General features: G+C 44.7%; 2 protein-coding genes and 1 long non-coding RNA gene across 5 annotated transcripts; 1 reads left to right on the top strand and 2 right to left on the bottom strand.

The window, feature by feature from the left end:
- Positions 1 to 31,712: 31,712 nt before the first annotated feature.
- Positions 31,713 to 34,490, top strand: LOC117594715. The gene is made up of 2 exons (XR_004575931.1): positions 31,713 to 32,083; positions 33,353 to 34,490. It is a non-coding gene; the product is annotated as an uncharacterized LOC117594715 (long non-coding RNA).
- Positions 34,491 to 49,437: 14,947 nt separating this feature from the next.
- On the bottom strand, positions 49,438 to 73,261 carry nsg2 (neuronal vesicle trafficking associated 2). Its single transcript, XM_010871137.5, has 5 exons — positions 73,012 to 73,261; positions 72,387 to 72,553; positions 64,090 to 64,206; positions 51,151 to 51,261; positions 49,438 to 50,719 (listed from the first exon to the last, which is right to left on the bottom strand). The coding sequence occupies exons 2-5, from the start codon at positions 72,513 to 72,515 to the stop codon at positions 50,531 to 50,533; spliced, it is 546 nt and encodes a 181-aa protein (XP_010869439.1). The 5' UTR covers positions 72,516 to 72,553; positions 73,012 to 73,261; the 3' UTR covers positions 49,438 to 50,530.
- Positions 73,262 to 76,959: 3,698 nt separating this feature from the next.
- cpeb4b (cytoplasmic polyadenylation element binding protein 4b) lies at positions 76,960 to 108,434 on the bottom strand. Of its 3 annotated transcripts, XM_010871138.4 has the most exons (11): positions 107,898 to 108,434; positions 105,969 to 107,123; positions 95,342 to 95,432; positions 90,551 to 90,601; positions 87,984 to 88,007; positions 85,441 to 85,611; positions 84,416 to 84,505; positions 83,770 to 83,888; positions 83,393 to 83,507; positions 82,827 to 83,008; positions 76,960 to 81,128 (listed from the first exon to the last, which is right to left on the bottom strand). In XM_010871138.4, the coding sequence occupies exons 2-11, from the start codon at positions 107,076 to 107,078 to the stop codon at positions 80,901 to 80,903; spliced, it is 2,181 nt and encodes a 726-aa protein (XP_010869440.1). In that variant the 5' UTR covers positions 107,079 to 107,123; positions 107,898 to 108,434; the 3' UTR covers positions 76,960 to 80,900. The 3 variants fall into 3 exon arrangements, with proteins under 3 accessions (XP_010869440.1, XP_034149077.1, XP_034149078.1); XM_034293186.1 differs by lacking the exon at positions 87,984 to 88,007 and having other exon boundaries at positions 107,898 to 108,433; XM_034293187.1 differs by lacking the exons at positions 87,984 to 88,007; positions 90,551 to 90,601 and having other exon boundaries at positions 107,898 to 108,433.
- Positions 108,435 to 144,179: the final 35,745 nt, after the last annotated feature.

Here is a 144,179-nt window from a genome sequence, read left to right on the forward strand (position 1 = left end):
GTCGGTCTTATGAGAAAGCGGTATTGATCATTCGCGTGAGAGGCGCTGCCCTTGTCGAAGTCCCCATTGACAGTCTGTCAGTGGGGGTCCAGCTCGTGCACACCCCGCCCCAAGGCTCCGGGAGTAAGGGGATTCCCCCAAAAATGTACAGGCGTTGCCCTTGACCCCCCCGATCGTGTCCGACGACCAAACGGTTTGCCAGTGCAACTCGCGTAATCTACTGTCATCGCTGGAATGCGGCACCTGAGTTTTGTGAAATGGGCCGCAGCAGGCAGGGCGATTGTAGGAACCGTGAAATCCACACTCTGTGCCGGGCTTAAACGGGCCCACTGTCAGTGTTGAGGGATACCAGGGAGGAGTCCATCTGAGCAAAGTAGAGAGGCAGAACAAACACAGGAAAATATAAGCTTGAAGATAGAATGGTGACCCGCGTACTCCGTTCAACGGTAGAAACTCAGGATGGAAAGCCTCTGATGTTTTCATTGAGATCCGTAATGGTTGGTTTTGTCACTATCAAGGCAATATCCACGAAATGAAGCTGAACTCGGTCTTGCCCTGAACAAAGCATGTTTGGTTCCTATCAAAGAGCCCTCGCTGTAATGTCGGCACCGCGCGGCACCGCGTGGCATGGCTGCTCCACCACCTCTCCGCCGTTTCCACCTCTGCGGTGTACTAACCATCGGCTGGAGACTGATGGCAGCCGCGCTCCCAGGGGAAACACCTGTTCCCCGTCACCAGATAGTTGGCTACATGTATGTGTGTTTGTGTTGCCACAGCAACCTCACGGACTATTGCTTGTTTGTGTGACTCAGCGAGGTGCTGTTAATCGCCTGGGTAAGAAAATACAAGTAAAGAGCTTTTGATGGTTATTACTGGTTTTTGTTTTCCTTTCTTTTTTGCCTCACCTTAACGCACACTCAGCGTCACACTCAGATAAACGTATGATAAATGAGCTCGCTTTTGGAGCTAACACATTATCAGAAAGCACTATTGGCTGGGTTGAAGAGTGATTTCTAATCAAATCTAACTCTTATTGGACCTAAACACTCGATCACACTGAAATATCTCTGCTGTAACATTTCACTTTGTAAAGATACACACTCCCACCACTTAATAACCGCCCTAACAGCCAGTAACAGACAGCAATGACAAAGGGCGTGAGGAGAAATAGACTCAAGTCTCTGTAGACCACACTTTTCCCCCCACTCTCTTTAATCAAATTAGGTGCCCTGGCTAGCTAAACCTTCTGGGTAATCAAACGCTGGAATTTCATTACTCAGTCTCCCAGTGCTGGTGTGATTAATGAACAAGCTCCTACGTTCTCTTGTGCTCTGACAGGGGCTTAACTAGTCCCTGGCAGGTCACTGGCAAACCACTGGTAGCAGCATGCTGGAGTCATTTAAGCACTAATTTACTGAGTTTTTAGGACTCTAAAACCATATCCTATTTCACTAAGGAGAGACGGGGAAAACTGGATTACTCTTTAAAGCTAGCAGCTTGATGGTTATACATTTAACACATAATAGTGTTCAAGTGACGGTCTGTAAATAAATAGAAATGTCAGTGTTTTAATACAGCTACATACAGTGGTCTAGAAAAGTATTATTTACAGCAGATACTTGTTGTAAATGTATTGTTGACAGGAGTTTGGCAAAGGTTGAATGGTTTACATGGATATAATTGTTTTATTTACTTAATCCTTTGAGTAGAGCAACAAGAGCACCTGTCCACTACACATTCTTGTATTTTGAGCAATTAGAGTGCTAAATAGAGTAAACATGGTTTTCCTGTCAGCACTAAATCATGTGGCCTTTTCTCACCAAGTCATTCCTTTACTGTCTCTGTTTAGCACGTTATCTGGAAGAACAACTACAGTATTGTATTGTGTGGAATTAAACTAATTACAGTTTTACATTCTATTGTTTAGTTTGCCACAGGATTCCACCATCCTGCTGTAACGAAGGTCATGGCCAGTCACTGGAGAACCATACTGAGTGTTGTTGAAAGACAAACGTCTATCATAGTAACCTTGCTGTGCTCTGTGAGGTGTTCACAGGTTTCCTCAAGCACTTTGTATATCGTGAGCACTAAGGGTCTACAGCAGAGGATTGGTTGTTCATCTAAACAGAAACACACAAGCAAGGTTATCTTTTGCCACATGACATGGGACATACACCAATCAGCCATAACATTATGACCACTGACAGGTGAAGTGAATAACACTGATAATCTCGTTATCATGGCACCTGTCAGTGGGTGGGATATATTAGGCAGCAAGTGAACATTTTGTCCTCAAAGTTGATGTGTTAGAAGCAGGAAAAGTAGGCACGTGTAAGGATCTGAGCGACTTTGACAAGGGCCAAATTATGGGCTGTTCCTGGTCTGCAGTGGTCAGTAACTATCAAAAGTGGTCCAAGGAAAGAAAAGCGGTGGACCGGCGACAGGGTCATGGGCAGCCAACGCTCATTGATGCACTTGGGAAGCGAAGGCTGGCCTGTGTGGTCCAATCCAACAAATTAGCTCAAATTGCTGAAAAAGTGATTGCTGGTACCGATAGAAAGGTGTCAGAACACACAGTGCATCGCATTTTGTTGTGTACGGGGCTGCATAGCCGCAGATCAGTCAGGTAGCCCATGCTGACCTCTATCCACTACTGAAAGTGCCTATAATGGGCACATGAGAATCAGAACTGGACCACGGATCAATGGAAGAAGGTATCCTGGTCTGATGAATCACGTTTTCTTTTGCATCACGTGGATGGCCGGGTGTGTGTCACTTACCTGGAGAACACATGGCACCAGAATGTACTATGGGAAGGAGGCAAGCCAGCGGAGGCAGTGCGATGCTTTGGACAATGTTCTGCTGGGAAACCTTGGGTCCTGCCATTCATGTGGATATTACTTTGACACGTACCACCTACCTAAGCATTGTTGCAGACCATGTGCACCCTTTCATGGCAACAGTATTCCCTGATGGCATTGGCCTCTTTCAGCAGCATAATGTGCCCTGCCACAAAGCTAAAATGGTTCAGGAATGGTTAGAGGAACACAACAATGAGTTCAAGGTGTTGACTTGGCCTCCAAATTCCCCAGATCTCAATCTAGTCGAGCATCTGTGGGATGTGCTGGACAAACAGGTCAGATCCATGGAGGCCCCACCTCACAACTTACAGGACTTAAATGATCTGCTGCTAATATCTTGGTTCTGATACCACAGCACATCTTCAGAGGTCCATGCCTCGACGGGTCAGGGCTGTTTTGGTGGCAAAAGGGGGACCTACACAATATTAGGCAGGTGGTCATAATGTTATGGCTGATCGGTGTAGTGTCCAGTTATGAATTCTTATTTCATATAATGATATGACCGTCACAACTTTGTGGTTATATGGTTTGCAACATATGGTTATATGGTTTTTCCTGAAAGGGTAACGCACGTGCGCACACACACACACACACACACTCAAATGTCACTGTGCACACAAGACATGAGTGTTCATCAGAGATGCCCCCTGTAACACATACATGTTCAAACTGAATGCAGCCGGGTGTGTTGCATTAAAGCTCGTTAGTCTAGAATCCCTACATGCAGGGAAACAAAGTGCCCACTGGGGTCCCGACCAGTTGGGTTAAGCCTGCCTAAATTCGGCTCTGTGTAAACACTGAGATAGCCGCAGAGCTCAGAGACCATTATGAAGAGGCAGGAACCGGAGATGGAACGGGCGCTTTACACCAGTCAATTTCAAACCACAAGTGTGATTAAAAAGCCCTCATACCAGTTGTAATCACATCTACTAAATGTGTGTTTACACAGGCAGCCGAATTGTAAATTGGGTATTTGTTTAGTTTGAAAGTCGTTACGCTACAAAGCTGGAAAAATAAAGATGTATCAATATGATTAATGTTAAACCTCATCGGTGGACTGTAATTAAGTCAATCAGACTTGAAAGCAGACTCCTCTGAACACAAAATATATTTTTGGAAGGGCAGTGTAGGCATTTTGTTAGAAATGTGTTTTCTCGGCTGTGAGGGCGTCATCATTTTGGTTATTTCAGACCATTCCACAACTCTTCTGTATGCTATCACGATCGGCACGACTTGTCTAACTTCGTTGTTATTGTCCGATCGATCAACATAAAGCATTAGCCGTGGAACTGAACGCAACCAAGTAAACGCCTGTATCAAGTTGCAGAGAGAGAGAGAGAGAGAGAGAGAGAGATGGAGTCTGAAATGGAGCCTGTCATAAACACAGATCAGTGAAAAAGCTCTGAAACGCTGTGCCAACTGAAATGTCTCGTTGACGGAACAATATCTAAACTCCGTCCCGTCATTATGGGTTGGTTATAACTGTGTCGTCTCAGTTTCAAACAGACCAGTTTTGTCCCTTTGTATGGCTGTCACTTGACCTTCTGTTTTCTCCCATTAGTGTTCTCTAAGGGCCTGGATGGGGGACTTTAAAATAAAACAGCCTTTTATATCCTTTGTTTGTTGTTCGAGCCCAAAACATAAAAGCCATCTGAGAAATATATGGCATGTACATCATCACTGTCTGACGATCTTGACAGTCATTAAAAGTTACTTTCCCAGCTCTTAAGGAACAGAGAGAAGCTTTGAATGGAGAGAGAGAGAGAGAGAGGGAGAGAGAGAGAGATGTTCTGGTGAAAAGACTCTGCTTCGTCCTCATTTGACTGTATAGAATCTCTGAGGAGCTTCCAGGAAATGATTGTCACTGATATTCCCAGAACAACCATGTCTGAGATGCTGACCCAGAGTCACTCTGTCTCGCTGACCTCCGGATGCTAAGTATGAGACTTCCACAGACAGCACCATCTTGTCTTGCATGTTAAAAGTTTTAATGTATCTATATGAGAAATGTGTGCTCACATCTTCCATGTTATTATGACAGTTTGTAGAGCCTTGATCTGCATGTAAATTTGTCTTTACTGTGAACATTGAAATGCATGATTTTTTGTGGACAAGGGCGCCCTCTTGTGACCAGAGCTATGATGTGCAATGACAGGCATGTCGCAGGTTTTTATCTCTAAGGGGCGCTGTTGGCTCTGTGATTTAGGTATTTTTTCTCAAAATTAAATATTAAATATTCTAAGGAGAGAAATATTATAACATGTTTAGCAGATCTTAGTAAGCTGATTAAATACTTGTGGACTATGTAAGCTTATGAGGAACGTGCATCAGTTATCCCTGTATTCCTGTAAGTTCTGCTCCACACCCACAGTCAATAAGGCCTGACACATCTTCTTGGCAAAAACCCAAGGGGGATGTGAACATAACATCCATCATGAACAGCCTTACCATAAACCTGCCAGTGTTTCTCTTCATGTTGGTAACTACAGTCACCCCTGATCAAGACAAGTGGGGAAAAGAATAATATAAGATAAGTGCTACAAATACTGAGCTATATTTACAACCCCGTTTCCACAAAAGTTGGGATGCTGGGTAAATGTAAATAAAAACAGAATCCATTGATTTCCAAATAATTTTAACTTTATATTCAGAGAATAGTACAAAGACAACATTCAAGATGTTGAAATTGAGAAGTGTTATTGTTTCTTGAAAAATAAATGCCCATTTTTTATTTGATGCCTGTAGCATGTTTCAAAAAAAGGGATAGAGGCAATAAAAGACTGGAATAGATGTGTAATGCTAAAAATCGAACCCTGGTGTAATATCACACAACTAATTAGGTCAATTGGCAACAGGTCACTAACATGATTGGGTATTGAAAGATCATTTCAGAGAGGATGGGTCTGTTAGAGGTAAAGATGGGGAGGGGTACACCACTCTGTTAAAAACAGTACAGTACAACGAAATGCAGTTAGCATCTAACCAGAAGTGCAAATAGAGGAGGGCAGAAATACACAAGTATTTGCAAGTATTAAGTATATGTACATTACAAGTGTAATGTATAGATGTGCAATGGAGGCAAATGCAGTACAAATGGCAATACTAAATGTGCAATTAAGTCAAATAGAACAGGGCTGAAAATGTACCAGTATTATGTGTAGTGTATGTTACAAGTGGGATAATAGTTGTGTGGGTACAAGTGGCAATTCTAAATGTCATTCTAGATGTGCAATCAAGGCAAATGGAAGGATTAAGGCAGCATGTGCAATGGCAGGACGGCAAACAGTTTATGGCGTGATGTGAAGGGTCCCTGGTGATGCCACGCGCCCTTGCGCTGGAGGTCTACGACGGCAGGAAGCTGGGCACCGGTGATGTGCTGGGCGGTTTTCCCCACTCGTTGCAGGCCATTCCGATTGGCTACGGAGCAACCGCAAAACCACACTGTGACGCAGTTAGTCAGGATGCTCTGGATTGTGTAGCGGTAAAAGTTCACCGGGATGTTGGAGGACAGACGGGCTTGAGACGATGTGGACTGAGGCGAAGTGAAAAACTATCCTGTGGTCTGGCAAATCAAAATGTGAAATAATTTTTGGGAATCATGGACGCTGCGTACTCTGGGCTAAAGAGGAGAGGGACCAACAGGCTTGTTTTTGATGCACAGTTCAAAGGTCAGCATCCATGGTGGTTTGAAGGTGCATTAGTGTAGATGACTTGCACATCAATATATATACAGGTTTTGGAGCAACATATGCTACCATCCAGACAACGCCTTTTTCAGGGAAGGCCTTGCATAAAAATATGTTATTGGTATTAGTTTTCCACTTTTACAACATCTCACTTTAAGGAACTGTATTGTAGTCTTTGATGGCTTCCCTTTTCACTGGGGCGAAAATGTCAAATCAACCACTGGGGAAAGCAAAGAACTCAGACCAAAAGACAAATCGTTGTGTGACATTCAAAGAATAGACAATGAGTCCAAAAGTAAATAATCACTATTAAGACAATCGTAATTATGTTTAAAACTCCTTGAACTTTGGTACATTTGCATGGTAGAGGACATGCACATCTTGTCCCCACAAATACTGAGAAGATGGTTCTGAAGAAAATGGAATGGAAACGTGCCACGGTCACATTTGGAAAATTACAGAACTTGGTCTCATTTTGAAGTCATTAAGTCTCCAAAACTACAATGTTCTAACAGAACATCCTAAAACATCGTTAATGTGTACATATGCCTCTGGGGTGATTCTGTATGAAAGGAATCATCTAAAATCCTTCTCAATGTGTTCTTCAATCTCGTATAAACTTATAACAAACATAGCGCCCTTATTGAAAAATGTGTCAGCACAAAGTATCGAAAGCAGAGGTTCCAACAGTTTTCACAGTTTTCATGTGTTTTGAAAATGTTGTTTAGTATTTGTATTGTGTTTTGCAAACCATCTGTGTTGCTCGGCTTTATCGAATGTGTCAGTTGTTTTGGAGAGGCGGAATTCTCCGATGAAATTCCAAACGATTTGCAGACGCTTCCAAGTCTCTGTGCTGTCCCTCTCAGCACCAGCAGGTGTCAGCCAGTTCCTGCCCAAAAATACCAGAGGAACAGCAGCAGTTCACACACCTGGTCACAACCCAGTCATATGTCCCATAGACTTGCGAGCGCTTGGATATCTATCATTATAAAGAATGTGGGCAGTGCCATTGAGGCCATCCCCCTGCGGACATAATCAAAAAACATTTTCTAGACAGATCATTTATCCAGATGCTCAAAAGTTCAGATGACCAACTGGTCAGAAGTACCTACGCCTCAGGAGTAAATGCAAATGCCAGTGGGCTTTGCATAGGCAAGTGTTCACAGGTCAAAAAGGGCACAGGTTAGTCCTGAGGCATTGTCCTGGGGCACAGGTTAGTCCTGAGGCATTGTCCTAGGGCACAGGTTAGTCCTGAGGCATTGTCCTAGGGCACAGGTTAGTCCTGAGGCATTGTCCTGGGGCACAGGTTAATTCTGAGGCATTGTCCTGGGGCACAGGTTAATTCTGAGGCATTGTCCTGGGGCACAGGTTAGTCCTGAGGCATTGTCCTGGGGCACAGGTTAATTCTGAGGCATTGTCCTGGGGCACAGGTTAATTCTGAGGCATTGTCCTGGGGCACAGGTTAATTCTGAGGCATTGTCCTGGGGCACAGGTTAATTCTGAGGCATTGTCCTGGGGCACAGGTTAATTCTGAGGCATTGTCCTGGGGCACAGGTTAATTCTGAGGCATTGTCCTGGGGCACAGGTTAATTCTGAGGCATTGTCCTGGGGCACAGGTTAATTCTGAGGCATTGTCCTGGGGCACAGGTTAATTCTGAGGCATTGTCCTGGGGCACAGGTTAATTCTGAGGTGTGATCCCAGAGCAGTTAGTTCTAAGGTGTGTTCCTAGAGCACAGATAGTTCTGCAGCGTGGTCCTAGGGCACAGGTTAGTTCTTAGGTGTGGTCCTAGGGCACAGGTTAGTCCTGAGGTGTGGTCCTAAGACACAGGTTAGTCCTGAGGTGTGGTCCTAAGACACAGGTTAGTCCTGAGGTGTGGTCCTAAGACACAGGTTAGTCCTGAGGTGTGGTCCTAAGACACAGGTTAGTCCTGAGGTGTGGTCCTAAGACACAGGTTAGTCCTGAGGTGTGGTCCTAAGACACAGGTTAGTCCTGAGGTGTGGTCCTAAGACACAGGTTAGTCCTGAGGTGTGGTCCTAAGACACAGGTTAGTCCTGAGGTGTGGTCCTAGGACACAGGTTAGTTCTAACTTCAACTAATAGAATCCCAACCAGTGGAGAATGTTAAAATAACCTAAATTAGCGAAACATTAAAGAAACACATAAGCACATTTCACACATTCACATCTTGAAAAATAACGAAAATATATCAGGGCAAGTTCTGTTTTCAGCTAATCCATAAAATATGGAGGAGGAGTTGAGATGGAGTGTACCCTTGTTAGCATCCTGAAAGCAGAAGTAGTGTATCATTCGGAACCTCCGGTTTTTGGGGACCACAAACAAGGTAATGTTATCTTGGCAGATGCCTTCTATGCAATTGTCCACAGTAAAGCACATTATCGCCTTGTAAACTGATCTATCCATCTTTACATTTTGACCACATCATACAAGCCTTAATTTCTTGATGCATTTGTTACTAAAGGGTATTTGCTACAGTATTGTGTCATGCAGTCTTGTACAGTGACATATACAGCATTACAACAGAATGTGACTCGTCTGAAAGGCAGCCACTATTCAGATCAAGGACCAATATGACTCCGTGTCTGCATTCGGACAGACAGCCCAGATCTGGTATTTTCTCAGCCAGTCGGTGCTTTGACCAATCACATCAGATCCCTTTATATCAGATCTTTTTCAGATCTTATTAACAAAAGAGGCACATTAATAAAAAAGACAGAAAAAAAGATCATATTTGTGCATTCTGTGTAAACAACCTATAAGAGCGAATCTCTGTTGATTCCGTGATCCTTGTCATAAAAGTGTCTATTGGCTCCCTTGATGAAATAAGCCCAGGCTCTTAGTCTCTGCTTGACTAATTATTGCAGAAGTCCCATGTTCTGGGAGCTGCACATCCACCACGCCACAGCGACCTGAGTTCCCATCCACCATGCCACAGCGACCTGAGTTCACATCCACCACGCCACAGCGACCTGAGTTCACATCCACCACGCCACAGCGACCTGAGTTCACATCCACCACGCCACAGCGACCTGAGTTCACATCCACCACGCCACAGCGACCTGAGTTCACATCCACCACGCCACAGCGACCTGAGTTCACATCCACCACGCCACAGCGACCTGAGTTCACATCCACCACGCCACAGCGACCTGAGTTCACATTCACCACGCCACAGCGACCTGAGTTCACATCCACCACGCCACAGCGACCTGAGTTCACATCCACCACGCCACAGCGACCTGAGTTCACATCCACCACGCCACAGCGACCTGAGTTCACATCCACCACTCCACAGCGACCTGAGTTCACATCCACCACGCCACAGCGACCTGAGTTCACATCCACCACGCCACAGCGACCTGAGTTCACATCCACCACGCCACAGCGACCTGAGTTCACATCCACCACACGTACACAAGTTAGTTGGACTCCCTCGCCGTCTTAGGTGAAGTGTATCCTCTAACGTTAATTACTGCAGACACATGCTCCCACACACCCATGCACACACACACACTTGTTCTTGCACACTGACACACACACACACACACACACATGCACACACGCACACACATACACATACACACACCACACTCCCACACGCACACAAACTGTGACCACACCAACACGCAACCCGGTCATTAATCATTGACTCTCGTCAATTCCCACTCGTCTTCTGGAAGTGTCTATCCACCAACAGGAGGGAGGGCGGTATTGAAAGAACGTTATTGAAAAAACACATCAGTATGCAGCCTCTATTGATTTCTCCTTCCCCATGGCGGTGCTGATTGCCTCCCCGAGTATTAAGTGCTATTCAATGAAGACAGCTTATAAAGAACCAGCAAACATGACACCAATGTGGTATTCAGCAGCCTACACCAACCCCACACTAGCCCTAAAACGGGCTAGAATACACCAACCCCACACTAGCCCTAAAACGGGCTATCCTACACCAACCCCACACTAGCCCTAAAACGGGCTAGCCTACACCAACCCCACACTAGCCCTAAAACGGGCTATCCTACACCAACGCCACACCAGCCCTATAACGGGCTATCCTACACCAACCCCACACTAGCCCTAAAACGGGCTATCCTACACCAACCCCACACTAGCCCTAAAACGGGCTAGAATACACCAACCCCACACTAGCCCTAAAATGGGCTAGCCTACACCAACCCCACACTAGCCCTAAAACGGGCTAGAATACACCAACCCCACACTAGTCCTAAAACGGGCTATCCTACACCAACCCCACACTAGCCCTAAAACGGGCTATCCTACACCAACCCCACACTAGCCCTAAAACGGGCTATCCTACACCAACCCCACAATAGCCCTATAACGGGCTAGAATACACCAACCCCACACTAGCCCTAAAACGGGCTAGAATACACCAACCCCACACTAGCCCTAAAACGGGCTATCCTACACCAACCCCACACTAGCCCTAAAACGGGCTATCCTACACCAACCCCACACTAGCCCTAAAACGGGCTAGAATACACCAACCCCACACTAGCCCTAAAACGGGCTAGAATACACCAACCCCACACTAGCCCTAAAACGGGCTAGAATACACCAACCCCACATTAGCCCTAAAACGGGCTATCCTACACCAACCCCACACTAGTCCTAAAACGGGCTATCCTACACCAACGCCACACCACCCCTATAACGGGCTATCCTACACCAACCCCACACTAGCCCTAAAACGGGCTAGAATACACCAACCCCACACTAGCCCTAAAATGGGCTAGAATACACCAACCCCACACTAGCCCTATAACGGGCTAGCCTACATCAACCCCACACCAGCCCTATAACGGGCTAGCCTATGCCAAGTCCGCTAACCCACATTAAACCTGTAACTGTTTGACACAGGCATGCCCCACAGCAGAAATCCCAGATAATCCCTACACTAGCCTGGTCAAATCCCAGTGCAGGACAGTACATAACAGTCCTTCCACGGGATTGCTCTCAACATAGTCCAACAGAGAGTGGCACACAAAAGCCAAAAACAGGCCAACTCAGCTAATTCAGAATATACAAGGCTCATTATCATATTTGGGGCGTGGTATCCAAAACAGCCAATGGAAATAGTTAGGGTCAAACGAGGGTCCTGTGTTTTTACCTGTATTCTGTACATGGTGCCAGTTTGGACATGGTTGCTAGTGACAGTGTCCCTACAGTTAGTTTGTGGACATTAGGAGGTTTTAGGACCTTTGTGCCTACAAATCAGCCTCTGAATGTTGACATGAGGAGCATGCTGAATCGCTGCGTGATGTCCACCCTCTGTCCTCTCATTTTCTGTGATTCAGTAAAGTAGGTATGTTGTGTCCGTGTTCTGTCTGTCCACACATTTCAACGATAAGGACATGTGAGCATTTTAACTGAACGATTTCCATGGTTAGGAACAATTATTGATAAAAAAACAAAGGAGAGAATTGCGACCTCTCAAAGCACTGGACGATATTAGCACATCCCTGCCATAAATGTCGTTACGGCATTTTGCCTGTGTTTATGTAGAACCCCAAATGGCTTAGATCGAACAGAAAGATTATTACAAAAAAATAAATGGCTGGGTTTATGAGGTGGCATCCAGAATCATGGATGAATTGTGCTGCTAGTGCATCTTCTGTGTCACTAAAATGTCAGTGGCTTGCAGGGCAGGAAACCATTAAAGACGCATCCATCTCGGCCCTCGTCAGACAAACTGAAGGAGGCATGGGCAATATTAATCTCTATTTTATCCGGCAGGAATCAGTATCCATTGCAGCTACAGAACGGGGTGCCAAATGAGTTGTCAACAGGGAAGGAAATATACACTGGTGGGCCGAAGCTTTATGCCTGCCTAGCCTGTGGTCCAGTCAACTTAATGTAGTCATCTGTGCTGGGTAAGTGGGCACGCAGTGTCATACTCTAGGCCCGGGTCAGTAGGAACAGGTTCTCCAAGCCCAGATATTGAGTCGTCACATTGAATGAGCCCAGATCCTCTGTACATCCATGTCTGTACTGTGCAGTGTGTGCGTCGTGTGTCCCCGGCTGGGCTCGAGAACCTGCCTGGGAGTCAGGACACGATCCACAGAGCGGCAGAGGTTAGTCATTACTTCAACTGTTTAAGAACAAAGGAGAAGCAGGAACCAAGAGCTGCTTGCACAAGGCAAAAACAACAATCCATACAATAGTGGGGAGAAACTGAACTTAGGATCCCCAATTAGAGGCAACCCAGGTACCTAGAGGTAGGTACCTAGAGGCATTCCCGCTGTCAGGCTCTGACTGGCACCTCTAGGCCAGCATAGATGCCTAGAGGCTTCCCTATAGTCAGGACCTGACATCAAGCTTTTACACATGCTTGTTAACCAATGATAACGGGACCACACTGTTGTGTGGCTGTGACCTGACAATAATGAATTCAGACAAAATCCAATTAGAAATGTAGTGTCCAGCCCCTCCTGACAAGAGCCACTGTGGCGATATTGTCGACACAGGGCAACCTGAAAACTCTGATATATTGATTTAGTAGATTCAGTCTGCCCCCACTGCCAACCTGGGTGTGAACTGCCAACCTGGATGTGAACTGCCAACATGGGTGTGAATTGGGTGCCAACCTGGGTGTGAACTGCCAACCTGGGTGTGAATTGGGTGCCAACCTGGGTGTGAACTTCCAACCTGGGTGTGAACTTCCAACCTGAGTGTGAATGGAATGCATGTTTTGGTTTTACAGTGTGAATGGAATGCATGTTTTGGTTTTACCAACCTGGGTGTGAACTGCCAACCTGGGTGTGAATTGGGTGCCAACCTGGGTGTGAACTGCCAACCTGGGTGTGAACTGCCAACCTGGGTGTGAATTGGGTGCCAACCTGGGTGTGAACTGCCAACCTGGGTGTGAATTGGGTGCCAACCTGGGTGTGAACTGCCAACCTGGGTGTGAATTGGGTGCCAACCTGGGTGTGAATTGGGTGCCAACCTGGGTGTGAACTGCCAACCTGGGTGTGAATTGGGTGCCAACCTGGGTGTGAACTGCCAACCTGGGTGTGAATGGAATGCATGTTTGGATATTACAGGACAAAATGTCTCCAAACAGGAAACCAGGAAATTATGATTTTTGTACTGAATGTTTTGCGTAAAAGTTATAATCAGGATTATGGTACAATAAAAGTTTAGGGTTAGGATTAGGGTTTTTGGAGTTATAGCTGGGACATGTAAATTTTCCCTCCTGTTTTTAGCTATAGTACTGCTGATTTCAGCGTGTCTAACCTAAAACTACTCCACGGATTTATTAACGTCTCTTTTCCGGTTTGAGCTCAGTCGGCTATGAAGATTATTTTAAAAAAATCTCACGGTCAGCACATCAAAGAGCCTCTTCTCATACGCGCTTTGTCATCATTCAAAGGGTGAAGGAGAGGGGCCAGTTTAGGGCAATCAAATAAACACCCAGTGTACTTGGAAATGAGCGTGTGCAGACGATCACAGTGACAGGTCGGCAATAAGCAAAGCGTACATTCCTCCAATCCGTACGCGAGGTGAAGGCAGTGCTAACACCGCAGCTGTCAGTCATTAGCCTTTGAGCAATGAGAAACAATACGTGCTGCGGTCTTTGTATTTGCCTTCACCCGGTGACACACTGCAGTCCACCACCTTGAACATTTCCTTTCTAAGCCAAAACAGTCATGTCAAAGCGGTTGGTAGACTGTGGGCATTTCAAAAGAACATTCGATTTTTCTTTGGTAAACCTATCATTCAAATGACTAGGAACTACTGACATGACAAGAGAGAAATGAACTCACTCTGGAGATGACTTGAGAATAGGTAAACCGTTTCTATGGCAACAGCGGGCCAAATGCAGCCTGGCTGGGTTGTGGGATTTCAGCGGATGAGGAATGTAGTTGACTGACTAGGGGCACAGAACGGATGAATAGAGGGGGGGACACTACATGGCAACCTCGCGATCAGGTCGTTCGATACGGTCTCAACACTGTGTTCAAACGTTCGCGTTGCGCCTCATTGCTTCTGGCTTGCGTCAGTGTCCCGCATAAGCCCAAGGAAAACAGGGCTTCTGTGTATGCAGGTGCAGCCCGGCGCCCGGGTCTTGGGCTGGATATTAGGGAGTTGATGGACACACGTGTAGGCGTCTCTCTTCATGGAGGAGGGGACGACTGGTGCTGTCGTGCTTGTCAGTCCGCACTCATCAGTCTGAATGCATGGCATGTCCTATAGCTACTTCACTTGGAATCATCAGCGTGCTCCTAGTCTCTCCTGACAGTCTGGCATAGCAGATTTTGTTCTGGGTTTCAATATTTACATGCTACGTGAGACTGAAGCAGAACCTTCGGTAAAACGTCACATGAAATTATCCTCTCAGGCTTTGTGTCACAGATTGCAGTGTATCTCCAATATTGCTGATGGAAATGAGAATGTGTTCTCAGCCAATTTGTCTGTTAAAGTTAAATTATATTGCGAGAAACGATCCAGCTGAAATTAAACCAGGAAATCGATTGCGTGCATTGTTTTGCCATTTTAGGGCTTAAGAGTGGAGACGCATAATGGAGAGCTCAAGACAAGATAGCAGAATTAAAATGTCAAGTTTCATAAAGAACACCCATAGCTCACGGCAGACCACAAATGACTCTGTGGGGAAAACGGGAACCTGATTCAAACAGCACACCAGAGGACACCGCTAAATGCCAGAGTGAACCTGCAGAGTGAACCAGAGTGGCCAGAGTGAACCTGCAGAGTGAACCAGAGTGGCCAGAGTGAACCTGCAGAGTGAACCAGAGTGGCCAGAGTGAACCTGCAGAGTGAACCAGAGTGGCCAGAGTGGCCAGAGTGAACCTGCAGAGTGAACCAGAGTGGCCAGAGTGAACCTGCAGAGTGAACCAGAGTGGCCAGAGTGAACCTGCAGAGTGAACCAGAGTGGCCAGAGTGAACCTGCAGAGTGAACCAGAGTGGCCAGAGTGAACCTGCAGAGTGAACCAGAGTGGCCAGAGTGGCCAGAGTGAACCTGCAGAGTGAACCAGAGTGGCCAGAGTGAACCTGCAGAGTGAACCAGAGTGGCCAGAGTGAACCTGCAGAGTGAACCAGAGTGGCCAGAGTGAACCTGCAGAGTGAACCAGAGTGACCAGAGTGAACCTGCAGAGTGAACCAGAGTGGCCGGAGTGAACCTGCAGAGTGAACCAGAGTGGCCAGAGTGAACCTGCAGAGTGAACCAGAGTGGCCAGAGTGAACCTGCAGAGTGAACCAGAGTGGCCAGAGTGGCCAGAGTGAACCTGCAGAGTGAACCAGAGTGGCCAGAGTGAACCTGCAGAGTGAACCAGAGTGGCCAGAGTGAACCTGCAGAGTGAACCAGAGTGGCCAGAGTGAACCTGCAGAGTGAACCAGAGTGACCAGAGTGAACCTGCAGATTGAACCAGAGTGGCCGGAGTGAACCTGCAGAGTGAACCAGAGTGGCCAGAGTGAACCTGCAGAGTGAACCAGAGTGGCCAGAGTGAACCTGCAGAGTGAACCAGAGTGGCCAGAGTGAACCTGCAGAGTGAACCAGAGTGGCCAGAGTGAACCTGCAGAGTGAACCAGAGTGGCCGGAGTGAACCTGCAGTTGGATTTTCAGTTGTATAGTAGCACTCCTCATCACAACAAGACATCTAAGTGACCGAATCTCTAGTGTTGAGAGGTGCGGAACACAAGTAGAAATCGTAGAACATTGGTTTTACCATGCACACAGCAGGGTCGCTGTGGATGAGAAACATGAACCGACAAGCTGGCGAGAAATCTGTCTTCCTGGCGTTAGTACAGCAGAGCAATGTGATTGTGATATGCTCTCTGTGATCGGTGAGTGGCTGAGGACGGACGCTCAGCTCTTCTCGTGTTGCGAGGAGATTTAAGTAGACACGATGCTGCTCACAATACGGTCGGCCTTTGCAATTCAGTCTTCAACTTTACTTAAACCAGGAAGAAAAGCAGCGGCTTCCTTTGGATGAGAGCGCCTGCGGGGGTCTCTAAAGTCACTTGCAGACCCAAGCAGACAGTTAGATTATCCCCTGGGCATTAGTCACACATTCATAAGCCATGTATCACTTTCAGCTTTGTGTCAGCAACTCCGGGCCGGCACTGCAGACCCACATTATTGGTCAATTAAAAGGTACTGCTTACAGGGACCTTTTTGTTGTGCCAAGCAGGGTTCTTAGCGCCGCTACCCTCTGGAAAATCCGTCTGGGATATTGAAGGATTACGATGAGGTTGGTGTGATACGTAGGGGTGTATCATGAGGCTGATTACTCGCTGATTTTCAGACATCCAAATGGCATACATTGCTGACACCAACTTGGTTAATGTTGGTCGTTGTTTGGGTCTCGACTAGAGGCAGTACAGGACTGTGGGGACGAGCTGATGAAGAGAGGAAAAGGCTAACGTTACTCAGCAGCGGTACGTCCTTCCACACAATGGACTGCTGGAGCAGTGAACACGTTACCCACTGTCACTGAGCACACACGGCGCTGCAGGAAGTCTCACTTCTACTGGCTTTAACAAAGAGAGGGGCACTTTCGTCAGACCTGTGTGCTTCTCTTAGTAATGAAGCACTGCCCGGGGGAGATGTGTCGCTTTCCAAGCCAACGTTTATTCATTGTGTGTACGTGACCGTGCCGAAACAGACGGAAAAACAGCAGGATTACATTTCATTGCACATTCGTCCTGAGGCATGTTGGGTTTTAGTTTACTAGATGTTTACGTGTTGAAGTGTGGTTCAGGGAGTCTGTGCTTTGTTTTATACACTCAGTTTATAGAGCTGACAGCCCTGTCCATGGCCCCCTCTGACAGTGAGTCACGCGGGGCCGTGCCTTGAGTGGGTGGACAGGCATCAAGGCATTCAGACACGTTCGATTGACCGTTAGAAAAGTGCAAGACAAGTGACTTGAGCTGCTTCGAGCCGGGGGTGTGATCGTCAGTGCCCGGCACGCCAGTTCCAGTGTCTCAGAAATGGCCTTAACCCAGCACAGACCCGGTCAGCATGATGCCGGATTAGCGTGGACCCGGTCAGCATGGTGCCGGTCAGCATGGTGCCGGTCAGCGTGGACCCGGTCAGCACGGACCCGGTCAGCACGGTGCCGGTCAGCACGGTGCCGGTCAGCGTGGACCCGGTCAGCACGGACCCGGTCAGCACGGTGCCGGTTAGCGTGGACCCGGTCAGCATGGTGCCGGTTAGCGTGGACCCGGTTAGCGTGGACCCGGTCAGCATGGTGCCGGTTAGCGTGGACCCGGTTAGCGTGGACCCGGTTAGCGTGGACCCGGTCAGCATGGTGCCGGTCAGCGTGGACCTACATCCTGTTTCTGTTTCTGATGACTTATGAAATCCAGGCCCGATTAATTCCGGCTGCTCTGGAGTCAGTGTCAGACACTTCGTCAACTCTACATCTTATAAGCCACTGAATGTATTTAGTACATTTTTAAGTAATGAGGTGTTGTGGATGGATGATTAATGGTGTATTCAGAAATGATTTAACTGCAAAATAAGACTGTATTTGAGGATAGTTACGCTTGCTATTGCAGCTACTATATCTTGTTCTTGAAAGGTTTATTTTACAGCATAGCCTCCAACACCTGGGATAGATTTTACAGCCTATACAGTGTTTTACAAGACAACCGCGCAGAACCTTTTGTTTGTGAGGGCGTGAGTGTGTTCACCAGCCCTGTGATGATGGTGATCCAAGCCATCTGAGAGACTTTGGGTTTATTTTTATCCTGGTCTCTGTCTGTGCTCTTTCCTGTTTACATTTTGTCTTGCGATTCCTCGCCCCTGTCCTCTAACACAAACAAGCCTGAGTCTAGCAGCACGTCGTCTAACCCCCCCCCCCCCCCCCAAAATCTTCCTCCCACTGTCACTCTCTCTTTCCGTTCTGTTTCTCTCAGCGAGGTGCCAAATCAATGTATCACGTCTGTTGGTTATTCCACTGGAGGAAAACACCTATTCATAATGGATTCAGCAGGTATTCGGGGGTTTTGCCTTCTGAGGAGTAATGTTGATGTCAAAATGGTGAACTAATTCAGTGCCGGCGCTTGAAAGGGTCCTTGGGACATGCTGTCAACAAGCCTTTGTTTCATTGTGCACTAATAAGATGTATTTTCACCAACCCGCTCTACCACACTGTCTCCCAAAACGTTGGGTCACTGTGTGAAATGTAAAGAAAAACAGAATGCAATGATGTGCACATCAAAGATAACATATCAAACGTTGAAACTGAGAAATGTTCTTGTTTTTGGAAAAAGTTACATTTTCATCTGGTTTATTTAGCAGAGTGACTTACGGCAGTGGCATGCATTTTAAGGGCTAGGTGAAACAACCAAACAGCATAGTAGTAAGTGTATTCAAATCAAGAAATTAGTTATCTGCAAAAGTTCATACACATAATTAACATACAAAAAAATCAGCAGACAGAGGTGAACTGTTTTAAGTACACTATGTTTTGTTTTTTTATCGGTCGAGACTGCTATCCTAGCCTCCAACGGAAGGTGGTTGAAAGCTTGTTCCACCATTGAGGTGCGAAGACAGAGAAGAGTTTTGACTACGTGGATCAGGAACTGCTCCAAGGGGTGGGACAGCCAAGAGCCCAGAGGTGGCTAAGCGAAGAGCCCAGGTAGGGTGGTAAGGTTTGAGCATTACCTGAAGGTAGAGGGGAGAAGCTCCTCTTGTTGCTCTTTAAGGAAGAACCAATAGCCTTGAACTGGATTGAAGTTTCTACTGGAAGCCAGTGTAAAGTGTGAAGAAACGGATGACTTCAGAAAGTAGTTAATCAGATGGGCTGCTGCATTCTGAATGAGCTGCAGGGGTTTGATTGCAAAAGCCGGCAGCCCCACTAAGAGTGAGTTGAGCAGTAATCCAGATGTGAGGTGACAAGTACCTGTTCTGCGTCCTGAGTGATTTAAGTTTGTAACTTTCCGGAGTGACTCACTGCCTTGATCTTATAAGAGACCCAAGAGCATGTAGTAGAGGTCATGCCAAGTGTCTTTGCACTCTGGGAGAAGGACTCTGCAGTTGTCAACCCTGATGGACATGTCCTAGAGTGGACAGGCCTTCCCGCAAAAGAAGAGCAGCTCAGTATTGTCAAGGTTAAGCTTGAGGTGGTGGGCTGACATATCCTAGCGGAGATGTCAGTTCGGCACACAGGGATGCGTTTTGTCACCTGGGTGTTGGAACAGGGAAAGAGTAAAGCGCTGTGTCATCTGCATAGCAGTGACAAGAAAAAACATGTGAGGATATATCAGAGCCAAGAGACTTGGTGTATAGAGAGAAGAGGAGAGGGCCAAGATCCGAGCCTAGGGGAACACTAGAAGTAAGAGGCTGCCCAACAGACACCAATCCACTCCACATCACCTGGTTGGCCTACTGCCAGGTAGGAAGCAATCCAAGAGTGAGCAGAGCCTGAGAGGCCAAATCAGAGAGGCTCTAAATCTGGATATTTTGGTTCATAGTGTTGAAGGCAGAAGATAGATCAAGGAGGATGAGAATAGAAGGGAGAGAGTCAGCTTGGGCAGTGCGAAAAGATCCTGTTACACACAGGAAAGCAGTCTTGGTTGAGTGGCCCATTTTGAATTGTGACTATTTAGGGTCCAGGAGATTGTAGATCAGCCAAACTCCAATGCAGCATGCTGATTGGCTTCTGGAAGTAGGGAGGGCCAAACCAAATCCTTACTAGCCTGAATTAAAACAGCACAGAGCGTCACAACCAAAACCAAAAAAAGAAAAAAACTGCTACACAACTTCACAGATTAACTGGCCTATTGATAGCAAAATAAATTACTTGATTGCCTCTAACTAGCAAGAAAAATAAAACGCAGAAAAAAAGAAGGCATTTTACTTCTTCTGAGTACAGTAGATCAGCCAAGATACAGTGCAGCACTTGTTCAGAAATAGAAGCATGGATGAATCCCTTAGCAACAGCTATAGAGGAGAATGTGGCATTGTCAGAGAATTCAGAAACACTGGCCAAGCGCTTTATGACTCTGGTGAGGTGTAATGGTCTTTGACCACTGATGGTGTCCTTGGATACGGCGAGAAAAAAAGAGAACTGTTGCCAAAAGAGATGCAATGATGTTTCCTCAGCACATCCATAGATGGCACTGTTACATTTAGAAGTGAATCTGTTACACCTTCAGGCATGGTTCATATATTCCATAAAGGGAACACGTATCAAATACTGCATCAAACATGAATTAATCAATCTTTCAATGCTCATAGCGTTTTGCTCCTGTTCTGATGCTGAATCCATTGGGAACCTGGTGCTGTAGACCAATAGGGTAGTGTGGCCAGAGTTGACACGACTGACCAACTCATGCTTAATCGAAACCCATTAGTTCCAGCCCAGATCACCTGCATGGAAGACATCTGTATTTGCTTCCTCCATAAGTTCCTTTTAATAATAGAACCAATATCGCATGACATTTTAATGTCCATAACCATGCTGAAATGCATTTAATATTTTCTGCGTTTTGTATCGATGTGCTTTTTGGCCTGTGGGTAAGAGACCTTGACCCTGGAATGATTGTTGGTGCCAGACATGGTGGGTCTAGCATATCTTCTGGGATTTCCACAAATTACGGTCTCTGCTGAGAATGGTGCGAAAAAACTCAAACGTAACGTGGACAGCAGTTCTGTGGATAAAAACACCTTGTTAATGGGAGAGGTCAGATGAGAATGGCCAGACCTGTTCACAATGACAGGAAAAAAGGCCCAAAATACTCCCACTTTTTACAACAGTGGTGTGCAGAACGGCATCTCTGAACGCACAACATGCTTGGCAAAGTGGGTGGACCACCTGCCTGCTGGGCCCTGTCCGCGACTTATTTGACTCACAGGCTTTTGCTTACCGATTCTTTGAAGTTAATTGGATATTGTCGAGGTAGATCTGAATTCTGCCTGTGGAATGTCTGCAGGAAGTTAACTGTTAAGTGTGTGCAGTGCTAGCCTAATCCTATCCTGCCCAAGGGAAAATCAATGTGCATTTTGATATGAAATTTAAAATGGACTCAAGCGCCGGTGCTGGAAGCAGCCACACAACCCCTCCCGTGTGATGAAGCGTTACATTTCTCCCTGTTGTTGTGAAATCAGTTATTTTTGAATGAATATATTAAACATTAATTGTTATATGTGTTCTGTCTCACTGAAGTGAGCCTGGACTAGGGCTATTATCATGAGGGGACATTTGTCAGTGTGTGTCCCTTGAATAACTGCGACACAATGAGTGACTGGACTCAGTATGTCTTTGGAGAGATGGAAATTCATCTGGATCGAGGTATGACAGGCAGGAGGGATGGTCAGGTGTGAAAATGAAAGTGACAGAGGGGGGTGACTCCTGGGAAATGGGGGTCATTGGTCCACGCAAGCACAGGCTCCATCATTCCTTCTCTGACAACCACTTAAACCGTTTGAGATGGAAATCTGTCCTTCTCTTTCTCTCGCTCTCTCTCTTGCCCCCCCCCCCCCCCATGGGTGATGTGTTTGGGGGTATACTGAGCTGTCTGAGAATCATCATGTGCATAAAATCCTGAGTGTATGGATTCCACCCAAGAGGAGACGGCGGAAGTTTTTGCTGGCTGGTTGTGAAACAGGTCGCACTTGCTCTTTCATCCATTTCATTTCAGCCTAGCGGCCTGCATGCTAAAGCATTTCTTTCCAATTGAGAAAAAAAAATGACGTAGAAGACGCTGGCTTTAGCGTATCTCATAACCTCACATATTCAGACACAATCATAGCTGGAACTTGAAGATAGTTTAAGTTAAATTAATCAGGTGACCCAAAACGAGGTTCAGGAGAGTGAGAGCACTTGACATTTTGCCACCAGGACCGAAACAGAATCCACGCAAATGGGCTTTTACTTCACGCGTGGCTGAGTTTGTTTTCGCTACACTCCTCCGCTCCCCAGTGTTTACGCAAACCTAATTGAATTATGATAAAAAGAGTTGAATCCCAGAACACTGCTTTCTACCCTGAAGAGTGGATATTTGCGCAGGGCGCCAGCGTGTTGGGCTGTGGTCCTGCTTCCCTCAACAGCCCGGGTGGACCGACTGGTTTCTGCCACATCACAATTGCTGCTGCCTATTGCACCGCCCTCTGCCTTAGACTTTAGGAGCACAAGGTGATCAAGCCCAAGAAGAGAGCGTGTGAGCGGATGGATGAGTGAGCGAGGTTCGTTGGCCCTGTTGCTCCTCTGCTTGTGTGTCACGCGGTTCACCGTCCCCCGATCCTCAGACTCATCGGCTGGCTGTGCCTGCTGGAACATGAAGGAAAGGGCAGAGTGCTTTGAGGTAGGATCCCCATGGCAACGTTGTTGTTTTTGTTTTACTGTTGCTCCTCTTCGATTAATTGCACAGGCTGCAAATCAGCGTTGGGTGAAATGACGATTCGATCAATGAGACAGAATGAAAAGAAAATGCACAATACAAAGGGCTCAGACCAATGTCACGGTTAGACCAATGGTCAGGCCTAGCTGATGCAAATACAATAAGGTCATCATGGTGAATATCATAAACACAGGCCTAATTTGGATTGGGTCATACATCAAAAACTACATTGGAGGTTTAAGAAGACTTCTTAAGTTTATAATTTCCACTTAGAAATTTCAGACTCGACGTTCCCCTTACGAACTTTACAAAAATGTCCTTTATTCATAATTCACATAATTATTAATCTTTTTCTAGGTTGTTGCAGGAATATTGTACGGCTGTAGCCAACTAGGCAAAATGAACATCATACAGCAGTAAGGAGGAACAAACTAATGTTAATCTGTGTCTGAAATGATTAAAGCTCTGTTAATAAAGCTTATCCAACTGCTGTACTGAAGAGAGAACTAACAAAGACATGAAGGGTGTTTTCTTTGGGTCTTGGCTGACCGTTAGGCCCGCATGACATTGAAGATAAGCCCTGCTCCATCGCAGATGCCTCATGGGTCCAATCGAGTTGTGATCCCTGGCCTGTGGGTTGCAAAATAATCTAGAAAGGCAGAGAGAGAGAAGGACAGAGAGAGAAGGACAGAGAGAGAGGGACAGAGAGAGAAGGACAGAGAGAGAAGGACAGAGAGAGAGGGACAGAGAGAGAGGGACAGAGAGAGAAGAAGATTGAAGGTGGGGTGTGGAGGAGAGAGGGCTGGGCGGTTCAAAGGGACTCATTAGTATCCTTTGTTCAAGCAATAGAGAAGTCCTTTTGGGTTCATTTCAGCTGCTTGTAATTATCTCATACACACATGGTCAGAATCAAAATGAAATGGGTTTCTTTTTGTTCAGAAGAATGCTGACACATTGGGATTGTTTTGAAATGTAGGCTTTTCGGGCCCTATATAAAAGAAAGTAAAGAATAGCACTTAAGTAGTTTGGAGTGATGAAACGCCATTCTTCAACAAGAAATTCAATAATTTGGTGTTTTGTTCATGGTGACATATTGTGTTGATATTTTTACTTCACATATATCTTAATTCTCACTACGTAGTTGTCGGGTGCCACGTCACAAGAATACCACTGCTCAGGATGACGCTGTGTTATTCGATGCACTTGATTAATATACTTGAACTTCAACGCTCCAGAATCTTCCATAAGTGTGGAACTGGGGTGAGAACTGATGAACGAGACAGGCTCCTGCCAAACCAGCCCAAACAATGACCACGCCTTCACCGTCATAAAAATAACAGGCGACTTACAGTACCTACCCAATGTTTGAATACATGATCCTGAGCATAATGGGTACCAGGAAGCACAACCATGTGGAAGTACAGTAACTTCTTTCAACACGTCCCTAATTTACTCCAAGTGTCCTCCCTCTGTTGATGCCTGAACACATATTACCTAACTAAGCAGGGATGAACTGTAGTAGCTATTTCAGACTTTTTTTTGCCACTTGTGCGCTTGGTTACGGCAGGGCTAATTTAAAGGCTTACCAAGGCTGATCCTCTCAGCGCAACAACCCCCTCTGCACTGGACTGTTTCATTACCTCCACTCCATGAGATGATAGCCTGCAATAAAATTAATTTAAAGGATTCACAATGCAGGGTGCAGAAGCCTTCCACTTCCTCTTAATTGGAAAAGAGATCAAATGCTATGAGGCTGATGTGTGTGGAGCTTTAACATACAGAGAGAAGAAGTCATTATTGGGAGGGATAATCCAGTAGATAAGTGTCAGCTAATGAACGATAATGTCCGCAGGATTCCATATGGTAGTTATTTCCTGTTATTCTTTGCTTTCTGGTCTGATCATAACTAGGGCATCTTCATCCTGACCTTTGACATGACCAGAGGAGACTCTGGGCTTGTGTAGTGTCCTTTGTAGCGTCTAACCAACTTTCCTACCACAGGACTCAAGTCTGTCATAACAAACTCTCATCCTATTTAAAAGGGACAAATGGATAGAATGAAAATGGGTCAAGGTTCGTAAATCCCTTTGAGCAATTGTTGCACTGTCTAAGCTTGCCACTCTCCCAGATCTAGCGTGACCCAAACTGAAGTCTCCAGCTGCTTTATCCTTTTGACCCCAACCAAATCAGAGTATGAAAACAATGACTAATGGCCCAACCAACTAGTTTCTCTGACCAATCAGATCTAACAGACTGGGTTTCCGGGGCCAATCTAACGGTTAGGCTGATTTTGCTACCGGGGAGACTTTAAGGAAGAGTTTGAATCCAGAGTCCTTCCCGATAAAAAAAACAAATGTCTATGGTGTTTTGTTCTGAGCTAGAAATGTGGATGTAGCCAGGCATGTCAAAAAAAACTCTCAGTTACAAAGCTGTACCATCTTTGTTTCGCACTAGTCAAATCTCAGTTAAGCTGTCACTCCCCCATTTAGGCTGTGAAGCAAGAGAAGCTCCACAGCTATCCGGCGAGCTAAATTACATTTTAAACATCAAAGAGGAACAACACAGATCATCTATTATGGGTACGCTGTGAAGCTGGCTGGCCGCTGCAGTTTAAGCCTCTGCTTCGGGGAGTGTGGATAGCTTCCCTTCATCTCCATGACGACTGTTGACACTTCCTTTTCCGTCGGAAGGCTAAGAGCCATGGCAACAGGAGGCCGTGGTAATGGATTGACAGGCGAACAGCTAACACAAATGCAATGCTTTCTCTTCAGCGACGGCCAGTCACGTACCCAGCGCGGTGTGTTGGATGGGAGTCTACAGATGAACAGACAGATTGGAACATTAAATGTACATTTTAAATCACAAAATGACACATTAGCACAGTTGGACACAAATGAATCATGCCACAGAGCAAATTAATGAACTGAAAACACTTGAAACAAACAGAGAATTTCACTGTCCTTCCTGTACACTCTTCTGTTCTATTTCTCCCCACCGGGGGAGGACCCCCCCCCCCCCCCCCCCACTAACAGCACTCCGATTTATGATGGGGACACTTGTCAGTTCACGATAAAAACAACTCCTCAAATCCCTTCCCAAAATTGAACAGGACCTGATCGTCATGATTCACTGTAAATGAATGTAGCTTTTTTTCTGTCTGCTTAAAGAGCCATAAAGAGCAGTAAAACCTACATCCAACATCCAGTATAAAGACTAGGAAAAGATTAGCATACATCTTCCCTTAAATTATACAGCATCGCCCGTACAAAGCAGCAGACTCGATTAATATTGCGTGCCGCTCCTTTTGACAACCTAAAGCCAGCAGTGATCCAAGTTACCTAAAGCCTTACGATGACGACGTTGTGATTCATTTATAGTATATTTGAATTGACAGGATATTACCATGTTCTCATTGTTGTTTGTGTTTCATGCGTTCGTTTCTGCTTCTACCATTCTGGTCTTCTGCCGCTGCTCCAGGTTTTGTCTCAATGGTGTGGTGATGTCAGCCCCTTGATGTACACAGGCGCTGGTGAAAGTACCTGTGGTTGAAGGGGCGCTGCTCAGAATCCCGCCGTTTACAAGACTGAATTTAAACAACAACATGATTTGTGTTCCCTTCCCTTATCGAACAGGACCGGAATAGAGTTATTCAGTCCCAGGGTGGTTTAGTGTGGGCGGGATAGCACTGCGAGGGCCTAAATTGAGTGCGAGGAGACTAAATGTCATTACAAACGGATAAACAGACCTGCAAAAACATTCGAATAGGGAGTCTCTCAGGCCCTCTGACGTCGTTTTTGACCAAGGTCTCTATTTCTAACACACCCTTGTGCCATGTAGATTAACTATGATGACGGATGATCATTAGTGATTTTTATATTATTTTATCAGATAGGTCAGTCAGGAACCATTCCTCATTTTCAGTGACACCTTGGCTAAAGGCCTGTGATTGCCCAGGGACAAGAACAAGGGTGACAGTCTCTTTCTTCTTTCCCTGATTGTTTGGTCTCCCTAGGGATGTGCTTAAGTGAAGGACAGTAGATAACTGGTTGTGTTCGCGCTAGGTCTTTACCGAACCCTGTCTCGCCAGAATGTGCTTCAATTGATAATTGGACACAACTGGAGTGTTACTTTGTCTCGATTCAGAAGTTAATGTAACCACATTGATTCTGCTGCTGGCAGGCTTCAGAAATCAGTGATTTCCGCACAAAGCTGGGAAATCAAATATTGACTCTCATCCTGGCGGCAAGTGGAATCTTAATAATTGCTACGTAGACACAGCTTTCTCATGAGACATACACGGCTACACACCCTCTGAATACTTAACAGCAGTCTACACTAAATGAATAGTAAATGTTCACCGTGCACTGAGACACAGACTGCAGTCCTCTGATCCTTTGGCGCGGCACAATGGGGGAAGATGGGAGTCAAACTATGGGCACAGCCGGCAGGAGTTTGGCTGAACCGGCTTCCCCGTTCACTCCGACGGTGAACCCTCCCGACCTTCCCACCGGAATGACGAGTTGAATCGATCGGCGGGAGCCGAAATCAATGCCCTAACCTGGTTGTTTCTGAGATGTGTTCCGTGGATGAATACCGCAGCGATAAATACCTCGGATCACGCCGGGTCTCTGTCGACCGGGGGGCTCAGACGGCGGCGTGCCTCGCGTGTTCTTTCCCGACCGCCATGCCACCGTTGCCCACCATCAGTTGGTCCACGGCTCCAACTTGGCATCCGACCGGTGAAAGATCCCGGGCAATGTGAGAGGGAGACGCAAACCGACGCCTTAATAATTCAAAGACTCCTTGAAGGGCCCGGCGGTCCAGTGAAAAATGCATGACGGCCTCAGACACCCACAGTCGCAGTTAATAACACTCTTTCCAAGGTTTGCCAGTATATATCACACCTCGCTGCTGGCCTGTACTGCGCCCCTGTCTATGAATGTGTGATGTGTTTGTGTTGAGTTGAAAAAACAGGGATTGACTCTGCGAAACACTGAGGTTGCAATGTGTTTACTGGCTATTGACTGGACTGTGGTGACATAGCGCCTGGCAATGGAGCGGGAGTGATAACATGCCGCCCAAATACCCCCCTGATCCCTATGTAGTGCATGACCTTTGACCTAGGTTACATTGATGTTACATTAAATTGAAACTTTCGTCCTTGCTATTATACACATGTTTCTTCTAGCCTAATTTATTTATTATTATAATCTATCTATTGCCACAGTTACAGTGGGGAGAACAAGTATTTGATACACTGCCGATTTTGCAGGTTTTCCTACTTACAAAGCATGTAGAAGTCTGTAATATTTTATCATAGGTACACTTCAACTGTGAGAGACGGAATCTAAAACAAACATCCAGAAAATCACATTGTATGATTTTTAAGTAATTAATTTGCATTTTATTGCACAACTTAAGTATTTGATACATCAGAAAAGCAGAACTTAATATTTGGTACAGAAACCTATGTTTGCAATTACAGAGATAATACGTTTCCTGTAGTTCTTGACCAGGTTTGCACACACTGCAGCAGGGATTTTGGCCCACTCCTCCATGCAGACCTTCTCCAGATCCTTCAGGTTTCGTGGCTGTTGCTGGGCAATACGGAATTTCAGCTCCCTCTAAAGATTTTCTATTGGGTTCAGGTCTGGAGACTGGCTAGGCCACTCCAGGACCTTGAGATGCTTCTTACGGAGCCACTCCTCAGTTGCCCTGGCTGTGTGTTTCGGGTCGTTGTCATGCTGGAAGACCCAGCCATGACCCATCTTCACTGCTCTTACTGAGGGAAGGGGGTTGTTGGCCAAGATCTCGCGATACATGGCCCCATCCATCCTCCCCTCAATACGGTGCCGTCATCCTGTCCCCTTTGCAGAAAAGCATCCCCAGAGAATGATGTTTCCACCTCCATGCTTCACGGTTGGGATGGTGTTCTTGGGGTTGTACTCATCCTTCTTCTTTCTCCAAACACATGGCGAGTGGAGTTTAGACCAAAAAGTTTGTCTCATCAGACCACATGACCTTCTCCCATTTCCTCCTCTGGATCATCCAGATGGTCATTGGCAAACTTCAGATGGGCCTGGACATGCGCTGGCTTGAGCAGCGGGACCTTGCGTGCGCTGCAGGACTTTAATCCATGACGGCGTAGTGTGTTACTAATGGTTTTCTTTGAGACCGTGGTCCCAGCTCTCTTCAGGTCATTGACCAGGTCCTGCCGTGTAGTTCTGGGCTGATCCCTCACCTTCCTTATGATCATTGATGCCCCACGAGGCGAGATCTGGCATGGAGCCTCAGACCGAGGGAGATTGAACGTCATCTGGAACTTGTTCAATTTTCTAATAATTGCACCAACAATTGTTGCCTTCTCACCAAGCTGCTTGCCCATTGTCCTGTAGCCCATCCCAGCCTTGTGCAGGTCTACAATTTTATCCCTGATGTCCTTACACAGCTCTCTGGTCTTGGCAATTGTGGAGAGGTTGGAGTCTGTTTGATTGAGTGTGTGGACAGGTGTCTTTTATACAGGTAACAAGTTCAAACAGGTGCAGTTTATACAGGTAATGAGTGGAGAACAGGAGGGCTTCTTAAAGAAAAACTAACAGGTCTGTGAGAGCCGGAATTCTTACTGGTTGGTAGGTGATCAAATACTTATGTCATGCAATAAAATGCTAATTAATTATTTAAAAATCATACAATGTGATTTTCTGGATTTTTAGATTCTGTCTCTCACAGTGGAAGTGTACCTATGATACAAATTACACACCTCTACAAGCTTTGTAAGTAGGAAAACCTGCACAATCGGCAGTGTATCAAATACTTGTTCTCCCCACTGTATGTACTTAAATCCTCACTATTATCCACTTATCATATCTTTATGTATTTACAATTAGATAACATATGTATTATAATAGTTATATTCAAAGCTCCTCACTACTTTGAATGTAGCTCCTCTGGCCTGACACTATTCATGAGGGGTGAATTAGAGACCTGTTGGATTAGTGTCTCCTAAATTAACTCAGTGTTTATCTAGTTCCGCTCAGGCCCTCAGGGATCTCCAACTGCTTTTATGAGTCTAGAAGATCAGCAGAAGTCTCAGTGATATTACAGAGGCAGTTACTGCCTGACCCTCTCTCTCTCTCTCTCTGTTTCTCTTCGGTCTCTCTTCTCTCTGTTTCTCTTCGGTCTCTCTTCTCTCTGTTTCTCTTCGGTCTCTCTTACTCGCTGTCTCTTTGGTCTCACTTCTCTCGCTGTCTCTTTGTCTTCCCCCCCTCCCAGTCAGTCAGAACGGCATGACTGGCACCTTTAAACAGGAGCACTGCTGTGCATTTCATTAGTCCGCCACCTCAAAAACAACATCCCCTCCTGCAGTCCCTCTCCTTCGCTCCAATAATGCAAAACAGCCATTCTCTCTATCCCTCCTCTGGCCCGATGCTACACAGAACAAATTGTCCTTCCTTTCTATTTCGCTCCTGACAAGGCATGGCATTGTGTGTGTTTCTATGCATTTTCCCCATTCTGGCCGAGGCTATGGGCTTTTCAGATGATAATTCACATTGTGTTATTCAAAGCCATTATTCTGACAATATTGAAGCATCTGAACAGATATGTGAAAGGACCATTAGGGAGAGTGTCATTTCACTGATAATCTAAATTTGTATCTGCATTAATGTAAATAGAAAAGGGAATCCAGTGAATGCACTTCAGAACGTAGCGAGACAATACTGTATAATGAGAACTGAAGTGGAGAGGATTACCACACCGCAAATACAATCATTTCAATCCTGCCTGTCCTCAAGCTGCAGAATGGGTCAATTGGTATAGTTAAACTGATTTTGATGTTAGGAAGGAAATGTTATTTATTCATTAATAATAATAGGACAAACACAACTTTTAGTTTTACGTCACATCCACACTGAGCTGTACATATTCTAGTCTTAATATTACACACAAAAAGTATTGTGAGATATTTTTTTTGGTACTAGCTACCGTGCAATCTTGTCGAGACAAATTTATCTTCAAAAGACTTGGACAAAGAGACACGTAAAGTCTTCAAATGCAAAAGGTTAACCTGAATTTATTTTTGTATGCAAGTAAACTAACAGATTAAAGGATTTGAAGCGCATTAAGTTTTCCATTCATTTCTCCAATAGCTCTCACAGTTAGATGCCACCGTGTATTATGGGGTTGTCTCAGCCCATTGTGAGTGGAAGACTCCAATGGGAGGTGGGTATCAGCAGTGCCTTCCTTGTCTTATTGCACTCTAACGACCCCCTCAGACAGGTCATGTGCCTATAAGCTAATTATGGCCCTGAGTCGGAGGATCAGTCTCCCCATGAATGTCAGTCCAAGCTAGCTTTCTCATTTAACAAGCAGCGGAAAGACGCACAACACCTTTGCAATATGTCTCGGAGGACACTTCCCAATCTTCTGCTCTCCCGAGATCATTGGGAGTTGCTGCAAGGTCCAGGTTTCATCTGTACATCGCGTAGCTGGTACAACGGCAGGAAAAATAGGGAGGAAAATATGTGAATCTGTCATTCTCTGTTGTTCTCTGTTGTTCTCGGTTGTTCTCGGATGTTCTCTGTTGTTCTCTGTTGTTTCTCTGTTGTTCTCAGTTGTTTCTCTGTTGTTCTCTGTTGTTCTCTGTTGTTTCTCTGTTGTTCTCTGTTGTTCTCTGTTGTTCTCTGTTGTTCTCGGTTGTTTCTCTGTTGTTCTCGGTTGTTTCTCTGTTGTTATCTGTTGTTCTCTGTTGTTTCTCTGTTGTTCTCTGTTGTTCTCGGTTGTTTCTCTGTTGTTCTCTGTTGTTCTTGGTTGTTTCTCTGTTGTTCTCTGTTGTTCTCGGTTGTTTCTCTGTTGTTCTCTGTTGTTCTCTGTTGTTCTTGGTTGTTTCTCTGTTGTTCTCGGTTGTTTCTCTGAACTTGCCTTTAGCACAAATCACAGTGTCACAAGTCTAAAAACTATTGTCACCCCTGATGAAAATGAACCAAAAGTAATAATAATCCCTAATAATAAATGGGTTTCCCCCAAAAATTATACATCAAAATTAGAGGCACCTCTGTATTCAGTAGGTTGTCCACACTCCCCTTGACACAGAGCCTTTTCATACTTCATGAGACTGGAGAACACAATGGAAGGGATTTTAGACCTGCGTTTCTCAAACACCGGTCAGTGGACCTGCACTGGGACATGAGGTAATGTCTGCCAGTACTTGGCTTATCTCTCATGAAGTCCCATTCAGTGCATTGACACTTCCTTCATAGAACCAGAGCTTTCTGGGTAGTCACCACGATTTAACGGATGGCACATACCGAGTGCTTTCTGTTTTACAAATAGAAAAGATTCTCTCTTGAACTCTACTGTATCTTTAGAATGCTTTGAGCTGTTTGCTATTATGACTCTTGGGAATATGAACATGTCTTTTGTTTCCCACAATGGCACTCACAAGCTGTTTAGGACACATTAAAATGAACTGTGGCAGTATCGCAATTGAAAGCGATGCATGTCTTCTCTTCTATGCACGCTCGGTGATTACCTAATGATCTTCCCTGACATTTTCATGAACCTCCCAATGCCATTCTGATGCACTTCAGTAACTACGAACAATAGACCCAAATCCATCAGAATTCAATTTGGTTTACCTGCTTTTAAAACATGTTTATCTCTGACACAAGAAAATGTCTTAGACCATTTTCTCAGTACTGACTGGTACTGGGACTGATTGATACTGGGACTGAGTGGTATTGAGACTGGCTGGTACTGAGACTGACTGGTACTGAGTGGTACTGGGACTGACTGAAACTGACTGGTACTGGGACTGACTGGTACTGGAACTGACTGCTACTGACTGATACTGGTATAAACTGGTACTGGTACTGCCTGGTACTGGGACTGACTGGTCCTGACTGGTACTGGGACTGACTGGTCCTGGGACTTACTAGTCCTGACTGGTATAAACTGGTACTGGGACTGACTGGCCCTGACTGGTACTGGGACTGACTGATCCTGACTGGTATAAACTGTTACTGGGACTGACTGGTCCTGGGACTGACTAGTCCTGACTGGTATAAACTGGTACTGGGACTGTCTGGTACTGGGACTGACTGGCCCTGACTGGTATAAACTGGTACTGGGACTGTCTGGTACTGGGACTGACTGGCCCTGACTGGTATAAACTGGTACTGGGACTGACTGGTACTGGGACTGACTGGCCCTGACTGGTATAAACTGGTACTGGGACTGTCTGGTACTGGGACTGAGTGCCGAGAAACTGCAGAATTCATAGACGGTGTTAATGATGTCATGGAAATGTGGTACTTGGTTTTTCACACCTGTACATACATATCACCTTAGCTCCCACACCACACAACAGTGTCCTATTTTAACACCTTGATGAATCTTGTTATTAGGATCACATTCTTGCTGCTTATGTTTTCTACACTCTTGCCTCCTATCCCGTGCAGTCTGGTCCATGCGTCACCGGCTTGTCTGCCTGTTGCGGTCTGGACCCGTGCAGCATGCATGTCAGACTGCCCTTCAAAGGCAGGTCCTGGAGACTGTAGGAGTTGTAGAATAATGGAGCAGAATGGCTTCTGGGCCCGACTCGCCAGGCAATAAAACCAGATCCCTCCAGGAACACACAGCCCCACCAACTGTCCTGTCTGTCGTTGTGTCTGACGGTCTGTCTTCTCGTCGGGTTTGGACCCAACAGGAGTTAGACAGACCCAGGAGCTGATCTCATCTCTGCAGACATCATGGCTGACACGCCCTTCTCTTTGATCTCGCTGACTCCAGGGGTTTGTTTTATTGTGGTTGTTTAAGCCTTTGATGGATAGCCTTTCCCTATGGCTCTGTCTGAAACAAACGCTCGCCCAGGAACTCACTGAGGGGAACTAATGTACTGTTATCGTGGCAGTAAACACAACAGGCTTTTGAATAGCAGCAAGTAAATGCGTGCACGAAACAATCACATTAGGGGCTGGGGAGCTCAGGGGCAATGATTAATAGTGGGCAATTAATAATTGTTGTTATTATGGGCAGTTTTGAATGTATGTGTTTTTACACAATGGAAACAAATAGGGGCGTTAAAAAAAGAATTATGTAAGCCACCCCAACTGACAATATGTAGAATCCTCTATGACACATGCAGAAATATTGCACTTCTTGAAAATGTCTCAGCTAAATATTTCCTCAATTGTTTTGGCACTATTCTTGGATGGGAATTCTTTTTTCATATCTCTATATAATTAGTTTATTGAACACACCAGATTTGAATTTCTCATTAATTTAATCAAATTGCACGTGTTTTGGCACGTGTACAATAGAGTAAGTACAATTGTCTATAATCTGCACAATACCTATATGCACATGGCTTGCTGAAATTGTCATACTCTTCAAAACTTCAAAACTTTCTTTCATCGTTTGAGCCATCACATGCAAAATGATCCATTCACTTATCAAAATCTGTCAGACATACATGTTAAGAATGAGAAAAATTATTCTCATTCTAGAAATTGGCCAAAACAATTGAGAAAAACTGTAATATAATCTGCAATGACTTGTGAAGCAAGGTTAATGTATGTATAAATACATGTATGTAAATGTTTGTATAGGCTAAATACTTTGACTGATAATTGGGCTAATGTTCTATTACCTGTGGCAGTTGTCGCTTGAGTACCAGCGCTTTTCACACTCATCTGTATTTTTGGGCACAAGTGGGAAAGCCACATTTATTTGAAAGCATATATTTCCCCATGCTTCTTTTTTGGTTTTAGAAGTTATAATTAGTTGAACACATACTTGACTAGTCTGTATATCATTATTGGTTTCATGTTTAATCAGAAACACTTACACTTTTTATTTGAATATCTTTATTTGAATATTGGCAACATGACACATCTTTCTGTAGTATTCCTATGATAAATTCACTGACAGACGTAAGTAAGCTTGTTCATGGAACACAACATCATCCATAGCAACAGGGTCAACCCCACCCATTCTCTTAGCTTAAGATTTCTCCCCGTTCCTTAGTAAAAGTTGGTCTTAATTAGCAGCTTTGTGTAAAGGTTTTAAAAGGAAACTCCTAGCAAGGAACGTTTACTGCTGTTTGGGAGCCCTCGTAGTGGTAAGATAAAATGTTTTGTGAATACGGCCCCTGGAGGTGCCTAGGTGTCATGTGATTTTTTGACCAATGCTTCCATTTTCCCAAGATGCCCTTGGTGGACCCTCAAATCACCTCACCATACTCAGCCTCCAAACACAACGCCTTGACAGACAGCTACCAATAGCGCCGTGCAATGTCTTACACAAAGGCCTAGCAGCCAATCATCTGTCAGTACTGACAGCTCCTGCTGCTCCTGCTGCCGAGGAGAGTCCTGGTCAGTGTCGGAGTTGGTTTTGGCACTGACAGCCTCATCGCCACGCCACAAAGTGCTGCCTGCATTTCCCAACATAATGTTCCTGCAAATCTCATCTTGGCGTCAGCTCAAAATGGTAATGACACAGAGTGAGTGACTGGTCCCGGGCAGGTTCCATTCTGGGGATAATAGACCAGAGCGGTGAGAGGTAAAATGAACAGGTGCCTGCAGAGTTTTTTGTGCTGTACAAGGGCCAAAAGTGAGGCTTTTGAAGCAGAGCTTTTCATCACTGTAAAAGGTCTACAAACGGCTCAGCAACAAACTGGCAGCTATAGCCATGAAACACTATTAAATCGTAAAATGTAATACGTTTGGTGGATTTTCCCTAGAAGTGTGCTCGGCTAAAATAACACAATGGTTCCTACATTCATACATCTCGTTAACACTTCGGGCTAGGGATTTAATGTGCCTGGGAGTCTGTCTACTCTAACTTTGGTTACAGTCTTTGTTGTTCACAATACAGCCTATTACCTTCTCTGAATCCCAGTTTATATCCAATCCTCCCTCCAATTTGTCCTGCCTTCAGCATTTGTCCTTGACAGTTAATGGCACAGTGAGCTGTAACAGTGCTCCAGAATGGTTGACTGCTAGGTTGTCTGGACATTTAACTACCCTCTGTGAAGCCGCAGCCTGTTTGTCCGCTGTTTACTTCGGCAGTGGCGTCTGTGGTATTATCTGTGGCAAACATGAATGAGATAACAAGCCATCCGCAGATAGGGAAGTCATTCCCGAGAATTAGTAATGAGAGAAACATTGACTCTCAAGCAGTCACACACATTGCAAAAAGGTTTGGTAAGTTGGGGATAGGACAGTATACTGTAACATGTATGGCTTTTATATTGTTTAGTTGTTTTTCACAAGATTATTGGAGTCCCCAGAAGGCATTTGCTAAAGGAGTGCACAGTTGGAGATGTTGTTTTCAAGATAGCTACACACTTATCCCCCTGCTTTAAATATTTAGCAATCTAAAGTTAACATGCTGTAGAATTCATCTTCCCCTAAACGCTGTGTGTATTCACTAAAACAGCAATGTCTGGTTATGGGTTTCCTAAAGGAGTCCTCCGTATCTAATTGTAACATAAGGCGGTTGCAACCGAAATAAGTTGGATGATTGATCAACGAGACCTGATGGCCTGTCGGTGGTGACCGGTCTAGGGTTTCCCACAACGGGAACATGCGTCGCTGTCGTGCCGAGGACTTCATCTGTACTGCAGCCAGTCCATTGACAGAATAGTCTATGACTGTTTAGAAGGGCTTACGGCGCTCTTTGACATTTATGGATCTCACAGTACAAATATCGCTAGAAGCAAAAGACAGATGCTGACTTTGTCCCGGATTGTATCTCTCGTCAGATGCGAGTGGCTGTTCATGGGGTGTGAATGCCATGGGTCTATCTGTTTAATGATATTTCAATCTGACCTTTACCTTCCTGCCAAAACGGCCTACTTCAAATCACTGCCTTCACGGGTGAAAGAAGTTGGTGAATGCGGACAGGATATTGACCGGTGTTGCAGCTGTTGTGTCACGGCCATCCTCTCCTGGTGCCGTTCTGAGGGGATCGGACCGGCGGTATTGTGTTAACCGTTTTCCCCCTTGAAGGCACCTGTCCAGCGCCCCCGTCAGGTCTGCTTGAAGTGACCGGCGCTGCAGTCCCAGCTGTTCCGGTGTTTCTGTGTGTGTGTGTGTGTGTGTGTGGAGGTGTGTGTGTCCAGTGTTTCCATGTCTCCATCTACCCCATATTAAGTTTGTGGGTGTCAGAATAAGACAGTGTTGTGTGGAGCGGCCCAGTCATGCAGTGGGAACCAGATGGACGGCTGATGCTGAGCGGGAAGAGAATCATCCTTCCTTGACAATCTCAACCCCTGAGCAAAGCCGCCCGCAGTGGAAAGAAGTACGGAACCAATTGCTTTATCTTATTCTGTGACTTGGATGGCATTTAGAATCGAAATAAATTATGATAAGTGTTTGAACGTTTGAATAAAGTTGAATAAAATGATGAATTCCCTCAGCTGTATGGCCACATTTAGAGCTAGCTCTACCTCACAGTCCATTTTGCAACTGGTTGGCTCACAAATGCACAAATCAGCATACAAATCAGTTTTAAGCTAGTTCTGTAGAACTACAAATTATGTTGGCTCAAAACTACAGCCAACATATTTACATTTCCCAGCAGGCTCTATTGATTAGAATGGTTTCTTCCAATGGCTGTACATTTTCACGTACATTGATTGGTTGATTTACCATGCTGCACAAACCTGTACTTCTTGTACCCATAACGAGAATGTTGGTCCAGCTCATAAGATTTCGATGTTTGCCATTGAGACCATATTCAATACTCACGGCTGTTATTCCCAATGCAGCGTTCAAATCATTTAATGGTCCAATTGTTAGCTGACCGCATAATCTAAACAATCTGAAAACTCACCAACCTCTTGAACGTTCTGTTTACACACTGTGGCCGGATGTCTTTCTACTGTGCCTTATACACCAAAACCAAAAAAAAACATGCCTACATGGAATTTCGCTCACAGACACAATGGTTTGTGTTCCCTTGGGAGTACCGTACACTTCCTGTACCGCCGTGTTTGTCTCTCAAAGCAACCAGACAACAGATGAGAGTTTATCTGCTACCAAGGGACTTTCTCATTCAGAGGTTTCCTTACAATTCAAATAAACCTTAAGACTTTTTTCCTATTTAATCGTCCCAGAATGTATCATCAATGCATTCCTCTGTATTGTAGTCTCCACTGTGATCGAAACATATCTAGGTGAGTGTATGGTTTCTTTGTATTTAATTGCTTAATAATAATAATAATAATAATAATGGAGTTATTACATAACACTTTTTGACCACCGATGTATAGCACCCACTTCCACACAGAGAATCCAGTCATGCACAGCAGCCAGTTGGCAGCAGAGCCCCCCATCAGCCACCCGGTCGTAGGACTGATGGGGCTGATTAGGTGGCCGTGATGGAATGCTTGGCCTTGACATCGGGGTGAACAACCCTGCCCTCAAGATCTGCCCCTGGATCTTTAGTGACCATATGAGGTCGCGACACCCACATAGCCTCCCAGCCCAAAGATGGCGCCCTAACACAGGGCATTGTCCCCTTGACAGAACTGGGCCGTTGGATCATTGGACCACATGGAGGTGCGCCCCCTACTGGCTACATGCCTGTTTGTCGTTGCCCTTCCAGATTAGCTTTAGTAGCCGTCAGGGGCTTGACAAGGCTGACTGATTTATGGGTGAGGAAAGTAAACATAATGTCACGCTAAACTTTCATGAAATATTGGAGGTTGAGAGTCACCTTTACTTTATATTCCCTCCATTACTCAGCACTAGAAACTAAAATGCTGTCGACTGACGATCGTTTGTGTCCTGTCAGAGGAATACAAATGAACCGGGATGCACTCCTTAATCCACTGCAAAGTTCTATTGACTTAGCCTAGCATTGGCCATGACTGAGCCTGTATTAGATGTTTGTTATTCAGACGGCGTCTCGCCGAGTGTGTGAACGCTTCTGAAAGTGGACTATCTGTGACGGTAGTGTGTCAGCATGCACAGACTTATTAAATATGATTGACATATGACCAGGGGATAATCCGGTGACCCAGTTTCAGTGAGTTTCAGCTTACTCTGTCTGTTTGAGCTACGCTGACATTGTTTTGACTGGATGTGTGGGGGGTGCACGTGTTAAACGGAATGAAGCTTATGAATGAGTCGTTAAGTCGCTATGCCCAAATAATGAATTCACCCATAGGAATACAAAAATCACATATTTAAAAACAAAACAGTAGCTAAAGTAAACATGTGCTCCTTTAAATATGTTAAAGACCATAATACATGTGCATATATGGGAGGCTGTATTTCCTTTCAGATTTAGAATACAATTAAAGTCCTATATAACAGACAGAGGCGAGCGTGCCTATTAGAGAGAGGTAAACTCGTTTGGTTTGCCGACCCAAACAGAGGATTTGGATCACCATTACAGCACTCTGCCTTTGCATACTTGGTATGTTTTAGTTCCATGCCCTCGCCAGACACATATTCTAAATAATTCAATGGTTCTCCACGCCTTTTAATATTGTATGTAGCAAAGTAAATGTGGGTCCCCCAAGCATACCAGTGAACAACTGTACAAAGGCTGTTTTAAATGGCTCAGAGAAACTAGGCCAAACCTAAATTACACACAGCCTTTAGGCTTCCCAAGGGACCCTGCCAAGTCTCCATGAAGATGGCTAGAATACCTAAAGGTAACCAAAATCAGGCAAATACAGTGTCCGATATCCTTCCTTACAACCAGTACAGTCAGTCAGTTGACTCAGTTGGATTCAACATAACAGAATTGAAAAACATTCTGTTGTGTTGAATCCATTTTGTGTCAAAGATCAACCGTTCTGCATATTATTTTATATCTTCAGTCGATTTCAGATCCTGGACACTGGATCTCTTGGTGATGATCTCAGTGTAGAACCAGACTGGTTGTGACATGTGAAATATAATCAATTTCATATGTTGTTGATCTTATTGCCACAGCTGTCCCCAACTACTGCCTGAGTCTTCTTCGGAGCAATGCTAAGTACAGACTGAGCCTGTCTGAGGTCATATCCAGCAGATACTGTATGTTAGTTCGGAGGACAGTGAAATGTACAGTCATTTGTTATGGTCATGTATTTTGAAAAATAAACCTAAAACACGTTCACAATGGTATACAATCTCGTATAAACCAGCTGGTATGAATGCTGATTGGCTGATAGACATGGTATATGAGACCGTATACCACGGGTATGACATCACATCACTTTTTACTGCTCTAGTTGCGTTGGTAACCGGTTTATAAGAGCAATAAGGTATCTGGGAGTTTTTGATACAGTGCTAATATACCATGGCTTAACGCTGTGTCCAGGCACTCCACAATGCATCGTGCCTAAGAACAGCTCTTAGTCGTGGAATATTGTCCAATCAGCATGCAAGATTCAAACCATCCGGTTTATAAATATTAATATCCAGCATAATTACAACTCGGAAGTGATTTATGTCTTCTCCCTTCAGAGAAAGAAAACACTGTCACCTAAATGCACGGCAGACGCGCATCTCAGAGGCTCTGACTGGTTGTGAATGGAGCTGAAATACACCTCGGGGGGGCCATATTGATGGGACCCGGGGCTACAAAGGAGAGAATGAACAGTCTATAATGTAGACAGACAGGGTGTCCACTAGGAGAGAATGAACAGTCTATAATGTAGACAGACAGGGTGTCCACTAGGGGAGCATGAACAGTCTATACAGTAGACAGACAGGGTGTCCACTAGGAGAGAATGAACAGTCTATAATGTAGACAGACAGGGTGTCCACTAGGGGAGCTTGAACAGTCTATACAATAGACAGACAGGGTGTCCACTAGGAGAGAATGAACAGTCTATAATGTAGACAGACAGGGTGTCCACTAGGACAGAATGAACAGTCTATACGGCAGACTGACAGGGTGTCCACTAGGAGAGAATGAACAGTCTATACAGTAGACAGACAGGGTGTCCACTAGGGGAGAATGAACAGTCTATAATTTTGACAGACAGGGTGTCCACTAGGAGAGAATGAACAGTCTATACAGTAGACAGACAGGGTGTCCACTAGGAGAGAATGAACAGTCTATACAGTAGACAGACAGGGTGTCCACTAGGAGAGAATGAACAGTCTATACAGTAGACGGACAGGGTGTCCACTAGGGGAGAATGAACAGTCTATAATTTTGACAGACAGGGTGTCCACTAGGAGAGAATGAAGTCTATAATGTAGACTGACAGGGTGTCCACTAGGAGAGAATGAACAGTCTATAATGTAGACTGACAGGGTGTCCACTAGGAGAGAATGAACAGTCTATACAGTAGACAGACAGGGTGTCCACTAGGAGAGAATGAACAGTCTATACAGTAGACAGACAGGGTGTCCACTAGGGGAGAATGAACAGTCTATAATGTAGACAGACAGGGTGTCCACTAGGACAGAATGAACAGTCTATACGGCAGACTGACAGGGTGTCCACTAGGAGAGAATGAACAGTCTATACAGTAGACAGACAGGGTGTCCACTAGGGGAGAATGAACAGTCTATAATTTTGACAGACAGGGTGTCCACTAGGAGAGAATGAACAGTCTATACAGTAGACAGACAGGGTGTCCACTAGGAGAGAATGAACAGTCTATACAGTAGACAGACAGGGTGTCCACTAGGAGAGAATGAACAGTCTATACAGTAGACGGACAGGGTGTCCACTAGGGGAGAATGAACAGTCTATAATTTTGACAGACAGGGTGTCCACTAGGAGAGAATGAAGTCTATAATGTAGACTGACAGGGTGTCCACTAGGAGAGAATGAACAGTCTATAATGTAGACTGACAGGGTGTCCACTAGGAGAGAATGAACAGTCTATACAGTAGACAGACAGGGTGTCCACTAGGAGAGAATGAACAGTCTATACAGTAGACGGACAGGGTGTCCACTAGGGGAGAATGAACAGTCTATAATTTTGACAGACAGGGTGTCCACTAGGAGAGAATGAACAGTCTATAATGTAGACTGACAGGGTGTCCACTAGGAGAGAATGAACAGTCTATAATGTAGACTGACAGGGTGTCCACTAGGAGAGAATGAACAGTCTATAATGTAGACAGACAGGGTGTCCACTAGGAGAGAATGAACAGTCTATACAGTAGACAGACAGGGTGTCCACTAGGAGAGAATGAACAGTCTATACAGTAGACAGACAGGGTGTCCACTAGGAGGAGCTGTCGTTGTAGCAGCATTGTTGGTCATTCAGTCTGTTACAACTCCCGTTGTGTTCACACACCAGCCACTATTCAGACTCAGCTCGAAACATTGATTGAGTGAAAATAAATGTGGAAACAGTTCCTTTGTGCCCTAAATTCTAACCAGATAATCCTGCGACTAGGAAGGAGAGTCTGAAAAAGCAAGTCTGTTTAAATAAAGATAAAGCAAATGAAAGAGCGAAAGAGGAGAGTTTGTGTGTTATACATATAGCGTTTCTGGTGAGGGGAGAGGCAACTGATGAGAAAATAAATGGCTGTTCATTTTCACGTGTCAACAGTAATGTATGAGAGTGTCCATCTCTGCCATGCCGCATAGCCTTCTGTTATCTCCTGTCCGCCCTTCCTCACAGATAGCAAACAATGTTTACACAGACAAAATGGATGTCTCAAATAGTGACTTGACTAGGGCCGTGTCCCCTGGCTCTGATTGCTGGATATTTAAAGATATAATCCCCTTCAACTGTAAAGGATTTTTTTAGGCAACTTTCAATTATGGCAGCATGGTGTGATATGAACTGATGAGCATTTGGACTGTATGGACTATACATGTTACTGTCAAGCTGACCAACTGGGTCGACCCTTGACGGTTCTGCTAGCCTAGGATGTTTTAGATTCATGACCTCGCCAAACACCAAAACTTTTCCACAATGTCAAAGGAAATAAATTAAATGGTCAAATTATTCTAAATTGATCACAAATATAAAACAGAGAGTAATTGTTCTAAAAGTCCACAGAGTTGAAGAATTCTGAGACACTGAATAAACAAATAAAATAAAAAAGGGAATCACCTCAGTTCACACTAAATATAGATGTGATGGATTCAGTAAATACATTGCTCAGTACAATTCTGCCCTCATGAATTAGTTGGAGTCAGCTGAATTGGAAGTCATCCATTGACTACTTTCAAATGGTGAAGCAAAAATGTGTTTACTCCTTGATACGTCCACTAATCATCTCTATAGCCAGTTCAAAGGAACGAAAACCTGCGTCATTCCGATGCCCTGCCTGCCTTTGATTCATCTATTTCCACCTCTTTCTTTCTAATCCTTCTCTCTTTTTTGTCTTTTCCACATCTGTCTTTTGACATCACCCTTTCACAGTGGGGTTCCATTCAGAAGTCAGGCAATGCATTTGACCTTATCGTTGCTACAGTTGTCATTGATTGTCGACTTATCTCACTGCAACCCCCGCTACCAGGTCTCACTGCAACCCCCCCTACCAGGACTCACTGCAACCCCCGCTACCAGGTCTCATTGCAACCCTGCTACCAGGTCTCACTGCAAACCCCCGCTACCAGGTCTCATTGCAACCCCGCTACCAGGTCTCATTGCAACCCCACTTCCAGGCCTCACTGCAAACCCACTTCCAGGCCTCACTGCAACCCCACTTCCAGGCCTCACTGCAACCCCCACTACCAGGTCTCACTGCAACCCCCACTACCAGGTCTCACTGCAACCCCCACTACCAGGTCTCAATGCAGCCCTGCTTCCAGGCCTCACTGCAACCCTGCTTCCGGGTCTCACTGCAACCTTCGCTGCCAGGTCTCACTGCAACCCCCACTACCAGGTCTCACTGCAACCCCCACAACCAGGTCTCAATGCAGCCCTGCTTCCAGGCCTCACTGCAACCCAGCTTCCAGGTCTCACTGCAACCCCGGCTACTAGGTCTCACTGCAGCCCCGCTTCCAGGCCTCACTGCAGCCCCGCTTCCAGGCCTCACTGCAACCCAGCTTCCAGGTCTCACTGCAACCCCAACTACTAGGTCTCACTGCAGCCCTGCTTCCAGGTCTCACTGCAACCCCTGCTACCAGATATAACTGCAACCCCCGCTTCCAGGCCTCACTGCAACCCTCTCTCCTCTACAACTCTGTCTCCTTTTCTGCTAAATCCTTATCTCTATTGCTTGGTTGTGCATCTCTCTACTCTCCTCCCTCTTCACCTCCTACAACTCACTGTCCCTTTTCCTCCCTCCTGCTTCATGGTTTCATGGCATTAAGAGACTAAGGCGCGTTTGGTCTGAACCAGGCTCTGGGAACTGCATGAACTTCCAGGTCACATACTATCTATTCACTCCGTTTCTCTTCCTCTCTATCCACTGTTTAAGCCCATAGTCTCTCACTCCCCATTTCAAGCTTCTTCCTCTTTACCGACTTCCTCCCTCTTCATCTTCCTTCTAATCTGATGAGTTTGTTCACTTTTGGAAAGAGGGTTGATGCCCACTAGTCTTTCACTGAACTCTACTGCGCCTTCATTTGTTTCCGCCTCTTTCTCCAGATTAAATCCTGCAACTTGTGATACAGTAGAGCTACAGGAGGCCTATTTGGAAATAAGCCAATTGCCACACACCATGTCAATCCTTTTGAAAGACCCAACCTTAGATCGTTACAAAAGCATTTGCTAAAGCCAAAAAAAAGCCCCTGAATGTTTTACTGCAAATGTACCATGGGAGTCCTCTTCCATTTTGGAACATAACAGTCCTGATCAAACAATCATGAACAGATAGGCTCTCTCTCCCTCGACTGTGCACATGAACAACACAGGCGTTAACTAGCCAAAGAGGGATGAGCTCCAATCTGAGTAGGGAACAGTAAACAAACCCTTTCAAACTTTTCCAGCATGTTGTTGGCCATCACAATTGGACTCATACTCAAGCAGGCTGCTTATTCATGGTTGTGTCGCAGCTGCATCCCACTGCATGTACATATGACAACTGAATGGGAACTTGTCCGACCACTAAACCCTTTTCATCACTGCCAATGCACTTGATGTACTGTATAGTAAGAGACATGTTAAATCTCATAAATAAGTTCAGTATGCTGTCGCTAGTTTTATTGTGTAGACTACTTTTTGTTTGTCAAAACCTTGTATTTTAAAGATGCATTCTGGAATTTTGGGCCACTTGGTGAAGAAATCGTGTCTTGCATCGAAAACTGAAAACTGCATACCGTCATCACGTGTGCCGAAATGTGTCTCACATCATCCAATAAACTTGCTTTCAAACCTGTAACTTCAAAGCTGAGTTGTGACAGTGATTTTGCGTATAGATTATGCACATATAAACAACATGTTACACATTCAGCCACATTTTTTGAATGTGCTTGAATCTATCTTTAATTTAATAATATCATAATATCTAATGGCTGGAAGCAGCGAAACAACCTTATTTGTGAACCTTATGTAAAGCAGATGTTTAGTTTGTAATGGGATCTTTCTGACATAATATGATTGTCTGGTTGTATCCTATCTGCATTGTGGTGAAAATGATGTCAGTTCCACTTTCGTTAGACTTTTTGCTGCTTTTTTTTACCATTGTCATTTAATCAGACCTTTTGGCAATTAGATTATAATACCCAATACATCTATTGGGTGTATAGTAAAGTTTCATTTGTTTTAATACATTACCAACACATTTACTGCCTTTTTGACTCTATTTTCAAATCCATCGCTGATATGGCTGACTTGATAAATTGGGATTAAAAGGAGCAATCCCTTGCTCTGTGAATTTGTGGAGTTTTTTGGTTCAGTAATATCAGTTAACCGAAAAGCCAGGACCCTCTCTAGCTGTCATAAGCCTATCTGATATTTGCAGGCTAAAATCATGGTACAGTTTTACTCAGACTACACCAGGGTTTAAATGACTGTACCAGAGTAGTACCATGGTACAATCCATAAAGTCTTTGTAAGGCACACTATGAAATGCTGAAATAACATGTACATTTTCTCCTAATGATCTGCTCTTTTCCCCCTGTAAGCCCAGTGTCATTATTTGTAACAACTGGGAGTAGGTATCTATTTGATCCACTGATAAACTGAATTATTAAATGTTGTTGAAGAATTAGGCTGAAAAGGTCACGTTGTCCTAAACCTTTCACACTGCACAGCCTGAAGACAGAGTCCAACTTCCTCTTTGGGTTTCTTACTTGGTTCTGACATTTCCAAGGAGTTTTTTTTTCCTACACACTCAAAAATACAGCTCTGTACTTACAGGTACACTTTTGAAGAATGTTCCCTCAAAGGTACAATTTTGGTCTTTATGGGGACAGAAGAGCACTTTTGACTAACATAAATGGTACTAAAACAAATGAGTGAAGTGAATTAAAACAAAAGAAAGAACACTAAAGGGCACACAATTGTCTCTCAAAAAGCTACCCCCCCAGCGACAAGAACTTGTACCTTTATAAGTACACACTGGTACTTCTATTTTTGAGTGTGTAGCCACTGTTTAGTGCCAACTCTTTTGGGTTTTATGGGGATTTATGGTATGAACACCTTGTGATAGTACAATGACTGATGTAAAAAAATAATAATTATAACATAAGACAAGAAAATCTTATTATGTAAAAACATAATAATTATATTTCCATGGATGTTGTATCTGCAGATTACCACTTTATTGACTTAAGATTTCAGATGACAAATGTCAAAATAGCAATACTTAATAACCAGGCAGTATATACTTAACATAATATAATATCTATATATATATCTATCAAATGTTGTTTTTCATAATGTGTACAGGCTATTATTGAAAAAAACAATGGTTTAAATCAAGGTAAATGTGCTTGTATTGCACCTGATTGTCCAAAATCTTTCACATTGTTCCTGTGTTGCATGTGTCTAATTGCATGTACTTTCCCAGCTCCTGGTTACGTATCGATCTAAATGTTGGCATTCAAGATGTGTCTTAGGTTTCCTGTTGTGAGCATACAGGGAGCAGGGAGCTCAGAGAAGGGGAGCTAATTGGAACAGAAGAAAAATCTCTCTGTCACTGACACTGCAAAGACAAAACATATCGCACGGCAGCAATAACAAACGCAGGTTAGGTATTAATTGTATCTTCACAGAGTCTCATTCCTGAATATTGCATCGGTCTTCTTCTCTAGTGGCTCAGATGTGCCCAGGTAGGAGATTGGTTGATACCTAACTATGATATGCAGATGTAGCATTGACTATACTGTCCAAAGAATGATACTTTCTCATTATGAATGCAATTTGGTAGAAGAGAAATGTAATTTAAAAAGAAGAGACATATAATTTAACTCACCTCTTCACCCATAGATGACCCATAGATTGTTCTTGATAAAATCTCAATATAAAAGCCCAATGAGAAGCACACCTGAATGTTGCCTCTAGCAGACATTGGTAGCAAGCTAGATTCATTATTTGGTGGTACTAGAAGCTACTTTTTAGGTCAACTGTCAGATGTACCCAGTAATCTTGCTACAATAGCTACACTGATCAGCCATAACATTATGACCACTGATAATGTGCCATGATAATCTCTTTATCATGGCACCTGTCAATGGGTGGGATATATTAAGCTGTCCTCAAAGTTGATGTGTTAGAATCAGGAAACATGGGCAAGCGTAAGGTTCTGAGCGACTTTGACAAGGGCCAAACTGTGTTGGCTAGACGACTGGGTCAGAGCATCTCCTAAACTGCAGCCCTTGTGGGTACTGACCATCTGCAGTGGTCATTACCTATCAAAAGTGGTCCAAGGAAAGAAAAACAGTGAACCGGCGACAGGGTCATGGGGCCAAGGCTCACTGATGCACATGGGTTGTCCGGTCCAACAGACGAGCAACTCAATCAATCAAATGTATTTATAAAGCCCTTTTTACAACAGCAGTTGTCACAAAGTGCTTTACAGAAACACCCGGCCTTAAAATTGTAGCTCAAATTGCTGAAAAGGTTCATGCTGGTACTGATACAAAGGTTTCAGAACACACAGTGCATCACAGTTTGTTGCGTATGGGGCTGCATAGCCGCAGACCAGTCAGGGTGACCATGATGACCCCTGTCCACAACTGAAAGCGCCTACAATGGGCACGTGAGCATCAGATTTGGACTACAGAGCAATGGAAGAAGGTGGCCTGGTCTGATGAATCATGTTTTCTTTTACATCACATGGATGGCCAGGTGCGTGTGCGTAGCTTACCTGGAGAACACATGGCACCAGGATGCACTATGGGAAGAGGGCAAGTCGGTGGAGGCAGTGTGATGCTTTGGGCAATGTTCTGCTGGGAAACCTTGGGTCCTGCCATTCATGTGGATGTTACTTTGACACGCACCACCTACCTGAGCATTGTTGCAGACCATGTGCACCCTTTCATGGCAACAGTATTCCCTGATGGCATTGGCCTCTTTCAGCAGGATAATGCGCCCTGCCACAAAGCAAAAATGGTTCAGGAATGGTTTGAGGAACACAACAAGTTTAAGGGTGTTAACTTGGCCTCCAAATTCCCCAGATCTCAATTAAATCGAGCATCTGTGGGATGTGCTGGACAAATAGGTCTGATCCATGGAGGCCCCACCTTACAGGATTTAAAGGATCTGCTGCTAACGTCTTGGTGCCAGATTCCACAGCACGCCTTCAGAGGTCTAGTAGAGTCCATGCCTCGATGGGTCAGGGCTGTTTTGGTGGCAAAAGGGGGACCTACACAATATTAGGCAGGTGGTCATAATGTTATGGCTGATCGGTATAAGTAGCTACTGGTTAATTATGGAACCAAACGGCTGAGTCGTTTCCTTTAATTGCCAGTTTGGTAGCTAACATTAGCTAGCTTTGAGCTGACTTGTACAGTATTAACGTGTGTTGTGGAGACTATAGGTCTTCTGACATCCAACTTTGGACAAGCAAACAAACATTTCATGTAGCGGTGGCAGCTGTTTGGTTTTTGATTGACATTTTGACAGGCCTAAAACAGTTTGCAGACACCTGAGAATTCTGTTAAAAAAAATTTCAAGTTAATTTTTTCAGGAGACTATAACATTGGAATAAAATAAACATTAATGCAATAAGAAGAAAAACAATTTCTTACAATTTGTGTTTTCCCAAAGGTAAATGTAATTCACAAATTTTAGGAAATAAAATATAAAAACATGTATGCTCATTTTGTCTGGGGCTGAAGGAAATCCAGAGAAGTTCTTGTACAGCATTTGGTAAAGTCATCTGGCATGAAAGTGCATCCATGACTTTGGTGCCAGATACTGAACAAGCACTTCACTGAATTGTTTTCTAATATTATGTAGTGTTTTTTGAGCAAAAAAAGACTGCAAAGATAAAAACCTAAAATTTTCTCAAAACCCAACTTACTCTTGGCCCATAGACAACTTTTGGGATGAGATATCTTACAAGTTTAATTTGAATTCTCCAGTAATTACTTCATTAACAATAGTCAGAAGAGCTGGCTGAAACATAGGTGGCCTGTATAGATGTGGACCAGGGGAATAACATAATAAAATAATAACAATAAAAATGCAATCCACTCATTGAGGCATTAAAAACACCTGGACAAAGTATTTCTGTACAGGTCACAGCTTGCTTTATTTTCATTTTAAACCTATAGAATGCACACTGAGAATCTACCACAGGCTTTGCTACATATCAACTACCACCATCACAACTGTTTTGACAACATAAAAAAAAAAACAGAACAAAAGGCTACAGAGAAGCTCATCTAAAAATGTATCTAAACATTGCGGAAACCAGAGTTTTGGCAAAGACGATGATATAGAATATTCCCCACCATCTCCATGTCCTTGGTATCTATTCCTAGGTATGCCCACATATTCATGTTGAGTGTACAGCTGCTGAACCGTCTGCAAAAGCAAAATGTAAGTGGTAATAAAAGTTCTTTTCCCCAAGAATTCATTTTGAAATATATCATGAAACTTAGCTACAACAATGCACACACATAAACTAGCATGAACGCACTGGGCATTGTACAACTTGGGGAGTTTTCAGTCATCAAACCATAATGATAGAGAATACTTAGCTAGCTTTGCTCAGAAAATTCAGGACATTTAATGAATATTGTTCATGTTTACCTTCCGTAGCTAGATGTACAAATAGATTCTCCTGGGAAAGCCTTTTCTATAACAATGGATTACAGTATGAGTATGCACAGTGACATGGAAATGCCTGGTCTTGAATCCCAGACATGCTCCTGGTGTTTAATGCTAACACACTTTCCATTACACACAGTCATGATGATGCAGACAGGCTAATAACAGACTTGTACATTTGAAAAAAATAACACTTGCTAGCCGTTTACAGAATCAGACACTCCGAGTGGATTTCAACGTGGTGACTCGCGCCTTTACACAACAGTCGTTTGATATCAAATACAAAACAGCAATAACAAGATAAAAAATAAATAGTCATGATAAATAATGAACGAGCAGAGAGATGAGAGGCAAAAAGAGGCGGGAGACGCCCGGAACAGAGGGGGGAGATTCTTAGGAGGGTGAAATGGGAGGTTGGGGGGGTGGGGGGGCAGGCGGACGGACACGAAAGCACTCCGAGCCCGGCGAGACACCGGGACGTGACACTCCCTGTTTTGAAAGCTCGGCATGTAGGACGGGCGGACGAGGCGCGGCCGGGGGCGGGGCTTCAGTGCCCGTCCGTGTTGGGCGGCTTGGCGTCGTGCGGAGCGGCGCCGGGGAGCCAGGGGGAGACGGAGCGCGACGTGGTCTGCTTGGCCATGCTGTAGTGGCTGATCACCGTGTAGAACCGTCCTCGGGAGTTGGCATCCTGGGCCGTGTAGTACGCCTCCAGGGATGCTGGGATACACCGCTTATGCTGCGTGGGAGAGAGAGCCAGGCGTGAAAGAGGACACGATGATTCCCTCTCCTCAGGTACACACAGCCTCACAAAACCCAGGCGTTTCTGATGAATGGTGATATAGTTGGTACGTTTAAAATTCAGTTTGTGCCTGTGGCTGGCTAATCGTGGGTAGCTCTGTACCGATGATTAGCCAGTCTAGTTTTAAGTTTTGCCCCTGGTGGTTCCCTGGTTCTGCTGGGATCTGGTGAACAGTAGCACGCTGTATAGTGAAATATAGCACACTAGTCGGTAGTCGTTCGCGATGCAAACAAAATGAATGAAAAAGCTGCACACCCTAAACTCAAATGCATATCATTTTTTAATAAGACCAACGTTTCGACAGACACGCTGTCTTCATCAGGGTACAAGGTCGTTCGCGATGCACCATAAGAGCCTGGCCCATTTACCTTGTATATGAATCCGTCTGGGCAGCTGTGGTCATAGGTGAAGGCCTTGTAAGCAACCAGGAACACTATGCAGGCCAGGAATGCCAAGGCCAGGACGATCAGGATAGTCACCTAGGAAAGATGAATGACAAACACGCCGGTCAACTGAATGTCAAAGTCAGACTTTTTATCAATGTGGAGATACAATCATCTTAAACCAAGGTTCTGTAATGCATGGAATGCATTCAACACCATGATATCCAGGATACATTCACTCCAGAGCACTCAGACAACAGTCAGTCAAACTAACCTCCCGTCATCATTCAGGCAAACAAGTAGGCATTTGAATAATGCACAATTCATCTGATGGAGCTGTCACCTGAGCAGTGTAAATGGCTGCCACCTTAAGCCCAGTGAAGACAAACAACTTTCACAATTTCATTTTCCCACAACACAGCACCCTTATTGGTTAAAAAATGCAGTTGATGCAGGCACAAACTGGACAAATAGCTTACTGAGGAAATTACTGCGATGGGGGAAAAAAACGTATTTGGGCTGTGCTCATTAATTCCCACATCCTAGAAAAAAAACAATCCAATATGTCGGAAAAGATAACTTTGAATTGTGTATTATTGAGACCAAATAAATAAGTCTATAGCTAATTCTTCTGGTGCTACAAATGTGTACTTCCTAGGTAGGCCTGAAAATTATATAGCGAGAGAGACATTAACATATAAAAGGCTCCTTTCTCTCCCTGCTCCTCCTGAATTTACGATTGGGTGCTATAGCTGGTTAATTAAAATTATGCAAATGTATGTAAAGGATGGCTAAGGGATGTAAGAACGGTACTTTTATCTGAAGACTGAAGAAGAGTGAATGAATGGGTGAACACAGAAAAGCGCTATGATATTATACACTAGTGTGGCCAGATTATTAGGTATAGCTGTCCAGTGCCAGGTCAGAACCACTTGCCTCTAGGACAGTCTGTATTATTCTGTGCATGAATTTGACGAGGTGTCGAAGAAGATATGAACCAAGACGTTGGCCCATACTGTTTGCGATGGCATCACGCAATTGCTTCAGATGGCAGTACATTAATGCTGTGAAAAGCCTGATCCATTTCATCCCGAAGATGCTCTCGTGTTGGGTTCTGGGAGAAGGCCTCTCAAGGAAACGGCACTGGGCATCGTCAAACCAGGCATTCCTTTCTCCATTCCCCAGTTGTCGTATCGGTTTTGGCGGTAACGTGCCCAAACATGAGGCCTTTTCGCTGATCCTAGTGGAACCCAGTGTGGTCGTCTGCTGCAGCAGGCCATCAATGACAGAGATAAGTGTGTTTCAATATAGCTTGGAACTCTCTCATCAGCACGTTGCTTTTAGCCCACAATACAGTCGCTGACTGAATGTTTTTCATATGTCCTTAAACCGCAGACACTAGTGTGCAAGAAAAGCCAGTGAAGGCGTCCATTTCTGACATATTGGAACTGGCGTGTGTGGCATTAGAGATAACACCACTCTCAAAGTCGCTCGAGTCACTCGTTTCGCCCCTTCTTGATGTTAAATCAAACAGTAACTGAATGCCTGGATGCCTGTCTGCCTGCCTTATATAGCATGTGATTGTATAGGAGTGACCCATTTCATGACCATTATGAATGGGCTGAGCGTACCATTGGTGTTATTAACCTACAGATCTCTGATTTACCATGATGCAGGCAGGCGCCTGAAATGTCATTTTTGTGTCTTCACTTTCACACGATTTACCATGACACTGTAAAACCATTCCTCTATTTTGGCTGGCCTTTCCGTTCCATAGTAACGATCCAGGCAGAATGCTAAGTTAGCATATGGGAATCATACTGTCTGATTAGCAGAGATCAGGGTGATTTGTAAAGACGAGAGCAGAGGCTAAATGACTGTTGACTTGTGTGTTAATGTGAGAACACACGCTTGCTTCCGTCTGACGGTTTGTTAAATTACTTTGCCTTATCGCACATCCGAAAACTGGGAAATGGCTGCTTAGGGCTTTAGAGCTTAGGCTGACATAAATTACAGACATATTGCAACTAGTATTTTCTATGTTACATTTTACATTAGGCATTATTGAGTAATTCAATACTCAATTAGTCTTGGTAATACCATATATATTCAAATAATAATAATAATCTGCCTTCACAGCTGTCTACATGACATGTAAATACACGATTCCAGTACGAACAGGCTCAATGCATTCTGTTGATAGCACTTAACCTAGATTTCATTCAGGCAGACGTAATATGTGGTCCATTACTATTAATGATGACCGCCTCAATGAACCCTGTACCTCCCAGGATTTGTTCTCACGCTGTCTTATTCATTTCATTTATCTGCCTATATGTCTATAGTTCATTGCTGATGGCCAGGATTTGCTGAGCCAGTAAGAAACTCCTCTCACAGCTAGCATCCTGTCAGCTAACAAAGTGGCAAGCTCTGCTCCACTACTGTGTGTCCTCGTATTCAGAATATCAGTGTTCCGGGGATTCTGTACACAGATACTGAAGATGGACCACAGGACCACACTCTCTAGTCCAGCACAGGCCGTCTTCTTTACCTGGCCTTGGCCGTGATGAGGACTGAGTGTGACCCTGTGTCATCCACTTGGGCCGTTTAAAGTGCTGCCATTATTTCTCTGGGACAGCCAGGCGTTTGACACCTGGTAGCCTCGCATAGCCACCTGATTCTGCTGGCTTACATTTAATCACTATACAGCAAGCAGTCTGTTTGGGGATTAGCAGGTTTCAGTTTGAAGCCGGCTCCCGGCTCTAACGGGCCAATCAGCGCACTTTCATGAATTACGGGTGTAGTCTAGGTGATGGCGAATACTAACAAATACTTACAAAATAGATTTTTCAGGAACGTTCAGCAATTTTACACCTAATGCTTTTAGTCTTTTGTTAGCCTTCTGTTCATTTGCAGCTTTAGTTTTTCTATTATTTTCTTAGTTCTTGCTAAGGTGCCTTTGATGTGCAAAGGTTTGTGAAAAAGATGTCCATAATCATTTTCAGACATGTTAATCAGCTACACTTACTGATCTGCTTGTTTGATTCCTGTTCCTGGATGTACAGTACTGTTTGTTGTTGTGAATTATAGCGCTTTTGTATTAAGTCACTGTGCGTTATTGGTTTGATTCGTTAGAGGTCCAATCACACTCACTTTGCTCACAGGCTATTGGAAACACCCCATGACCAAACGGTTTGAATCCCAGCCCCACCAGACTGATATCTGTGTAGAATTTAAATGTAAGCTTGCAGGATCGAGTGGTTGTTGGGTCAAGACAGCTGGACCACCACCATCCAATTTCAATTTGACCCGCTAACAGTGTTTCATCTGGTCTGTGCTTTCGATTCAATACACAGTTGGCTTTTCCTCAGGTTTTGCCAGCAGCACCCAACACTAGCAAGTGTATTCGTTCCTGCGCCAACTGTTTTCCTGGCGTGTGTAAAAAATTCCTCAAGAAGAGGGAGACGTCACATCAAATGAGGCTGAATGTTTCACCAAATACGCCAGCTCTCGTCTTGGTACAGACAGACAAACACCAGCAGACCATCTGCTGTCACACCCCTGTTCCTCGGCCTGGGCCTGCTACATCCTGCCCTGCTGACGGGCTCAAGGTCGCTGTCTCTGCTGCTGGTGTTGGGGATGTTGTGGTTGCTGTTGGCCTCCTAATCTGACGTCACTGTAATCCTTATAGGCCCATAATCCCCGGGAAGGCAGACAGCCACGGGATTTATTCACTGGCTGAACATCCCTGGAGTGTAGTGAGGATGGGTTCCTGGGCTACAGTACCAGTACCGTTAGAGTGGGCGTGTTCCTGGGGTACAGTGCCAGTACTGTTAGAGAGGATGGGTTCCTGGTATACAGTACCAGTACCATTAGAGAGGATGGGTTCCTGGCCTACAGTACCAGTATCGTTAGAGAGGATGGTTTCCTGGGCTTCAGTACGAGTATCATTAGAGAGGATGGGTTCCTGGTATACAGTAGGAGTACCGTTAGAGAGGATGGGTTCCTGGGCTACAGTACCAGTACTGAAAGAGAGGATGGGTTCCTGGGATACAGTACCAGTACCATTAGAGAGGATGGGTCCTTGGGATACAGTACCAGTACCGTTAGAGAGGATGGGTTCCTGGGCTACAGTACCAGTACCGTTAGAGAGGATGGGTTCCTGGGATACAGTACCAGCACCGTTAGAGTGGGCGTGTTCCTGGGATACAGTGACAGTACTGTTAGAGAGGATGGGTTCCTGGGATACAGTAGAGAGGTAGTGCTTGAGTACAGACACGGCATGTTCTTCAGACAGCCATGGACGATGGTGGGGAAAACAAAAGGCAATCCAAGCAGATTAACGAATCAGAGGCGATTGTGTTTGTCTCCCTCTCTTTGAGCTGAGCCCACTGCAGATGTCTGTCCTGTGGATGGGTGGAACTCTTAAGGATGCCAACACGCTCCCACAACAACTGCTTTTTGTCATTTTCTCTCTGCCTCTCTCTCCGTCACCCCTAATCTCCTCTCCCCCACATGCTGTTCAGCACTTCTCTGAGTCAGCCATGGCTTTGTGTATTAGGTATCTGGTCAAATCTCCATTAATTGCAGATTCTGTATGCGGGGGAAAATGTCAACAAATGGGTGCGAGGTTTCTTTGGTGCCCTTTCTGTCACCATCCAATGAATGTTTTTGCTCCAAATGTGCCAGTTTCACATTTTCTCTTCTCCGTAACCCTTGCCCTGTCTTGAATTTCAAGTCTTACGCCGTTAGAAGGTAAACCTTGCCTATAGTCACGGCGAGACAAAGAAAGAAAGACACAAAGACAAAACAATGGGGGATGAGTCCATAAGAAAAATCAAGGGGTCCCTGATCGAATATAAGTCTGCATGAGTTATTTTGTAAAATAAATAAGGTGAAGGAAAACAGTTTCAAGCCACCATTTTCACATGACCAGACATCAGAGGCTAAGAACGGCTAAGAACGGCTAAGATGTCTTAAAATGGTGGGAGCTCCATAAGACTAAGGGAACCACTGAGGTTTTCCCCTGAATGTAATCATCTCAGATTTCCTCCTATAGCTCTTAGGAGGTCCATGGTTTCAGAGGAGCAGGCTACATGACAACCCGGTGGAGGAGGCCCACCAGGGTATTACACTGTAGTAGCTGAGTTTCCAGAGGAAAGAGGAGTGACGCACAGGAGATCTCTCATGGGAGAAGGGAGTCCTGTGTGGGTTATCCTTTAGGGGTGGTGCCGTCTACGACAACTACAAAGCACAAAAATATTTTTCTCTGGTTCAGATCGCCAGACAGCTAAAAACAGCAGCTTTCTTCTATCAATTTTTTTCATTCAATAGAGAAGAAGATCAAATGACTCCTACAAAAAATACACTCGGTGTGTTAAAATATATATATATGTGTACTTGATATTTTATATTAGAAAATAGAACAATAAAAAAGGCCCCTTCCAACTGCCCAAAAAGGTTCAGCCCCGCCCCGCCCCACCCAGCCCCGCCCCGCCCAGCCCCGCCCCAAGCCGAAGCCCAACGCTACACGCAAGAAGATACGGTGTCTCACCTGTGCGCATGCATACGATGAACGGTTAAAACGCCAAAAAGCCCTTTCCAGACTGCACATGAAAGGATGTCACATCCACTGCAGAGGGAAAGCGCTGTCACGTTCAGTGGGAGTTCATTTCCTGACATGTTATCCAATTAGAACAGGTCACTCAGGAGCTTCAGGTGTGTGAAAGAACATACCATCAAATCCAATAAAGACAGTCCTTGGCTCACACTTGTGAACTTTGAGATACAATCTGGATTTCCATTAGGGATAACACTTGAATGTGCTCAATGAATCCATGCAACGCGCAGAGATGAGCAGTAAACAGCGGAGACCTGAGTGGAGAGCCATCTTTCTCGCCTCTCTCGCAGTGAGCGGTACCTTTTGTTATCAGTGAATCAACACAATCCTGCTATTAAGTGAGTGTAATACTTGCTCCCCCCTTCTGCCTGCTCAACATTAATTTGATTCCTGGACACATCCGTCCGAATGTGTGGTCTGCCTCCTAGAACACCGCGTCTAACCGGGCTTTGTCGGAAAACAATGGTCAGAGGGATGTTTTGCACCGAGTGAAAGTTGATTACATTTGCCCTGAAGCCTGGCCACCTCCGGGTTTAACAGTGGCAGCTTGGTCTTTCGTTTTATATAGAAGCTCACCCCTGGCTTAGGCTTACAGGTGTGGCCTCACTATGACTGGACACATGTTTACGTTATTAAACGTCAGAAATACCACTCCAATCACTAAACTCTTGTGCTAGAGTAAAAAAAAAAAGGAAAGAAACAAGAAGCAGGATAAACACCACCTTGGCATAACCTACAAATGAATTATAGACATATACGGTCACTCCCACAAGAGCTGTTTTCCAACGGATTGTTAAATATTCCCTGTGGGTAAACACACAACTAAAAAGGCTCAAGGATATGGAAATGACATTAACTGGACAACATTTACCGGAAGACATTTAGACTGCCTCATAGTGCTGGTTGAGAGATTGTGACGTGTCCAGAGCTGTCATCACGGTGTTGGAACAGTGGGGAAATAATGATTGTGTAGCCGGTCGTCAACGGAGACAGTCATTGAATTATTTATTACAGCATTTGACTGTCTGTTGTTCATGATGTCTGTTGTTCACGATGTCTGTTGTTCATGATGTTACAGACTCGATGTCCGGTCTTACAAACTCGATCTCAGAGAAACTTCCGGACGTCCTCTACTTTATAGACATCACAGTCCAGAATACACAGCATTGGCTGATTACTGTCGCGCTTTGACTTAACGTGACTTCCTGTGTGCGGATAAACGGATGTTCTGTTGTAAAATAAATATAAAAAGCACACACTCATACACTTCTACAAAGGCAACGGGTGGCTACGTTGATGAATCTACAACAGAAAGTGTATTTTGATATTTTCAACACTTGTGATTGTCTAGCGATTCCATGTGTTATTTCATACTCGTGATGTATTCACTACTATTCTACAGTGTTGAAAATAGCAAAACTGAATAAATACCCTTGAACAGGAAGGTGTGTCCAAACTCATCAGGATGAGATGACGTGTGTTTCAAGGGGTCCTCTGTGCCTAAATGCCTACTCTGCTCAATCACAGTCCAAGAGAGAGAGGCCATGGCACACTGACAAGACCTCACCAACACCGTGCCAAGGTAACCTCAGCTCAGGTTGCCAAAACATAATTATGTGTGGTAGGAAAGGAGGAGAGGCAGAGGGACAGAGAGAGCCGAGAGAGAGAGGGAGAGAACAGAGAGAGAGAGAGAGTGGGAGGAAAGATGAATATAGATATAAATAGAGAGCCCAATGAGTGCTGCAATGTAGGCCTAATTATGCACAGAGAAAGAGTTGGGGTGGTGGAAGGGGGATACAAAGATAGCTACAAGCAGAGATACTGAGAAGAGCTAAAGAGGGAAGGAGTGAGATAAAGAAAGCGATAAAGGCAGAGCGGAGTAAAGAGCGATGCTCTTCAAAGGGTATAAAAGTTCCAAAAAACAGCGGTGTCAACACATGCGTACATGGTGTAAAACCAAGGCTATTTTCACAGGTAGTCATTGCATGAGTATGTTTTTTCTGTCTGAAAATCCAGCTGATATGCCGGCAATTAGTTGAACAATAGATTATCCACTTCTGAAATACGATCTAATGATAACAACGAGAGAGGAGAAAATTACGGTTGGGCATGGCTTGGGCCTTGCAAGAGAAACCAGGAAGTGTTCTGTAACTAGAGTCATTAACTGCTCCCCCAGCTCACCTTGGCAGGCGGGGCCAAAGAGATGACTCCGGCAGAGAGCAGCCGTCAATGACACTGGCTCCAACAAGGAGTCCCAACATCCAGACCGACGCCATGGAAATCAGGGGCAATTCTTGCTGAGTGTACAAACGACTGCGTCTGAATAAATTCAAATGAAATGAGTACCCGAAGAAAGTGACAAAACCAGTCGAAGCAGAAACAGAGACTGGGACACTTCAGTCAGACTGAATAGAAAACGTTTATGTTACTTCAGAGAGCATACCACCACCAATCAAATTATCAAATAATTTACCAGATAAGGGCGACAGATAATTTAACTTCTCCTGAAACCTTTTTTCAGTCATTTTTTTACATCATAAGATGCAGGGGGCACAGAGCTTTTAATGTTTTTTATCAGAAACAAAACAACAAAAGGCAAGTTTAACAGTGAACTGAATGGCAGCAAACACAAAGCTAACAATGACCAACAAACTGAGAAACAAACAGAACAACTTAAATAGGTTTCCCAATTAGAGACAACAAGACACAGCAGTCTCTAATTGGGGAGAACAGAAAACAGTACAGCAGAGATGCCTAGAGGCACCTCTGTGGTTATGTCCTGACTGTGGCCCCCAAGCACATAGAGATGCTTAGAAGCCCCCAGCCAGGACCCCCCAAGGCGCAGGCTCCCGACCGCAAGACGGGAACACCCAAGGGGGGAAGGCGGGGAGCCAGGTGTTGGCTTCTGCCCAGGAGCAGGGTGCAGCGCCGGGACAGGTGGAGGCTCCGCCCCCGGAGCAGGGTGCAGCGCCGGGACATCCTCCTTTAACCCTACAGTTTAAGCTTACAGTTAACCCTACAGTTTAACCCTACAGTTTAACCCTACAGTTAACCCTACAGTTTAAGCTTACAGTTAACCCTACAGTTTAACCCTACAGTTTAACCCTACAGTTAACCCTACAGTTTAAGCTTACAGTTTAACCCTACAGTTTAACCCTACAGTTTAAGCCTACAGTTTAAGCCTACAGTTTAAGCCTACAGTTTAACCCTACAGTTTAAGCCTACAGTTTGATGTACATTTGTGTTGTCCAAGTACATACTCGGTAACATTGTGCGTGGACAGTATTTAATTGCAGTTAAGACACTTTCACTTAACTCCGTGTAGTTTGTTTCATATCCACTCGCTTTATATTACACATTAGAAAATAAAGTCAGTTTGTTTGTTTGGTTTTGGCTAGCTTCATTGTCTGGTCTGTCGCTGGCTAGCTAGCCCTCACAAGTCACGCGTTCATAACGTTATAATATAACATTTTGGAGATCAGGCAATGTCGAAAAACATCTTTGTACGGTATCTTTGTACTTTTCTTAAATTGATCTGTACTCGCGTAAATCAAGGACACACATCCAGATAACCGATTTAGAGGTCAGGTCTTTGCTGTGAGCCCATGGGGGAACCATTGGTTGTTTTACCCTCAGGTGGGAGGAGCTGGAATGTTCCATTTTATACAGACTGGGAGAATTAGAGAGAAGGTTTATAGGATTTAATATTAGCTCCATTTTCAGATGTTGTGATTGTGAGTTTCTGGAGACAGCTGAGAAGTGGGATTAATGAGCGTTAGAACGGGGAAAAAGCCATCTGGCTCGATAAATCAACTCACACAAAAGTCCTCGTCCCCTGTAGCAGCTCGGAATATGCTGTTGTTTTTCAAATGACAAAAAGAAATCGCCCCTTTGGCATGTACTATCAACCATTGTTTGCTGTTCTTTTTGGTCCAATGGAACTGTGAATGGAAGTCAGCACTGAGTCCCTTAGCCGTCTGTCGGTCACAATATTTGGCCTGCAAGCATCTAGTTTTCCACTGCAATAATTAATGATGAGGTGAAATATTTTGGCTATTATGAGAAATTCACGATATGCACACTAAAAAGTAAACCTTTCGAGTAAATATACAGTTGGGGTCAACGTGATGCCTCTGAGAAACAAGTGCGGTCTCTTAACACAGAGAATGTCCACCCATACTGGCATCACACCACTTCGTATGGTATCCCTGCTTTCTACAGTCATTTCCCTCTACCTTCTCCCTCTCTGTCCTTCTCTCCCCCTAACTTCTCAACCCATCTCATCTTCCTACCTTCCATATTTACCTCCTTTCCTCTGTACTTCTCAGTCTCTCTCTTTTCTCCCTCTCCCACCTTCTCTCTCTACCTCATCTATTTCTCCCTACCTCATCTATTTCTCCCTACCTCATCTGTCTGCCTCATCTCTCTCTACCTCATCTCCCTCTCCCACCTTCTCTCTCTACCTCATCTATTTCTCCCTACCTCATCTGTCTGCCTCATCTCTCTCTACCTCATCTCCCTCTCCCACCTTCTCTCTCTACCTCATCTATTTCTCCCTACCTCATCTGTCTGCCTCATCTCTCTCTACCTCATCTCCCTCTCCCACCTTCTCTCTCTACCTCATCTATTTCTCCCTACCTCATCTGTCTGCCTCATCTCTCTCTACCTCATCTCCCTCTCTGTGTCTCCTGGTGATCCAGCAGTATTGTTGGAAATGTAGAGATGCTCCCTGAGAGAAACCCCATTCTCCTTCAGCTGCCTGCCTGCTCTGAACGGACGAGTCCCTTGACAGAGAGAGAGACAGGCATCTCAGCTCCCTTCTCTTTCATGTCATGTTTTCTGCTTTACTTGCACGCACATGGGGACACCATACACTGTATATTGCTCCCGTGTGTGTGTGAACAGGTTTTACTATATTATCAGGGACTTACATTAACCCAATCAGTGTTTAAACCAGAAATATATGCGAAATGGGGAGATTGTCCTTGGCCCTGGTTATGGCTAGTTTTCTGGAGTTGGGTTAAGGGTTAGTACAAATATGATTTTTAAGGGGATTCCAACTGACAGTGCGTAAAGGCTTCAGAAAATTCTTTAAGGCATTACTCATCCTTCTGAAACAACTGCGCACATCACAAATGAATTTAGAACCGCAATTACCCTGACAGAACGTAGCTCTTTTCTGGAGTGAAGTGTTGCTTGTGACAGCCCCCCCCCCCCCCCCCATCAGATAAAACAGAAGTAAGTGAAGATAATTATAGGCCCTGGAAGAGAGGTGTTTGACATGGGCAGGTCTCTGCAGTGCGTTCCACTTGACATGCTGCGTGTGTGTTATCAAACGTCCGTCCACAACCTGCCCTCCGAACCCCATCCCTCCATCCAAGTATTCATCCACCCACCCGTTCTTCAGCCGTTCCAACCGTCTCCCAACATTTACTGAGTCCTCCTAAATCCCTCCTTCATTTGACATGATATGTTAATATGCAGTACTTAACTGCATCGGTTACCAAGAGACCGTCAGTTTCCTTTTTGTTTCGGCTTTTAATGAGGGGGAAAAAAACGTTGCGCCCCCCCCCCCCCACCTCCAACATAAAGTAGCTGTGGGGAATTTTGTCATGCTCAAATCAGCCGGGAGCAATCACAGGAAGGCGAACAAGATTATCGTGTGTCCTCTACTCTGAGCATCTCATCCATCAACCCCATCTGCACAGTTTTGGAAATGTGCCCCCCCCCACAGTTGGCGCTGGGAATGAAGGGCGGTCAGAAAACAGCACAGCTCATTCGGTTCCAAAAACGCACAAATCGGCAGGCTGAGTTGTGACAAAGGCCCCTCGTTCGAACTCCACTTCGTCCAAACAGACGTTTGACGACAGCACCGGGTCCCGCCAAAGTCAAATGTGTCTGTCCCGTACTTGGACTGTGGGAGGCGGGGCCAGGCATTGGTGGGTCACACCTCTTCCCGCTCCGCCCCCCTGAGAGCCCGGCAGAAGAGGCCAGCCTCCCAGTCAGCCATGACACAGACCAGCGGCAAAGACTCTGCGTTGAATCTCTGATTCCGAGTCTGGCTGCTCCTCAAACGCCCTTTACGTCAAAAGCAAACTTCTCCCTCGGGTCTCCTCCCTCCCCCAGACTCCTTAAAACCCCCCTCTTCAATCAAAAATCTGTAGCACCTAATGGTTATAGCCTTCGCTCTCCAGCATTTGTGAGAAATCGCAGCCCATTCACTTGATGTGTCTAGGGACCAAATGCCTAATGACCGTTGCTATGCATGCCAACCAAATCAGAAGGTGTGCTGGTTGTGGATGAGGTCAGTCATTTACCTCCAGGCTTTGAGCAACCCCAGAGCTCTTAGACCAACGTATATCAATTCCTTCTTGAATATCTAAAGTAGAAAATCAACACATTCGGTGGGTCTACAGTTGCAGCCCCACGACAAACATTTGTCGTGGTCCCCCGACATCCATTGGCTGGGCGGGGACAGCACACATACGTGTATACAGTTCAGTACACGCTCGCTAGCTCCCGTGTTCTGAATGACTGGATGTCAAGGTTGGCAGTGTCATCAACACAGCAAACGCACCGCATAACGCACCGCATAACGCACCGCCTAACGCACCGCGTAACGCACCGCATAACGCACGGCATAACGCACGGCATAACGCACGGCATAACGCACGGCATAACGCACGGCATAACGCACCGCATAACGCACCGCATAACACACCGCATAACGCACCGCATAACGGCTAATAACGTTGAATCCAGTAACGGCATGTTCACCTTGGACTTGTTTGTACTCAAATGCTTAAAAAAATGATGTTATTTTACCGGGTATGAGTGCTACAAACAGATTGTTGTTTATAGCAATGTCCCGGGAGCAATCAGGATTAACTGTCTTGCTCAGGGACAAAATGTCAGGGTTTTTCATCCTGTTGGCTCTGGGATTAGAACCGGCAATCTTTCTCTTAAAGCTCTTGACCACGAGGCTCCCCTGACACCCCTCCTAACACTGTATTGTTGAACCTAGGCTCAAGTAGTACAGAGATATTCATGTGTTTATGCATGAGTTCTGGCTACCACGACAACCCAATTACCATCATGCTCCCTGCACAGCACCTAAGGAATTAAACATCCAGATCAAGTTTTTTGCATAAATTCCCTAAGGTATCTCCACAGGAACACTATGTTATATACAAGACCGGAATTCTAAAATTAAACATGCTAGCAGTCAGCAACATAGCAAAGTGACATCCTGAGTGAAGAGTTGGTCTGTCCTAGAAAATTAAAAAGATAAAAGTTCCCAGTACCTTGACTCTCTCTGACACACCATCAGTGAAGCTGATGGTGAACTCCTCGACCTTTGGCACCTTTAGCTTGGTCTTCTTCTGGTCAGTTTGGTACTCGGTCCGTGTCTTCACCACCACCTGCAGGGAAAGGACAGGACAAAGCGTCAATTACTGTGACACAGCAAATGGGTTAAAGCTGGAATTCAGTATACAGAACCGTTCATGCAATAAGGCACGATGGGGTGTGGTATATACTTCCCTTACTGTTACTATTTGCGTTGCTTATTGGTTCATATAGAAATAATGCACGCCTTGGGATTTGTGGTATATGTCCAGCATGCCACAGCTAAGGGCTGTACCCAGGCACTCAGTGTTGCATTGTGCCTAAGAACGGCCCTTAATGAGGTTCATTGGCCATATACAACACCACCTCGTGCGTTATTGCTCATTCATTTTATTTGACCTACCACTTTCACCTGGTAAAACTGGATGAGTACACATCATCAAACACTGAATCGCCATTTACGTGTTACGCGTTTGAGGTCAAACGCAAAGAAAAATGTAAAAATCGCCAAAAAACACCACTTCTGCCGAGCAACTGTAGTTGTTGGCTATTTTTGGCCCTGCCCCACGTTATGCCCACCCAGTCAGAACCAGCGCACGCTCTTTTAACACGACGTAGAGGAATAGTGAGCAGGGACACGTCCCACGAGTGTCACTCCGCCGTTCTTCACCGAAATTGGCTTGGAAATGCAGTCAAAATACCAAGGGGGGGGCTGTAAGTGATTACATCCTTCTGAGCCTCCTTGCGTTTGTTTGTGTGAAAGTCACATTGAAGGTGTCGGCGGATGAAGTAAATAACGGATGAATTCAGCACTTTCTGCTGCTGGTTCACCATTGCAGTCCTCAGTGAGTGTTCCATTGCTATCAGATAAATCAAGCTGCAGACCTTCTCCAAGATCTCCATCACCTGTCAAGTGACAGGAAGCTGAATGGCGCTAGCATAATGACGGATCAAGCAATACCTTTCCAGAAATAATGACACCTACAAACACCTTGTACTGTACTGGCATTCTCAGAATCACCTGGGACAAATGGCACAACATTGTCATGAAGTCTCAACAAAGACACTGAACACTGTCATTACAGCCTCTCTCTCTCTCCACATCATAGTGACATTTTCATTTCCCCCCTGAGATACCGGGCTGTCTGCATTGCACCTGTTCTCTCATCCCATGCTCCCCAAATGGTAGCTTAGTTCCCTAAATCACTACCCTAATTTAAAGGAACAGAGTCCAGGTAAAAAACATGGCACCTAATTGGAAAAGGCTAACATTAAAGACGTATCCCATAACCTGAGTAACTTCAGATAAATCACTGCATCGCTGGTAAAATCAGTAATGTGATGAAATGGGAACAAAGTGTCAACACACCATCCAGACGTCTTGGATGACATCTAGGCCGGGTTACCGGCCTGGCAGTTCACCCTAGCAAACAGCAGCAGGTTCGGCAAAACATACCTCCCAAAGCCCAGCCAGGGAGCCTGAATTCTCAGCAAAAGCACTGCATGTGCCACGCTTCACTACGCACTGCAGCTCCGCTACTTCAAGTCAAGCTCAGCTAGTTTCTCTAAAATCACTGGCCATCCAATCAAGATGGCCTGCAGGCATCCAGACAGGATCAAATCTAATTCCTCCCCAATCCCTCAGCACTAGGACACTGCGGATTGGGTTTCCCAGGCCCGTTTGTCCCTTTGTTGCCCTGTAGCTCTCTGTAGCCCTGGTGACCCAGTACAGCTGGGACCATGAACTGAAAATGATCCCGACCGACCATAATGACCAGATATCAACACGGACCATACTGACCACTTATCAACACTGACCATACTGATGACCACTTATCAACACCGACCATAATGACCAGATATCAACACGGACCATACTGACCACTTATCAACACCGACAATACTGATGACCACTTATCAACACCGACCATAATGACCAGATATCAACACCAACCATACTGACCACTTATCAACACGGACCATACTGACCACTTATCAACACCGACAATACTGATGACCACTTATCAACACCGACCATAATGACCAGATATCAACACCAACCATACTGACCACTTATCAACACGGACCATACTGACCACTTATCAACACCGACAATACTGATGACCACTTATCAACACCGACTATACTGACCAGATATCAACACCGACCATACTGACCACTTATCAACACGGATCATACTGACCACTTATCAACACTGACCATACTGATGAACACTTATCAACACCGACCATACTGATGAACACTTATCAACACCGACAATACTGACCAGATATCAACACCGACCATAATGACCAGATATCAACACCGACCATACTGACCACTTATCAACAACCACTATACTGACCGCTTATCAACACCGACCATACTGACCAGATATCGACAACAACCATACTGACCAAATATCAACACCGACCATACTGACCACTTATCAACAACCACTATACTGACCGCTTATCAACACCGACCATACTGACCACTTATCAACAACCACCATACTGACTGCTTATCAACAACAACCATACTGACCAGATATCGACAACGACCATGCTGACCAGATATCAACAACGACCATACTGACCAATTGTCTGAGAATTATTCTATAAATGTATACAAATATCAACACCAACCATACCATACACTTACCAAAACTTAATTAGGAAGTATTTTCTGGCCACAGTCTATGTCTTATTATAATCCATGGGGATTCAAGCTGGGTACCTGCATAAGTACTTTGTGACAACTGCTGAGGAATTTGATTGATTGATACCATTAGTAACCCTGACCATACTACCACTTAACACTGAGTGGTAGTATAACATTGAGAATACTGACCATTTAACATTGAGAATACTGACCATTTACAATCTTGTTTCCAAAAGGTTTGGGACACTGTAAAACATAAAGAAAAAAAGAATGCAATAATGTGCAAATTATTTAAACACTATATTCGATAGAAAATAGTACAAAGACAACATATCAAATGTTGAAAATGAGAAAATATTTTGTTAGTTTAAAAATATATGCCAAATTTGAATTTGATGCCAGAAACACGTTTCAAATGGGCTGGGACAGGGGCAACAAAAGACTGAAAAAGTTGTGTAATGCAAAAACAAAACCTGGTGGAACATCTCACAACTAATTAGGTTAATTGGCAGCAGGTCAGTAACATGATTGGGTATAAAAAGAGCATCCCAGAGAGGATGAGTCTCTCAGAAGTAAAGATGGGGTGGGGTTCACCACTCTGTGAAAGACTGTGCAGGCAAATAGTTAAAAGAAATTCTCAACATAAAATTGCAAAGAGTTTGTGGATCTCATCATCTACGGTACATAATATCATTAAAAGATTCAGAGAATCCGGAGAAATCTCTGTACCAAAGGGACAAGGGCAAAAACCAATATTTGATGGCCGTGATCTTTTGGCCCTCAGGCCCTCAGGCAAAACAGCATTAAAAACAGATAGGATTCTGTAGTGGACATCACTGCATGGACTCAGGAGCACTTCCGAAAACCATCGTCTGTGAACACAGGACGTCGTTGCATCCACAAATGCAATTTGAAGCTCCTATATACCTATATACAGAAACCTATATACACTGCTAAAAACAATTAAGGGAACACTTAAATCACACATTGGGTCTCGATAAACACGATATATTAAAGATAAAAATATTTACTGTACATTGTGTAATTTGTTGAGAACAAAATGATGTACAGTCAATGGAAAACAAAATCAACAACCAATTGAGGGCTGCATTCAAACTCACACCGAAACTCTAAGTAAACAGTTTAAATCACAGGCTGATCCAACTTGCGTGAATGTCGTCACGGCAACTCATAATGTGACTAAGTAGTGCGTATGGCCCCCACGTGCCTGTATGCACTCCCAACAAGGTCTGGTCATCCTAGATGATGTTGCAGGCAGGATAATGTGCACCACAACATCACCACACTGTTTCACGTCTCACATGTGCTCAGTGTGAACCTGCTCTCATCTGTGAAGAGAACAGGGCACCAATGGCGGACCTGCCTATTCTGGTGTTCTCTGGCAAATGCAAATCGAGCTGCATGGTGCTGGGCTGTGAGCACAGGTCCCACTAGAGGACGTTGGGCCCTCATGCCACCCTCATGAAGTCTGTTTCTGACAGTTTGGTCAGAAACATGCACACCAGTAGCCTGCTGGAGGTCATTTTGTAGGGCTCTGGCAGTGCTCCTCCTATTCCTCCTTGCACAAATGAGCAGATACCAGTCCTGCTGCTGAGTTGATGCCCTTCTACAGCCCTGTCTAGCAAAACAGGTAAACTGGAGAAGAATCAGTCAGGAAGGATAAGGAGAGAGCAATCTGTGGCCACCACCTGCAAAACCATTCCCTTTTTGGGGGTTGTCTTGCTGTTACATCTCCAGTGCACCTGTTGTCACTTTCATTTGCACCAAAACAGGTGACATTAATTCACAGTCACTTATGCTTCTTAACTGGATTGATTGATACCCCTGAAGTTTAACTGACTTGGTGTTATACTGTGATAATAACTTTTTTTGAGCAGTGTATAAACAAGATCCAGAAACACCGCCGCACATATAAGATGGATTGAGGCTTAGTGGAAAACTGTCCTGTGGTCTGATGAATCAAAATCTGAAATTATTTTTGGGAATCATGGACGCCGCATTCTATGGGCTGAAGAGGAGAGGGACCATCTGGCTTGTCAGTGCACAGTTCAAAAGCCAGCATCTGGTATGGGGGTGCATTACTGCACATGGCATGGGTGACTTTCACGTCTGTGAAGGCACCATAATGTTGAACAATATATACAGGTTTTGGAGCAACACATGCTGCCATCCAGACTATGTCTTTTTCAGGGAAGGCCTTGCTTATTTCAGCAAGACAATGACAAACTGCACATATTACAGCATCATGGCCCCGTAGTAAAAGAGTCTGGGTGCTAAACTGACCTGCCTGCAGTCCAGACCTTTCACCTATTGAAAACATTTGGTGCATTTTGAAATGAAAATACAACAAAAAGATATGCTCTATCACACAGCCAACCGTGTTTAGAACAGGATTCATACATATTTGAATTTCATAAGTTCTACCTACATTTGTATTACAAAAACCTGGCAGCATCATCTCTATGCAGAAGGAAGACAACATGTGTTGCGGGAAATCAGAGGCTAACTCTGACCCCATTAAGCCTACCATCTCCTGTCATTTTACATTAACAGAGAATCTTAGGCCACGGTGTAAAAGACTTCGGAAGCAATGTGTTCAGATATTCAGAAGATTGGCTTTGTTCCAGCCCTGCTTAAACACATCTGTCAGTTTATCAAGGTCTGGTTGAGCAGCTCCTTTTTAAAATGTTGTTCACCTGTATGCATCAAAAAATGTCATACAGCTTAAGCAAGCCCACACATTTACTTCAGATAGTTGGTTGTATAATGTCTCTTTTAGACAGCTTTAGCTACTTTAGTAGTTTACTTGCAGGAGATGGGAGATGGGAGATTTATGTCCCATATAATGCATATCCAAATTATTTGAAAGTATTGCAGCAACACAAGAAAAGGTCTATATCTAATGAATGTATGGTTGTGTTGGCTAACATCCCAGCAGGAGGGCAGTCTGCACCATTGGTGGCAGAACATGTAGAATTATCATAGAGCAGCAAATAAACCATTGTAATTTGCCTATGAGTGCATTTTACTCTTTACTATTGGATTATGATTAGAATTGTTTTGCTTGCATGAATGTCCCGCTCAACATAACATTAATACCATCATTCTACTCTATGCTTAGATGTTCACTTCAAAACTGCTCTTTGGTTAGCATGTGCTACAGCCATGTCAATACAAAGCCATGTCAATACAAAGCCATGTCAATACAAAGCCATGTCAAACACTAGCTAACAATTGCTGCAACAGTATTTTCAAAAGATGAAACTAAATATAACCTTAGCAACAGTTCAAGCAATTAAGCAAAAATACGTTGTAAGCGTCTGGCCAGCAGCACAGCACACTGCATTCCATCTCTAGTTAGCGTCTAAAGCTACGCAGAGTTGGGTCCTGGTTGGTCCCTGGATGGGAGACCAGCCACTGCCGGAGGTGGTGTAATGACTGAATTACTATAATGTAATGTATAAGAGCCCCAAAGAAGTGTTTTTCTTCAGAAGTGATAATGACATGGGGCTGATGGGACGGCCATCTTTCAGCTGCCATCGTGTTCAGTCATCCATGACTGACTAGTGTGTAAAAGAAACGTCTGTCCTTTCCAGAAAACGTCTGTTTTTGGTCGCAAATTATTATTTTTATTTGACTTACTACGATTGAACAGAGTCCGGGTGAATGCAAATGGCAAGCTAATTGTTTGATTTGTTTAAGTACCATGCAAACGCTTGGAGAGGAACAAAAACTACTGAAACCTACTGACACAGAATGTCGGATTGGACTATGACCCTACATTAATGATAATGCTTTCAGAAGGTACAAGGGATTAGGTGAAATTAATTAGTTTCTCTTGCGTCTACTTCAGACATTGTTTTATAAACATTTGACACTCCCCAATGTAAGACATTAAAAGTTATGTTCTGAACATACCGGGAAATAAACTCTAAGAAAAACACACCAGCATCACCCGTACAGTACCGGGGTGGGTGAAGGGGGTTTTCACTGGAGAGTGAAAATGTAATCCTGGGAAAACATGAACCTCCTTTCAATCTCTGACAGGGCTAAAATGGCCTGAAATAATAGAGCTCTGAGAGGAATCTGGAGACGTCAGCTCTTCGTACACCCAAAGACAGCAAAGACCATTCTGAACCTCTGATCTCCCAGTGATTACTGTGACATTAGCTGTCCCTGTTCTTCAAACACAGACACGGACTGCTGCAAAACCGGTCGTGAAACCAACCTCCACTGTACTTTTTCAAATGTCAACAATTTCACATTAAAAACAAATAGCTCAATGGTATTTTCCAAGGCTATATGCCCATGAGAACCTACTCATGTCTTCTAGTTATCCAACCGCCCTGAGGTAAACTACTGGCCAGCCCACTTCAACATCTCCATCTCCAAATCAACCCGCCAATTATGTACTCATCCATTTTGACAGTTACCATAGCTGAAAAACATTGCTCTTGACCTACACTGACCCTCTGTTACATATATGACACTTGAGAGGTGTATGAAAGCCCCTGAAGATTTGAAAATATGCCCCCGGGCGTGTATGGGACAGACAGACAAATAAAGAGATAAAGAGGTTATGTCTGTGCCCGTATACCATAATGGCCAACAGCCTCAGTCTCCCCAGAGCCTGCCCATATTACACTGTGGTAAAACAAGAGAAAAGGGCATGCTATTGTGACCCCCCCCCCCCAGTGAAAAATGACAGAGGGCTCGTTTGTAATGCTAACAGTCTGTGCGGAGTGGCAGGCCACACCAGTTAACAATCGTGCTGAGAGATTGTGCCTTCATCAGCAGAATCCAAGATGAGGCCTAAATCCCCATTTTGCAAAAGTGTCACGGTTCTCGAATGAATGAATTCCCGAATGTTTACAGCAGAGTGTCGGGGCTCAGTCTGCATTGGCCCACTGGCTCTACCGTGCCACTGATCAAATATGCCGATGATAAGCTGGGAGCTGACAAATAAAGCAGAGGAGCATTATTTCGGCATATCCTCATTGTCAAACGAATATCAGCATTCACTGCTGAGGTAAAACATGCATGAAATGACTCTGGCAGGTAGAACCGGGATAACACAACTAAGTACCTGGGCCCATCACTCCTATAGAGAGGAACACAAACTCATATGGAGCCTATCAGCTGTTGTGATTAAAAAATCCTTTCAAAAGTCAAATTAAATATTGCGAATTATTAAGCAATTACAAATATCATCCCTCCAATCAATTACTCAAACGTTCAGTGAAGCAAGGCAGCCCAGGAAGCATAATAACAGAATATCTGTGCCATACAGCTTTTGTCAATTCATCATCCTGTGTAATAATCAGTGTCAGACATCAGCGCCGACCCAAAAATGTAAACCCATGTCAAAGTAAATTAAATTAATGTTTCGCTGGCTTCATGAAATGGATGAGCATCCCAGGTACAAAACGGCTTCTTTAGCCTGTGCTTTAAACAAAGGCCCCAGAGGGCAACTGATATTACGGGACAGGTTTTCACATCAATTATGTAACTGCTTGGGCCATACGACAAGGAGTGTGAGTCCAAGAGGAGGCCAAACTGTCCGTCTTACCTTGTCGGGGGCTCCATACTGGAGGTTACCGACGTCCAGGGGAGTGATGAGAGGCACATTTTGGAAGCCATCCTCCACACTGACCGGTTTAGCGTCTTTGTCTTGTAGATTACTCCCCAGTTTAACCATGTTTACCAGTGGGAAACAGTGCAGTTCTCAAGCAGATGCTGTAAAATGACACACTATGTTAGTTTGTTGTGTGCCATTTAAAACATTCCAAAATATCCACCGACCACGCAAATAAATACGTCTACGTTTTATAAATAAATTGGATTTAAAGTATACTTACAAAGAACATACATTGGATCTAAAATATTATACAATTATATATACATGCTAATAAAACGCTCTAAATAATCCGTCAGATGTTTCTAAAGATTGTATATCAAATTCAATATTTGTGGTTTAAGGTAATTGAAATATAATTTTAAAATCAAATTCACAAAATTACATATATTCAACTACATGATAGAAAGGTAAAAAGCACCTTTTCCAGCGCGAATGAGATGACCAGATAAATCGTGTGTGCTACGTTCATATTGCTTTAACCACACTAACCTAGCCGTGTAATTCGCCCTTCCAGCCGCACAAAATGAAATCACATCAAACAATAACAGATACTTACGATCGACACACTTTAAAAAGTATTTTTTTCCTTTCTTCGCCTGCTGTTTTCTTATATCTTATCAAATATGGGAGGCAAAGAGCGCAGATACAGGCAGAAGGGAGAAGACGCAATCCAAGCACAGCGGTGCTGATGCGGGAAAGTAGACAGTCGGAGCGCTGCAGAGACTGGCAGGTTCCGTTAGCAACCGAGCGAGTTGAACCAAGCCCCCAAATCCAAACGCTACCTCCTCACCTTATTCTTGCAACTGGCGCCGCTAGGGGGATAGAAAAAAATCCCACATTTGTTTTGCCCGATTTGAATAATACCGTAAACCCAAATTAGATTAAGCCTATTTTCTTAGTATTTGTCGCCATCTAGAGACACCAAAGTATGGTGCTTAACGAGCCCGTGTGTATTCCTCTGCTAGCATATCTACTGAATATTGCCAGAAATCTGCCTGAATATTTTTTTTTGTTTAGGTCGAAGCAGATACCATTTATAAGGGAAAACACCAAAACAATCACAAGACACAAAGGTCTCCCTTATTAACCACCCGACTCGTTGGAGACTTTAAAACTGATAATGACATATTTTGCACCAGGTTATGAATGCAACAAGCAAAACAATAAAGTAATAAAGTAATAAATCGTCATATCAACCATTTTCCTATTAGGCCTACAGTTTTCCGTAATCGCTAACACACTTAAACTGGTTCTATGAAAAACTAACAAAACCATGTTGTATAGTGCCAAATGGAAGGCCATGAACTATTCACCTGTTTTCATAAGAATTTCATTTTCATTCAGACTTTTTTCAAAACCCTCTCACAACTCTTTGTAAAGCACAGTTGTCACAATGTTGTCATGTGGAAAACTTTGCCATTCAACATACCAAACTCAAACCACTTGAATTAACACTCAAATTATAGTTGTCACAGTGTAAACAATAACAAGCATAATTAGTCATTAAGCGGTCAGGATGTTGGCATGAATAAAAATGGTACACAAGTGTTTTGGAACAACAAATGACAACACCAGAGAGAGAGGAGGATGTGGACAAGAGTGAGGAGGAACAACATAATGTGTATCACTACTTGACCATGTTCTCAGATGCATGACAATGAGAGAACCAGGGCTTAGAGTACAGCCAAACCTGAGCACTTCCACCATTGCGACAATTGTCTGGACTTTCAGAAAGATAAATAGGTAACTTACAGTAAACCTATATGAATACTGAGCTGACCACCTTGTTTTCTGTATTCTGAATCAGTATGCATTAGCACACACTGGAAAGACGAGTACAAGAACATTTACTTGAGAAATTTACTTGACACTGTGCTGTACCATGCATGAATTCTGACCTTACTTTTGCAGAAACTAAAAGAATAGACAATGGCATTTTCTTTAAGGTGTGCGGACTGTCAGAAAATATAAACTGAAAAGCAGGTAAAAACCTTTGGCCCAGGTCGAATGCACAATGCGGAGCCTAAATAAACATTAATTTGTTATGACTATAACACTATTCTTGTCAGTTGCATTTTGAATGTCTTTTTGGACTAAATTTGAAGTGTTGGGGAATTACAGTGCAAGACCCCCACAAAATGAACAATTGCGGTTTTAAATGTTTTCGTGCACTTCAGCATACTCTCCCAGACATAGTTTACCGCCTATAATATCAAGCAAAGTGAAAAACCTATAGTTTATGTTCCATTCATGATGTGTTTTCAACTCTTCTCACCTGTCCAAAACGTATGTTGTTGTGTTTGATGCTTTTGTGTGACTTTTGAGGACCAAGTTTAATTTATGTGCCAGATAATATGTTTGAGTATAATTTTGTGTGAGAAGCCTGGTTTTTTGTCAATATGGTGTGAGTTTCGAGAAATATGTTTAACATTTTCTCAAAAATGTAGTACACATTCAGGACATGAGTTAGTAATTGTGAAGAACTGAGACTTCTACCCAAATCATGTTGTTGACACAGCTCCACCACAAGAGGGCGCAAAGAGAAGGGAAACCACGACTAATCTTTCCCATCAAACGACATTAATGAACAGGGTTTAAATATTGAGGTGAGTGAGCCCTGTTTGGTCAGGTTGTGGTCTGAGTTATGGTATTAAGGCTGTAGCTCTATTTTAAAGACATTACTGGGATTTTTACTATTTATAGTTGATCAAGTCTGTGCTTATCTGTGGCACCTTTGGTTGCCACTGACAATCAAAGGGCTATTGCCTGGACACCCTATTAATACCTTTCTATTCAATGTTTTCAGTCAAAATGAAAGTGGCCAATGTGACTAATGTTTGCATTCTGTATTATCAACATAGACTCGTAGTCCATTATCCAGGCATATAATGTAGGTTTATGTCAGAAGTCTTCTTAATCAAGGGGTCTTATCATTTTGGAGGGTGAAATATATACTGCAATAGTATTGACCAGGCAACAGAGTGGACTCATAGTGTTTACACTAAGAGCTCCAATTCCCATCCAAAAGTACTCGTTCTTACCGATGTTCCTACAGGCGGCGTGTCCAGTTTACTCCCTGACCTTGTCATGACCCAGTAACCACCACCCTGCTGTTTGCAGGGGGGTCCATTTCCCCTCTGACCCGGGTCCTGGCTGAGAGAGACAGGCAGACAGGCAGGCATTCGCTCACTAAAAGGACTGGCTCAGCAGAACCTTCATCTTGGCTGTCAGAGACCGGGGCGATGTGATGTGGGTCTGTGGCCCGGGCCTTGTGTCACAACCATTCTATTGTCACCGCCTGCAACGAAACATCCTGTGAAATGCTATCTGAGAACAGGGGCAGCACCCGCAGAGGCCTGCTTGCGCTTCAACGCTTTTCATGGGAAGCTCAATGCTTCCCAATGTGACAATACAAGCCTATTTTTGATGACGGCCAGGTAATCGGATACGAGAGGGCTTTGCCAGCATTGAAGGCAAATGGGATCCCTCACTCAGTTCCTGCTGACACAGGAACGCCAGGTCTGAGAGGTTTCGTTCCAAGTTCAAAGCGTGACTGGAAGATGCAGAACGCATGGGGCTCTGTTCTCCCTGTAGCTGTGTTAACTTCTGATCGGTGGAAAGGTAAATGTCACTTCGGATGGAGAGCACATAGGCAGTCTGCGCCAATGCTACCTATTCATCAAGCAACCAGTACCCAGTCCACTGTAGTAGACTGCAAACAGGGCAACCCATTTCTTCATCTACCACCGAGAAAGCGATTATTGGTAATATACCTTTGAGCAGGCAGGGGGTGCTGCCGAGTCCGAGGCGTACGATCACATCCAGTCTCTCTCTCTCTGCCTGACACCTGGTTACCTGGCAGGCATATATTATTAATACCCGGGCATCCGTGACATTACATCTTCCGTTAGCGGCTGGCTTCATTGGCTGTGGTGCGTACCCGTATCGAACCACGACGACCAGGTTCACTGGAGTGATATTCTGTGTCTTTGATGGACGGTGAAGCAGCTGGTATTCAAACAAACAGGCTCCGTAGTCCAGGCGAGGAACGTAATTAATGGTTGCAAAATAAACCGCTCATTAAATATTAATGTTTATAATACAGACATTACCAAAAGCTGCTGGTGGTCGCCATTTTAACCCCCCTCTATGTCAAGCACAGGCAGCATCATGTACATAACTCACGGTGGCCTTTTCTGGCTTGTGGAAGAATCTAAATTAATTATAAAGGTTTTATCATTTCGGGCCCATGGGCCAGTAGTGGTAACCGCCTAGCCTAATGAAAGCAGCAAACAATAAACAACTGCAGAAAAGGCACCGTTATAGTACAGTTGTGGTTCCCAACTCCCATCCTCCAGCACACATTTCTGTTGTAGCCCTAGACAAGCACACACAAATCAGCTTAATTAGAGCCTGATAATTAGTTGACAGGTTAAATCAGCCGTGCTTGGCCGGGGCTGCAATGAAAAATGGTCTACAGAAATAAAAACAAAGGGGCCTAATCTCGTCACAGTTAAGTTTTATTCATTCAACATTTCACATTACAAATATTTAAAAATTATGCATACTGTTATAAATAGTTGGCTGCAAACAATTAAATAACATTAGATTTTCTTTTTCGTTTCACTAGCACTTCTACAGACCAACTCCTAGAAATATGGACATTTTGTGTTACATAACTTAATTAGAAAGGAAAATACAAAAATAGGAACTTATAAAGTGAAATGACAATAAAAATTAAGGTGATATCTTAAGTAAAAAATGCTATTAATAAATACAACAACCTTCCCATACACAGTTAAAAACTATTGAAATTTTGCCATTAAGTAACATCATTAACAGACAAATATTTAAATATTTATTTTCCTTCAGAAAATGTGAACCATATATTGTGGAGCACAATATAGCAATTAGTAAAAACTAGACACTTTAACATATTAAAAGCTTCACCTCAAAAATATAACAAAAATCTGATCAAAATTATAAAAATTAATTATACATTCCAATTAAAAATATACCAATAAACAGCTAAATACATTATTGACCTAATAATTACAATGCAATCAATCACAGTAGCTTGAAATAAACAAAATAAGCAAATGAGCACAAAACCTTTAATGTTTTAAAAATAACCTCAATTATTTATATTAGTACAAATAGTTCGATTTCTTTTTCTTTTCTTTTTACAAACACCAGCATGAAAAGGATTACAATAAGAGTAGAAAATGACTGAAAAACATATCAACATCTTCTTCAAATGTCTGCAATTAAAAATGGCATTAAAGAATTACATTGCAAAGAGTCTTTATCTGGAAGAAATTCAAAAAAAAAAAGTATTGCACATAACAACTTGAAGTTAACTTGCAACATTTTACCACATTCAAGTCTTAAAGTTCCCCTTTCTCCAACAAGGTTAAACAACCTCAACAAACAGTTGGGGATGAGTTTATCAAGTCTTTTCAACAGTGTCCAATGAGCTGCTCAAGTCCTGCACTGCTAAACTTGATTTTAGAGTTATTTAATATATATATTTTTGTATTTTTTTCTTTGCATCCTGCAGAGGTCTGAGTATGGGGAAGGCAAAGAGAGTAGCGAACACATGGGAGGGGAGTGAGGTGTGGGGGGGTGTCCTTAACAAATTAAAATTGAGAAACATCTGGTGCACAACCACAACAATTAATTCCAATAGCTAATTCATGTACTTATCTTTTTTTTTTTTGTCATGCATGCTAAGGATTACAATAGGAGCTAGTTGGCAAGTTCAAGAATATATATTTTCAAATGTTAAAAATACCTAAACACCAAACATCCATTCTTGTGATACAAGATTCAGCCTAAGCATGAACCGTAATTTGCATTCTCCTTATTATAGTTAATATTCCAGCTACGGAGAGAAAACCAAAAAGAGAGATGTTACCATTTTCCAACTAGGCCAGCCATTTTTGAAACAATAACATTAATTTAAAATGACAACTTTTTAATGGCCATGCTGTTAAAATCTGATTTTTGTGAGCCACCTAGGGAATTGAGGTCCAAGACCTTAAGCATTAGACTTTTATGATCGTTCCTCTGCAGTTTGAAGTCGCAACAACACAAGTGAGCACTTAGTTGTAAAGATTCCTCAGCACTGAAATGTAGAAAAAGCATAATTGAAAATAATATATATTGAAATCACTCAACTTTTTTTCTTTAAATGAAAATTTCCATATATGCAGATCTCTCAGTAACAAAAGTACAAAAGCTACCTTTCACAATGTGAAAAATTGAGGTATTGCAAAAAGGAGTTTTCCCATTTGTGAAAAATGTGCCTAAAATGACTGTTGAAAAAAAAAGAAATATTTAGAAAAGTAGTGCATAATAACTGTTTATATGTGCATGACAAAATAATTTAGCTAGAAAACACTGTACCAAAAATCAGCAGGCCATGTATAAAATAATCTATTTTTTTCATCTCATTAACAGCAAATTCATCAAAAAGTGTTTTTAAATTCTAAATGTTCACCCACCAAACCCACAAGCTAAAGTCATGGTGTGGACCTGGTTCAGTAGCAAACCATCAAGCCAACATGAGGATCATTTTGTCACTAGTGTGTTAAGTTATATTTCAGCATTTGCTCCCTGACATATTTAACTGTAGTCGATTCAATTACCATTTGACTAAAACCCAAATCTGTGCTTCTGTTGAGCTGTTTTTGTTAAATTCCCAAACCCGTTGAGGACCTACCCACATTGCACAACAATCTAGCGACAAATGTCTCCATTTAGACCTTTGGATATGAGCAGACTGGTGAAAAGGCCTGGGTGCCTGTATGCTGAATAAGTCTGTTTTTACAGTTTTTCCTGGATTTCGACTGCACTTGTTATCTATTCAAGGCCAATCTTTGGTTTGCTGGAGTCCATCTTGTCTTTGTAAGGAAAGGCTAGAAATAAAAATAAAAAAATAAATAAAAAAGAATGAAAACTTATCTAAATAAAAATAAAACAGAAATGAGCAACCGTATTACTCACTACTGCACAGCAGTCTTTGGTTCCCTAAAGCATGTAGGTAAAACCTCTTTCTTGCAGTCTTGTTTAAATGAGTGAACTGCATGTGGGACATACATAACAGAGCGCGGACTATCTTCATTTATGCTTAAAACACTGGCTGAGTTAGCTGGGCTCGCACAGGAAGACGTCTGTGGTTACAAGTTACATCACATCCAGACGTCATGATAATACTGGGTAATAACGACAATAATAATTTAGAATAATGTTGATGACAACCCTGACTTTTGCAATTTACCTCTCTTAGTATTTTTTTGGGGGGAGGGGGGTGGGGGGTTAAAACAGAACAGGGTTGTGATAAAGGCTTGGGAAATTTGCACCACTCCAATAATGATAAAACAAAAAAAACAGGGCTTTCTGCTCACATGCTGCCCTGTTGAGAACTTAGCCCTAGCCTCTCCACTCCGCTGTAGCCGACAAATACAGACACAGAGAGGTGGGGGGGGAGGGGGGGTCACTTATTATCTCTATACCGGCCGGCGCTCAGGGCCTCTAGGACCTTTAACGCCATACATTCCCCAATAAGATGCTCTGTTCATTCTTACTACAACCCTGGTTAGATTACAAAAATAAGGAAGTGACAAAGCAGTGTCTATAAAACTGTGCCTTTTTTTGCTGACGCCATTTCCCTTTGATTGTGGTCCTAAGGGAAAGGGGAGACCAGCTTGTCGTCTTTAAATTATTCGGCACATTAGCAGCTAAGCTTGAGGTATTAGTCTTGCATGTCAAAATGGAGATCAGACCCAAACGATTGTTGTGAAATCGATCTTATCAAGTAACATCAAATATTAGCATGGTCTTTAAAAAAAAATTCAAAAATCCAACATTTGTTCTGGGAAAGAACCCACATTTCCACAGCTGTTTTTTTTTCCAAACCAATTGAGATTAAGCTTTGGTAAACTACTGGGATTTTAGACTGTAGAATATGTACTCTAAAATAAAGAAATAAGTGCACTCTTCTTAAGCAACACCTTCTATATTCACATTTGCTCTGGAGCATATTGTATGTAAATTGAAACTGAACTTACTGCTTGGCTATTCATGGTCAACGACATGCCAACTGGATAGAATCGACTGAAAGCTAAATCCTTTAAAATGTAAATGTGCACTAATAAAACAAACAAGGTAAAGTAAAGAGAATGAGTTTTACACATTTTTCCTTTCTTGGGCCTACTTGGATACAATTCCACTTTATTTTCTTTTTACTTGTCTTAAAAATAAATACGAATTGAAAAACAAAAGTTTTTTTTTTTTTTCTCAAATTAGAGCTAAAAAGGAACCAGCAACAGAAAAGTGCATTTATTTGTACAATGATTTTGCGACTCCTAAATTCCTCTCTCCCCGCTCCCTCCATCCCTCCCTCTCTCTCCCTCCCTCCCTCTCTCTCTTTCTGTCTATCGCTCAGTTCCAGCGGAAGGAGATGTGTCTGGGTCGATCCCCTCCCTCCTTCACCAGCGGCTTGTGGAACTCCCGGCCGGCGCGCGAGTGGATGGCCGCCCAGCAGTACTCACAGTAGTACTGAAGACAGGTCACGTTGGCGCAGAAGAAGGGGGCAAACTTCCCCCCGCAGCGTGTCCCCTGGCACTCATCACACAGCTGGTCATCCAGGACGTATGGCTTCACTTCCACCTGCAGGGAGGCAGAAGACCAGCCGTCAGGACAAGCACGGGGCAAAAAGGACAGGACGGAGAAATGGTTTGAAAATCTAAAAAAATTTGCATCTACAATATTGTGCCGATAACTACACATAGAGTGAGGGATATTTCTTTTGGATCCCCTGCTGATTTTGTACGTTTGCCCACTGACAAGGAAATGATCAGTCTGTAATTTTAATGGTAGGTTTATTTGAACAGTGAGAGACAGAATAAGAACAAAAGAAATCCAGAAATACGCATGTCAAAAGTTTTCTAAATTGATTTGCATTTAATGAGTAAAATAAGTATTTGATCCTCTCTCAATCAGAAAGATTGTTGGCTCCCAGGTGTCTTTTATACAGGTAACAAGCTGAGATTAGGAGCACACTCTTAAAGGGAGTGCTCTTAATCTCAGCTTGTTACCTGTATAAAAGACACCTGTCCACAGACAAAAAGAACTGTCAGTTTCCCTCGGTCTGGGGCTCCATGCAAGATCTCATCTCGTGTTGCAATGATCATGAGAACAGTGAGGAATCAGCCCAGAACTACATAGGAGGTTCTTGTCAATGTTCTCAAGGCATCTGGGACCATAGTCACCAAGAAAACAATTGGTAACACACTACGCCATAAAGGACTAAAAAGGGACGCATCAAATCTTGGGTGAGAACCAAGAGTCCCTCCTTCCTTCAGCCAGGGCATTGAATATGGGTCGTGGATGGGTAATCCAGCATGACAATGACCCAAAAAACATGACCAAGGTGACAAAGGAGCGGCTCAAGAACAAGCACATTAAGGTCCTGGAGTGGCCTAGCCAGTCTCCAGACCATAATCCCATAGAAAATCTGTGGAGGGAGCTGAAGGTTCGAGTTGCCAAACGTCAGCCTCGAAACCTTAATGACTTGGAGAAGATCTGCAAAGAGGAGTGGGACAAAATCCCTCCTGAGATGTGTTCAAACCTGGTGGCCAACTACAAGAAACGTCTGACCCCTGTGATTGCCAACAAGGGTTTTGCCACCAAGTACTAAGTCATGTTTTGCAGAGGGGTCGAATACTAATTTCACTCATTAAATTGCAAATAAATGTAAAACATTTTTGACATGCATTTTTTTCTGGATTTATTTCTTGTTATTCTGTCTCTCGTGGTTTAAATAAACCTACTATTAAAATTTTAGACTGATAAGTTCTTTGTCAGTGGCCAAACGTACAAAATCAGCAGGGGATCAAAAGATAATTCCCTCATTGTATTTCAACACATTGATAAGGGAATTGTCAGTGCCAGAGGAATACAGGTTTGCTGGGCACGTTCAACTGAGGACAGCTTTTCAACTGAGGACAGCTTTTCAACTGAGGACAGCTTTTCAACTGAGGACAGCTTTTCAACTGAGGACAGCTTTTCAACTGAGGACAGCTTTTCAACTGAGGACAGCTTTTCAACTTTCTCAAATGGCTACATTCTTCTAGCAATGGCAGCTGGATAAAGCACAAGGCAATGAATGTTGGCTTGCAACTGATACTTTTCTTGTATGCCCCCGTCAAAATATCCCAAGACATTTTATAATCTATCAATACAATAAAGAACAACTGGTGAATCAAAATGTCAAATCGAAAGATTATTGTTCGGTATAACGTCTGTCCTTCAGAGAGTGTAAAAGATGGTGAGAAATAAAGGGAGAAAGTCAGGGACTCCACTAACCCGTTTATCGATTTCACCATGCTGCAGTTGGACAAAACGAGCACTGATAGCGGCAATGTAGCTTTGCTGATTAGAGAAGGCGACCCTCCCAGCTCCCTTGGGGTACTTGAGCTCCGGGTCGGTGTCAATGCCGGCGTAGCACACCCCACCATACAGCCGGTCCATGATCATGGCCAGCTCCACTGTGACAGGAAGACAGACTTTAAACCGGATCACAACACCACACTGCCAGGTGTACAGTAACAGCCATCCAGACACAGACTACAATGTTCCAGATTAAATGACCGTAACAAGTGGCACCTGGCTCTCCCTCCTCCATTATAGATGTGAAGACATTTAGCACGAGCAGCAGGGCTGCCGCATCATTTTATAATACAGACTAGGAAACAGGATGCCATTTGGGACATGCCCCCGGACTACCAGCATCCAATAGAAGAGGGCCTAGAGCTGACTAGTGTCCAATGGAAGAGGGCCTAGAGCTGACTAGTGTCCAATGGAAGAGGGCCTGGAGCTGACTAGGGTCCAATGGAAGAGGGCCTAGAGCTGACTAGTGTCCAATGGGCTACCTGCACGGAGAGGGCGTGGCACCCCACCCACAAAGATGGTCTTCCTGGGGTCCAGAGGCTGGGATCCGTCCATCACAAAGTCACTGTCGTTCAGGTTCCAGGGGCGGATCTGGACCTGTCCCACCCATCCCCGGAGGAAACGTGTTACACAGCATATCAGGACGTCAGTCCGCCAGCCAGGCCTGCCGCGCCACGCCGGGGATGACGCCACACCAGTCGCCAACGGTGGCCGGCTGCAGGCATCCTCACTCTGTCAACCGTTAATCTAATGGGCTCTTGATATGAAACATGAAGCTGCTGGATGCGTACATTTCTTCTGACAGTATGAGAGAAGGGGGGATCGGGGTGGAGGGGGCGTTATGAAGCACTGATCTTACCGGCTTGTCTTTGATGGTGGGGCTGGAGACACACAGGTAGAGTTTGCCATCCTCCTCGATACAGGCATCGATCAGGGCCTGCACAGAGCTCTCATCCTGGAACAGCAGGAAGGCGTAGCCTAAGGGTGGAACAACACAGTGAACACAGCAGGAAGGCGTGGCCTAAGGGTGGAACAACACAGTGAACACAGCAGGAAGGCGTGGCCGAACGGAGGAACAACACAGTGAACACAGCAGGAAGGCGTGGCCTAACGGAGGAACAACACATTGAACACAGCAGGAAGGCGTGGCCTAAGGGTGGAACAACACAGTGAACACAGCAGGAAGGCGTGGCCTAAGGGTGGAACAACACAGTGAACACAGCAGGAAGGCGTGGCCTAAGGGTGGAACAACACAGTGAACACAGCAGGAAGGCGTGGCCTAAGGGTGGAACAACACAGTGAACACAGCAGGAAGGCGTGGCCTAACGGAGGAACAACACTGTGAACACAGCCAGAGATTACTGGGAACACTCTGACCTCCACCTGACGGTGTCCGCGGGTGGGAACCACCGCCAACGGTACCACGTCTCCCTCTCTTTAGGCATTTCAAACGCTGTGGATTAAGAGGTGCTTGAGGGCCAGGGCTGACCTGACTGGTGACTTACCTTTTGGGGGAAAGTAAGATTTGCTCTCAGCCTTGTGAGGCCAGTCCACAAAGAGGTGTCCAAAGCGACGGAAACTAGCGGTTATTTCATCTGCAAGTGAAAAATAGAGAGAAAAGACCCTTTGAACAACTGAATCACAAGGTTGGTACTGGGAGATGATGGGGGATACCTCCAATGACTCAGCGATGTCTACTAGGGTGATATAGGAGTACATGTTCTGGGTCTTAACGAAGAGATTAAAGTGGAGTAGCTGGCAGCATTAGGAAACAAACCGTTCAAGCCCTGCGCCAGAAACACCACATCAGTGATTTAGTCAAAACCGTACCTTCTCTGACATCTCTGCCAGGACATGAGGGATTGGCAGGCTGTGGACCGTGTATCTGTCCAACATGGCGTGCAACAGCACAACTAACAAGGGAAACCCTCATTCATCATTTAAAATACACAAGAAGCACGCTTTACACAAACAGGAGTCCCAGAGAAGGTTATAGCGCTGCATCATTGTTGTTAGCGATGGCTGACATCGTTTGACCACTCCTAAGGATGCTGGCTCATCAACCAATGGGGAACACAGCCTGCCATTTCCTCACGTCTCGGGAGAGATGTCAGAAAGATTGTCAATCTGCAACTAAACCGTTTACCACAAAACCCATAAGCAATATATCGGAATTAACTGGGCGTCACAAGCTTGGTAATTTTGCAAAGGCAATGTCACTTTTTCCACCCATTTTCATTACTACAGAGGCGAATAACTGCCTTGTGACCTAAACCTCACTTTACTTTGAATAGTTAAGCCCCTTAGGCCTGGCGGAATGCTCTAGAGCTACGCACACTTCAAAATCCACTATTCATGAGTCAAAGCTCTCAGGGAGGCAAAGTCGATCTGGCTGAAACAGGTCACAGGGGGAGGCGCGTATTGAACAAGAAGACGTCCACGTTCAACACCTCCGCCCTATCAACGGCCAGCGGTGTCGTGCCGGCAGCTCGTCGTCTCCACCTGTGCGACGGGGGCTGTAAAGGGTTACCTTCATCGATGTCGGGGGGAAGGCCGCCAACGAACACCTTGCGGGAGTAGCGCTCCACCCGCTCCCCGTTCTGGTGCGGGAAACCGTGGGGCGAGCCCAGACCAGGCAGGCTCTGTTCGCCGCGCTCGTCGTCAGGGAAACCATCTTCCATGGGGAATAGGGAGGAGTGGCCTGAGGAGAGCAGACAAGGCCCAGTCAGCCGATGACAGGCGATGGCATGAATATGCAAAACGGCACGTGCAGGATCCAGCGACACCACCAAGGCTGAACTCTTTCCGTGGGGATTATCACCATTATCCCAGGGTGAGGAACTGTACATTATCACGGGCCCATTTTCCAGTAATTCGGTCGACACTGTTGAGTGAAAGAGTGCTGACGTCGAGCCCTCTACAAGCAGCCCCGGCTCAGCTGTGTAAGAGGCACAGAGCCCGGGGACAGCAATCAGTCCGTCCGTCCCTGAGTGCAGAAACACACCAGCCACCCCTGATTCCACCCATTCGGCAGGCAGATGCACAAGCGCCTGAAGCCGAGCCCGTGACAGCAACAGGGACAGAGCACGCCTACGTTCTGGACTGTCCGGGAGGCTAAGCCCCTCAGGCCTGTTCCCAACCGAGGGAAGCCAAACACAGCTGAGCAGCTACATATCTGTTTATGTAAGGGAGTTAGCAATCAGTCTGTACACTGCGTGTGGGTGTGTATGTGTTAGTAGTAATGTACGTGCACGAGTGTTTTTCTGTGTTTGTGCACGGCAGTAATCTGAGTGTGGGTCTTCCTATAAATAAGGGGGCAAATGTGTGACATCGACATCAAACACTTGGGTTTGCGATACATTTAAAATTAGCAATGTACCAATAAGAAAATGATTGTGTTACACTGCTATCGGCAACAGCCCATCAGCAGATGTCCTTACCAATGTTTTTGTCAGTTTGAAGCTTCTGACGATGCTTCAAACTTCAACAAATGCAAATTCAATCACACAAAATGTATCTTTCTATATATGTCTTAACAGGACTCACAAATGTAAGTCAATATGTATGAATCATATGATGAATACACATTATCTTTCTGTAATTGCTGTACTGTATAGAAATGTAGCACATAGACATAATAATGTTGTTTTTACAATAATGAAACAATAGGACAAGACTTGAGGAAAAGGGAAAAACAAGTCATTATAAAACGTACCAGGGCATATTGGATGCCTATCCAGATGAAAGCACAAATGGGTCTGATATAAAAGTAAAGTATCAGTTTACTGATTATTACACTTTTGTCACCTTATCAGCTGGAGAACTTAAACCAATCCCTAAATGTACAATTAAACACCAGATAGACACCAGATAATTTCTATGAACACCAAACCATTTCCAGTTGTCAAACTGTTTTACATTTTCAACTCGTGCTTATTTCACATTTTATTGGTTTATTCGTTTTATTCAGTCAACCAGAATGATTGAAAATCAATGCCTTTTTTACATCAGCAGTTGTAAGTTTGTAAAGAAAGCCTGAAAGACCAAAAACCACGGACCAGGAACAATTAGGGTTAGGCAGTTTGTTTAAACCACAGACCAGGAACAATTAGGGTTAGACGGTTTGTTTAAACCACAGAACAGGAACAATTAGGGTTAGGCAGTTTGTTTAAACCATGAACCAGGAACAATTAGGCTTAGGCGGTTTGTTTAAACCACAGACCTAGAACAATTAGGCTTAGGCGGTTTGTTTAAACCACAGACCAGGAACAATTAGGGTTAGGCGGTTTGTTTAAACCATGGACCAGGAACAATTAGGCTTAGGTGGTTTGTTTAAACCATGGACCAGGAACAATTAGGCTTAGGTGGTTTGTTTAAACCATGGACCAGGAACAATTAGGCTTAGGCGGTTTGTTTAAGGGGATAGGTCTCTCAGCATGTCTGCTGGGGATCCTAAACACCAACCTTTCCATTACTGTCCCAACGCTGGAACTACCACACTGTCTCCTACTCCCTACCACTCTCACAACTAGGCTACTTCAGTTTAGGTCAGCCTTTGTTTTCTCCCCTTTAACTCTGAAAACATACATGGACCATAATCTTAACCTTTTACATGATGTTGTTCACAATGTAATTATAGTGATCCTGGTACCGAATCTGTAAAGACCAAGTATGCATTATATTCAATGTGTATCCATTCCCCCTTTATATCGTAATGCATTCACTTGGAAATACATGGCATCAAAGGCAAACTATGATCCATTACAACAACTGTTCCCTGGTAGCCCAGTTTACAGAAAGACCCGTGTGTGTGTGTGTGTGTGTGTGTGTGTGTGTGTGTGTGTGTGTGTATATTTCCCTCCAGACAAAAACAAATACATTGCTGACAAAACCACAACAGAAAAAAAGCTACTTGTGGAGCGGAATAAACCTGGGACAGGAGATCACACAAACATGCCAAATCAAAACCCAGCAACAAAGCACCACATGTACATGCATGCACTTCCCTTTATTGACAGGCTACTGGACGAAGAAAACAAACACATTCCAAATAACCCAAGACAATCCATTTACCTCGTCTTCTCCCATAATTCCTTGCTGCATGTAATATAAGACAGGTGACGTGATCAAAGGGATGCAGAGAACCAACAGTGATGAGGAATGACAGTTTATTTGAAAAACACACGCCCTCTTGTACTCAGCCGAATCCTACATGGGATTTGACAGTTTAACAACACACGCCCTCTCCTCTTCAGCCCAGCCCTACTTGGGATTACCACAGTGTTACCCTCTTTAGTGCTACAGCGGCTCATGGCAGACAGGCAACCCTTGGAATTGAACGCCCACCGGTGATTCCTGGGCTTGGATTTAACTCGTCCGCGTGTTCGTTCTACAGGGTGGTTTATGAGCTGGTGTATCTATGCATCGGCACCGACCTGTTTGACACGTGAGCTGTGTCATATGACACTCGGCTCTGGGAGAGTCCATGTTGGATCGCAGAGCGCCCCAGCCGCCTTTGGACTTGTCTGCGTCAGTGGAGTTGTGGACATTGGGAGTGATAGGAAACAGGTGAGGTCTTTGGAGAATCATTTCTACAGTGCCTCTCAGGGTCATCTATAAATGCAGGATCTCCATGGGAAGACATTATCCACCCACTGATTAAAAAAAGTCCGGCCGAAGGTGTCTTGAGATTTGCCTGAAAGACCTGCTGATTATCATAGTGCCCATCTTGGGCTAATTTAGCTATTTTGCAAATGGCAGACCTCAAAGGAACATCATTCACCCGCGTTTGGTCAAAATCCTGGTTTCAGCCACGTATTCGCTGGGCTGGCTTGCCCACGGGACACGCCCATCCAATAGGACACGCCCACCCACAGAGTTTCACTGTTGTTCAACATTTCCTTAAGCAAGCAACAGTCACCATGGCAAAATCCCCTCCCTTGAAATGCCTGTGTAATGATTAATACAGGTATAGGTCAGCATGGATCACTGGGAGGATCACCTCTAGAAATGTTTTTATTTCTTATCAATAAAACATACTTTTTGGTCTGTGCGTTTGTGTGCACATATGTTATGGATTTTGCATGACAAACATTTTCACTATCCATAATTCCTCAGCTTTTGTCGTCTAATAGTCGACCCCTCCCACTCGTGCCAAAAAGAGAGAGGTACTAAACTAATTTCAATTCTAATATGTTATGCAACATTTTTATTTTTCAAGTTTTATTTAAAAATGTTGTTAGCAACCTAAATAACGTTTTAGTATAAACAATTATGCTAGATACACTTTGGATCGGCAGACATTCAGATTCAGAAATGCCATAACAGCAGCAAATAACAATGCAAAGGCCAGTCAAGTCATTGTATAACAAGGGATTTCTTTCAAATTATATTTACAAGCTTTTACATTCATTACAAATGAACTATAAACGTTGTCAAAAAACGCACAGTGTCTCCCTTGAATTAGCGCAGAGATATGTATGAATATCCTTACATTAGCTAACGTCTTTGTGTCAATGTTTTCTGGCCTTATCACCAAAATACAAAATGTATTAAACTATCTAGCCAGCAATTTATTTATTTTTTAACAGTCCCTTAAAACTATACTTTCCAAATGAAACTACAAGTAATATATACACTAACAGAGTTACGTTACAGTCTGCATTAAATCAAACAAACCTACTGATGCGTTCCAGTGAATAAATAAGTATCCTTGAAAGGAAGCTTAGTAGGATTAAATTATATCAAATTAATGAACAACAAGAAACCAGGCAAGCCTAGTTCAGCCGGCCAGCAATAGAAAGTGTTGATCATGGCTGCCCTCTCTAGATTCTAACCTAAGTCTCCCAGGTGAAAGGCTGTGTCTTTAACCACAACACCACAGAGCTGACCATTTGCCGGGTGTCAGTATAGCATATTGACATTATATAATGTTGTCATGCATTAACATCACGTCAAGTTTGAATATTTCGTTAGGCACCATTAACCATCGTAGTAAACTGAGTAACGTTTCTTACGAAGTTTACCTCCACCACAAATAGCATTTATTAACTGTACGGCTTTTGCCACTGGCCGTTTTAACAGCTTATTTGCCATTCGTGAATGACATTGATACAATAACTACTGTATCAATATAGGTGACAATAACAGACTTTTACATCAAGTGAAAAGATGAGAGAACTGTGTAGCCAGCGGAGTGTTTGACTATCCTTAAGAAATGCTAAGACATAATATGAAAATCCACCAGAAATAGTCACAATATAACATTGGACAGAGGCGGCCCCCGCGCGGGACAGAGGCCTGCAGGAGAGGCCAGGATTCATGCAAATGGAACGGCCTAGTAACACCGTCTCAACAGATTACACTACATAAACAACTTTTATTGAAGTAATGGATCAAAACCAATCCAAATTCCTATCACAACACAATAAATCAATCCATCGTTAACAAACAGGCGATCACAGGACTAAAAAACCCACAATGATACTTGCCGTTAAGTCTGCATGCGAAGTGGAAATTGCCAATCTTTCCGACCTTATTAACATATGGCCGGTTCAATCCACCCGCTGGCCCACCCAACCTCTGATTCGCATGGGTTAAGCCATTTGAGCATTAGCACCATAAAACCCCTTTTTACATACCATTAATGGGCAGAGGACTCTCCCCCCCTGGATGGGTGAATCCTAGGCGACCTGGGGAGAGAGAGGGAACAGAGTGGACGTCATAAAGGGATTCAGCCCCAACCACGCAATACACCGAGAGTGGCACGGTTACATTAGCCCTTGTCGTTCCTCTCCTCGGCGTCTGCTCACTCCCACATAATGCATTTTACATTGGGCCAGTGGCACGTTCCCCTGCTCTTCCACTGACCTACTTAGACCAAATGTACTCGTGAGTTGAACTGCGCCAAGCCCCGGTGGAGGGGATAATGACAGGAGCAACTTGAATAGTGAACTCATTGTGACCGGTGTGGACTGGCATTGATCAGGTTCCATTCTGTCAGGGTCACACACTCTGAGAGAAGCCGTTTATTCTTATTTATACATGTTAGGTCTGCTGCATGTAAAGTGTGTGTGTGTGTGTGGGGGGGGGGGGGTCGATTCAAAGTTTCTTGTGCCTTTTAATCTGTTCTGCAAAGCTTCGAGGTTCATAATTGAGGCTTGGATCAGTCTTTTCAAAATGTACCCTTGGAGTTTACCCACAATGCCCCAGTGGAGGACAGGGAGCAGTGGAGCCTTCATCTGTGTGAGTGTTTGTAACGTTGAAACACATTGCCCCGGAGACAGTGAGGAACCGCGGTCTCTGCTGCTCACAACGTGATGGAGTGATACATCATAATGATGTTTTTCTCAGCTTTTCTAACCCTCTGCAGCGGGCAGACAGCACTGGGAGCAGCGCAGCTATAATCAGCACAAACTAAAGTGGAGAACACAACAGCTCTGTCATGCAGCTCTTCACCTCAGGCTCTCTGCCTCTCAGATGTTCTCCAAAGTTCTAATTCACAGTGCGGCTTAACAGCCGAACACAGAGGTGTGAAATGCATTGATGAATAAACAAGCCATGGGGGCCCGCACGAACAGTAGGAACCCCAACCATGTCAGGGCTATTCCCCTTAACCAGTCAAACCCACGTCAGGGCTATTCCCCTTAACCAGTCAAACCCACGTCAGGGCTATTCCCCTTAACCAGTCAAAGCCACGTCAGGGCTATTCCCCTTAACCAATCAAACCCAAAAACCTCAATAGGCTACCACAACACTGAACAAGCTAATAGGCTACCACAACACTGAACAAGGTAATAGGCTACCACAACACTGAACAAGCTATTAGGCTACCACAACACTGAACAAGCTAATAGGCTACCACAACACTGAACAAGCTAATAGGCTACCAGAACACTGAACAAGCTAATAGGCTACCAGAACACTGAACAAGCTAATAGGCTACCACAACACTGAACAAGCTAATAGGTAACCAAAACACTGAACAAGCTAATAGGCTACCACAACACTGAACAAGCTAATAGGCTACCACAACACTGAACAAGCTAATAGGCTACCACAACACTGAACAAGCTAATAGGCTACCACAACACTGAACAAGCTAATAGGCTACCACAACACTGAACAAGCTATTAGGCTACCACAACACTGAACAAGCTAATAGGTAACCAAAACACTGAACAAGCTAATAGGCAACCAAAACATTTAGCATTTCTTTACTACTCAATGCACTGCCGCCTACTACCACTAGGGAGGTAAAAAAAAAAAAAAGGGTTATAATGGAAGAGCCTTCTTCCGCCACGTCACAGCCTCCACACCCTGTCTCAGTCAGTCTATTCCCACACCACCTCCTGGAGGAGCCAGCGTGGCCAGACACCACCCCCAGGACAGGCTCTCCTCTCCAGGAATGGCCAGGCACAGAGGCTCTTTTGTGGGTCTGCTCCAGCAGCCAGCCCAGCCGCACTGAACACCCCACAGAGCCTGACAGACCAGTCAGGAAGCTGCTCACAACATCATCTGCGAGCAGCCTCAAAGACCAGCACTGGGAGAACTAAGAAGGAGCAGGAAGCCCTTGGAAACCTAACATCTCATCAGGGACAGCCTCTGCATGCCTGTCTAGGCCATTAGACTTCCCACTGCCCAAGAGTGCAAATATAACATTGGGATAATCAGAATGACCGATCATGACAAAACATATTACAAACTGTATGTTAGCGGATAGATGTTTGCCCATCACTAACCTTTCCTATCATTCGTAGCATCAAGATAAAACAGCGGAGACAATGAAATTGCAATCAAGGGGAAACAGCCCTCCGTGGTATTAGCGATTGTCCTGTTCATTTAAATGTTAAAAGGGAAAATATGCAAATGACAACCGCAATAGTAAACTCTGAGAGAATTATGCAGCTCTACCCTTTCCCCAGAACTATGACACAGACGCAAGCACTGCACAATCATAAAATTCCATTTGCTGTCTCTGTAGATCGTACATCGTAGCCTACATAAGCCCCAAACTTTTCATTTCCTAGTCTACTGTAGCACCACTGAAACGAAAGCTCCGGTCAGCATTTGTTTGACATGCCTGTGGGCGGTAGACAGACACCTGTCCCAGATCAGTGGATCAGAATTTATTTATTTATTTGTCTTTTATGGGGAAAATCAGTCATGCTTTGTACTTGAAAGTCAGGGGAATGCACACAGTGCTCATTCAAAACAGTGTGGTGCATCAGCGGTTTTCCTCGTCAGTTACTGCAGTCCTCGGGCCGGGGTTACGCAACGCGACTCTCATGCGATTGTAGTTGTGGGGGACATCATTCCAAGCAACGCCTCAGATACACAAAGCAAATCAATTGCAACAAAAATTGCATGCAACCGACAAACATTTCGAAGAAGCGTTTGTCGTTTTTCCTTTGTTTGGCTGTCTGTATAAAATGATCGACTTAGATAAAACGCCTAAATATTTAGATAGCTAGCCAAACCGTTTGCCATGAACACTATTTCATTAACAAACTAAGCAAGGAATGAACAAATAACAATTCTGGTGTACAGTTGCACGGTATACTGGTACTGGTACCGTACCAAGGTACTGGCTTTTTCGGAACGGTACTATACTGGCATTGAGCATTTTTTTTTACTTTTAAGCGCCAAAACAGGCAGTTGAACCTCAGCGATAACTGCACTGTGTCTTTAAGAAAAGTGGACCTGCGTGTGACGTCACGCCCGTGCTCTGCTATGTGCGGCAGGAGCCAAGGGGCAAAAGGAGGATAGCCGGGGATTGGCGATGGTACAGGTGGAGAACTTCCGGCTGCAAAACCAAAACTTGTTGATAAACAAGAGATATGGCATTACTTTGGTCTCCTAGCCAATGAAAAAGGCGACCCCCAAAACCTAGAAGCACCGATATGGAAGCAGTGCTTCAAATCAAGTTCAGCGAAGGAAGGCAACACTAGGAACATCGCTATGCATTTAAATAACAGTCACCAAAAATCTCTACCAAAAAAAATTTAAGAGTGACAGGTGTGTGTTGTGTGATATAAATCCAGTTTGAAATAGTCTTGAATGAATCCAGAAATAAAAGAATGAATTACATTTCTACAGAAATTTTAACTTTTTACAAAATGAAATATTCACAAAATCGTGTTCAAATTCTGTGTTAATATTAGTGATTTATTTTAGCAAAATAAGTTTTCTTTTCAGTTGTATATTTAAGAATTCTGTTTATTTAAAGCTAATTTTATTTCTGCTTACATTTCTATACACATTGTAAAAAAAAAATACTAAACCATTGTCGAATTACTCCACTTCAATGAAATCATTAGTATCGTTTCAGTATCGAGTACCGCAATATAACACTTGGTATCAGTATCGAGTACCGCGATATAACACTTGGTATCAGTATCGAGTACCGCGATATAACACTTGGTATCAGTATCGAGTACCGCGATATAACACTTGGTATCAGTATCGAGTACCGCGATATAACACTTGGTATCAGTATCGAGTACCGCGATATAACACTTGGTATCAGTATCGAGTACCGCGATATAACACTTGGTATCAGTATCGAGTACCGCGATATAACACTTGGTATCAGTATCGAGTACCGCGATATAACACTTGGTATCAGTATCGAGTACCGCGATATAACACTTGGTATCAGTATCGAGTACCGCGATATAACACTTGGTATCAGTATCGAGTACCGCGATATAACACTTGGTATCAGTATCGAGTACCGCGATATATAACACTTGGTATCAGTATCGCAGTCCAAATGTTGGTATCATGACAACACTACTCTGGTGTGAAACAACATTCACAAGCAGCCAATCAACGCACATGGACCTTAACTAGCTCCAGTGGCACAATGTATTCATACAGTTTCCAGCTGTCAACAGACTGTTGTGTCTACCTGGGGCACAGCTCCTACCGCACCGACGGCTATGTTGACATGACAACGGCCCAAGTTCCAAACTAACCATGTGACAAACCTCTAGCCGAGCAACTAGTTACACAAAGGGAATGAGTTTCTACTGACCACACCCAAGTCGCAGATGGGCGTTGCACAAACAAAGCTGTCAAGCGCCAACCCAGTCGCTAGCAACGGAAGCTGCGTGACAGATGTTTGGTGTAGGGCCTGCCATTTAGAACCATTTATAACATGTCAGATTGGTCCAGACCAACAAGCAAGCCCATAACAGCTAACCTATTTGCAGACCACTGATTTGGCAGCGTTGGTTTCAGTGACTCAGATATCATATGGACAGAAATAATAGGAAAGAAAATGTGTTGAATTGTAGGCAAATCCCCCGGAATTGGAACCACGGTTCTAGGTGACCTTGTAGCAGATTCGCTCCACAAAGCGTTTTCAGAGAAGGCCTCTTACAGCATATGACCATGTGATCCTAGCGTCTCTGCAATGGGTATCTTACCTTTCAGGGTATCTTGCTCAGCCCTCATGATGTCAATGAGGGAGTTCTCCAGGGAGTGCATGTTGAAGCCATCAAAGGATCTGTTGCGCTCCTGTGTAAAAGATAGATGAGAGTTGTGCTTTAAAGGGATGGAGCCACTACTGCTTAAAATCTTAAATCAGTTGGCCTATATTTCAACATCACGAAATGTCCATTAGGATTCCTCCCGATCACGCACCCAGACAACTCATTCACGGAATACAAAATGCCGCCAATGTAACCTCAATACAATCATGACAAACCTTTTACTACAGCATTGGTGTGTTACAATTACTTTATTAAACATAGCCATTTACTTAATACATTAAAACCTATCGACACATTTTCACAGTGAATATTATTCAATACAGGGAAAAAAGTAAAGTCATTGTGCAGAGGAAGTACTGGCAATCAATGGCTGACACAAACTTCTGGGGAAACAATTAGGCCATTAAAAGAAGCTCTTTTCTAAAACCATATCCAGACAGAGCATCTAACTGACTGGGATCAACAAAGGGCAAGCTCCCAACATATGTCACTCAGTACGCTGACCAGTACAAAGGCAGCGGGGTAGGCTATATGGTTCAACCCTCACTGGACACAGGTAGGCTATATGGTTCAACCCCCACTGCACACAGGCAGGCTATATGGTTCAACCCTCACTGCACACAGGTAGGCTATATGGTTCAACCCTCACTGCACACAGGTAGGCTATATGGTTCAACCCCCACTGCACACAGGTAGGCTATATGGTTCAACCCCCACTGCACACAGGTAGGCTATATGGTTCAACCCCCACTGCACATATGTAGGCTATATGGTTCAACCCTCACTGCACACAGGCAGGCTATATGGTTCAACCCCCACTGCACACAGGCAGGCTATATGGTTCAACCCCCACTGCACACAGGCAGGCTATATGGTTCAACCCCCACTGCACACAGTTAGGCTATATGGTTCGACCCCCACTGCATACAGTTAGGCTAGAAGGTTCAACCCCCACTGCATATATAGATGATATTAGATGTTCACAAGATTGGGGTATTGTAGGGCAAAAACACAGAAGTAAACAACCTTTCAATTACTGGGCTTGCTCTCTAATGTTTTCTATGAAGTAGGCCTGTTGCTTGAGCAGCAAGCATGTTCATATGTTCCAAACAAACATAAGCTAGCCATTAACATCGGACAACAAGACAAACTCCTGCCCTGTTGCACAAGACCTGGAAATTATTTACTGTTGACAGCAGCATCAGAGTCCAGAATGACAAAGCAAAGCACACAGTCACATGTTCTAGAATACAACAGTGATGTTCACACTGGCAAATTAAAGGGGCAAACCCCAATTTATTAGGTACACCAGCATAGTATCAGGTTAGACCCCTTTTTTACTGTCATCAGCTTCAAGGTGCAAAGCGTTGTGCATTCAGAGACGCCCTTCTGCACCACTCAGTAAATAGCATTTTAGTATTTGTGGATTTTCTGACAGCCTGAACAGGCCTGGCTATTCTCATCCAAAATCTCTTATTACGCAGCCCGAAGAAGGTTGGTCACCCCTCTGAGCCTGGGTCCTCTCTAGGTTCCTTCCTAAGATTCGGCCTTCTTAGGGAGTTTTTCCTAGCCACTGAAATTCAACACTACTGTTGTTTGCTCCTTGGGGTTTAAGGCCGGGTGTCTCTGTAAAAGCACTTTGTGACGACTGCTGTTGTAAAAAGGGCTTTCTAAATACATTTGATTGATTGATTGATTGATTATTAACCAGGTGTTTTTGCCCACAGAACTGACGTTCAACGTGTCTTCGTTCACCCCACCGTTCTCTGGAAAGTCTGTCTAAAATCCCAGGAGATGAGATGTTGGAACCACCATGTCTGGTACCAACAGTCATGTTGGTAAGACCACGCCTTTCCAACGTCTGGCTGAATAAACAACAACTTCACCTTGAAGACACTGAAGGCACTAAACCCATTTGAAAAGACACCGCTATCCTTGGAGACGAAGCCAGAGGTCTGGTTTGGTTAACTTCCTGCCCCACCCATCCGCCACCATGGCTACTGTTGCTATGCATCTGAATGGATTGGCAACAGCGGCGATTAACGATCTGATCCGCCCTTCCTCTCAACGGATGAGCCGCACTCATCCCAGAGAGCTTAGAGGTTCCCAGCAAGGCTAAATGACCACTACTGAGCCGGCCGGTCTCTCGGTCTTTCCCAGACTCACAGGAGATGTGTGGTTCATCTCCAAGGTTGCCCCAGAAAGGCAGTTGGGTCAGACAGGACTCTTCCTGACCAAGCTTAAACAACTCAGGCTTAGGCTACTGAACAGGTGAGTGGCACATTAACAGGAATTAAATTAAAGCGTTCCCCTTTACCAAATGACAATATGCAGTTTAAATAGTAACATCACATGAATAAATAAAAGAATATCAGGACCAAACCACTGCGCAAGTACGAAACAATGTAGGTGACCAAACCGCTAACCCTGGTTTCCCATCCAAGCAGAGAGGCTGTGTTTTTGAGTATAGCAAGAAGCTAAGGCCAAACTAACCAAAGTGAAGCATGCAGCTAAAACCGTGCCTGATGGAACACCCGGACGAGAATGATTAAGTCTGGCATGCTAAGGGTTTCTCTGCCACAACATTAATCTACAATGTCACAGCTGAACTAATGAAAGAAGGGAGGGAGGGGGAGAACAGGGAGGGAGGGGGAGAACAGGGAGGGAGGGGGAGAACAGGGAGGGAGGGGGAGAACAGGGAGGGAGGGGGAGAACAGGGAAGGGGACCCAGTTTTGACACAGTGGTTTTTTTGTGCTGCTGGTCAAGGTACTTTAAAGTCTCGAACATTAAAACACCCACAAGCCCAGTAATCCAACCTATGGAGCCTGGTTATGGAGGCAGGGGGTGGGACAGAAGGGACACAGAGCTACATTGGTGACCAAGTAATTAAATAACAGCACTAAAGCCGGATCAATGTATGGTAGTCACACGCCGGTGACACTTTCTCTCGTTACGACACACAGGACGCTTCCTGTTTCAAAACAACAGTTGCGGGCTGGAGAAAGGCGAAGGAAACATCAGAACGCTGTGGTCCACTCGGTCACAATGGTCCGTCCAGTGTTCCATTTGCAAACGTGCTGCCTTTAAGGCCATCAGGATTGTGACTAATCGGTTCCACTGCCCTCCAACGTTCCAGTGGACGTGGAAGGGAACCGGCTGTGGACGACTGGCTGAAGGACAATGGACGACTACTTGTTACTCTCGCAGCAGAACAAAAGATCACACACTGACCCCAGCACAGCAGTCAGCCGAACGAGTCCGCAGGCCTGTGTCGAAAACATCTTCCTATTAGCGAGCCGTCAGCTGATACAGCAGGGATGCAAACGGGAGACCTTTGGGGTCGATGTTTTCTGTTTTGATAAACGCCGTACCGTGACTCAGTTGACGTCAAAGGCTGCTTTGGATTTTCTTCTAGAAACACAAGGCAGCGAGGTCTGAAATAACACAGCAAGGTTTTTTTTTGTCCATACCTACTCATCTCTCTCAAACACCAGCTTTATGAATTCTAGATTAAATGTTCAGGCCGGAGTACGAGGACAATGCGCTCACCATGTACTGATCTGCATTAGGGCGGGAACAGCAAACATGTGACAGTGGTACAATGAAGAAAAAAAAGCCTGGCAACATGATAACTTCCACTACAATACGGAGCAGCTATACTTAAGCACACTTAAAAAGCCTGACCAGAATATCAGGGCGGTAGGCCACCTCCACTAACAACCCGCCATGTAGAGGGCTGCTAATGTGTCTCTCTGGGTACCTGCCCAGGTCCACAGGCTTGTTACAGAGAGGCAGGCCTTGTCCCTGTCAGGGATGGATGTAGAGCAGCGTAGTACACAGGCTTAAGAGGATCCATGGGGTTTAGAAAGCCATTTTATATGGTTTAGATATCACTTGAAATATGCATTTCTCTGTTTTAGTAGAGTGGCAGCCAACTGGTACAAGGGAATACAGGCTATATGTGAAAGGAAAATATGACAAATGTATCAATAATAAGACTATTCAACCTGTAGTCCCCTACTGAAACAATTCCCAAATGATTTTTAAGGCAAACAAACATTTTGGGAAACAAAGTGAATGAGAAGCACTACAAAAAGATAGGCTGACAAATGTTGACACCCTTAAAAATAAAATCTAAAATAATTTAATTCAGCATTAACATTAGTCAGAGTACAGCTCAGTCTTAAGGAGCTGTATTGCAGGCTTCTGTTGTTTTCTGTTTCACACTGTTGCAAGAGAAATTGCTATTGTCCATTTAAAATCCATTAAAAAAAAGTTCTCTACTATCACGACGATAAATTACACTCTAATTAAGAGACAAATGGTTCTCTGTGGAACCGGAGAAAACCTGCCTGGTAGAGGACATGAACGCATGCTGCCCCCCCCCCTCAACCCAGTGGAAGGACTGTGGTTTGGGAGACAAAGAAACCAAGGGTCACAATTGAAAAGTTACTGAACCTGGTTACGTCTCGGCGTCTCCGAGTCTCCAAAATCTATAATTAAATGCCACCATCATGGAAACATAGCTTATTTGGAAGGGTTGGCTGAAATAAATCCCTTATTTGAAAGCAACCACCAAATATAACCATCTGGGTTATTGGCACGGGGTGTGATGGTCAGACAAAACAGAAATTGAGATTTCTTTACATGCACCTAAGCTGAGGGTGTGGCTTCGAAATCATGCATATGAAGAAAATAACCTAATAGCTCCTGTCAAATATGGAGGCAGGTCTTCGATGTTACGGGCAGATTCTGAAGCATCATGACCTCTAACGATGCAATCCAATACTTGGATTCCAATTTGATACAAAAATTAAATAAGAAAACGGTTTTGATCTGCGCATTTTACACATTTTATAGTAGTAATATGGAGTTAGATCTGTATCAATATTTGCAAATATAAACAGGAAATCTGCACGTATATTCATCACAACTCAAAAATAAAAATAGGATTTGTAAATGTGAACAAATATTTTGTAAATAAAAACATTCTGTAAATATGTAAACATGTTTCACAAGTATAAATAAAATCTGTGAAAATGTAAAAACATTTCGCAAATAAAACACAAATCTGTTAAATATTTACATAATAACTGTCGCTTAACATTTACAAGTGTTTTGAGACACATTTTCCCTCAGTTTCAGAGGGCTGCAGCAGCCAATATCTATCAAAATAACCCACGCTAGTCGACAGAGAGAACAGCAGGACTGCAGTGTACAGATAGTTTGCCTATGAGGCAGAACAACAAGGAATACCTGCAGTCACCCATAAGCCTGTTTGCAAACGGCGCCCATTAGATTAATCCATCAAAAGGTGGAAAGGCAACCAATGTAGCCGAGCACCTGAGAGACCCACATCCGGAGTTCACACAGGTTAGTCGAAAGTAGGTTTAATGTCAGCTCATGTTTTACTGTAGGCATCTAGAGAAAGAAAAACAATTAGATGTGGTTGGTTAGCATTTCAGTCCTTTCAGCCTCTAATACAGACGAATTGTCTCCCACAAACGGCATATGTTCACAGCTTACAGACCAATGCGATGCTCACGGTTAGGTGCTAGGTTGAAGCATATGCTTTGAGACAAGGCGTCTGAGTTAAGAGACATGGAGGGAGAGAATTATACTTAGCTAACTCACCGCAATAAAATAGGCTCCCTCCCAACTCTGCATTGGCTGTTAACGCTATCAGATGAACGTCAGAGCAGAAGAGCAACCGTGGCTATTTATGCCCATTAGAGAGTTCATTGGTTATCTTGCCACACAAGCCACCATTTGTTGACTTGAAATAAACGCAGCAAATATACATACTATTTAGCCTAATGTAATGTTTAGTTGCTGTGGAAACAAACAGACAATAGCATATTTAATTGTGTGTGCCCAAAAAAGGAAACTTTTTGGGCATACACATTAATGAATGTTGAGATCTAGTCAGAGTTATATTTGACCGCTGAAATGCTGATTTAACCTTTGAAAAACACAATTTAAAAAATGCCCAAATAAAACCAGAGTAGGGCCTGCTATTATTCTTTTTTTTTCTGTCTCATTGAATGGCAAAGGTACTGGTATTTGTTTAGTCTTTAACAATGTTTTTTGAATTATCCTTAAAGGTCTGGTTTCATGAACTCAGATTAAGCCTAGTCCTGGACAAAAATAAGCAACACTCCTCTAGACCCACTCCTCTAGACCCACTCCTCTAGACCCACTCCACAAGCAGGAGCTTTCATACAACCTAAGGAACAGAGACCTATGATTAAGTATGCGTGTGTGTGTGTGTGTGTGTGTGTGTGTGTGTGTGTGTGCGCGCGTGCTAGTGTGAGTACACATGGTTCACCCCTGTCTGGAAACACAGTCACTAATGCGTAAGAGATGACACTGGACCTAAGCAACCGATGACAGGTTGCCATGGGCACCTGCACCCAGTGACCAAAGCTACTCTAATAGAGAAACAAACAGAGCTGACTGTCAAACAAACAGCCTCCATGTTGCCCAGGAGGCTAAGGCCTCCTAGAACAACCCTGCAAGGGTAAGTAGCACAGCTCAAGGCTATCACAGGATGCACACCCCATCTGAATAAAAGGACGAGCTTTGTCTTTAGCACCATTGCCTCTTGACAAACCTTTTGTTGAATATTTTTAGCTTTCCCTCGAGTCGAAGCAGCATCTCCATTCTCTTATTTTCTCCCAAAGTCATTTGTAAATCATGAATGCCTCACCTGTGTCAGCTTGCATGTACACCACCCCCCCCAGCCCCAGATACACAGACGGCCCATGGAAACTTCCAGTGCCATTAGGCTCTGACTAAGAGCTTGGTATCACATCACACATTGCATCAATCTAGGGTATTAACTTCCCCTAGGCTAAAGAATCAGTGAAAACTAATTTAAATAGGTTAGAAACATCAGGCCTCCACCGTTCATTAACATAACCAAAGAAAAAGCGCTAGGTTAACAGTGTGGAGTGAGGTGTGTGTGATTTTCCTGCACATTATTACATTACATAATTGCATTATCACTAATCAACGTCAGGCTTGAAAAAGTGATCAGGGAATAATGAAAAAATATTTCTACCAGCCTGGACATGGAGCAGGGTGGACTATCAATCCAGAAGTATTTGGCGTGGGAAGGTAGGAGCGCAGATCTAGACTTTCTTTGATCATTTCCACATTTCAGATGGGACTTGTTTGGACACTGGTTATGAAGTGAAGCCTTTTCTTCTTATGCCTGCATATTGCAAAAGCTTGGATCTCAAATAGACCACTATTGTGAGGGCGAAGTAAAGATCCCCAGCTTTCATTGAGGGTATTTGGTTTCACCATTCGAAAAATGGCTTTTACACACAGATGCCCTATTTCACGACATCAAAGGTATTGGGACAACTCCAGCATGCACGTTTAGTATTTGGCAAAATGGAATAACCGCTAGAAGTCTGTGAATTTTTGGCTAATCTGCCACCCAACCTCTTTCCAGAACTGCAGGTTGTCTCAGGTAGTTTTAAGATGACTAACGCGTTCATCCAATCGTTGAAGCTGGATGGGACCTTGCAGTGGAGCATCTGTAGCGGGGCTGGGTGAAGTCCTCTGCTCATTGCCAGACACATACACACCTAGCTCCTGGTTCCCAGTTTGACAATTGTTCTTTTTCCTGTTTTTCCATCCTTCGCTCACCTCCTCTAGAGGTCTTCCTTGGCCTCTTCCATTTGGGAGTCCAACCTCTATCCAGAATTCTGCAGGCTCTTTTAGGTACTTTGTTTTGCTGAATTTAACCCGGTCATCCTGTTATTCTGAAGTGTAATAGAGGATTATCAATATAAATTGTTGTAGTTTGCAGAACAACCATTTCGCAAGTCCTAAATGGTGAAACCAAAACGTACACACAATTCCTAAATTAAAAATCTGGGAATCTAGACATCAAACACAAGTAAGAGTTTAATTTGATATTCCAGGAGGAAATGTTGTTAGCCTGCATACATGTAGACCATATGATTCTGCTTGCTCTAGCCTCCAGAGAAGTAGGTTACCATGATACACCCAGTTAATACTTGCCACTGACAACATTTACTTTAGGCACGAAGAAAAATAAATCCATCGTGTCTGGGGGTGTGTGTGTGTGTGTGAACGTGCAAGTGGGTGCAGAGGTGTGAACCATTTTCTGGGGTAGGGGTTCTGGGGTAGGGTAGAGGTAGGGTAGAGGTCACGGACAGCGGATATCAGCTGCCGTTTCAGTGATAGCTACAATGACCTGAATCCCACTCATCCTCTCAGATGTTTGCGTCTTACTGTGGCTGTCTAACTGGTTGTTCACAAATACATCCATGTGCTGCTTCTACTGTATACATCTAAAACATACTGACATCACAGCATTGTTGCATTACTTTGCGACGATGAAAAATCATCACCCTACAAGGACATTTTTTCTTAACGTTAAGAATGCCATGGTCATTTAAAATGTTCCTACGACTAATGACAAGACGGCCCTGTCCGACCTATCGCCTGTCGTCCCTGGGTAGTGCTGAGCCAATCGGTGGACCCCAGGGTATTGTCAGTATGCTGCGAACAAGATCCAAACACCTCACCACAACGACTCGGCCTGTACTTTTTCTTAATATATCTACAGCTACCGCAGAACTAAAATCGACAAGCCCAGATCATCATCAAAAAATACCTAGCGCAGCAATGCAGTAACATTAGTGAGAAAATTAGCCATAGTTTAGCATCTCCTCCAATCTCACACAGTGGTTTAATTGAGAACTCAAAACGTAACCGCGCACATACTCCCGGTTTTGACACCCGTCCTGAACAGTCATGTATCTAATGTACAAAAAGACTGACTTTAGCGTGTGCAGTCTCAATAGTTATCATGCAGCAGAGGTAATGCAAAAAGAAATGCAAAATGCGTTGAGAGGTTTTCCAGCCCGACGAGAAACACAGGCATAACACGTTTCTTTGGCTTTAGGCTAGAAGGTCATCGCTAAAGTCAGACCTGTGGCCCTGTTAAAAACAATATATTTCCAACAAAAAAAAAAATCTCTCTTATACAACTGTGTAAGCACAATTTGCAAAGTTGTAGACCACTGTATAGTATAAGAAAAGAGCCAGGGACCTTAAGGCATTAGAGTCGATGGTTTGGATACATTCTGCGTCATTATGGCCCTCATCTTGTTTCTTATGACAATTAGTAACCTTAACTAAATGGATTACATACAAACAACTCAGCATTAGGGTACTTCAGCCTGGAGGGGTTATTTCCTTGCTTTTCAGAGGAGCTACTTTACCTGGAGACTTCCAGCAATTGGTCTAAGCTAATGACATGCTAACTGCAATCCTCTCCAAACTGCATGCGAAGACCTTCAAACATTTTATCCAAGTCTGACTGTCTCTAGTCAAGGAGGGAGGGTTGCAGCAAATGTCATTTCCCCTCTGAAGAGAGGAAAAATTTAATAAAATCATGATTTAGACTAGCATGAGAAACATGACTGCACAATAAGCAGGCCCACAATGTAACAATTTTACAGCAGTCCTTAAGAGCTAAGCCAAGCCCACTACACTGCATGCTGATCCAAGACAGATCCTGTCGTCCAGTCGCACGACACCCGTAGCCTATGTCCCTGCTCTACACAGCACCTCAATAAAGGAATTAACCTAATTTCCAATGGATTTAAAAAGCACAACTCCGTCGTGACAAGCTGCCCGTCAGGCAGACCTTTCAACATACAGGATCGTGTAAATCCACGCTTGACAGGACAGTTGAAGTGGACTAAAACAAACCAAACGGACAGCATTACAAACTGCAGCGACAAACCTAGCCCTCCGCCCGCAATGTCACAACCTAGCTAGCCCGAGCAACACAGGGCAATTTCAAACCGACCCCGGCCACAGTCCTGCTGCAAGCTACAGTAACAAGGTAATAAGGCTATTTAGCAATCCTGGCTGATGACGCAGCACTTCTGGGTGAAAGGTGATCCTCACATCCTTCAATAAAGACTTCCAGCATATAAAACACACACTAGCCCGACCCCCACATCTACGTTCACCCTTGAGACACAGTAACCCCCCCGAGGGTTAATCAATGAAATAAATAAATCCCCATGCCCTTCCCATCAACCCTATCAGTGCTTCACGCACGCAACATGGATGACTAGGTCATCTTCCTAGTGTGCCATCAAATTGCATTTTCAATGAAATTACGTCACCAAGCTCTCCGTAGACAGGTTATTAATAGCCCTGTGATTTTTTATATCACTATTTCACGGAAAGACAGGCAATCCCTGAACCATACACTCCTTTACAGCGTGTTCCCTGACTGATAAAAAAAAAATAAAAAAAGGCGTAGCTTCTCCATCTTACATACGTGGCACACAGCACTGTAGTGGCCGAGCCACGTCGGTCATGTGGAGCCTCCGGCAATTAAAGCACACGGCCAACATATAACACCCCACCGAATTCATCATTTAACCCCTGAACGGCGCCTGCGGGCGTGAGCACAATTAAACGACATCACGCCGAGCGGCTCTAAGTATCACTGCAGAATGAACAGGGCCCGGAAGCAGTCGGGGATTATTCACTGACCTGGAAGGGGAAGATGTTCTCGCTCCTGCTCACGGTCTCATCCATCCAGGACTTGGGGTTGAATCCAGGGCTCGCTCGGGAGTACTTCTGCGACGGCACGTGGTTGTTGGGGAAGGTCTTCTTCAGCGGGGAAATGGAGTTCAGGGGGTTCATGCCTCCACTGAGGCCCCGGCGGTACTCACGGCCCTGGGACCCTCCCCAGCCGCCGTAGCCACCCCCGGGGCTCCAGGAGGTGGAGGAGGGGGAGGGGGAAGGGCTTTGGTAGCTGCCCCAAGGTGACGGAGGCTTATTCAGGTTATTGGACAAATGCGGCAACTGGCTAAAGGTGGCATTCCGATGGGGGAAGGGAGGCGGGTGGGGGCTGGCCGGGGACCGGCGATGCTGTTGATGCTGGTTGTGCGGGTGCTGAAAGTGGGGGTGTGGGGGGTGGTGCTGGGAGATGGGTCCAATCTGGGGAGAGAAGTTTCCCCCGAAACCCGGACTAACGTGGTGGGAGAAATTCTGGAACAGCAGCGGCCCGTTGTTAGCAGAGGCGGCCGGGTTGAAGAAGCCCACATCCTCATTGATGATGGTGGATGCGGTCTGCGAGATGGCCGCTGACCAGTTGTTGAAGCTAGTCAGTGACGAAGAGGTACTGGACTGGGCCTGTGTCCCGAGACCTGATGACTCCTGGTAGTCGAAGCCTGTCAGTACTGGGGACTCGAGACGCAGCTTCTCCTTTCCATTGCTCCCCTCCGAGGGGCCGCTCTCCACCTTCTTCTCCTCTGACCTCACCTTCTCTAACTCAGATATGATTCCAGAATCCTGGTGGCCAGGTGACAGTTGCTGCTTTTCTTGCGTTTCTTGCATTTCCTGTTGCTGGGCTTTGGGCTTTTCAGACCCGAGAATTTCATCTTGCATGCTGCTGTGGGCAGCTGTGGCTGAAAATAGCCAAGGTGACCCACTGTTACTGCCATTACCAGATGTGCTATTGTTTATAAAAGCAGCAGGGTTTGGAGATGCATTCTGATGATGGTGTGGAGGTTGCAGATGTGGGTGAATTCTAACTGGGTAAGCAGACTTGTTGCCAGTGTTGTTTTGCACTAAGACTCCAAACCCGTAATCCCCCATTTGTTTTCCCCCACACAGTATCTGCTATCCCGTGTTCTTTATGTCCTAAAGAGAGGGACAAACAGATAACACCGCGGTTAGTATTTCAATTATTATAAAATAGAATGAGGCAGATAGAAAAACCCGAAAAGCTACCGACTTTGACAGCTAGCAGACTCTTTTCTGCTGCTAACCATCTTATCTAGTCGAGTAACATAGTTAGCTATATATAAATCTGTCGAGAATGTGCCAATATAACAGCCTTCGTAACGAGATATGTAATGTCAGTTGATTGCATGCTAGTTGGTTAGCACAATCATTAATTATAGCTTAGCTCGTGACGTTGACACATTATGCTACCCTAGCCTAGCTAGCGAACTTTAGCTGGGAAGCTGCCTATGTCGGACACACGTCAAGAGACTGCAGTAGATTTTTAAGGCCAATTCGCTAACTAGCCAGCTAGCATATTGTCGATAACGGGCAAGTCAGTTTGCTAGTTGCATCACAGTCGTATGCAATAGTATTTGGTGCTGTTGCCAGCTTACGTTAATTAGCTATCTAGCTAATTTAGAAAGCAATTATGACAGACAAGCCAAGCGATATTCCCTGACAGCTGTCAGCCCCGGTTGGTGCTGTTGGACTCGACCCTTCAATTTCTGAAAAATGATGACGTATCTCTATTCTCAATCCATTATAGGTACTTCCCTCTATAGATTGTTTTTTGCAAAATATAAAAAAAGATGTTGCCAAGTCAACTGTCGTCAATCTTCTGAATAATCTAATCTGACTGAACTGTAAAACGATTTTGCACATACAACGAGAATAAAATCAGTTTTTCACCTTTTGGTCGCTACCCCTTGATCCAGGCGTTGACTCGATCCGTCCTGTAGTCAACCTGCAATCTCGATGTACCGGATAAATTGTTTGAAAAAAAACAAGTTTATGACACAAGCGATATGGTACTTGAATGGCTTTCCCTCATACAGACAGTAAAGCTAGCTGTGGCTAACCAGCGTTTCTCTCTTCTCCTGACGTGTCCTGCCTGCTCAATGACACAAACCTCTCTCGCGAGCCGCTAACCTCGATTGTATTAAACAATTACGTCATTTAATTCAATATGTAAACGAAACCAGCACTAGTTGACTGAAGTGGGTTATTCGGTCGGATTCATCGTTTAAAGGATTTCTGTATTTTATTTTCCCCCCTCTAGCCAAATGACTTGTTCCTGCCTTCTTTACCGTTGCTGTCCCTATCCTCAGAACCGACCGTGGCCAAATGACAAGCAGCTCAGCCGCCAGACACTTCCGGTTAGAGCTCTGCCCCCTCTCGAGCCCTCCAACGGATGGCTTGGAGCCTCTCCCTCAATTCGTGACAACACCCACACCTCCTCAGATAGCGGCGTGCAGTTGGTCATACACACCGAGGCCTCACCCATCTTTCCCAAATTACACACGAATTCACAAGATGAGTCCGCCCTTTGAGGTCAGTTAACGTGATGTACTTTTCCCTTTCACGACAAGACTCCGCCCAGGAAGGTCGAATCATCAGCGCTGAGATCGGAGAGAGCCAGCTGAAATTCTATTCCAGGCACGGTTTCCTATGCAACATCCCATCGTGAGAATATTAAGATGTCAAGCCTCTACAGAAAGGTTTAAATAGGTGAATTATATGGATGCTGAGCAGATTTATAACACTGAACGGGCTGTAGTTACGACTTAGGCAGTGCAAACTAACTCTTACACACATGCATAACTTATCTTAAATTGTAATGACTCACTTTTTGTATTTTATATATTAACAACCCACTACAGGTCAATATTTAACAATGGAGGAGTTTTTTCTTCTCTGATCACAGACATTCACTGCTATCATAGAGCACAATGATAATGTGATTTGCCTTGAATGAGTAGTTTGTATCCCTACAAGGGCATGTGAAAGGCATGGAAGCTTGGGATGCAAACATCTTCAGTACAAGTCCTGAAATTCTACCTATCATTCTGGTTTCGAAAGGCTGATTGGTGTGATTGGGTAGATTGCGACAGCAGTACAAAGGCCCACTGTCTATCATACCGGTGGTGACACCTGCTTTCTCACCATTCTCAGTTTTGGGGCATGCTCTCTCACTTATCTAAAATTTGTTTGGGTGAGCAGGATAAATTTCATTACCAGTGCTGTGAGATGATGGGTCAGGGAGAACTGCGAGGGGAGCCTCCGCTTTGAACAGCTGTGGCTACAGACAGAGATCTCATTAAACCAAGCTGCTGCATGGCCTTCTATTCTCTTACTCGCTAATCAAGCTCTTCCTGCCTGACCATTTTCAATGGGTTGCTGGGGTCCCAACTAATGGCTATTCATGTCATTGTCCTTTATGAAATGTGAAGTCTTCAAATGGCCTCTTTCAGATATGTCTGTAATTGTTTTTTTAAGGCGTGTGTGTGTGTGTGTGTGTGTGTGTTGGTGTGTGTACAGGTTTTGCTATAATAGTGGGGTATATAAATCCACTCAAGCATAGTAAAATAATGAATATTTTAGATTTTGGGGACATTTGACCACTCCCTATTCCAAACAAAAGGGTTTTAGAATTTATTTAATGGAAATAATTTCGGGAGTCCCCACAAGGACAGGAAAATATGTGTGTGTGTTTGTGTCTGTTGGCCTACAGGGTGTCACAGAGTGCGTAACCACATATGCGCGTGGTGGCTATGGCTACCAAGAGAGTCCATAAAAAAAAAAAAAAGGTCTCTCATTTCTCTTTAACCTCACACGTCACTCAGTTAGGCAGACCAAATCGCTTTAACCTGTTGATAACAGCTTTGACTGAATTGAATTAAAATGTGCGCGCGATTGTCTGCCTGTGTGTCATCAAAGTGTCTGACAGGTCGGCTGAATTGAAATACAATGACAGGTTTGTTTGCAATGGATTGCATTACAAAGTACTACAATGCTGCGCCATCCACCATCCAACAGGTCAAGATCATTCTGATGTGGCGTTACATGTGTCACGTCCCTTTGAATTTGGCTCATTCACTTCTGCCAGCTTCAGTGGTTTTCTGTGGAGGACTAAAAAGTAACCACTATATTTCCATGGGGTGCTTCTGTTCTGAGAAACTGGTTTCTTATTTAGCCTGAATTAATTATTATTCATGGCTTGCAACCTATTCAGGTAGCAACCTAATGCATATATAATAATCACATAGTGTAATTTAATGTAGAAACATCCATAGGGCTCTGTCCTATTCCTCTTGTTTTACAGGATTCTCTCCAGTTTGGCATCCTAGGGACATCAAATCGTTCATTCAGACAACAGTGTAAAAAAGAAAGAAATGGAAAACATGTGTTTCTCTCTGGTAATGGGGTGGAGATGTTGATGTTTAGGCTAAATGAATTACGCTAGGATAGAATCACCAGTCTACCTAACTTCATTCACAGAGGAACACAACTAATCATTCTTCCTGTGCACCCACATTGCTAATACCAAAACTAGGAAAACCACATCCATATTTATTAGAGACAGCAGTGCAATGGATCAGAATAGCCTTTAATCTACGTATCCAACAGAACTTCCTACCAGGACATGTGAAAACTGGGGCATGTTTTGTGTGACTCGTGTCCCTTTTGTATGTGTAAATATTACCACAGCGTTGGCGAGACAATTAATAATAATAGTTTAAAGAAACATATATAAAAAAAAAAAGCTCACTCTCACCAGGGGCATCCTTATCGTGCCAGTGAGTGCAGAGAAACAGGCTTAAAAAAAAGCTGCGTTGCAGTGTGTCGTGCCACCCAACTGTGGGTATTGTGCAACATGAAACATTCAGGACGTGTACATGCAACAAACACGCAACCCAGGCACGCTGCCTAGTGCCTGGCCTTGGGCTTTCAGAAGTCCTCTGTCCCCATTCAGGGAGGGCGGGATCAGAAAAGGCACAATGGTTGTTTGACATGTTGTATATAAACATGCACCTTCCGCCCCCCGAGCCACCTGAGTTAAACAACATCACCACTATATGAGTGCCAGAACTGAAGTGACATGTTTAACTGGACCTACAATAAGGAAAGAACCGTTCCTTATTGCCCCACTTGGTTTGAAAGGAAGGCAGTATAGTAATGAACTGTATTGAACTGGATTTTCACATTGTTCTCTGTGTATTTTTCCTAGTGTGTTTTTTTCCCCAGGGATTAAATACTAATTAAGCCAAACAGGTCTGCCGAGTGGAATATCTCTGTTTGGGGGCGGAATGTTGGATGGTGGATGTCAGGGAGGCCGTAGTGATTTCATTGGTCCTTTGGGTACAGTAAAGAATAGATTACAATGGCCCAGCTGTGTGTTTGTGTGCGTGTGTGTGTGTGTGTGTTTGTGTGTAACAATTGATATGCAGCCTTTACCATTACTGAGTCCACTTTCCTCTTTGGCAGCTCTTGACTGTTGATGAGCTTGGCCCATTGACAAGGGACATCTGACAGTGGCCACATCGAGTGGCCCAGCTCCCTGTGATGGTGAATAATCAAAACGGCCACCTTGCCATTAGATCACGCACATTTCCAATCCACTCATAACGACCACAAAGACTGTCCCCTCACCCATGTCCTCTAACTCCAGGTAGTTGTCTTTGCAATCACGGAGTGCTGATATGGTCCAAATCCTGGAGCATTAGATGCAGAAGTGCTGAGTGAGACCGACCTGATCCATCCTACGGTCTGAGAGATTCACAGTGTGGACACATCAATAATGCAAAGTCTTACGCCAGAATGTATTTGAGGGGGCAGACAGACGTTGGTCAGGCGTTGGCAGTTAGGTTTGATTTCAGGACAATTTTTTTCTGAGCTACTATTCAGAGGGACGGAATAGAAATAACATCCCAATGAAAGCCTAAACAACAAACAGATCTAACAAATATTAGTACATACATCATTAAATGACAGTATGACAGCAAATACATCTACAACAAAAACATCTAACAAATATTGAGTACATAATACATTAAATGACAGTAAGACAACAAATACATTCCTAAATGTATACTTTTTTTAAATTGCTCTACAGCTCCTGCTTAATAAACCATCAAATGTTTACCACAATGTCTGTGTAAAATGTGCATGTCGTAAGCATTTGGGTGAACATTTCTAGGTATAAAAGGAGACTATATAAACATTACCAAATTATTATTTTCAAAAAGAATACCTCAGCAATTTGCATCTGAAAATGATTCAAATATAATCAAAATTGGCCAAAATAAAAACATTGTAGGTTAATGTAGGTTATTGAAAAAAGGTGTGGTTTTGCTTTTCAATGCTACTGACTGTAATAACAACAGGGTAACATTTAAACTGTGATGACAATTTACAAAGTTTTGGTGGAGTAGAAGTTGCCACAACATGAATATGACTTCTTGTGAGCTTAAACATGTTGGGCAGGCTTTTGTTAAACATAAAAGAATGTAAAATAATGTCCTTATTCGTTGCATTTTCCCATTGGTTACCCGCCTTTAGCACCCTTTGCATTTTATAAAATGTGTGCATAGGTGAAGAAGGAAGTGAAAAACGCTGGGCAGAGTATGCCCAGAACACTTGGGTGAGAGTTATCGGAATGAAACAGCAGCGGGACAGATAGCTGCCACTCCAAAGGGTTGGAAACCTGCTCTATGCCTCCATCTTCACCCCACACACTACCTCTGGCAGTGACAAGGTGTTCAGCAGGCTCGTCAACATGGACAGCCACTTGTTTGTCTGTCCTATAATTAAAAGCTCTACATTCTTTTTTACGTATGATAATGTCAAAGCTGCTGCTCAACATGCTTTCCTACATGCCTGGTACAGAGACTGTTAATGCTACCTTCTGAGGCTCACTGGCTTACTTCTGAAACGTTGTTCTACAAGTGGCATACACTAGGCCTTCTCTGTTTATGGATCAATGATACAGTTTAAGAACGTGGCATGTTTTAGTTCATATTAATGAGTGTTTGTGTTAACACGCACGCCCGTAGGACTAAATTGTTCACCCACATTTCATTTCACCGCTATGTACACTGTGCTATAATACATGAGGCGGGGGCAACAGAAAATCGCCATTGGGACTTGATCTGGCCCGTCAGCAAGACTGTCCCGTGTTACAGTATATGCTTCTGCCTCCCCTCTGCTGAAGGCAATTTCCGCTTGAACCGATCGGTGTTGTCAGCCCATGGGTGTCATGTCTCTGTGCTATATGTCAGCTACTTTGGGAAAAACTGGTCGGGGCAACGTGTGAAAGAAACGGTCTCTTTTACGCCACCGTCTAAACAGTGTGCCACACCCTAGGGAGTGGGTTGGGAGTTAGGCCTGTCACTGAATTCTTATCTGCTTCTCCCAAGTGTGTTTGACACCATCAACATCACAAAAACCCGACAGCCTGAGGAGGGATGATATGCATGTTTTTTTTTACTCCCCCCCACTATCTCCCCTTTGACTCCCCTTCTGTCTGACTTAATGGCTGCTCCAGATCTTCGTTTTGTGATGTCCACATTTACTTTGTCCACCACACAGAAGGGAACCGAGGCAGGTTCCCTGAGGGTTGGCCTAGCCTTATTCGTTCCCCTAGCACACAGCTGTGGCCTGCTTGGATCTAGACCACCAAAACTTAATCTGAAGAACACTGACTGTTTGGGCTTTAGTCTTCCAGGTCACGAGGTTGTAGGCCTGCAGCAGCTTTAGTGTGAATGAAGAGTTCATCACTGGCTGGTGCTTATAGAATAATCACATGCGGAGTAAAAACAAATGGTAAGGAGTTGATCCAAGTTGTTTTTTCTTCATTATTTAAGATTAATTAGAGCTACAGTATTTTCACGATGTGTGTAGAGGACCGTTGACTTAATTCATTTTCTACAAAACGGAGTGAGGCCACGCTTTGGTACCAAGATTGCCTTCCCCTCAGGGCCCCAGAGGAACTGTTGGGTTTATTGAGGTCTGTCCGCGGAGTTCCCAATCTGCCTGATTGATAGTTAGTCCCATGGATTGACATATAACACATACGTAGATTATCAGTCTGTTTTAATCTCTCTCTCCGAGACTGTTTCTTCTGGCCCACCCTGGTAGGCCTCTGTACAGTGCTGCCGTGGTAACAACAAGGGAACCGCCGAGAAGACCCTGCAGTGCCCCCCCACCCACCCACCACCACGCCTAAAAATTGCACCATGCAGGATCACTGCTGCAGAAAATCCACGAGGAGCCCTTTAGCTGTGATCATCACTAATTCTGCTCTCTGAAAGGACCTCTCAATGTTACGCTTCCACGCGTGGCCAAAGGGAGCTCCTCCTCGTGGAACGCAGACCAGGGCTGGGGACAGATGGTGTGATGCAGCAGTCTGCAACTCCATCAAACATTTACAGTGGCTGTCCAACCCCCCCCCCCGCCGGGACCAGCAGGACAGAACCAGCCCTGCTAGGGTGTGTGGCGTGCCAGTTTACCGTCATGGAAACATTCGGCCTCCCTTGCATGTGGCACATCTGTCTCCTTTCACTGTAGACTGAGTTTACACAGGCATCTACATTTTTACCTTTGTGCACGATAATTGGCCAAAGATTGACTCCGATTGGTCAAATTCGACCAATTAGGGGCAATAGAACAGATCCGGTTTGTCAAACGCAAGCAAGTAGCGGCAAAATAAATCGCAGTTCGCGCTTATAGAGTAAATGTAATATTAGAGATGCCACTGAGCGGCGCGGTGGGGTGTCAGGAACAAAATGGAGTGTATAGAACTGTAAAGATTTGATGCATCTCTTTATTTGTGCTTCTACGGTTTGAACCAATTATTCCTGTCAGCAGTTCTATGGCACCTTTCTAACCCTTCTGAATTGAGTTGAATGCAGATCTTCTGCTAGTGATGTTCAACACCATACCCTTCATTGCATTACACTCTCCTTCATCTGCATCCATTAGCCCCCCCCTCCCCTCCCCCTCGCCTCCCCCCTTTCACGGGGACATGTGTGGGGGGGGAGTGGGTGAAGGGATGGGTTCAAAGGGAGGGCACCGATTTGAGGGAAATGCGTTCTTTCAGCTTGCGCTCTCCGGGTCTGATTGCAGATCTGTCTGGGTCACTGGTAGGGCGTTCTGCTGCAGGCCAGGATCTGAGCTCGTCACGTGGATTATTCGTTGTCTATTGATCACATAAAGAAGTGCATATGCACGGACAGTATCACAGTCACACAGGCATTATGGAGCAACTCTTCCACAGAGACCCTGCAACCCAAGAAACAAAGGCATTCGTCCACTGAGTGTTGACAATCCTGGGCATGGAGCAGCCTTGGTTTTATATCGACCTCCGTATCTTTGCTTTTATTGGTGGTTTGAAAGAATATTTAGCAAATCTAACCACATTTCATTTTGTGTGAAAGATAAAATGTTTTCCGACAGTTTTACTTTCCCCTTGACCTGGTTTTGATTCAGCGAGGTGATGAGAAGGCATTCTCTGTGCTCAGTGTCAAGCCCCAGTGAGTTGCATCTCAAACAGTGTGTGGGCGTGGGCTGTGAAGGACAGCACACTTCACTGTCACACCATGTTCTCCTCCAGTCCATCTGTGGAAGGCCACAGCCACAGCCCCCCCCCCCCCCCCCCCCCCCCACACACACACACACGTTAACTTAACTCTAACCTAAATCTAAACCTAACCTCAATAACCTAAGATGCTGCGCTAATGTCTAACCCTAACCCCACCCTGTAATGTTTAACCCTAACCCCACCCAGTAATGTCTAACCCTACCTGGTAATGCCTAACCCTACCTGGTAATGCCTAACCCTACCTGGTAATGCCTAACCCTACCTGGTAATGCCTAACCCTACCTGGTAATGCCTAACCCTACCTGGTAATGCCTAACCCTACCTGGTAATGCCTAACCCTACCTGGTAATGCCTAACCCCAACCCCACCCAGTAATGCCTAACCCTACCTGGTAATGCCTAACCCCAACCCCACCCAGTAATGCCTAACCCTACCTGGTAATGCCTAACCCCAACCCCACCCAGTAATGCCTAACCCTAACCCCACCCAGTAATGCCTAACCCTAACCCCACCCTGTAATGTCTAACCCAAACCACATTTCTATGGTTCAGGTTATTATTTCTAACAAAATACCAATTGTAACATCTACACTTAAAAGGAAAAAACACCTCAAAATCGTTTTGCAGGAAATGTTTCCAAAACATCATACTGTTAAAACAGTTTGTCAGTGTGTTCTGTAGTTTGAAATCAAAATATGGCATGTTTCCAAACATCACACCCAGTGATGCATTTAGGGGTGATCACATGTTTTTTTAAAAATACAACAGGCTTTAGGATACAGTCCGGTTTACTTCCTGATTTCATTGCTAATGATTTTTTTTACTTGAACATTAGATAACTGTTCACTACAGTTTGATAAATTGCCATAGAAGACAAATAACACAAATATAAGCGAATCTAGCTAGAATTTCCTTGCTATGACATTGTTTCTATCATGGTTGCCCGCATATAGAGGAGATGTTCCAAAAAGTTACATTTATCGCATGAAATTCACAAGGTATTTACCCTAATTGATTAGGGGTTCCCCAATTAAATATGTTCATTGTCACACAACATTTCTTTTCATAGATTATTGTTATTTGACCAAGTTCAAACTATTACTTCAAGCAATTTGTGAACTCATTTTTGGCATTCCCCTCAAAAGCTGTTATTGCAGCAAATGTTGGCTCTAGCAAATACTAATATGTTTGGGTGGAATACTTATGCAAGCAACATATTTCCGTTTTTTTTCCCCTTACAAGTATTTCCCAACAAGTCCAACATCAACATTCAGTTACTGAGTTTTGGTGTCTGTGTTCATTTGTAATTCAGTAATATGAGAGAATTGGTCAGAGGTTTGAATACTTTTGCAAGACACTGTATGTTAGTTTGTTCAGAAAGAACTAGACATCTCTATAGCCTAACACAGCATGTGCATGTTTATGCACAGCAGTTCTTTGTGCTGGTTGCAAGAATCAACCAGGGCCATTATTATTAAGATCTCCTCTTACTTCTCATCAGATCAGAGTGTTGAAATATTATGCTGGACAGTCTACAACATCTTTTGACCTGTTTGGGTTCAAGCCAAAACATTACCACTAATTAGGTCTGAATGTGTCCTTGTTTGGAGAGGCCAGGTCAGTACACCTCAGACTGTTCACCTGCCTGCAGTGGTCCAGATGAAAAATGCAGCACACGGAGTGTTTGTCTTACTGTCTGGCTCACAACCATGCTAACTTACTGTCTGGCCCACAACCATGCTAACTTACTGTCTGGCCCACAACCATGTTAACTTACTGTCTGGCCCACAACGATGATAACTTACTGTCTGGCCCACAACCCTGCTATCTTACTGTCTGGCCCACAACCATGCTAACTTACTGTCTGGCCCACAACCATGCTAACTTACTGTCTGGCCTACAACCATGCTAACTTACAGTCTGGCCCACAACCATGCTAACTTACTGTCTGGCCCACAACCATGCTAACTTACTGTCTGGCCCACAACCATGCTAACTTACTGTCTGGCCCACAACCATGTTAACTTACTGTCTGGCCCACAACGATGATAACTTACTGTCTGGCCCACAACCCTGCTATCTTACTGTCTGGCCCACAACCATGCTAACTTACTGTCTGGCCCACAACCATGCTAACTTACTGTCTGGCCTACAACCATGCTAACTTACAGTCTGGCCCACAACCATGCTAACTTACTGTCTGGCCCACAACCATGCTAACTTACTGTCTGGCCCACAACCATGTTAACTTACTGTCTGGCCCACAACCATGCTAACTTACTGTCTGGCCCACAACCATGCTAACTTACTGTCTGGCCCACAACCATGCATCCTTTTAGGAACCCGCTGCCGCAAAGCATGTTCCCGTTGAATTTGAAATGTGAAATTCAAAATGACAGACAGCATGTTTTCACATGAACATTGTCCTGAATACGGAGAGTCCATTTATTTTACTGGCCACTATAATACAGAGCAATTACATCTGAATGGTGGTGATTATTGTAAAAATACATTGCAAACATTTTGTGAGCTGGTTTCCTTGTGGTGGAAGATGTTACCACGCAAACTGCCCTTGTGTTCCAATAGGTCTTTTCACAATCTTGTCTCACAGAGAGGATGCCCGGCAAACGCACCATAATCAAATTCCTGCTAGAAGGTAATTTGTCCAGCCTCCCACTCATCATGGAGGCGAGAGGCACTCTGCCAGTGGGGATAATGTAGCCTCACAGCCAGGCCATTACATCACTGCTTCCTGGCCGAGTGGCCAGACCCTAATCGAACTCACATAGCTCAGCCCCACCTACTTCTCCTAAAGTACTGTACACTCCATGCCTCAGCCCCGCCTCCTCTTCCTAAAGTACTATACACTCTGTGTCCTAGCCCAGCCTCCTAAAGTCTGTGCCTCAGCCCCGCCTCCTTCTCCTAACGTACTGTATACTCTGTGCCTCAGCCCCGCCTCCTTCTCCTAACGTACTGTATACTCTGTGCCTCGGCCCCGCCTCCTTTTCCAAAAGTACAGCACACTCTTGCCACGTTTCCATTGGTGCCAAACAGTGGCGTTTTATCTTAAAGTCCCAATTTTTTTCCATCCCATCCATTGACAATCTCCCAAATCCTTCTATTAAAGGTACATAGTTTTGACAAAACACTTATCAAACGGAATAATGAATACACTGGCCTACAGTTATGAGTTTAACAGTTTTACGAGTGTAGGTGGAGAAGGAACCGGTCACGAGTTTGAGGAAGAAATTCATTTTATTACTCAAATTCAAATGCCTTATTGTAAACAAATTGAGCATGGCGTTATTGCTTATTTTATTTTACAAAAATTATTCGTAACCAGAAAACTACATTGCGTTGATAGTTTACTCCTCCCTCCCCACCTGAGCCCCTCCTTAAGTCCTTGGTACCAAATGGATAGTGGAAACAGGAAAGTCTGGAGCCAACATTAGCATAAATCACCGGTGTGACCCTGGTGCCGGGGTAAACCACCAGTGGAGACGCGGCATCTGTGCCTTGGCCCCACCTTCATTTCCCAACGTACAGCACACTCTGTGTCCTTGTGCCGCCGCCTTCCCCGAACGTATTGTACAATCTGTTCCACACTAGACAACTGGGACACAGGGAGTGTTTTAAACGCCAGAGAATGTCCATTCAAATCCCACTCCTCGCTACGCCGCCAGTCAGTCAGTGAACTGCACTGCATGGCCCATTTTAGGAAGGCTGCCAAGCGGGTTTCCATTAGCAGAGATCCAGTTCACAGAGAGGAGCCCATCACCGCTTCCTGTTTTTGCTAAACAGGTACAACCCAAAAATCATCCAACACCTGGGAAACGCACCGCCGTGCACGCTGTCTAGTGTTTGACCGTACACCGGGAACGCCCACCAGCGCCCCAGCGGCCCAGAGGTAGACAAGCTATCTCCAACGAAAGGGCTTCAGCGCAAGCTGGCGTTTGAAGGCCCACTGGATTCCCAGTCAAGGACTTCCAGGTGATTTATTTCCCCCTCTGATGAGTCGAGTTTCTCTCACCATTAGTGACTGGTCCCCCTCCTGCTCTACCCCCCCACCGCTACTACCCGACGGAACCCCCTCCACCCCCTGGGCTAGTCTATCTGTGTGTGTGTGTGTGTGTGTGGGGGGGGGGGGGGGGGGGGGGGGGGGGAGATCTAGAGAGATAAAATTGTGTTTATTCAGAAGACATACCAAGCCTCACACGCCTTAAACAAGCGCCACTACAGCAACTACAGCAGCAACCAAAGAACACAATTTATCATGGCATGTGCACTCTATAGGATTCTCTGCGGTTGCTCTAGTGTGCAATTAAATCACAACGCCAGCCTGCCCTTTGGCTCGGCAGCAACGGTAGGCAGAGAGCTTCTCTTGTAGCTGCACACCCTTTCTATCATCTGGCGAAGCAGTTTACTCTGCGAGAGCTCCACGTCTCGATATAGCTGCTGCCAATGACAAGTCTGATTCAGCAGCTATAATTGGGGCCAGGAGTCATCATTATAAAGACAGCCCTCTCTCTCGCCTCCCCGCTTGTTTTCAGCCACGCGCAGTCATCTTTTTATGGGTTAGACACGGCAAAGGCCCTCTGAGACACAGTGACTCTGCCTTTCCGCTGCACTTCAGTTGCAGGGTTCTTCGTCTGGTCTGAGTGGGGTTTGATGCCCCAGAATTCCCCACAGGAAGCTGTCCTAGGAACGTGTCGACAGGAGGCAACAGGAACGTGTCGTAACATTGCTGAAAACACCAGACCCTACCCGACACCATCCTGATGATTAACTCTCACGTTTGATAACCCGTGCTCGAGTCAAGAGAAGAATTAAGAAAATATATTACAATTTACCAATTTTTTGCCATACAGTGTATTGCCATGCTCCGAGTCTCCCTCGTTGCTTTAGCGTATTGCTCTTGGAGAGGAGGATAAGGGCTACTTGAGTTGGGGATGTTTACCCTCCGACTCTACCCTGACAAGGGTCCCAGTCTGCACTGCAAACCCCCGACAGAGCCACACGGCCCAGCCAAGCCCAGCACAGACCTGCCCTCTGTCCTGGCAGCGAGTCGGGCTCCTTTCTGACACCCTGACCAGCGCTAACCCCACAGGTCCAGTTTCAGGGCAACTCCTCACAGACCACACTGTGGGGAAGAAACAGCTCAGTCACTCTTGACAACAGGGCCATTTTGTTCCATGTGTCATGGCCTGCCGGTGCAGTGTATCGAGCACAGGACTGAATTACCCGTACAGGAAGAAGCCAGGATTTTTCCCAGGGATTCAGCAGTCTAAAAGCCCCCCCCCCCCACAAAGTCACTGCATCAGCGCAAGGTCAGACTTAAAAGGGAAGGTTGAATCTGTCTAGGCTCTGTGGCGGGGGAGTGCTGTCAGACAATGTGTGATTCAGCAGGATGCACTGTCTGAAGCCCATTCAGTTACACGTCACCAGTGCCATCGACCCGATCCAAATTCTCCGCCCTGATACCTGGAGTCCGCTCTTCAGGTCCCTCGTTGTGCCACACAAAACATTAGGGCTTCGTGGGTGACCGGGAGGACAGTAATTACCGGGAGTGTGTGATGGAGTGATTTGGGAGAGCAATGCGCCGGGGAGGTTCATTCCCGTGCTCGGCCGCTGGCTGTGACTCATCACGGGGTCGGGCGGCGTGCCAAGCTGCTCCTCCCGAGGTCGTGCGAGCGCGCATGTGTTCCCAAACGCAGCCGCTCCGCCGCAGCAGCAGTGATTGCATTTTCAGCCTACCCTCGGGAGGCGGGGAACACACCGGGGGAGCCCGGGCGTGTCCACGCGCCTGTGGGAGGGAGATCCGCCGCGTTGGGCTGCCGCGGCGTGCCGGGACCACAGCTGGCCAGCCGCATGGGTTATCTCCTCAAAGGTGGCGGCCATTATTCCCTACAGCAGGCCAGAATGTAGGGTTTAATACATAACGGGTTAATGAGTGCTTGTTCTTCTGGAGCATTACGACGACTGATGGACACGCCGACTCCAGGCCAGCTGCTCCACGTGGCCCAGGAGACTGCAGCGTTCTGGACGGAGAGGGGGGAAAAGATGGCTAGATAAACGTCACGATGCTGCGGATGGACTAAAATGGTTGCCAAGCGCTCTCCTCTCACCGCACCCAGAGGATGAGTTCATTTCAGTGCGTGTGCGCGTGCGCGTCGGAAGTGTCCTGGACACTGTCATTGAGATGGCACCGCTGGTGCGCTGAGATGTGTTGGACAGACGGGGCGTGTGATTGGTTACTACTGACTGTGGGAGAAGAGGGAGGGGACAGAAGAGGAGAGGAGTAAAGAGGAGAGAAGAGGAGAGAAGAGGAGAGGAGTAAAGAAGAGAGGAGAGGTGGTGTGTAGATTTGGGCTCTGAGCGCACAAGCATGCAACGTAGTATATTTTGGAGTCTCTCTTGTTGTGTGTGAGATTGTGTGTGTGTGTGTGTGTCGGTTATCTCTCCGGGAGTGTGTTGCCACTGCATGTGATCTGATGACCGGATTAGTAACAATGAGCTCCATAGAGAGGCTGTAGAAGTAGCACAATCCCCAGGAATGTGTGCTCCAGCCCCCACCAGACCCCCACCCTGCCACCTGACCACTCCCCACTCCCTCATCCAGCTCGTCTGACCCTTCAGTGTCCGCCCGGGCCGAACCCCCCTAACTCCCCAGTCAGGCATAGGTAAAAATCCCAGGGGGGACAGAGGGGACAACCCAACCCCCACCATCCTGGGGAAACATGTGATTTGTCTGGCCCAATATATCACGGTAAGCATAACTATGTAATTTCAATAATATTGATAAGACGCAATGAAAGCACTTTTACTTTTTAAAAAATAGTGACACCCCTGCCCTTTGCCTCACAGTGGATTACCCACTGCCCCCCCAGCCCTAGACATTCCTTTACTTCATACTCAGTACAATGAAAAACATTTCTAACCCTCACCAGCCTTCATTTTTCACTGCATTGAATTACAGGTCACACTTTATGTTGGCTAGCGGTTTCCTGGAGTTGGCTAGCAGGCTACAGTAACATCAACCAGTGTTTGCAGCTATTTGAATTTTAGTTGAGAGAAGTTTGCCAAGCAATGTATGTCGTGTTCCTTAGCTTGGAAGATGACAGTGTTCGTGTCTAACGTCTGAAAGGCCCTCAATGCACGTAGCCAATATGAGGCTAATCTAGTCTGTTTAATGTTGGTAGGGTTCACTCACACTAGATGAATTTGCAGAGCTACAGTAGTGGGCAAACTGACGGCGCAAACTAAAACAGCATTAGAGCACTACCACTGCTGGTGTCCCCCTCAGGAATTGAGAATACTTCATGTAATTGTCCCCTCCCAAGTTGATACCAGATTTTCGGCCCTGCTGCCAGGCTCCTGTTTGGAGCTGGTCTGATTTTCGGAGCCTACTCGGAGCTCACTCTTTCAGACCGGTGGTAATTCCATCTTCTGTTTACTCCTCTCGGCGGCTTAGGCTACAATTAACATTTGGATTCCTAAGAGCAAAATCTACTTTGACCCAGGTGAAATTAGGAACGTCAGTGTTTTGTCTTGTAACCATGCCAGCCCTTTCCTCTGAACCCTGTTCCGATCTATTGAGGACGGCCCACAATGCAGCATGACAGAGATTCCCTTCACCACCTCTCTCTGTTGGCAGGGATACAATGCAACATTGATTGGTGACTGGCAACGATCATCTTGGTGCCAGGTTTGTAAAGAGGGGCTGTAATGGCCCCAAATAGCGGTCATACCTTGGTGTGTGTGGTTACATAATAACCAGGTCAGGGGTTGTTATGGCCGGTCTGGTTGACTGGTGAACTGTGTCAATGGAGCAGACAGCAGGGTCTCTAGTTACCGTTACCATGGAGACAACAAGGCTCTTAAGGTGAAGATACAATTTGCTCCTTGTCAGCGACAGCTGTACCTGTAGTTAATCCTGCTGACCCTCCTCCACCATCTCCAAACCACTCTTCTTGCTCCTCGTCATTCCAATTCTACATACCACACATGTTCTCCTTCTCCCTCCATAGCTCCCTTCTTTCTCCATCTCCATACCGCTCCTCCCACTGCTTGTTCTCGGAGGAGTAGTTGCCTGGTTGTTTATTGTAGGCGTCTGACTGAGGATTGGAATGTGACGTAAAATGGTGCCCTTTTCCTAGTGTACTGAATATGTATCATGTCTGGATAGCGTGTATGTTGTGGGTGTGTGTGGACAGAACTATGGCCATGACAAAACCATGAGACATGGCACACATTCCCCATGGGCACAGAAGTTCGTCTCTGTAGTGTACCTTCACAGAACCCTGGTCTGTTTGACCTTGGGGACAGTAGGGGTGTGTCTGTTTGACCTTGGGGACAGTAGGGGTGTGTCTGTTTGACCTTGGGGACAGTAGGGGTGTGTCTGTGTAACCGTGGGGACAGCAGAGGTGTGTCTGTGTAACCGTGGGGACAGCAGAGGTGTGTCTGTGTAACCGTGGGGACAGCTGGTGTGTGTCTGTGTAACCGTGAGGACAGCAGGTGTGTCTGTTTGATGGCATGGACAACAGCTGTGGTTTTATGTTTTGTTTGACTCCACCAGGTCTCCAGATGGACCAGAGCAGTTAAAGAAGCAGCACACAGCTCCTAGAAGTTGGACGGTGATTGATGCTAAGCCTTGTCTCTGTCTCCATCCTCTTGCCCTACCTGTGTTTCTGTATCTCGTTCTCTATACGAGAGAGTAATAAAAACAGTACGTTGACTTATTTTGGTTTGTGTCATCATTTCCATTGCGTTTGAATTTACTCGGGCCTGTTTGAGACATACCACGCAGGATTGTGGCTGTCAAACACGGGACAATTTAGTGCACACTGAACAGGAACTTGAAACACTTCTGACAGAATGGTCTTCACATTTGCAAGTCTTCGGGGGGGCCTCTTTGAAAATGTGGTGGAAGGTAGCATCTCAAGCCATCGTTATCAACAAGTGTACACAACAAAGTAATCTAGCGTCTCCAGTCTTCTTTGACAAGTTTCAGAAAATGTAGCATAATGTAAACAGGACCTATATCTCTGTAAAGCTCTATCTTTGAAATGAATCCATATCTTTTCATTTCAATTTAAAAGGCTTTACTGGCACCGGGAACAGTAGTTGATGTTGCTGAAGACAAAAAAGCTATCAAAAATAAAATAAACAAATCTGAAATTTTTGGTAAACATTAGAGAACAGTTAAAGGCTCTCTCTCTCTCTCTTGCTCTCTGTCTGTATCTCTGTCTTTCTCTCTCTCTTCATCTGTATCTCTCTCTTTCTCTCTTCATCTGTATCTCTCTCTTTCTCTCTTCATCTGTATCTTTCACTCTCTTTCTCACCGTCTCCATCTGTATCTCTCTCTCTGTCTGTGTTTCTCTTTCTCTCTCTCTTCATCTGTATCTCTCTCTTTCTCTCTTCATCTGTATCTTTCACTCTCTTTCTCACCGTCTCCATCTGTATCTCTCTCTCTGTGTGTGTTTCTCTTTCTCTCTCTCTTCATCTGTATCTCTCTCTTTCTCTCTTCATTTGTATCTTTCACTCTCTTTCTCACCGTCTCCATCTGTATCTCTCTCTCTGTCTGTGTTTCTCTTTCTCTCACTCTTCATCTGTATCTCTCTCTCTTCATCTGTATCTCTCTCTTTCTCTCTTCATCTGTATCTTTCACTCTCTTTCTCACCGTCTCCATCTGTATCTCTCTCTCTGTCTGTGTTTCTCTTTCTCTCACTCTTCATCTGTATCTCTCTCTCTTCATCTGTATCTCTCTCTTTCTCTCTTCATCTGTATCTTTCACTCTCTTTCTCACCGTCTCCATCTGTATCTCTCTCTCTGTCTGTGTTTCTCTTTCTCTCACTCTTCATCTGTGTCTGTCCCATTCAGCCTCTCAGGGCCTTCGTTCTGCTGTGTTCTCCGGCACAAGTCTCCAGACACGCCGACACAGACAAACACAGATTCAGAGAGGGAAGCGCACACAGACACACAGCTGAGCACAAAGGCTCACACACAGACACAGAGACATAGACGACACGCTCAGACCAAAAAGAAGGAGCCACACAGATAGGGGATTGTTATGTGGAGCTGAGAGGTCGACCCCGTCCACCCGCTACAGAGCAGCCGCACATGGTCCGCCCATGTGACTTACTTTGGCCATGTGAGTCTGTCACTCTCTCACTTCCTCCCCCTCTGTCCCCCGCACTCCCTCTCAGAAGCCTGCAGCGGGGCAAGCTGGTGCTCAGGGGACTCCACCGTGCTGTGGCTAGTGAGATTCCTTTCTGCTTGATCAGTACGTCCCCGGCTTCGTACACCCGCCTTCGGCCAATCAGCATACCGATTTCAAACCATCAGGTTTACACAACGCCCGTTTTGCGAAAAAGGTTGGGACGCGCTGCGTAAAAAATGTAAATGAAAACAGAATGCGCGTGCGAATCATTGAAACCCTGTATTCAATCGAAAATAGTACAAAAACAACTTATCAAATGTTGAAAAATATATATGCCCACTTGGAATTTGATGCTAGAAACGTGTTTCATAATGAAATATAGGGATAACTGATTTCTACTGGTTCTACTTATTACTGTTATAATTCAGGGGGGTTTGAGCCCTGAATGCTGATTGGCTGTGAATGCCGTGTCGTATCAGACTGCATACTTGAGTATGAAAGCTAGGTCCTTTTCACCTTAATTACTTTATAAATAAGGGATGTGGGTTACATGGCCAATATATCATGGCTGTGGGTTGAATCCAGGCACTGCAAGTTGCGTTGTGCTTAAGAACAGCCCTTAGCTCTGGTACTGTATATTAGCAACTTATTATAAACTGAATCCTTGAATGCTGATTGGCTGATAGGCATGGTATATGAGAGAGTATACCTCCATTTACTGCTTTAATTGAGTCAGTTCGAAGCGGAATAAGGCATCTAAGAGGTTTGTAATATATTGCTGATATACCATGGCTAAACAATGCCTAAATGTGCCTAAGCTCTTAGCCGCATCATATTAGCCTGGTTTCCTGGGCTTGTGTAAGAGGCGACGTGTGTCTCCTGGCCGGTCGGCCCTCCACGGCTCACACAGGGCGTGTTTATCTGTCTGCGTCTCGTGTCCTTTTATCTACACGCCCCCGTCTCTGTGGTCTGGGTCTATCTGGGCATGCAAATACGTGCTACCTAGTGTTGCTCTGTGTGGGTACACAGCTGGAAGCCGGTTACAGCGGTCGTTACCTTACGCTACACACACACACACACATCTACAGACACGCATGTGAGGCAGTCAGAGAGGGGGATGGGGAGACCAGAAAGCAGAAGGGGCTGGGTCATGTGACAGATGTCCAGACGGTTTTACCGGACACATGACCGTGTGTCAGACTTCCTCCTGTCAATGAGTCTGTCTCTATGAGTCTATATGAGTCTGTCTATTTAAGTCTGTCTTTAGGCATTTATATGCCTCTGTGTCTTTATGAGTCTGTCTCTATGAGTCTATATGAGTCTGTCTATTTAAGTCTGTCTTTAGGCATTTATATGCCTCTGTGTCTTTATGAGTCTGTCTCTATGAGTCTATATGAGTCCACCTTTATGAGTGTATGAGTCTGTCTTTATGTGTACATATGAACCTATGTTCATATTGAGTCTTGAGTCGACTGTGGGCCTGCATGAGTATGCATCAGTTTCTACTCTCCAGAGAGGTGTCGTGGTCCACATACACATCGCTCAAACCTGGCTAGGGGACGTGTCATCCTGTTTTAACCGAAAGAGCCTGAACAGGGTCCATGGAACGAGATTTGGAATGTGACGGTGTCGTGCGAGACTCTGACGGGGGACAGGCCCTGCAGCGGGACGCCACATGGCTGCTGTGTTCACAAGCTGCCTCGGAATCCCTCACCTCTCCGTCCGGGGTGAGGGATGAGTAGTTCGTAGTTCGTCGGGGGGGGGTGATTTAGGCACAGAGAGATTTGCAGCACCGAGGGCAGATTGTAGGTCATACTGGGGGGGGGGGGGGATCAGACCCGCCACCTTGGCATTGCAAGTGCCACACTCTTAAATGAACAGCCGGGCCACCCAGCACATTGCCCCAACTGCCCCTGGTCACACATAGCTGATACACAACACAGGGATGGGGGAGTACTGCACGGATAGTCACATGACCAGAGCTCTGGTGTCAGCCTGAGGAAGAAACCCAATGGGTGGGGGAGGAGGGAGGGGGGGGTGAGAAATGAGGAGGACAGGGGGTTAGGAGGACAAAGGGTGAGAGTGAGGGTAAGGACGAGGGGGGCGGGTGAGGAAAGGAGGGAAGGAGGAGTTGAGTGGCAAGGAAAAGTGTTGATGGGTGAAGGTTGGGGGAGATGGGGGGGGGGGAAGCCTCTAGCTCAGCTGAGGGAGTGTCAGTCATAGTCCAGTGTTAATCTAATCTGTAGGGCCGCTTGTCTTCATTCTCTGTTCCAGCATTTACATAACCAAGCCATGCTAAGCTGTCAGCCACACGGAACAGCAGTCAATGTGCTGTGGTCATGGAAAGCTCTGTGAGTCAGAAAGCATGTTGTGTGACGAATAGTCAGTCTTGATAACACGTTTTTCCCGATGGCTAGCAATCATCGGTCAATACTAAATGTACATTATCAAAACGTTGGTCCGCGTACACAAAAAGTGCAAACTGCCACGTAAATTCAACTATGTGGATGAAGCTGGATTGAACCTGAAAAAAACTAAAACATGCTGTAGGGGAAGAAATGGGATTGGCCGGAGGGGAAGCTGTAGGGGAAGAAATGGGATTGGCCAGAGAGACACGGTGGCTGTCCCGGGCCAGAGAGGAGCTAATTGTGAGGTACGAGCGAAGCGAGTCCGTAAAAGGAGAGGGAAAAAGGAATAAAACAAAATTGAGAAAAACCTTTAGTTCTCTTTTAATAAAGCCATTGAAAAATATGGCATCACACGGTCCAACATACAGACACAATAACCTGTGAGGTACAGGTGAAATCCAGGAACTAATATAGACAAAATAATGACTAACTCAAAACAGGTGTGTTTGATGGGTGTGTTACTGCCATCTGCTCCAGCCTGCAGTTAGAACACTGGCGAGGTGGAGTGCCAGAGCGGGAGAGGGCATGCGGCGCCATCCGGGGCAGCCGTCACACTAGTTTTTTACAGTCACTCACATGCTTTTGTTTTTTACAGTCACTAACATGCATTTGTTTTTTACAGTCACTAACATGCTTTTGTTTTTCACAGTCACTAACATGCTTCTTTTTTTTTACAATCACTAACATGCTTTTTTTTTTCAGTCACTAACATGCTTATTTTTTTACAATCACTAACATGCTTTTGTTTTTTACAGTCACTAACTTGCTTTTTTTTTTAAATCACTAACATGCTTTTGTTTTTTACAATCACTAACATGCTTTTGTTTTTTACAGTCACTAACATGCTTTGGTTTTTTACAGTCACTAACATGCTTTTGTTTTTTACAATCACTAACATGCTTTTGTTTTTTTCAGTCACTATCATGCTTATTTTTTTACAATCACTAACATGCTTTTGTTTTTTACAGTCACTAACATGCTTTAGTTTTTTACAGTCACTAACATGCTTTTTTTTTACAATCACTAACATGCTTTTTTTTTTTAATCACTAACATGCTTTTGTTTTTACAGTCACTAACATGCTTTTTTTTTAACAATCACAAACATGCTTTTGTTTTTTACAGTCACTAACATGCTTTTGTCCAATCTGTAGTCACATTTTCAAAACTCTAAACACAATTAGCACAGCATCCTTCTGTTGTGGACCATACCTTTAACACAATTCATGTTGTTTTCACAGAATATACAGTCAATTGACACATTTCTTACATGCTTAAATATTCTTTACATACAAGCTTACCCAATAACAAAATGATGGATCTTTCTTGTCATATTTACAAATGCTTGCACACAGCATGCCAGAAATGAAGACCAAATGTTCAAAACCTTAAATATATTATAAAGCCTCTTCTTCTGCAACAATAGCAGCTGATAAGCATTTTTGAATGAACAGATCATTGAAACATTGAGGAAATTTACTGTAGGTTGTGTAAAATAAACCAAACCCAGCCGATTCCAATCTCAATCAGAGAAATAGCCTGGTGTTGAAGTTCTTTCAATTACAGGGACATACACAGTAAAAAGGGGACTCCTTGGAATGTTTATGTTCTATGTGGATACAGAACAACACAGAGGAGCAGAGAGAAAAAAAATATCTGGGAGGGAGAGGAGTGGCTAGACTAGGGAGAGGAGTAGGTGGTCCAAGGAGAAGAGTCGCAGGACCAGGGAGAAGAGTAGTCAGACTAGGGAGAGGAGTAACTGGACCTGGGAGAAGAATAGTTGGATGAGGGAGAGGAGTAAGTGGACCAGAGAGAGGAGTAAGTGGACCAGAGAGAGGAGTAGGTGGATCAGGACAAGGGAGAAGGAGAGGCAGGGCGAGAGGAGTAAGTGGACCAGAGAGAGGAGTAGGTGGATCAGGACAAGGGAGAAGGAGAGGCAGGGCGAGAGGAGTAAGAATGCTTGGTGGTGTTCAAAGGAGAGTGAGAGCTGTTGTCAGTGATGAAATAAGAGCCACCATCATAGACCATGTGATGAACCATGGTCTGTCACTGAGAGAGGCTGGTGAAAGAGTCCAGCCCAATTTCAGAAGGTCAACCGTGGCTTCCATTATCCGGAATTTTCAACAAACCAACAGTAAAGTGATGCATTTCAGAAGGGCTTCTTCTATCGTTACTGTTGCTATGTCCCACACTGACTGTAGGCCACCAGTCCCAATGCAAATACAAATGTTGTATTTTTGTTCCTCTAAGAGACATGACCAAATGTCCCCCCTGGATGCAATGGACGCCGGCTGAAGAGACATCTCACCTGAAGAATCCCAGGGGTGGATAAGGCCAAGCTTTATATCCAAGGTGCATAGAGGTGACATAAGATGTGATGTGGACGAAAACATGTGACCAAATGCTGAAGATTGTATGGATTAGAAAAGGCAGTGCATTTTAGACTTTTTTCCCATCAGTGCCTTTTTTACTGTAATTTTTTAGTGTGAAGTGTGTTATGAGTGACATTGTGTGTTTCTGAGTGAGAATTGTTGCCAGTGTTTTGGTTGAACAAGCTTGTTTTGAAGCGTTTTGTATGAAGTGTTTTGGTGGTTTTAGTGAGTTTTGGAGGTGAGATTAACTGTTTAGACAAGATTCATGTTAGAAATGCAGACTGTGTGTAGAATTTAGAAAAAGTAGTTTCAGTATTGACCGATGATTCTTAACAATCGGAAAAAACTGTAATAGATATATTTTGCCAGTCAAACTTCCATTGTCCTCCTGGAGTACGTGGCCTCAAAGTTTCCTTCAGTGATGCAAAGAGAAGTGGCTAGTGACAGCAGACCCTTTCCTTTGATGGGAAATCACGCGTCAGCATATTTTGGGGGCACAAAGTACTAGACAGTTACCATGGTGGAGCTCTCTGGCTGCAGACAGTTAGCTCCATGGGGGGAGTATGAGAGTGTGTGTGTGTTGCTCAGCGCAGCAGCACATTCACATGGACATGCAGTTGATAGCCCACAACCCGCTTCAGTAGAACGACATGGAAAGGCACCCCCTTATCTATAACCCTGTCCCCTCCTCTTACCGGACAGCCCATCTACGAGCCTGGCAACGTTTCTAACAAAGGTCTCAGTCCCTGTGGTGAAAGGCTGCTGGTGCTGTGTGGTGAAAGAATGCTGGTGCTGTGTGGTGAACGGCTGCTGGTGCTGTGTGGTGAAAGGCTGCTGGTGCTGTGTGGTGAAAGAATGCTGGTGCTGTGTGGTGAAAGGCTGCTGGTGCTGTGTGTTGAAAGACTGCAGGTGCTGTGTGGTGAAAGACTGCTGGTGCTGTGTGGTGAAAGAATGCTGGTACTGTGTGGTGAAGGACTGCTGGTGCTGTGTGGTGAAGGACTGCTGGTGCTGTGTGGTGATAGACTGCTGGTGCTGTCTGGTGAAAGACTGCTGGTGCTGTGTGGTGAAAGGCTGCTGATACTGTGTGGTAAAAGGCTGCTGGTGCTGTGTGGTGAAAGACTGCTGGTGCTGTGTGGTGAAAGACTGCTGGTGCTGTGTGTTGAAAGACTGCTGGTGCTTTGTGGTGAAATGCTGCTGGTGCTGTTTGGTGAAAGACTGCTGGTGCTGTGTGTTGAAAGACTGCTGGTGCTGTGTGGTGAAAGGCTGCTGGTGTTGTGTGGTGAAAGACTGTAAGGAACCGTTTGAATGTACGGAATATGTAGCAGTCATGCATTTACTATGTACATACCACGTTTCTGGGGTATATTGCGCTGCACAGTGGTTTTTGAGGTGCTTGTCTCATGCTTTCAGTCAGGTTGTGTGTGCAGGTTATAGGAAGCCTGTGTGTTTGAATTGCACATCCTGCCATCCAAAAGCTAGCCAGCCAGTCAGTCAGTCCGTCCGTGCAGCCGTCCTTCAGGCAGTAAGTCTGTGTGCGCAGCAAGCTCCAGTATTTACACAGGCCTGTTTGTGTTCTCGGGAATGAGGAGTAGGAGTGAGTGGGTCGTATCTGTTTGAGTCTGAGGGCATAGCCTGTGTGTTTTTCTGCCAGACTGGCTCTACCCCGTGTTGCAGGGGAAACTGGCCCTGTGCTGTGTCTGCTTATTGGAATCCCCTCCCTCCCTACGTCTGCCCTGATTGGTCAGACCTGAAATGGGAAGGGTTTGCACCACGACTCTCTCCCTTAAGACCTAATTGATTGAGACAGATAACCTCCAGTAATTCAGCTGATTAAGCCTTTCACTCTCAAGGCTGGCAAGAGATGAACAACCTAGCGAGTGGGAGGAGCCAGCCAGGGGCAGCCTGAGGGGGAGAGAGGCATGCTGTTTTGTTTGAGCCCTTTTTTTTCTAACGCCGAGCAGCAAAGTGCTGATACTTGCTTTTCACATTCCATCGTAAAGCACACGGTTCAGTAGAGCCATCAAACTAGGTGGCAGTTCAACTCCACCCAACCCCACAGCTGCTCCATTCAAAATCCCCATGAATCCTTTGAAGGCAGTTTTCCCATAAGTATATTATATGATAATAATATCAGTAAAGTGCAATGCCAACTCACAGGAATTCTCCTTCATCATAAAATGCTTTTTGAACAAACAGAAAAAGAGTACAGCAGCAGACTCAGAGGGTGTTTAGAGAGGAACCATTACAGGAAATAATCCAGGAAGAGACAAATATCCAGAGACTAGTAGTACAGGGACAGAAATAAACTTTTTTGTCAGGCGATGCTGAGGCTACAAGAGGCTGCAGGAAAAGACAACTTTATGAACTCTGAAGGCTTTTAGTACAATATTTACAGTGCAAAGCGAACACATAGATGGACAAACAGGAAAATCTGAGAGGTGCTGGATCTTGTTCTGGCAGGATCCGACTCAAATTAACCACTGGTCTTCACAGGAACAGGAAGAGATGGTCATAATGTCGTTACAGGGACAGGAAGAGACTGTCATAATGTATTCACAGGGACAGGAAGAGACTGTCATAATGTCTTGAGAGGGACAGGAAGAGGCGGTAATAATGTCTTCACAAGGACAGAAAGAAACGGTCATAATGTCTTCACAGAGACAGGAAGAGCCATTTATAATGTCTTTACAGGGACAGAAGAGATGTTTATAATGTTTTTACAGGGACAGGAAGAGACTGTCATAATATCTTCACAGGGACAGGAAGAGATGTTTATTATGTTTTTACAGGGACAGGGAGAGACGTTTATAATGTCTTTAGAGGGACAGGAAGAGACGTTTATAATGTCTTTACAGGGACAGGAAGAGATGTTTATAATGTCTTTACAGGGACAGGAAGAGATGTTTATAATGTCTTTACAGGGACAGGAAGATACGTTTATGATGTCTTTACAGGAACAGGAAGAGATGTTTATAATGTTTTTACAGGGACAGGAAGAGATGTTTATAATGTCTTTACAGGGACAGGAAGAGACATTTATAATGTCTTTACAGGGACAGGAAGAGATGTTTATAATGTCTTTACACGAACAGGAAGATATGTTTATAATGTCTTTAGAGGGACAGGAAGAGACGTTTATAATGTCTTTACAGGTACTGGATGGGTGATGTTCCTAGGAGAGTTGTAAGGGGGAAAGGGACCATCCGTCCCCACACTCTTGGGGGTTCCTATTGGTTCTGGGCAGGATGCACTGGTACCACATTCTTGTCTTGCCGCCTGCTAGTAGAGATTACAGTCTATGACCTGGATGGCTGGAGTCTGTTAAGAGCCTTTATCTGACATGGCCTGTTACAGAGGTCATAGATGATTGGTTGTGTTGATGAACTCTGTTGTTCGATCTGTGAAGAGGCTTGTGATGCAGGGCAGTTGTCTGAATACAATCTTTTCATCCTCCTGAATGGGAACTAATATGCCTTCTTCTGAACAGTGTGTTTGTGTGTGTGTGTGTGTCTGGACCATGTTAACTCGTCAGTGGTGTGTCCACGTCAGCCCGCTCCACTGTGGATGGTGGGCCTGCTGTTCCCTATGTTTCCTGTGATCCTCCACCAGCTCCTAACCCGTGCTGTCAGTTAGGGAGAGATTGGCGTCCTGGCAGTTACCCTGACTCCTCCCAGTCTCTGGTCATCAACCGTGATCAGGCCTACCGCGGCGGTGTCGTCAGCGGTCTTCACGACGGCAGAGAGTGTCGGGGTCCTGGAGTACCCCCCCCCCCCCCCGGGGTGTGGCACAGTTATCAGGCAGGATGCATGTGAGAGCCATAAATAGCAGAATGAAGCTGCAGCTCTCAGACCCCCCCAGCCCCCGCGGCCCCGCAGCCCTACGTTACACCTGCCACAGCCTCCAGGACAATATCTGTCAAAGTAGATTACAGGGAGAGGGGGGAAGGTGGGCAGCCTCTCCATAACAGTCTCTTCCTGTTTCTCTCTCGTCAGTAGAATGTCAGATCTGCCATATTGGGGATTTCCTGTCCTGGATGCTGCAAGATAGTTGGAATCATAGTTTAAATCCTCAGTATTTTTGACTATGGACCATGGCTTTTCTAATCCATAATCGGTGTTGTTACTTAAGAAATGGTGATGCATTGCATATTACTCATATTCCACATGTAACTGTATTGCTTTACTTGTTACTCCCTGGGAAAAGTTACATCACTTTTAGATTACTAATATGCGTTCCACATCCCAAAACTAGCAATCAGTAGGCTGAGCCAGATACAGACCTAGTCTTATCACAGAGGGGGTGAAAATTATGAATAAAATGTAATAGCTGTTGTAATAAATGAATAAACCTTTGAATGTTGTCAGTCATTAAGGCTCCATTTTTGCCCACCTGCTATAACTACATGTTGAAATAATCTGAGGGTATAATGCTAGATCAGGTAGACTGCACTACGGTCTACTGACAAAACGACAGAGACATGGCTACTGAACTCATTCAGTTACAATCCTGTGTCCTTCATGTGAGTTCCTAGACAAATGGTTTGAATGTTAAACTCTTATCTCACCGGGGTACTAACCGTTCTATCTCATCGGGGTTCTAACCGTTCTACTTCACCGGGATCCTAACCACTCTACCTCACCTGGGTACTAACCGCTCTACCTCACCTGGGTACTAACCGCTCTACCTCACCGGGGTACTAACGTACTTAATGCTCTGCCTCACCAGGGTACTAACTGCTCTATCTCATCGGGGTTCTAACCGTTCTACCTCACCGGGATCCTAACCACTCTACCTCACCTGGGTACTAACCGCTCTACCTCACCTGGGTACTAACTGCTCTACTTCACCGGGGTACTAACGTACCTACTGCTCTGCCTCACCAGGGTACTAACTGCTCCACCTCACCGGGGTATTAACTGCTCTGCCTCACCAGGGTACTAACTGCTCCACCTCACCGGGGTATTAACTGCTTTGCCTCACCTGGGTACTAACCGCTCTCCCTCACCGGGGTATTAACTGCTCTGCCTCACCTGGGTACTAACCGCTCTACCTCACCGGGGTATTAACTGCTCTGCCTCGCCTGGGTACTAACCGCTCTACCTCACCGGGGTATTAACGGCTCTGCCTCACCTGGGTACTAACCGCTCTACCTCACCGGGGTATTAACGGCTCTGCCTCACCTGGGTACTAACCGCTCTACCTCACCGGGGTATTAACTGCTCTGCCTCACCTGGGTACTAATCGCTCTACCTCACCGGGGTATTAACCGCTCTGCCTCATCGGGGTACTAACGCTCTACCTTCATTGGTTCTCTCTCACATTGAGTCAAACTATTAGATCTGATTTTGCTTTGGATTAAATTCATTGCAAGCAATGAAATAATATTAAAAGGTGAAGCAAAATATGTTTTTGTAAATCAGACCCCCCACCTCATCCCATTTTTTCAGTGTACATTACATCATGTGGGCAGCAGGGGTGTATCATGTGGGCAGCAATTCCTGCCAACTCGGGACTAGGTTAGCAAAAGAGATTAAAAAAATAAAAAAACAGGGCAGGGTTTTGTAATAAAGAGAAAAATCTTTGATTTGTAACTTCAATATTATCACTAAAATAGGAACCGTCTTCTGTTATATTGCTCGTTACCAGAGAAAGCAATATTACTTCTGAAACACATTACCCACAATGTTGTCATTAATGAGAAAGATGAATTTGCTAGAGCCAGAGAGTTTTATCCTGAGAGAGACAGATATTACAGGAACAAAGGAAGAGAGATGTGTGGGGTCAGACGCATCCTTGTGCCTGTCTCTATCAGAAATCAAAGACCATAGGGGAGTATGGAAAGCAACAGGAAGTGTGTTTCTTTGAAGATTAGTTGCCATGGTCTTGGTCAGTGATGGTAATAATAGTGTGTTCTAAGCCTCATTCTTCCTCTCTCCTAATTCTCTTCACTCCTCCTCTCTCCTCTCTCCTGCTCCTCTCCTTATCTCTCCTACTCCTCCTCCCTCCTTCTCTCTCCTCCTCTCTCCTTTTCTCTCCTACTCTCTCCTCTCTCCTACACCTCCTCTCTCCTTCACTCTCCTACTCTCTCCTACTCTCTCCTGCTCCTCTCCTTCTCTCTCCTACTCTCTCCTTCTCTCTCCTACTCCTCCTCTCTCCTGCTTCACCTCTCTCCTGCTCCTCCTCTCTCCAGCTCCTACTCTCCCCTACTCCTCTTCTCTCCTCCTCTCTCCTACTCCTCCAATCTCCTGCTCCTCCACTCTCCTGCTCCTCCTTAGTTGGTTTTCTCTCCAACAGAAGTACCAGGAGGCAGCATGCTGTTATTACAGTCTAAAACCACCGTGTCTACCAACGTAAATGACAACCTGACAGTGGCACAGTAGGGTTCCATTACTCCACCAGCCAGAACTGACTGGACCTTGGAGGGCTGCACTCATATGGACCCATTTTGTTCTGTGACCCAGTTGGACATCAGTTACTTAATTGGATCAAATGGTTACATACATAATTACATGTCAGCGACTGAAAGGAGTAAGAGATTTGTGGCTTTCATTCGTTCCATTGTCATGCATTTAATGGAAAAGATGATATCAGGTCCACTTTTGAAAAGCCGGGTCCTTTCAGTCAGACCTTGTGGAGCACCGCTTCCCAACACGTACTCACAGCCTACTGTATATTTAGAAACCTAATGGATGGAAAATGAGGGCATGTAAGGATTACGTTCATAATCAACCGAGATATGAACGATTCTCAGAATAAGGTGCTCACAGGATGACTACTTGGATAATGCTGGATGGGACAGTGCATATGTGTATGAAAGCCATGTTATAGTTATACATGTTGTGGTGTCAGGATGTTCTTAGGCACAACACACCGTGGAGTGCCTGGACACAGCACTTAGCCATGGCAATATAGCACAAAACCCCAAGATGCCTGACTGCATTTATAATCTTGTCACCACTGCAATTACAGCAGCAATAATTGATAACATTGATAACATACCTGTTGTATATGGCCTCACATACCACAGCTATCAGCCAATAAGCATTCAGGATTCAAACCAACCTATTATTTAGAAATTGAGTACCACGGGTATGATATCACTTTTTAGGGCCTAGTTTATAAAACCGCAATAAGGCATTCTATAGCTTTGTGACACACTATTATACCACGGCTAAACAGTGTCCAGGCACTCCTCAATGTGTTGTGTCTATAAACAGCTCATAGCCATTTCATAATCCCTCATGCCGTCTGCACATATTTATGTATATATAGCATGTTTCAAGCCATGTTATAGATGTAGCTAGGTATAAAAGACCCAGCAGAAAACACTATTAATGCCAGACAAGGGTAACAGTTGAACAGGTCTGCAGAACTGGATCTGTGGGGTCCAGAGCAGGGTCCTGGCAGGGGTAAAAAATTAACTGGGTCTGTGGGGTCCAGGGCAGGGACCTGGCAGGGGTAACAGCCAGTCTACAGGGTGCCTGGGATCCCATAAGCCAGAGGCAGGCAGCATATTGAGCTCTGCTCATTACATCATCAGCATGAGCTCCCAATCTGGGCCTTTTGGGCTGGCATCCATCTCATCCCCCACTCCACACACAAACACACACACACACACACACACACACAGAAACACTGCTAAATAAGAATGTTCCCGTCCCAACTAGGCCAGACCAGAGTCTCATGGGGAGCTACACAGAGAGACAGACATACACGCACCCAGGTCAACACACTGTGTCTGGTTTAGCTCTGGATTAAAGTACAGCCCAGTCAAGAACAGCAGAATAGCCGAGTGTGGGGTGGATGAGGAGGCTCTTCGGGGTGGGTGGGGGAGTGTGGTGAGGGTTTGGTGGGAAGTCGGCAGGTTTATATTTGGCCTGGTGCTGGTGGAGCACTGCCAAAAAGCCATGGTTGTTTAGATGGCAGCGGGAGTAGGAGGAGCAAGAGGAGAAACTGGAGCAGGAACATGATTATGAGCCAGAGGAAGAACAGAAGGAAGATCATGAGGAGGAGGAGGAGGAGGAGGAGGAGCAAGAGCAGAAGAAATAACAAGAAAAGGAGGAGCATCAGAAAAAGGAAGTAAATGTGAAGGAGAAGGAGGAGCAGGAGAAGGAAAGAGGGGGGGCGAAGGAGATTAGGCAGAAGAAGGATTATGAGGAGGAGTAAGAGAAGGAGCAGAATTTGAGGACAGGATGTGCCTCCGCACACATGGCAGTGCTGGACGAAGATAGCCCTGTCATTGGTTGGATTGGTGACCCTTGACCCCCCAGGCGGTATTGATATGTCATCCTTGACAGCCTCCAAAGGCCTCTTAATAATTCATCCACCCCCTGATCATCCACTCCCCTGATCATCCACTCCCCTGATCATTTATTTATTGGACACAGAGGGAAGAGGAGGCCAGCATCTCAAGTTGCCTTCCACCAAAAAAAATGCATTAAAGATCACTGCCTGCCTGTAATGTCAACCCATCCACAACCCCCTCCGCACACACACACGCACGCACACACACACAAGTATGCACGCACGCACGCACACATGCACACGCATACACACACACGCTCGCACAGTGACTCAGTCAAACCTATACACTCACCAAAAAAAGAAACACTAATTCACACACAGACACACACAGTCCACAGACAGACACACACACACACACACACACACAGTCGCAGACAGACAAACACACACATACACACACACACAGTCGCAGACAGACAAACACACGCATCTGACCGCACTTTGTAAATCCCATCGGCCTCAGCTCGCCGGTTCAATTGAATTACTGTTATTGTACACCCTCCCCTGGAGTCAGGGCCTGTCTGCCACCATGAACCACACCCCACATGTCTGGCCTACAGTGATGAACACACACACACACACACGTGCACAATCTACCCACCACTACCTCCCATTAAAGGCAAACCTCCCAGAATGGCGATCACTTCCAGGCTGTCTTGATTCCCCTCCAGCACTGACTCACAGGGCCGGAGAGATGTTAGATCCCAGGCTATTGATTTTCATTGTGGATATTGCTGCCCTGCATTACACTGTTCTTCACTCTCTGTTCCCATTCACTCTGGGAGGTTTTTGAGTTCCAAGCAAACGGAGGAGATGAATGGAATGGCCAGGCTGAGGTATGGAACACAATAACATCAGTAAACTGCATTACAAATGCGGACAAAGAAAAACCCAACAGAATAATGATGAATTAGATCAGGGCCCAGAGCAACCCCCCACCCCTCCCCACACACACACACACACACACACACAAACACACACACATTAGAGGCTGTATGAGATGAGAACATACTGAAACACAGTAGCTAGTTAAACACACCCTGTTCTTCCAGCCTCACAGACCGTTTAATGTCACAGGAACCTGATTAAAATGGGAACCGGAGACATGTTTCCAAACTCACAATTATGCAAATGTGGAGCCTGATTTGGTTTGGCGAATCTACTGAGGCAGATCCGCACAGTGGCAGCAGTGGTCCTGAAAGGGAAGACACAAGACACACAGGGGCTTTCCCAGGAGCCACTCTGCTCCGCACTGAGCCGAGGTGAAGGGGTTTCCATGGCAGCCACATCCACTTCCTCTCACGCTGGCATCCCATGCTGTCCTCATTGCGCTCCAGCATGGAGACACCGCCTTCGCCACTCCAGCCGAGTGAACCACGGAGAGCCGGAGCCACGCGTCCTGTGACGGTGCCAGCCACATACAGGCCACAATGGCGGCGCTGTCTAAATCATGTCCAGTCGGCGACAATTAATTAATGACACTAAGCGACTGGGAGATACAGTCCAATCTATGCCTCTGAAACGCACATACAGGGTACCTGCATGCGTAACAGGCCTCCATGTGTCACAGTGAGAGATGGGAGGGATCGGCGAGCCCCCATATGATTGGCTCTGATGTATGTATCTTATTAATATTTTGTAGTTTAATCACCCCCACTCTTTATGTGCTGCTAATTAAATGGTTGATGAGCTCTGCCATGCTGGGTGATGTCTACCAGGCAGACACTGACTTCTAGATGATTGGTTTGTTAATTTCTGTGCTTTTTTTACATTATGATGCATAATGCCCTTCTTCTAGTGCTCCACATTGAACATTTGAACATCAGACATTTAACAGACAGTCAGGTCAAGTCAGAGATAAATTGAAGAAAGTTGAATAATGAACAGACTAATATACAGACATGTTATTGCATGTTAAAATAACAGGGAATTCCTCTGCTCTTTCCTACAACTGAGGCCAAAGGTCAAGATTCTATCCTCCTACATTGCAGCATTTTAACCATTTAGCTGAACCTCTGAATCTAGAGAAACTTAAATAAATATGGATTGCATACATTCAATACCAAGAATATTTAACACATTTTTGAATCATTTCAGCATGATGAGGCAAGGAAAGGAGGAGTGAGCTAAATGAAAGCCAGACATGATGGTTTCATGGCCACGGGGTCTCCACAGATTAGTGTTCCCTATGCAGGACAATGTTCCCTTCAACGCAACGGGGACCTGGGATTTGATCTTTAGACCAATGGAAAAAGTGTCCCCCTATTGGCTCTCCAATATGCTGTCTGACCACCTCTGACCTCCAATCCAGGGCTAGCCGGCACATTTTCTGACGTCGCCAGTGAAAGTGAAACTGCAGACGGGGGAGGGGCCACAAGACAACTGAATAAGAGAAAATGTTAAAGGACCAATCAAATTGGTGTGACAGACACAAGCGGTTGCCATCCAAGGCAAACTTCACAACCAGAGGCGCGTGACCATGACCATAAAGGTGGAAATAGGTCTGATCTGTGCATCTGTGTCTGTCTCGGTATGTTAATGTAATTTAGTTCCTGTATGGTTCATTGGCTGATCATTACTGATTAATTGGAAGGACGTGTGAGTTTACCACAAGAGCTTCAGTAAATAAGGTTTATATATTTTTTTATTTCCTCTATTTGTCACAAGTTAAGTCAGTGGTGTACCAATACTAATTTTCATTGACAACCTGACAAAGGGCAAACAATTGCAAGAGGACAAGACAACGCAAAGTCTGACATTAATAATGTAAGAGATAAACACCATGAAGAAAAAATGACACTACATCAGCTTCGTTTGTTGAAGTCACTGGACTCCCCCTGTCTCAGCCCCAAGTTTTTATGCTGCTACATTAATTAATGTGTCGGTGGGGGGTAGGGTCAGTTCTCCTTCTTCACTGTAAATCCTTGTAAATCTAAGAAATGCACTCTCTAAATTTTCCTTGTCTCCTGATCTGTTTAAACTTAGGAGGACATGAGGTCTTGGCACACACCTCCAGAGTACCAGGCTTGAAAGACTTGTTGCTGTCCTTGGACTAGGTTTAATGTCCCCAGGTTTGTCCCTGTCCTTTCCATCTGGTCATGCTTCTGACCTGGATTAGGTTTAATAGACTCTGGACTCAGCCCACATGCATGTATTCATTATTACAATTTGTACTCTTAAAATGTTCACCCGGCACAGCCAGAAGAGGACTGGTCACCACTCCGAGCCTGGTTCCTCTCTAGGTTTCTTCCTAAATTTTGGCCTTCTTAGGGAGTCTTTTCTAGCCACTGAAATTCAACTCTGCTGTTGTTTGCTCCTTAGGGTTTCAGGCTGGGTGTTTTGTAAAATAACCTTGTGACAACTGCTGATTGATTGATTGATAAACGCTTTCTGTGCCCGGAGGACAATAACACCAAACCTGATAACTATGTCCTCCGCAGCCAATGTGAGTCAGACTTTTAATGTGAAGCTGTGAAAAGTTCTGAAAGGCTGGCCATGTCTCACATGATCACCATCACCCTGACCCCGCTCCAGTGCTGCTTCAACTGAATGTTTTGTATTGCCGGCTCAACCCATACTCCGACTTTACATCTCCGATACTGTCCAGAACCTCTGCACTAGCCAGTGTCAAAAGAAGGCCCAACAGATAGTGAAAGACGCCAGCTATTGAAGCCGTTGACTGTTCTCTATAATACAGCTGTGCTCATAAGTTTGCATACCCTCGCATAAATTGTGAAATTCTGGCATTGATTTTGAAAGTATGACTGGTCATGCAAAAAAACTTTTTTTATTTAAGGATAGTGATCATATGAAGCCATTTATTATCACATAGTTGTTTGGCTCCTTTTTAAATCAGAAGGATAACAGAAATCATCCAAATGGTCCTGATCAAAAGGTTACATGAATTTAATGTTTGGCGTTGTTACAGACACACAAGGTGACACACACAGGTTAAAATTGCAATTAAAGGTTAATTTCCCACACCTGTGGCTTTTTAAATTGCAATTAGTCTGTGTATAAATATTCAATGAGTTTGTTAGCCCTCACATGGATGCACTGAGCAGGCTAGATACTGAGCCATGGGGAGCAGAAAATAACTGTCAAAAGACCTGTGTAACAAGATTATGGAACTTTATAAAGATGTAAAAGGACATAAAAAGTTATCCAAAGCCTTGCACATGCCAGTTAGTACTGTTCAATCACTTATTAAGAAGTGGAAAATTCAGGGATCTTTTGATACCTAGCCAAGGTCTGGTAGACCAAGAAAGATTTCAGACAAAACTGCTAGAAGAATAGTTTGGGATACAAAGAAAAACCGACAGAGAAATACAGGCTGCTCTGGATTGATTGAAAGATGTTGTGGTTGTTTCAAGGAGCACAATACAACGATACTTGAACAAAAATGAGCTGCATGGTCAAGTTGCCAGAAAGAAGCCTTAACTGCGCCAATGCCACAAAAAAAGCCCAGTTACAATATGCCCGACAACACCCTGACTCGCCTTACAGCTTCTGGCACACTGTAATTTGGACTGATTAGACCAAAACAAAGCTTTATGGTCACAACCATAAGGGCTATGTTTGGGGAGGGGTCAACAAGACCTATAGTGAACAGAACACCATACCCACTGTGAAGCATTGTGGTGGCTCACTGATGTTTTGGGGGTGTGTGAGCTTTTATGGCACGATGAATGCAGCATGTTATCAGAACATACTGGCAGACAATTTGCATTCTTCTGTATGAAAGCTGCACATGGACTTTCCAGCACGACAGTGACCCTAAGCACAAGGCCAAGTTGACCCTCCAGTGGTTACAGCAGAAAAAGATGAAAGTTCTGGAGTGGCCATTACAGTCGCCTGACCTTAATATCAGCGAGCCACTCTGGGGAGATCTCAAACATGCAGATTATGCAAGACGACCAAAGACTTTGCATGACCTGGAGGCATTTTGACAAGATGAATGGGCAGTTATACCACCTGCATGAATTTGGGGCCTCATAGACAACTATTACAAAAGACTGCACACTCTCATTGATGCTAAAGTGGGCAATACACAGTATTAAGAACTAAGGGTATGTAGACTTATGAACAGGGGTCAGTTCATTTTCTTCTTAGTTATGTTTTGTTTTATGACTGTGCCATTCTGTTATGACCTACAGCTGAATGTGAATCCCATAAGAAATAAAAGACGTGTTTTGCCTGCTCACTCATGTTTTCTTTAAAAATGTATCGCCAATTCTCCAAAGGTATGCAAACTTTTGAGCACAACTGTATTTCACAAGAGACATGGCTAGGGATACAGTCCAGCATGTCTACAAGCAATAGGCCCGGTGTAACAAAGGGCTATCCCGGCC

This window comes from Esox lucius, chromosome 7 (assembly GCF_011004845.1).
Source record: "Esox lucius isolate fEsoLuc1 chromosome 7, fEsoLuc1.pri, whole genome shotgun sequence".
NCBI classification, from domain to species: domain Eukaryota; kingdom Metazoa; phylum Chordata; class Actinopteri; order Esociformes; family Esocidae; genus Esox; species Esox lucius.

Coding starts and splice junctions, on each gene's coding strand:
- nsg2 (XM_010871137.5), bottom strand. CDS start 72,515: ATGGTTAAACTGGGGAGTAATCTACAAGACAAAGACGCTAAACCGGTC. Junction 51,262..64,089: donor GTGTGTCAGAGAGAGTCAAG/GTACTGGGAACT, acceptor CATCTTTCCTAG/GTGACTATCCTGATCGTCCT. Junction 50,720..51,150: donor CAGACGGATTCATATACAAG/GTAAATGGGCCA, acceptor TCTCCCACGCAG/CATAAGCGGTGTATCCCAGC.
- cpeb4b (XM_010871138.4), bottom strand. CDS start 107,078: ATGGGGGATTACGGGTTTGGAGTCTTAGTGCAAAACAACACTGGCAAC. Junction 90,602..95,341: donor TGAGCAAGATACCCTGAAAG/GTAAGATACCCA, acceptor CTCTCTCCCCAG/GTCGCCTAGGATTCACCCAT. Junction 81,129..82,826: donor ATGGTGAAATCGATAAACGG/GTTAGTGGAGTC, acceptor GCCTCCCTGCAG/GTGGAAGTGAAGCCATACGT.